The sequence below is a fragment of the Aricia agestis genome, chromosome 3 (assembly GCF_905147365.1).
Source record: "Aricia agestis chromosome 3, ilAriAges1.1, whole genome shotgun sequence".
NCBI lineage: Eukaryota > Metazoa > Arthropoda > Insecta > Lepidoptera > Lycaenidae > Aricia > Aricia agestis.
The window spans coordinates 2162261-2277114 of NC_056408.1; the positions used below are offsets into that span (position 1 = coordinate 2162261).

General features: G+C 37.9%; 4 protein-coding genes across 6 annotated transcripts; 1 reads left to right on the top strand and 3 right to left on the bottom strand.

Annotated features, from left to right (window-relative positions):
- Positions 1-54345: 54345 nt before the first annotated feature.
- On the bottom strand, positions 54346-56222 carry LOC121725367. Its single transcript, XM_042112259.1, has one exon. It carries the CDS (start codon positions 56150-56152, stop codon positions 54626-54628), a length of 1527 nt encoding a protein of 508 aa, XP_041968193.1. The 5' UTR covers positions 56153-56222; the 3' UTR covers positions 54346-54625.
- Positions 56223-57784: 1562 nt separating this feature from the next.
- On the bottom strand, positions 57785-59217 carry LOC121740525. The gene has a single exon (XM_042133257.1). The coding sequence runs from the start codon at positions 59097-59099 to the stop codon at positions 58011-58013; it is 1089 nt and encodes a 362-aa protein (XP_041989191.1). The 5' UTR covers positions 59100-59217; the 3' UTR covers positions 57785-58010.
- Positions 59218-65038: 5821 nt separating this feature from the next.
- Positions 65039-99880, top strand: LOC121740232 (TELO2-interacting protein 1 homolog). 2 transcript variants are annotated; one of them, XM_042132868.1, is made up of 18 exons: positions 65039-65362; positions 65494-65636; positions 66219-66393; positions 67342-67534; positions 67822-67960; positions 68377-68545; positions 69683-69882; positions 70170-70400; positions 71024-71109; positions 81833-81962; positions 82710-82871; positions 86261-86473; positions 87961-88103; positions 89825-89920; positions 90689-90986; positions 91372-91666; positions 95304-95532; positions 97886-99880. In XM_042132868.1, the coding sequence occupies exons 1-18, from the start codon at positions 65172-65174 to the stop codon at positions 98099-98101; spliced, it is 3309 nt and encodes a 1102-aa protein (XP_041988802.1). In that variant the 5' UTR covers positions 65039-65171; the 3' UTR covers positions 98102-99880. The 2 variants fall into 2 exon arrangements, 1 of the variants encoding a protein (XP_041988802.1); XR_006037618.1 differs by lacking the exon at positions 91372-91666 and having other exon boundaries at positions 97886-97997.
- A 2231-nt stretch (positions 99881-102111) lies between these two features.
- LOC121740233 (ER membrane protein complex subunit 1) lies at positions 102112-114525 on the bottom strand. 2 transcript variants are annotated; one of them, XM_042132869.1, is made up of 17 exons: positions 114343-114525; positions 114145-114260; positions 113496-113627; positions 112825-113023; positions 112137-112470; positions 111054-111243; positions 110589-110702; positions 110242-110256; positions 109097-109254; positions 108544-108690; positions 107398-107565; positions 106964-107068; positions 106359-106551; positions 104005-104154; positions 103468-103644; positions 102929-103162; positions 102112-102692 (listed from the first exon to the last, which is right to left on the bottom strand). In XM_042132869.1, exons 1-17 carry the CDS (start codon positions 114483-114485, stop codon positions 102532-102534), a joined length of 2736 nt encoding a protein of 911 aa, XP_041988803.1. In that variant the 5' UTR covers positions 114486-114525; the 3' UTR covers positions 102112-102531. The 2 variants fall into 2 exon arrangements, with proteins under 2 accessions (XP_041988803.1, XP_041988804.1); XM_042132870.1 differs by lacking the exon at positions 110242-110256.
- Positions 114526-114854: the final 329 nt, after the last annotated feature.

The following is a 114854-nucleotide window of genomic DNA, read 5'->3' on the forward strand; positions in this document are numbered from 1 at the left end:
TTCAAGCGTTGCTGTATAAGAGCACTCGGCTTTCGTCCCACCGGAGCTCGCGCGCTCCTCGGCGTAATCAAACCTTCCCTTGATGCCAACTGAAAAAAAAGTTAATTTAAATAGGTAGGTACTACTTACATACACATAAAAAAACCAGCAACAAAACCATGATAAAATTGCAGTTAAGTATCTTACTAAAAGTAGACGGGAAAGCTGTAAGTACCTACAATCTACATAGCTGTAGGGACATGCAGGGAAAACTTTACAAAAGGTGGTTAAACAAATTGAAAATGTAGTTTTGTCTAACTCACAATATTACAATATTTACTCGACTGTGTGTACGTGAATGAGTATCTATCATAATAAATCAATGATCGGACCCCATATCGCTGTTCCATCCCCTAGCAACCTTATCACATAATCCAAACAATACTTACTATGTGTGTTATCAAAAGGACGAAATATAAAATGGATAAATAAGTTATCGATTTTCACTTAGCTTGGTAACAAATTTTCTACCTAAGTAGGTATAGTTACTCAATAGATATTAATTTATTCCCATACTTATCTAATATTCCGTTTCGTAACCTATAGGTATATGGTACTTATAATTAAAACCTCAGAACAGATTAAAACGGTAAAGCAGACTCATGTCGTGGCTAAAACAATTAGGTAAGTAAGTATAGGTATAATTTTTTAGTTTCAATAAGTCAGTCTTGTCTATATTTTTTCCCTAAAATCGATTTTTCAGCTATTGGCTGCAAGTATTTCCATGAAGAGGAGAAGAGGTTTAGGATGTCCCTGGAAATCTGCGCATCTTCATGTTATATTTTATAGGTACTTATTGTTCTTTCTTAATCCTTCCGAAAAGACCGGTCCCGTAAGTACGTATTAGGTAAGGGGATATTATTAAATGCACATCAGAATAATTTTTCAGCACACTACCTTAACTCCGCTAATTAACTGAATGCATACCAGAAAAACTAATGCTGATCAAAAAAAAACAATTATTATTATTATTATTATTATAAACTGAGTTACCATTCACTGTGCCAAAGTTTAGTCCATGTTAAGTTAGCACTTGATGATTTTTATGTGTTCTTAATTATATGAACATAACAGATTAAATTGGGTTTTATTTAGAATAAACGATGTTTCTAAAAGTAATTTAGGTGATGGTTTTTCTTTAGAAAGTTGTAGTATGTTTGTTGAACTAAGGAATTGTTAGATATAGTATTTTAATAATAGTTATTCGTTCAGTAAAACAGTTTCGCAAATAACTTTAAATAGTATGCTGAATTCGCATTATTTAGGGTGCATAATTAGTGTGCAAGTCAGTATTTTTGGTGAAACTTTCAAATATTTTGATCGAGAAAAGGGAATGTACAGATATTGATTTAAATACATGCCTTTACCACCAAGTACCAATTACCAGGTAAGTACCAATTTTTTGATAAATTACCAAAAAACTTTACCAAAGGGACAATCTTACCAAAAAACTACCTACTAATTGATTATTTTAAGTGACTACCTCACCTGTTTAATAATATTGTAGAGTTTTTAACTTCTAAGGTTAGATTAAGCCCGGCCGCACATTGTCCGAAATTTTAAGCTTAAGGGCTTAAGACGGTCACAGATCTTAAGCGCCTTACATTATTTAATAGCAATAAATTATTTAATCACAGACATTTTTTTTCACCTAACCACTCATTTCTAAGGTGTGCCTTTCTCAGTAAAGGGTAGTGAACTGGCAGAAATGCATACCTACTTCGTGTTATGTTTCCGATCCGCTTGAGTAAGCACCCCAGTATGAGTAATACACCCCACGCAAATGACCTACCACATTTTACTCCTTGACAGTTCTGTGATAAGCTACTGTAGGGCTACTAGTCAGGACTCAGTTGTCTATCATATACACCTGCTAGACACCATAGCCCATAGGTAATCTTCCCTACATTACCTATGGTGTCTAGCATGTGGTGTCTAAAGGAACTAGCAACAATAATGATTAGGTACTTTTTAATAATAACTATAAGTAAGTATCTACCGTAGGTACACTTCTATCGACTTAATTTAAGGAGTTCATGATATTAATTGCAATTTCTAACATTAATACGCACACTGCACAGAATATAGGGTCTAGGAAAATATGTTTTTTCGTCCATGGTTAGTGGGTTCATTATAATTTAGAAGTACCTACCTATTATAGGTAAGCTACTTGAGTTGTTGACTTACGCAAGTATCTAATATTATGTTGGTATATTTAATACTGGAAATGATTTATTGTATCCAGGGCCCCCGTAAGGGCTACTGGCGCCTGTGTGCAAAAAAAGGATTTTGGCGCCCCTTTAGGCAAATTTTTTGGGTCCTTGGTTTTGGCGCCCTAAAGATGACGATTTGGCGCTCCTAGAGGATGGCGCCCGTGTGCATTGCACACATTGCACATGTGGTACCTGATTGTATCTACGGAAAAAATCACGCAGAGAAGAATCTCGATGCAAATATCAGAGTATTGTTTATTGAAAGAAGCTGTCTGACGTCACGGGGAGAGAGTTCGATGACCGATAGCGATCCGCGATAAACAGACGTGCGCGTATTGTTTTACATTTGATATCGGGGGGGCGGGCGTAGGCATAAAACTTCAAGGACTTACTGATGATAAATACGGCGGAGAAATTTTTGCGAATCATCTGAGGGACCACCCATAAAGTACGTCACACGATTATCATGATTTTTAGTCTCTACCTTGTTACAGATGGTCACATTGGTGAGACCCACAGGTGAGACCCCTATATTTCCTCCCTATCTAAAACTTGTCATTTTCTATATTTAAACCGCGATTGACAATGAAGTGTCAGATGTTGTCAATCGCGGTTTTTAAAGAAAATGACAAGTTTTTGCCAGGGAGTCAATGACCGCTACCGCCATGTTTCGTCGAGTACTTTTTAGGGTTCCGTAGTCAACAGGGAACCCTTATAGTTTCGGTCTGTCCGTCCGTCTGTCTGTCCGTGTGTCCGTCTGTCCGTCTGTCCGTCTGTCCGTCTGTCCGTCTGTCCGTCTGTCCGTCTGTCCGTCTGTCCGTCCGTCCGTCTGTCGGACAGCCAGAGACTATAGGACCTACAAAGCTGTAGTATGACATATGCACATATTAATGATGCCGACAAAATTATGAGTATTCATAGATCATTTTCCGATTTAGGGATCCGTATGTGAAATATTAAGTTTTAACCCGTGAGAAGGCGCACCTTATTTTATTACACCGAGAGGCGCGCGCGAGCAAATAGCTCACACGAATTTAAATACTTATTGATCTAGTGTTGCAGTAGTTATTGGCTTATAATTGATGTAAATTAATGAAACAAGGTTTAATCAACAAGAAATTAAGATTTTTAATAAAACATTAAAACATAAATCAACTTCTTAGGCAAATTACAAAACAACTAAATAATATTTGCTTATTTTTATCAGTCTGCATAAAAATCACAATATTTTTTTTTTTACATAAGATATACTTTAAAAATGTACTCTTCCATAAGATGTCCACGGGTGTGACTATCGAAACACATTGTACACATTAAAGGAGTGAGCACACTGAGACGGGCCGTGCCGGGGCTCAACGTGCCGGGGCTCATCGCAAAAATCCGCGGTGCGCTCACTCCTTTATGTAACATGTTCCGTGTAGAGTAATTGCTTGCACAAAGTGCACGCTTTTTCGAGAGTCTATTCTTACAGTTCAGGAGTTGAAACAAAACGTTTCATAAGGAACTTGAGATCGAATTATATGTTTGCCATGCAAATCCGGCGTGAAATATGTTACTTTACAAGCTGGAGCGTCCGCATCCAATTCCTCATCAGAATCCTCTTCCAACCACGAACTAATCTGTGCCTGCATTTAATCGTTCATTTTATATATTGTTGTTGCGGATTGGCACAAAAGATTTTAGTTTAAGGTTTATATTAGTGTCAATTGCCAAAAATTAGAAAATCGAACGACAAGAAAAATTTTTGAGAAACTTTTCTTGTCGTTGAGAAGTGTTTATTCTCAACAATGAGGGATTTTCCTATATTTTTAATTTGATTGTCAAACAGTTTCTATTTCAGTAACTAGATGGCGTATGGGTAGACAACTATCGGTAATACCCGGGAATACCATCAATAATTGCTACAAAACTGGGCAAAAGAATGTAAAACTAGATACATTTCAATTTGAAAAAAACGCAATAATATTCCAATGAATAGGATAATAAAGTTATTATAACGATGTTTTAGCTAAAACTCACGGAAGAAATAGCCCTATTTACCGATATTCACACCAAATGTCACAGGAATTATACATTTTGGTTTTGACAACATCTTACCTGCACTTGTGCAAGGTAACGGATATTTAATGGCTAATATTTTAACATCAAAAACCCAAATAATACAATTTGGGAAAAAATAATAAAAACCACACCAACAATAAAAAGTAGACGAAGTTTGAAAGTGACATGCCCGCCAAAACTCTTTCAGTTTTCAGTTTGACGTGTCAGCATGTTCCACAACTATTTCCAGTATACTGGCCTAACAGATTAGGCCAATGAACGCTTAGGTTTAGGATATTTTGATTTATGTCACACTTGACAGTACACTGATATTTTTTGGAAACACAACCCATATGTAGTCAGTGGTGCCAACCTGCAGATAATTTCAAATCGCTGAGGAACCAATAGAAAATCTAGAAGTGTTTATCCTATCACCATCTAGTTAACATTGTTAAAAATAAAATTAAAAAATATAAATGAAAATCCCTCATTGTGTATTGAAGCTAAAATAAAAAAAATGTTATGTACATATCACTACAGAACATTTACTTATTATTTAAACATAATAATATATATTAATAACACAGCACTTAAGAAAATACAATACTTAATAATATATTTTATTCGAAAAATAAATACTTACACGGATAAAAACGCCTCTCTGTGCTGTCGCAACGGAACTGACCGACATGAGAGTTGCGTCAGGGGGGGGAGGATGAATAGTTAGGAAGGTACCTAGATACTTAGAAAGTTATGGCGTTGGTATCACTAAAAATTTTCGAATTTAATTTTTGTGTGAGCAAATTGCTCATCACGGGTTGCCTTCTCACGGGTTAAAGTGGTCTAAACGGTTGCTTCTGAAAATGTGAAAAAATTCACGGGAGTAGAAAATATGCTGAATTTATAAGGAAAACTATCACGGCTAAAGCGCTTATTCCACTTATCCTAGCTAGGACGTCCTAGCTAGGATCCTAAAAAATTTATTCAAGTGGAATAACATTTAGAAAGCTAGGATCCTAGCTGGCGCTTAAGAAGACTTCATGAGTTTTTGAGTTATAGTCGATCAACAAAAAAAAATTATTTGGCGAAGTAAATATATAGGAACTTTTCGTTCAAATTCCTTTGAATGTAACAGGTGATGTGTAAAACACGTTATAAACGTACATTCATTGGCTATACAAAAATTATCAAAAACTAGTGGTACTACGGATAACGGAACCCTATATTGCGCGTGGCCCTGACAGACAAGAAGAATGACAGAAACATTCATATAAATGCGAAAGTTTTTTTTTTATGAAATAAGGGGGCAAACGAGCAAACGGATCACCTGATGGAAAGCAACTTCCGTCGCCCATGGACACTCGCAGCATCAGAAGAGCTGCAGGTGCGTTGCCGGCCCTTAAGAGGGAATAGGGTAATAGGGGAGGGTAGGGAAGGGAATAGGGTAGGGGATTGGGCCTCCGGTAAACTGACTCACTCGGCGAAACACAGCGCTGTTTCACGCCGGTTTTTTGTGAGAACGTGGTATTTCCCACGGCCCATTCGTGCCGAAGCATGGCTCTCTCACGTTACATATACAAAAGTGTGTCTGTTACCTCTTAACGCCCAAACCGCTGAACCGATTTTGCTGAAATTTGGTATGGAGATACTTTGAGTCCCGGGAAAGGACATGGGATACTTTTTATTCCGTAATAATGTACGTTTGCCGCGCGAATTTTAGCGCAATGAAGTTGCGGACACGGCAGTGACGGATTAACCCTTAATTTTTTTTATTAATTACTTAATTTGTAATTAATTATATTAGTATGAATGTTTCGGTAGGGCCAAACATTTAGACAGATGCTCCATACCCTATCTCTCAAGTTAAGTTGTGGAATAGCCTACCCGGCACTTATCAGGAGGTAGTCAAACAGGCCCTTATTATCTCATCCATCTGCCTATGAACAGTAGCGCTATCTCGCGCAAACATGGTCAAATTAATATGTAAGTTGTTATTTGCAACATAATCGCCGGAGATAAGATTACAGCAGCGGTCGTTGACCATGTTCGATAATTACTGTCGTCGTTAGAAATTCGCATTGTCGACGTCATTAGAAAATTCACATTGTCGAACCTTTTAGATAAATGAGCAATATATTTCGAATAACTAATTAGCTACCACTGCAATTCCTGGGTCTCGGCTGGATTCATTTATTTTATGAGTGTAGGCCTGCACTTCATTTCTGCCGCCTCATACAAAATCAGCCGGCCCCCGAGAATGCTGTAGCCCTTAGGCCGCGGCCTATACGTCCTGGAAGAGTCATCACGAGAACAACAGTGGATCAGCAGTGGTAACTATGAAAATAGGTACATAATATTAAGTATATTATGTAGGGGAGCCCAGCTCAAATCGGCCATAGGAGGCAAAGTGGCCACCCTTAATATTTCGGTTATTTATAAAGGTAGAGCAACGTTGCTGCTCTGGCGCATAGTGAACATCCCGCCCCGCCCCGCGCAGTGATGCGGTAGCGGTTGGGGAAGGCGCGAGCTTGTAGCGCCAAAAATATTGGAATTGCACGTTTTATTAAAAAATGCAAGGTAAATTCTTCCTGTTTTAATTATTTTCTTGCATATTTGAATGCTTCTATTTTCCCGGTATCGTTGCTTATCTATTAAGCTTTATCTATGTTGTTTTTATTCTGGAGTATGATAAAAAATGCGAAAGAAAATTATGTGTAAAACAGAACGGTTGCCAAAGGGCAAAGCGGACAATAGGCCGCTAAGCTAAATGATAGTTTTTATATGATAATTACTTAAAACTATTTTTAGATGGTGAACAAACTTATCAAAAGAAAATTATCCAGGGGTCATGGGAAGATACTACGATGGCGCGAGCTAAAATATGTTGAACAAAATCGGGGTTCAGTCAAATTAGTAGAAAACAAACATGGTCATACTTTAAGGAGACATTTAAAAACAGGAATATATCGATAAAACAAAGTTTTATTGATATCATTTGACTATTTTTATTTTAGAAGAGTTGATTATTTTAAAAAAATATTATATATTGTGATTGTTGGAAGATAAACTCCTGTCAAGAAACCTCAGAAACCCGGCAGAAGCGATATAAGTAGTAGTTTACAGAATTGTTTTTGATAAATACCTATTTTTGGACATTTTTAGCATTCATTTTATAAAAAATATATTTACTTAATAGAAAAAAATACCATTTCGTGTGAACATTTGGGCTGGCCACGTTGCCCTTACCCTTATGGCCGCTTTAGGCCATAGGGGTAAGGGCCTCGGGCCTCGGGCAAGGCGGTTTTTTGACAGGTTGTCGTAATATGTGAATCATGAGCTATTTTTAAGATTTGGGTCAATATGAATCACACATAGCAGAAATATAATAAATGCACTATCTGGTAGCACATTTTTTATTTTTAAATATATAATATTTCGTCTTTTTTTCAAATTGAAAGTTAAGGTGGCCACTTTGAGCTGACCTCCCCTTAGTAATTTCTCTGGGGTGCCCGAGGGACAAGCTAAATCTGTCTCAGAAGTCGCAACAAAATTATTCAGAAGAAAGGTTTGGAGTAGGATATGAGTGGATTTCAACAACTTGCATTTTTATATAATTTTGGTGGAAATTTTTGTTTCCACCAAAATTGGGGTTTAGGTTTTTACGGAAAACTGGTACGACAACCACCACCTAGACGTGACAGAATGAAGTGAATGGCGTATTTTTTATGCTTAAAGAATCACTGGTATTTTGTAAATATAATGTTTTACACAGGGTGTGTAAAACATTATTTATTACCCACCAAAATTGGAATTTGCGAGAAAAATAATCTTTAAAAAAAACTACGTGCACTAAAGTTATAGCACATTAACTTAATTATAAACAAACCAAAACTCTACCGATATTCAAAATAAGAACATGATATTATTACCACAAGTAGGATAATTTAAGTACACCAAAATTGCATAAAATCGGGGGTTTTGTGATAAAACGGTTTTCTTTCATTTCTGGCTGGAAACTGGTACGACCCAGCCCACAGCCACCTCCTAAACTGGTTAGCGTGTGTCTGAATGAAGTAAATGGCGTATTTTTTATGCTTATGGGATCAATGGTATTTAGTAGAAACAACGTTTCGTAAATCCCACCAAAATTTAAAAATTCTCCGCGACAGACGTAAGTTCTGTGTCATAAAAACTCAACTACAGAAGTTAGTACAATAAAAATTAAAATTCATATATTATTATGAAGAGTCAACTATATAAAACGACTAAGTATATAAAAATAAAAATCTAATCCAGTATCAAGTTTTCTGTTGATCGGTCTAGATATTGAGTAAAATAGTTCGGTGACAAGACACCAAAATTGGAAATCGCCTATTTATGTTTATTTTATCTTATTATACATTATTATCTTGGAAAATAATTATTATTTTAAAAAATAAGGATAGGCCCAAATTATAAGCGTTAACTTGAAAAAATAAGATAGTTTTCGGCCTTGCCGCGCAAAATGGCGGTTTGGGAAATCCAGTCATATATTTATAAGAACCTGCACTAGGTTATTTTCCAAAGCTTGGTCTGGTCTTGGTCAAAAGAGTCGACGTTGTTTTCGAAAACTCGAAAGGAATTGAGAACCCCGCTAAGGCCCAAGCGATTATACTTACCTACTTTAAAAAAAAGAAGTTTGTATATAATATAATTTTTGTGTAATTAATATGATTTTTATGGCTTTGTCACTTTAAAGCAAAATCGAAACTAATAATATTGGATCAAGTTGTTATTCGTTTGTCCATTCGTCTACCAAGGGTCTTCTTTTTGGAGAGGCATTGAGAAATAGAGAGGATACACCAAGGGCGAGAGAAATTGAAAATAGGTATTTGAAAATGTATTGCTGCCTCACCAATCTCCAGTCTCCCACCGCAGAGCGCAATAGAGACAACACGACAAAAGTTCTAATAAAAGAACAGAAAATCTTCGATTCGTTGTCCGCTGATTCCTTCTCCAAAACTTAACCGATTTAAGTATTTTTTTCATTGAGAATTAAAGCAAGACTTGAGCTGTGTTCCTATGTTTTATTTTTTATTGTATATTCTAGCCAGTTTTGTTTTCTGGGTGTTTGAACACAGAGGAAAATCTAGCCATTTTTTTGGGTTCTTGGACATTCTTATCTTTTTTAATAATAAAATTATGAAAAAAAGGAAAACATAGGGACATGCTAATAGTATAGTAGTGGCCATAGATATTCAGGAAAAAAATCATAACTCTACCGGCATTATCCAGGGAGGAAACAGGGGACAACGTTTGTATGGAAAAACGGCGGTGTGGACTCCTCCTGTATACTGGAGGTGGTGTTGGCCTGTCTCTAGATGGATAGTAAAAAAATCCGTTGCGATTTGACACAGTCTGTTAAAATAGAAAGTCTAATGTTTGGGGTTAGCCGCAATCTCGCAATAGCTTTGCCTTGCCTGGCTAGAATATTAAGAAACTAGCTTTTGCCCGCGGCTCCGCTCGCGTGAAATTCGAAAATCGTGTACAATACGAATATTCTTGCAAATCTCCTTTAGAAACATGATGTTTTTCCAAGACCAAAAGTAGCCTATGTTACTCTCTATCCTTTTATTAGTATGGATAGCTGTTTCCCGCGACTTCGTAGGCGTTACCATAGTATAATAACGGAAATGGATAAATCTCTCCTTTTTATGGTCCCTTACTCAAATGGTAAAAAAAGGAACCCGAGTACAAAGATATAATATCAGCCTGTCCGTCTGTCCATATCCAGGCAAAGCCCTCCCTCCCTCATATTAATCAAATGACACTCGAAATCTGTATGTTTCACATGTTTCACTATTAATTAATAACTTAGTTTGTTCCTAAGGAATAGAACTAAAAGGATTTGGGGGGGCGCAGCCCCCCCAAGTAAGGGCAGGGGCAAAGCCTCCCGCATATTAATTAAACGACACGCAAAATCTGCATGTTTAGTTTTGGTTAGATTAATTTCACTTTTAATAAATAACTTACTTTGATTCTAAAGAAGGAGGAGTAAAACTCAACACTAACGACGCAACACCATTTTGCTTAGCAACATTACCAGGAGGGGGGGGGGGTTTGGGGGGGCGCAGCCCCCCCAAGTAAGGGCAGGAGCAAAGCCTCCCGCATATTAATCAAACGACACGCAAAATCTGCATGTTTAGTAGAGGAGTAAAACTCAACACTAACGACGCAACACCATTTTGCTTAGCAACATTACCAGGAGGGGGGGGGGTTTGGGGGGGCGCAGCCCCCCCAAGTAAGGACGCAAAATCTGCATGTTTAGTTTTGGTTAGATTAATTTCACTTTTAATAAATAACTTACTTTGATTCTAAAGAAGGAGGAGTAAAACTCAACACTAACGATGCAACGCCATTTTGCTTAGCAACATTACCAGGAGGGGGTTGGGTTTGGGGGGGCGCAGCCCCCCCAAGTAGGGGCAGGGGCAAAGCCTCCCACATATTAATGAAACGACACGCAAAATCTGCATGTTTAGTTTTGGTTAGATTAATTTCACTTTTAATAAATAACTTTGTTTGATCCTAAAGGAGAATTAAAACTCAACACTAACGACGCAACATGTTTTTGCTTGGCAACATTACCAGGTGGGCGGGAGATTGGGGCGGCGCAGATGCTAAGTTTGAATAAGGCATATATATCTGCAAAAACCGTATTCAAATCGGATCAGTAGTTTTCGTGTTAAAGAAAAAAGTTTTATACAAAATCTTACCCCCTCTTTTGTCCCCTTAGGGGAAAAATTTTATACACCAGATATTAAATTGGAAAATAATATAATATGATGTAAGTTGAGAAAAAAGTTTGATACAAAATCTGCCCCCTCTTTGGTCCGTTTGAGGGGTGGGGGGGAAAAATTTTATACACCAGATATGAAGTTGGAAGAAGACAAATATATCTGCGAAAACCATATTCAAATCGGATCAGTAGTTTTCATGTTAAAAAAAAAGTTTGATACAATATCTGACCCCCTCTTCGGCCCCCTTAAAGGGGGTGGGGGAAAAAATTTATACACCAGATGTTAAATTGGAAAATACAGTTAATAATATGAAGTTAGTCCATTGAAGAAAAAAGTTTGATACAAAATTTGACCCCCTCTTTGGTCCCCTTAGAGAGGTGAGGGGGGAAAAATTTATACACCAGATGTTAAGTTGGAAGAAGATAAATATATCTGCGAAAACCGTATTCAAATCGGATCAGTAGTTTTCGTGTGATGCTGGAACAAACATACAGACAGACAGACAGACAGACAGACAAAAAACTAACCACAGTTTTGGCTTCTATAGCGATGTAGTAACAGCCCCCGCTTATTATTTTTTGGATATCTTTAATGTACAGATATGTCACTTATACAGTTTTATTATATTTATGTATAGATTGGACCTCAAGTAATGTATCCACATTCAGTTTCGCCCGTTGCGGATGTATTTAGTTACTCTGTAGGATAAGCAGAATCTATTATGAACAACGTTGACGTGGGAGAGCCATACTTCGGCACGAATGGGCCGGCTCGACCGGAGAAATACCACGGGCTCACAGAAAACCGGCGTGAAACAGCGCTTGGGCTGTGTTTCGCCGAGTGAGTGAGTTTACCGGAGGCCCAATCCCCTACCCTTTTCCCTTCCCTATCCTCTCCTATTTACTTCCCTACACTCCCCTATTCCCTTCCCTACCCTCCCCTATTCACTTCCCTACCCTCCCCTATTACCCTATTCCCTCTTAAAAGGGCGGCAACGCACTTGCAGCTCTTCTGCTGCTGCTGCAAGTGTCCATGGGTGACAGAAGTTGCTTTCCATCAGATGACCCGTTTGCTCGTTTGCCCCCTTATTTTATAAAAAAAGTATGTTTGATTACTTTTCGAAATTTTTTCGTTGTCATAGCTCATAATTGTTACGTAGTTGATATCCTCTATCATCAGATTTATAATAATTATATTATCTAATAAAGTCACTATCTCGTAAAGCCACTTTAAAAGTTAGCATCCTAACAGCTTGCATTGCAACGTAGTCTACATTATAGACTATGTGAACTCGTGGAATATTCCTTGGTACAAACTACAAACGTTTTTATAAAAAGGCTGAAAACCGACCAAGTGCGAGTTGGACTTGCCCATGAAGGGTTCCGCAGCAACAATAAGGTTTGTTTTTTATGAAATTAAAAGGTTTTTGATTTATTTTTATGTTTTAGTCCGGCACCCACGCCTATAAAGTTAATTTAAGGTCTACCATTTATGACGTATAAAAAAACTACTAGCTAGATCTCGTTCAAACCAATTTTCGTTGCTTGTTTTTATAGTAATGTATATCATATATATTTTTTAGACTTATTATGTCCCTACTTTTGAAGTTAGAGGGGCGGGGACACACATTTTACCACTTTGGAAGAGTCTCTCTCGCAAACAAGGTTTTCAGGTTAGAAAAAAAATTATTAGAAACTTCAATATAATTTTCGAAGACCTATCCATTGATACCCCACACGCATAGGTTAGATTAAATTTTTTTTTTTTGTTGGTTTAAGTTTTACCATTTATGACGTATAAAAAAACTACTTGCTAGATCTCGTTCAAACCAATTTTCGTTGGTAGTTTTTATAGTAATGTACATCATATATATTTTTTAGACTTATCATGCCCCTACTTTAGAAATTAGAGGGGGGGGGGACAAATTTTACCACTTTGGAAGAGTCTCTCTTGCAAACTATTCAGGTTAGAAAAAAAATATATTAGAAACCTTCATGTTATGATTTTTGAAGACCTATCCATAGATACCCCACACGCAAGCTTAGATGAAAAAATTTTTTTTGTTTCAGTTGTACCTATGGGGACCCCATTTTTTAATAATATTTCCCATTTTTGTATCAAAATCTTAATGCGGTTCACAGACTACACCTACTTACCAAGTTTCAACAGTATATCTCTTATAGTTTCGGAGAAAAGTGGCTGTGACATACGGACGGACAGACAGACAGACAGATATGACAAATCTGTAAGGGTTCCGTTTTTTTGCCATTTGGCTACGGAACCCTAAAAAAGGAAAGGATGTAAAGCCAGATAACTAACATATTTACTTGATGACTAGTTATCATTACGAACACGCAGTTAATTGTTCCCGCTAACCCTGTGTTGCCAATTGCTATGCTCGTACAAATAATATGTGCAGTGTGTGCGTGCCATAGACCACGTAGGCCGAGCACGCTCATATTGGGCGATATCCATTATTATCTATACTAATATTATAATTCTGCAGAGTTTGTTTGTTTGTTTGTTTGTTTGAACGCGCTAATCTCAGGAACTACTGGTCCGATTTGAAAAATTATTTTACTGATGGATAGCCCATTGATCGAGGAAGGCAGGCTATATTTTATCACGCTAAGACTAATAGGAGCGAAGAAATAGAGGAAAATGTGGAAAAAACGGGGGAAATTATATGAAAGGGCTTATTTGAACGCGCTAATCTCAGGAACTACTGGTCCGATTTGAAAAATTCTTTCAGTGTTAGATATCCCATTGATTGAGGAAGGCTATAGGCTATATTTTATTACGCTAAGACTAATACTGGCGAATATTTTGAGGAAAATGTGGAAAAAGCGGGGAAAATTATATGAAAGGGCTTATTTGAACGCGTTAATCTCAGGAACTACTGGTCCGATTTGAAAAACTCTTTCAGTGTTAGATATCCCATTTATCGAGGAAGGCTATAGGCTATATTTTATTTCGATAAAACTAATAGTAGCTAAGAAATAGAGGAAAATGTGGAAAAAACGTGGGAAATTATATGAAAGGGCTTATTTGAACGCGCTAATCTCAGGAACTACTGGTCCGATTTGAAAAATTCTTTCAGTGTTAGATAGCCCATTTATCGAGGAAGGCTATAGGCTGTCACGCTAAGACTAATAAGAGCAATGAAATAGAGGAAAAATGTGGAAAAACCGGAGTGAAATTATTTGAAATTGCTTATCATCTTAAGAACTACTGGAGCAATTTTTATGTTATTTGGCAAACATGAAGAATAGACCACGTGAAGGGACAAAGGCTATTTTTTGCGGAAAAATGTACGGTTGCGTGAAATTCCTAAACTACGCAAGCAAAGCCGCGCGGAACATCTATATATAATAAAATCGTAGGAAAGTCAATTCTGTACATTGAATATTTTTGTACAATAAATAATACTTGCGATGTGATCTACTATGCTAACGCGGACAAAGTCGCGGGCAACAGCTAGTAAATAGATACAAAGTTAATAATTATTTTGTATCTACGGACTACGACACAAATTAAGTAAATAAGCTACGAATAATAAATAGTTTTATTATTCGTAGTAAATAAGCTATTAAAAATGCTGATGACTATTTATAATTATTTGAAGTTTATATTGTACGAGCTTTTGCACGCGGCTTCTTTTTTTTATGAGATAAGGGGGCAAACGAGCAAACGGGTCACCTGATGGAAAGCAACTTCCGTCGCCCATGGACACTCGCAGCATCAGAAGAGCTGCAGGTGCGTTGCCGGCCTTTTAAGAGGGAATAGGGTAGGGTAGGGAATAGGGGATTGGGCCTCCGGTAAACTCACTCACTCGGCGAAACACAGCGCAAGCGCTGTTTCACGCCGGTTATCTGTGAGAACGTGGTATTTCTCCGGTCGAGCCGGCCCATTCGTGCCGAAGCATGGCTCTCCCACGTATTAATTGGGCTATGCGTTGATAGATCACCATGTCAGTCAGTCACCTTTGAGTTTTATATAATAATTATATAGATAACTATTGTATCTCCATCCTCTAAAATACTAGGTATACCTACACTAATCTCTATACATCTTCCTAACTGTTTAAAATACCAAAAGGTATTTCTTAAAACTCAAAGGCTGTAAAGCGTTACAAATATAATTTATTCATTTTCACAAGTTGCTGTTACAAGCCATTTTCCTAGACAACAACATGACACATTTCTCTTGTCAACATTATTATTTTTAAATCTAAAGAGGTAACACAATTCGACCGAACACTAACTATGTTCTAATGCTTTTCGGGTATTTTCGATTTTCATACATCTGCTTGCTTAGTAGTACTTAATTATAATTACTTTTAATTACTTGTACAATAAATCTAAGAGCCAGTCAAAGTGTAAAACTTTTGAAATACAAGCACTTCAGCAAATTGAAATTAAACATTCAGATTGCTTTGAAATTGCTATTATTTTAAATGTGCATTTAGTTTTGCTGCAATTTCATCTGCGCGTTTGTGAATTAGTATGTGAAGATGGACAGACACATAATTCATAAAGTGTACAGTAAAGTATTTGGGTACTGTACATAAGTGTATAGTGTGAAGTAGGTCCCCAAATACATTTGAGGTGTGTCATTTCAAAAGGACTTATTTCCACTTTTGGAAAAAATTGAAGTAATGATGGGAATCCACTCTCTGCATACGTTTGCACCTCTATACCAGTCTATACTAATTTGTTTATTACAAAAACACCTTATTTCCTTTGTAAATTTGACTTTCAATTTACGTATTCAAAACAAAATATACGCCTATTTCCACGTCACATAGGACGTTTTTTGCATTTATTGAAAAATTGGATAAGGTGGAAATAAGTTCTTTTGCACCTCTATACCAGTCTATACTAATTTGTTTATTACAAAAACACCTTATTTCCTTTGTAAATTTGACTTTCAATTTACGTATTCAAAACAAAATATACGCCTATTTCCACGTCACATAGGACGTTTTTTGCATTTATTGAAAAATTGGATAAGGTGGAAATAAGTTCTTTTGCACCTCTATACCAGTCTATACTAATTTGTTTATTACAAAAACACCTTATTTCCTTTGTAAATTTGACTTTCAATTTACGTATTCAAAACAAAATATACGCCTATTTCCACGTCACATAGGACGTTTTTTGCATTTATTGAAAAATTGGATAAGGTGGAAATAAGTTCTTTTGCACCTCTATACCAGTCTATACTAATTTGTTTATTACAAAAACACCTTATTTCCTTTGTAAATTTGACTTTCAATTTACGTATTCAAAACAAAATATACGCCTATTTCCACGTCACATAGGACGTTTTTTGCATTTATTGAAAAATTGGATAAGGTGGAAATAAGTTCTTTTGCACCTCTATACCAGTCTATACTAATTTGTTTATTACAAAAACACCTTATTTCCTTTGTAAATTTGACTTTCAATTTACGTATTCAAAACAAAATATACGCCTATTTCCACGTCACATAGGACGTTTTTTGCATTTATTGAAAAATTGAATAAGGTGGAAATAAGTTCTTTTAAAATGACACTCCTCATTTATTTTCCGCACTTTCTAATCAAAAAAAATGAAATTAAATCCTTAGTAAAACTTGTACAGCATCTATAAAGTACTTAATTAAGTACTTATATTAAAAAGCGCGCGAGGCGAGTCCTTATAGTAAGTATATCTATCCCATAACCTGAACATTTTGTGGTACACTTTACGGAAAAGCTGTCACGCCTATTGATTTGTGCTTTAACATAGTATTTTTTTTATGAAATAAGGTGGCAAAGGAGCAAACGGGTCACCTGATGGAAAGCAACTTCCGTCGCCCATGGACACTCTCAGCATCAGAAGAGCTGCAGGTGCGTTGTCGGCCTTTTAAGAGGGAATAGGGTAATAATGGAGGGTAGGGATGGGAAGGGAAGGGAATAGGGGAATTTCTCCGGTCGAGCCGGCCCCATGCCGAAGCATGGCTCTCCCACGTCTTTAATTTATATGTAGATGTGTTATCACTTATCATTCAGTCAAGGTTTGGTTACTATTAAAATATGAAAAAAAAAACTGCCTTAAAGATTATTACCACGCAGAAAAACGACGCGAGCCCTCACAAAGCTCGGCTTTTAGCTAGTTACATTATGTTGTTTTTAAATAACATTGAAAACAACATTATCTTTTCTTGAGCAGTCTTAGCAAAAACAGGTCCTAAGAAGCTGGCTGGGCAGATGTAAGCGGTCGTAGCAACAGAAATCGGTTAGCGGGTCGTTACAACTTACATGTAGATAGCAGACTGTTTTTCTTTCACTTTAAAAACAACTTGAAGTTCAAAAAGATAAAAACATTTATTAATAGCGTTGCATGATAGCACGAGGTTGAACAGTCTTAAGGGAACTTTTTAATTTGTTCGTTAAAATTAATTACAAAGTGAAAATAAGCCAATTTTCCGTTCGCGCTTAGATTGTTTCGAAGAGTTCGAAAGGTTTTTCAATTTATCTTGTAATCCTTTACGAAGAGTATAATTATGTTAAGACATTATTCATCTACATCTTTTGCTCATAATATAATTATTTACATATTTTTATATAACTTTTCTTTTTACCGACTGCGCTAGAGGGTAAAAACTAAAAGCATTCATATTACAATCGAAAACATTTGCAGCGAGTGTATGATTTAGGTAGGTACATTTCACCTTCCATATTATTGAATAACAAACTTATTGGGCCCCTAGACGATCAATTTTATTGTGTAATATCACGCATTGTGCAATATTATTGACCGTCTATAGTTGATGTTGATCGCGCCCGCCTTTCAATCTTATCGTCAAATAAATTGTTCAATAATATTGCGCAATAAAATGGATCATCTATGGACCCGCAGCCCACTTAACACTTTAGGTGGGCTGTAGGTCCCACGTATCACTATATACGTGACCTATTTCACTGATAGTACATTAAATAAATAAATAAATATTTATTGCAACAACACATATGTCATATTTTTAAACTACAGTGAACATTACAGTCGTGCAATGATATTAAATAACAATGAAAATACGCAAACACTTTCGTTGTCAGTTTTCGATTAGGGTCTGTCACACTTTGCAGCTTTATCTCTGCTCAATGTCGAAATGGTGAAAGGGTTATCTTAACATAATAACAGAAAGCAACTTATTATCTCGACGGAACTAAAACATACCTATAGCTACATTAGGGCCCCAGAAGGAGAGCGGTCACATAGAGATTTGAGACCCATAAAAAGTAATAACTGTGGGAATATACACATTGCACAAACTTCAATAGCGCGATGCAAGACTGTGGAGCTATTAATTGTACCGCCACGCTACTATGTAAGTCTTTAATTTCATTTTTATTAATAGTTATCCATACTTCTATACTAATATTTATTAATAGCTAAAAGCCGAACTTTGTGAGGGCTCGCGTCGTTTTTCTGCGTGGTAATAATCTTTAAGGCAGTTATTTTGTATGTACATGAATAGTAACCAAACCTTGACTGACCGATGATAACACATCTACATATAAATAAAAATCAAGTACTTTGTTGAAGCACAAATTATTAGGTGTGATAGTTTTTCCGTAAAGTGTACCACAAAAGTGATCGGGTTGTGGGATTTTTCAAAGCGAGCGAAGCGTGCCCTAGTGGCTCGTTTCGCTCGCTTTGAAAAATGCGAAAGAATGTTTTTTTAACCCCTGACAAAAAAGAGGGGTGTTATAAGTTTGACGTGTCTGTCTGTCTGTTTGTCTGTGTGAGTATCTGTCCGTGGCATCGTAGCATTCAAACGGGTGGACCGATTTTGATCTAGTTTTTTTTGTTTTAAAGCTGACATGATCTTGAGTGAGTGTTCTTAGCTATAGTTCATCATCATCAGCCTGCTCAGTGCTGGAAAATCGCGGTTTATCTGGTTCGTGAAAGGCCGTTAGCAACTTGCAGTCGTTTGATGAGTTTTATATTTTGCATTCTGGTTCGTGATATTTATGAATAACAAACACATTAAAGTTGACCTGGTACTGCAGCATCATTTGGTAAACAATAGGATACCCAACTCCTCACCAACTTAGAGCAGAGGTTTCGTGTTTGGGCTCATTTTAATTGCGACAGTCAGTAAGACGTCGTAGATGAACAGTAAATATTGGCATGCTACTGCTGCAGCATCACCTGGATTCTATAGGAGCCGAGCTCCGTATGAACCCAAAGTGGAGTTTTTATGTTTGGTGGACTGGTGCCTAAACTAGGCGTAGCCTGTATTTCAGGACACCAGGATCTCGCTCGTATTTTTCAGCTAGTCACACAGAGTAGTGAACTTATTATTATTGTCACAGAATAGATAAATAGTACAAGTTATTGAGTAGCTTATAGGGTGTGAGGGTTGGTTGTGCTTGTGTGTGTGTGTGTGAGAGAGAGAGAGAGAGAGAGAGAGAGTGTGGGTGTGTGTTAGTCAGGTACCGTTATCAGTTTTCTGTGTTTTCGTAGTTAAGAGTTTGCAGCCATTCATTCATTTTACTTTTGCAAGATGTCTTCGTCAGGGAGCAAATTTTTAATATTTTATTATTTTTTTTATAAACATATCCTAAAATAGAACTGAAGAAACGATTGGAGAATACAGTAGGTATTCTTTGCATATTATTCTGCACTATAACCAACAAAAGTTTAAAAAGCATGAAATAAAATTAAATTAAGAAATTAAAAAAAAACCCCGCCAAAAAACTTTAAAAAGTAATAAAATAATATTTACTGACTTGAAGTTTAAATAATTCCTAAGTGTAAAGTAATATATTTTTAGTCCATAATTATTGTTGTCAAGGTGTGTCGGGGGACCGCTAATGTACATGTTTGATTTCACATAACATTATAGTTTAAGGGTCAGTTCACAGCGAACCGAATCGAGACAATCAGCAACGTGGCGGTACACAAGCAAAAGTCGCTGTTGTCATGGTTTACTTGGCGGTCCCCCGACACACCGTGACAACAATTATGGACTAAAAATATATTACTTTATTAACTAAAAATATATTCGCATCGCACAGTTACATCAGGGTACCTGGTCCATCTTTAATTATAAGTCTTTTATGTTGTTATTATTTTTTTGTCGTTTTTTTCTTTTTTTAGTTCCCTGTTTTTTTTTCTTGTTTTTTTGTACCTTGTATCTGTGTAACATGTGTATTTAAGTGTAGTGTGATGTGAATGTTTGTTGAATAAATGTTTATTATTATTATATTTAAATGAATTTTTCTCTCGGCTGATATGCCGGTGAATGATTCAGGTACGGGCATGTGCCAAGTACCTGATTCAATTTGTATGAGGGAAGAGTCATGATTGTGAAGTAGTGAAGGATGACGATGGATTTAGAAAGCGACGAACGATGGAGCAGGTGTCAATTACGATTGTTTCAGGTTATTGGTGTTCGGGACAGCTATATCTATGAGGTAGGTGACTTTTTGAGATTTTATTGTTAGGCATATATCAGGTCTATTACTTAGTATGGTTCGGTCGGTGATTATATCTCGGTCCCAATAGAGCTTGGCGGTACTATTTTCCAGGACGTTGCAGGGTTTATATTTGTAATGAGGTGTGTGTGTGTCAATTAGTTTATATTTCAGGGCTAGCAATTGATGGAAACGTTTGGCTACGTTGTTGTGACGGTGCGTGTATTCTTTATTGGCGAGTGAGCTACATCCTCCTGTAATGTGGTCTATCGTTTCGGTGGTTTGGTGGCATAATCTACATTTATCAGTTTCTATATTTTCTTTGAGTATATATTTGGAGTAGTTGCGAGTTTAAATTACTTGGTCCTGGATTGCTACTAGGAAGCCTTCTGTCTCACTGTATATATTGCCTCTTGTTAGCCAACTAAACGATGCGGTTTGATCTATATGGTCCTGTTCTAACTGATGAGGGAATTTACCGTGTAGCGCTTTACCTTTCCATTTAGCTATTTTATCGCAATCATTTGTTATTTTATATTTAGGATTAAAATTACTGTTGTTTAGCTGCAGAGGAGTTCCAGAGTGTGTAAGTTGTGTTAAGGCTTTGTGTAGGTTACTAGTTTGAGCTTTAACTTGAAAATATGTTCTTAAATTTTCTATTTGGCTTTTATTATTATTATTACTTTACACTTAGGAATTATTTAAACTTAAAGTCAGTAAATATTATTTTATTACTTTTTAAAGTTTTTTGGCGGGGTTTTTTTTTTAATTTCTTAATTAAATTTTATTTGTCTTGAAGAGGTAACAGAGAGACAGACAGACAAACAGATATTTGTTTGTATGTTACCTTTTCACACCTAAACCGATGAACCGATTTTGCTGTTTGGTATGGAGCACGAAGCTAAAACAAGTATGGAGTATTTTTATTGCATTTTACAAATTTTTATCACAGGAAAATGTTCCCGCGCGATAAACCAATTTTGGCGCAATGGAGTTGCGGGCATCATCTAGTCATTCTGAATGATTTTTCAGTCATAGTTTTAGTGCCTACTTACTACGTGTCATGAACCAACATCTCATGACCAAGGCAGCAGCAGACGTCTCGATCAAAGATAAATATCAAAAATACAAAATATTACAATATTTATTTTAAAAACAGATCTATGTCGCTATTATATCTTACATATTTAGTACTATTTAGGGCCAAAACAAAATTAGGTCATTCATTTGACCGTTTTTTCGTCTCGACATGCCATGTCTGTGTAGATGTGGATCAGAAACTTTTTCAATAAAAATCATGTAACAAAAGAACGTAATTTGATGATGGCAACCGCAGACGTATAATTTTGCGGGGCGATGGAAAAAAAACAAATTAAGCCTTAGTGTATCCAGGCAACTCGCGTGCTGAACTGGGTCACAGTTTATCATTACGATTAAATGATAAACGCTGAATTATGAAAATGACGAGACATGAACCGTACCAGCTGCTTTCGAGGAAAGTGGTTAGACGCAAAACATTCGAATTAGTATTCTAATCACAGTCAGTGGCGGCCAGCCAAAACGATTTAAACCAAAATCAAGTTTGCCTATTCGAAAAGATATTGCTGAGATTTTAGAAATTAGAATCAGCGTAGTTGTTCAATTTTCCAGTTTTTATCAAAGCTACGAATCATGAATCATATATAAGCAAAGCCAGAAATTATTAACTGCTGACGAGTTAAAAATAATTTCTTAAACTAGATATTTAACGGCCGTACTTAGAGCCGTTCAATGATTTAAAATTACTTAACTTCCATTTAAGGCCATCCCCTGAGCAAACTACCTTGACCATACATTTATCGCGTTGCCGAGATCGCGCCAAAATCCTATTTTTTTTTAAACCAAAAAAAATCAAAATATTTATTTCTAAATAGTTTTACTTATCTTGTTTCATAATTGTCCTAAAAAAATCAAACGGAGAGTATGTACTATCAACTATGTAGTTAATGAAACTGTCGATCTATTGGCGTGTGTTTCAAATAACCGTAATTTGTAAATACTAGGGAGATACTGAATCATCTGAATGTATGCTTGAATTTAAATAAATTGGTATTACTTTGGAAGCTGATATCATGATTATAGTAAAAAAAATAGGAAATTAATAAATATGAAAGGAACGTTCATATACTGGAGATTATTGCTGTATTTTTATTATAATTTTGTAGCTTTCAAATTATGAGTTAATAAGGCTCTAAAACCGGTAAATTACGGCATCTCCGTAGGGGGAGCGTCTTAATGTCGAGTTTGCTTGATAATTAAAATATGGGGTTTATATCAAAATTTTCATTAGATCAAATGTTAAGTAAAAATTAAATCTCAGTAAGGCTGCCTTCACATTAAGTCGCGAGTAGTGCGGCAGCCGCGCGACTGCTATACTAAAACGAGCCGCGCGGATGCCGCGCGACTGCCGCGCGGATGCCGCGAGACTAATAAAAACAAACTTCCTGGTGAAAAAAAATCTTAATATAATAAAAATAAATAATAAAAACAAACTTCCTTGTGAAAAAAAATCTTACAAAGGTTAGTCACGATGTTTCCTTGGTAGTGAGTCCCCCTCTACGAAAACTCGTAGCAGTGCTACGAGCTCGACGTTAAGTTCGGTTTTATACAAGGTGTATCAAAACTAAGTGATAATACTTTAGGGTGCATATGCGCCCCTTGTATACAGGGTGTAACAAAAACAAGTGATAATACTTTAGGGTGTGTACGTGTAGAGATTTCACTGTGAAAGTAGCAGCGCTGAAAGACCAAAATTTTTTTTCACTTTTGTATGGGCAAGGGCCCGAGCGTCACGAGTTTCCCCATACAAAAGTGAAAAAAATTGTTGGTCTTTCAGCGCTGCTACTTTCACAGTGAACTCTCTAAAGGGAACACGTACACACCCTAAATTATTATCACTTGTTTTTGGTACACCCTGTATAGTTCACTGTGAAAGTAGCAGCGATAAAAGAGCTATTTTTTTTTGTGATTTGTATGGGCAAGCACCCCAGCGTCATTTCCGTGCAAAATAAGGGTTCCGTTTTTTGCCATTTGGCTGCGGAACCCTAAAAAGTTACTTTATCAGCCCTGCGACTTTCACAGCGAACTCTATATAGGGGACCCATATACACCCCAAAGTATAATCACTTAGTTTTGTTACACCCTGTTTAAACATATGTTTGATATTAAAAATAAGTAGAATGATATCGAAAATATTATAAGAAGTTTAAATTCAGGGCATACCGATAGAAATAATTAGTCTAGAAATCATAAGATCGGGTAGACTGATAACATTTTATTATTAAACTTCTAACGAAATACGTGCAAATGATAAGAATCCTTAGCCCGTCCTTAAATTCAAAGCATGAATAGAAATGTTACTGTTGCATGACACGGTGGCATGTTGCCGAATCGCGAACTTCCTGGTCATAAATAAAGTTTATGTCATGTGTCAAGCCATCCAACCGCTGCCATCTTGAAAACAAACTTCAAAATGGCCATGACACCGTACACGTTATGCCGCGGATTTAAGACCGAAATTCCCCCAAATATTATTTGTCGGATAAGTAATAAAAAGTGAGTCGTCTGGGTATCGATTGTGCCAACTGGTGCTTACCACGAATCTCGATTTGACGGCGATCGGTAATCGAATTTTCGATTACTTAAATGGCTCCGAGTACCTGTGAATTGTTTGAATTTAGGGTACGAAATGTGTCTAGGAAATAGCAACCGAGTCGTTTCCATTCGGTGTCTACTATATTCTAAAATCTAATGAGTTGCAGAAGTATGAAATTAAAAAAGTAATACTTTTTGTTACAGCAATCTGGACGCGCCCCAATGTCACACATTTATATTAGGGTGCTTCCACGTTATGTCTAATCATTTATCACAGATATTATTATTGGTATTTATAACCTTACTGTGTATATAGCCTAAACTTGACAGACTTTCAAATCTAATACTTTTCCAGGATACATTTGGTTTTTTATAGTATGAACAGGAAACGTGTAGACTGTAGAATGATCTCCTGAAGATAAGCAGTAACCGCCCGCGGCCGCGGGGTCCGGACCCCCAGGACCCCCCCCCCCCCCCCCTTTTATATACGCCCATGAGTGCAGCTATTCTCAAAGTGTGTTCCGTGGAGCCCTGGGACGCTCCGCAAAAGCCTAGTGTAGGGGCTACGCGAGTGATGCATAAATAGTTTTTAGAAAAGTCATCGAACACCAGCATGGAGATCATTTTTCAAAGACAAAACATTATAATTTTCCGTCCGTCCGTCAAAAGTAACACTTCTTAAAAAGTTTCCGCCACCAAAAAAGTTTGAGAACCGCTACTCTAGTGTTGCATAATAACTTGCGTTGATTAAGATCTGCAGCAATGCTTGTGCAAATCTCCCCTGAAGGCCACCAGTTCCCTAAAATACACCGCGAAACACAACATAAGCGTTTTTGTGCACACCGTATTTTAGGGTTCCGTACCCAAAGGGTAAAAATGGGACCCTATTACTAAGACTTCGATGTCTGTCTGTCTGTCAACAACTATAGCTAGACTTCTAAAATTTTCACAGAATGTGTATATCTATTTCCGCTATAATAACAAATACTAAAATCAAAATAAAATTAATATTTAAGGGGGGCGCTCCCATACAACAAACGTGATTTTTTAGCTATTTTTTGCTCGATATCAATAATGGCTATAGGCACTTGAAATCTTTACAAAATCCTTAATTATAGGTATCTATTTGTACTTTAAAAATCTATAATATAAAAATGAGTCGCTGAATGTGTTGCTAAGCGCAAAACTCGAGAACGGTTGGACCGATTTCGCTAATTCTTTTTTTTTAATATTCCTTGAAGTGCGAGGATGGTTCTTACGGAGAGAAAAATTCTAAAAAAAAAATCCTGAAAAAGTCTAAAAACAACACTTCTTATATATAAAAATGGATTTTCAAATGTGTTAGTCGCGCTAAAACTCGAAAACGGCTGAACGGATTGGGCTGATTTTAGTCTTAAAATATTCGTAGAAGTCCAGGGAAGGTTTTAAAGTGACACGAAGTTCACCGGGACAGCTAGTTGATAATAAAATTAAAGTCAAATAAATATTTAAGGGGGGCTCCCATACATTAATCACATTTTTTTTGCAATTTTTGCTCTATAACGGTACGGAACCCTTCGTCCGACTCGCACTTGGCCGATTTTCTCTATAGCCCCGAATCGCTACTAATCTACTTGAACCTTTCGTGCTAAAGCTTACCACGAATCTCGATTTGATGGTGATCGGTTATCGAGTTTTAGATTAATGACTTGAATGGCTCCGATTTGTTTTTTTTTTTTGTTTTTTTTTTTTGCAAAAATGTATAATTGCAACAAGCGAAGATGCGAGCAATATAAATAGTTAAATTTAAAGACTAAAACATATTGTTAGTCAATTTCAATTGTTCTGTTTCCTAAATTAAACTAAACTTTGCACAAATTATAAATAGTTGGAGCGACATATTTTGAGTGCGACAGATAAGGCAAACGGAAATACATAATATATTATGCGCTTCATAATAGTTTCACGCGGTTATGTAAGTCTATTGAGTATCCGGTCCAGTGAGTGACCGACTCACTGGACCGGAGTGAACTTTGAATCGTGAAACACAGATACAAGCACTATAGAATAATATTATGTACGGTAATAGACCGAACATAATATTATTCTAAAGACCTCATTAAAAATATTATAATCAGCCAAAGAAATAAACATTCTTTATTTTTATTTCACATTCTAAAAAGTTTACATCTAGTTATCTTACAACTTAGGTTGAAGCCAAACGAGCGTAATTTTGTGAGTCGTGAGTGGCAGAATTTCGATCGCGTAAATATTTTTTCATACAAATCATGACGTACGCTCGTTTGGCTTCACCCTTTTGTGAGCAACGCCTGGCAGAAACCAGCAAGTGAATTCCGTCTAGACTGATAGTGTTATCGCTGTTTTGTGTTTACTTAATACTTGCAATCAATTAAAACATAATCGTTAGGTATAAATAATTAATAAAGACGTAATAAAATATACTACAGTAAGTAGAGAAAAAGCAAAATCCTAACCAATAAACTATCTGTATCTCTTCTAAGCTACTATCGGTCATCAACCACAAAAAAAACCTCTGATGCGTTGTGTTGTCCTTTTGTTTATGTAAAGATAGTAAATAAATACAGATTAGGAGAAACCGTCTTTTGTCTCTAAGTGTCTAAATACACTATGCAGTATGCCGAATTTCCGCGGCGGAAGTTCGGCTTGATTCCGCCAGCAATGTATATTAAATTACCGATGACACGCCATGCCGAAATTCCGTCGAGTTAGATTGTATGCGTTTGACATTGCTGACGTAATCATGCCGAATTTCCGCCGCGGAACTTCGGCATAGTGTGTTTAGCCACTATGTGTATGTAGCTCTGTAATATAGTTACGCGTAGCGAGTTTTTTTTTTGGGCTTTGGCCGATGGAGCCAGCCTATACGAAAATGTTTTGTGCACGATTATTGGCACGTGTGCTTTGGCTGTACCTTACTAGGTGATACTATTTAAAAAAACATAAATAAATTTTGCAAGAGTGAAGTACTAAACAATGGGCTTTACTGAATGAACTGTGACCACTCACTGTCTACGTCTAAGGCCGGAAGGCCGGTATAAATAGTCAGTACTCAAGATGCATCTTGGTCTCAAGACGCGGTTCGGCTCTATGATTGGTCCAAATTTTGACAGCAAACCAATCACAGAGCCTGAACCGTGTCTTGAGACCGAGATGCATCTTAAGTACTGACTTATTATACCGGCCTAAGAGGCAGATAGATCATAGAGCCCTAAGGGTAGTATTGAGGAAAAGGCGTTATAAAAACCGAAAATACTACTACTATTGCTTCAAAAAGACTTCAAAATAACTGGTAAAACTTCGATTACTTTCGTACATTCGATAGAATTTACCATGGGGCTTTCTTACCAGACAATTAATATTCCATTGAAGAAATGCAGATGAATCTAATATGTCATTTCGTCGAGCTATGTCATATCAATGTAGAATGTAGATCTATCGGCTGAGTTTGACACGACCAACTAACGTAGATCCGACAAATGACAACTTCTCTGATAATAAAATGGCCGCGGAATTTTCTCTAGCGCGCCCGAAGGCAACAACAAAAGATAAGTTGATTAGAGTTTAAGACCGGTCAGTTGTGGAAACGGAACGTAATAGTTATTTTTACAACCGTTGAAAACATGTTGTCGACTGTCGTGTTATCACGTAAACTATCTGATAACGTATCGCCGGCCAGACCTTACCGGCTCCGTGCCCTCAATATCGTATCATTAGTACATTATTGGAGTTATTGGGAAAGACACGGAAATAGATTTAACATAGCTTACAGAATATGTTAACTAAGGTAAAAGTATTGTAATTGTTTTTTTTTTTATTATTAAATAAGGGGGCAAACGAGCAAACGGGTCACCTGATGGTAAGCAACTACCGTCGCCCATGGACACTCGCAACATCAGAAGAGCTGCAGGTGCGTTGCCGGCCTTTTAAGAGGGAATACGCTCTTTTCTTGAAGGTTTGCAGGTCGTATCGGTCCGGAAATACTGCTGGTGACAGTTCGTTCCAGAGTTTTACAGTGCGCGGCAGAAAGTTACGCGAAAAACGCACTGTGGAAGATTGCTATTTAGACAGTCGATTCTCGCCGTGCGGCGTAAATCGTGCGGCTACAGTCACCCGTGTAAACCCCGCACAATACTTTTACCTTAGTTAACATATTCTGTAAGCTATGTTAAATCTATTTCCGTGTCTTTCCCAATAACTCCAATAACTCCAATGCGGCGTATTGACGCCGCATGCCGAATTGCCATTAGCTATGTCCACACTGTGCATTTTCATCTTCAATTTTCGTCATCAACTTTTATATTGGCGCATCCAATAATTGAATGAGTCAAGGAACGCAACGCCAATATTGTCATTTTTGAAGTTTTGGATACGGTCAGAGCTGTTCAGAGGGCATGCGTCGCGGGCATGCCTCACGTTCGCTGTTGACTGCGCTATAACGCATGCCCTTGACGAACAGAAAAAGGCACAGTGTATACAATGCTATTTAGATAGTCGATTTTCGCCGTGCGGCGTAAATCGTGCGGCTACGGTCACCCGTGTAAAGGAGCCCTAAGGGCCTGTTTCACCATTATTTTTTTATGAAATAAGGGGGCAAACGAGCAAACGGGTCACCTGATGGAAAGCAACTTCCGTCGCCCATGGACACTCGCAGCATCAGAAGAGCTATAGGTGCGTTGCCGGCCTTTTAAGAGGAAATAGGGTAATAGGGGAGCGTAGGGATGGGAAGGAATGGGAAGGGAATAGGGGAGGGAAGGGAAGGGAATAGGGTAGGGGATTGGGCCTCCGGTAAACTCACTCACTCGGCGAAACATAGCGCAAGCGCTGTTTCACGCCGGTTTTCTGTGAGAACGTGGTATTTCTCCGGTCGAGCCGGCCCATTCGTGCCGAAGCATGGCTCTCCCACGTATAACTATTCGGCCTATTCGGAACTTTCTGATAAAGTTCCGAATAGGCTATTCACAACTTTTTTGACCGATTCTCCATACTTGATCTGTTAAGTTAATTGGTGGATAGCCTATTCGTCACTTATCAGGAAGTGTTGAAACAGGCCCTAAGTGTCAATCGGGAGTTTTACTGCACGTTCGTTAGTCAACGTTGAATGAAAGAAGATGACGAAAATTGAAGACGAAAGCGCATAGTGTGGACAAAGCTGTCAATACTTAGCTCGGCGAGCATTTGGCTGTAGCGCAATGAAGTTGTACAATCCGACTCGAATTAAAGACGTGAGTGGAAGAACCAGATAACTAACATTTTATAACATGAGGACAAATAATATGCAGAGGACAAAATATAAAAAGCATAATATAATGCTTTATATCCCCTATAATTTGAACAAACCTTATAACGTACCTACTTAATCATCTGGCTACACATAAAATCCACAGTTTTTTTCCAGCCCTACAGCCTCCATTGCCAACCGATAATTTTTCAACCGTTACTTACATGCTTCTTCCACTCACGTCTTCATTATTATTGTGAATCAGACCCCTGGAGCGGCGCCAATGATCATAATAATTATTATTATCATCGCTCATCAACGATTATCATAATGCCCCTTAGCCCACAAGCAAGATTTGTTAAAACAACAACATTTTTGATAGCGATCAAAGTACAAAGTCCAATAGAAAATCGTGCACGTTTTGCTTGGTCTCTTGCTTATGATTTTAGCGAAACAAAAGATTAAAATATTGTACCCTTAATTTATATAAATCGGCTATTTTTATGTTCCTAAATACAATATATAAAGTCCTTTTACATTATTTGCAGTCTACGCCTAACCCGTAAAAGTTCCAGCTAAATAGTGGCTACTTAATCCATATTACTATATCTAATATTATAAATATTTGAAAGTGTGTCTGTCTGTCTACGTCTGTTTGTAACCTCCCCAACCGCTGAACCGATTTTGCTGAAATTTGGTATGTAGATACTTTGAGTCCCGGTAAAGGACATAGGATGCTTTTTATCCCGGAAAAATGTACGATTCCTGCGAGATAACCGAAATTTGGCGCAACCGGAGTTGCGGGCGTCGTCTAGTTATTAAAAATTATGAGTACCAACCATAAAGTTAACATACCTAGCGGAATAGAGCAACAATCTCGAGCTGTCAAACGAAACCGAAATTGATTTACGTCTGTGTGTAAAAATTTGTTTAGTATACACTTACACAAGCATCTTTCTAAGAGATTAAATAGGCTACTTGACCTATATTCAATTTCATTGAACAAATGCATATTTCTAGTAGAACTTGGCCTAGGAAACCGTATTTCACCCTTATCATCAAATAAAAGCTTATGATTGATAAATAAAGTCGATTTGAAAATTTGATTTTATGAAAATATGATTTGTACTGACGAAAACGCTTTTGCGGTACTTCCGATTTGGATGTAACGTCATCAGACTCGTAATTTCATATCTTTTATTTATCGCGCTCGTTATAAGTAAGTTTATTTGTACATAAATAATAAGAATAAGCCTAGAAAGATTTGTAAAATATATTTTGTTGAATAATTCAAATAAAACATCAGTTTTATATATTATCTATATTTATTGTAGACGGGAAATGAAATAGCCAAAACTTTTCTCCAAAAGTTTTCAACATTACAAATGATTTCTAATTTCTTATTTAATTATTTTATACTTTTCGGACACTTTTAGACTCGTACATTTAGCACATTAAAAAAATTTTAATAAAGAAAGTATAAAATACAAAAAATATGACGTCACACTATGGCGGACAGTGTTTTCGGCGCCATTTAAAAGGCATATTTTTCAATCAAGATTTTTATGGGTTTCTACTGTTTAAAATATTAAAATATTAGTTTTTTTGGTGAAAATGGATGATTAAGAAGCGATAGCATGAAGAAAAAAAAATAGGTCAAGTAGCCTATTGTCAACGTGCCAAAAAGTGTCGACTGGTCGTCAAACAGATGAAAAAAATTGGTTCTGCTGGACGTGTGATGCATGAGTATCACACGTCTCTTTTAATAGTGACATCTCGCTTGCTCAGGCTTTTATTTCTCTATTCCGCTAGGTATATTAACTTTATGGTACCTACCTAACATTATAAAAATATTAATCTGTGATAAACGAACAAAATAGTATGATAGCTGATAATCAGGTGCCGCATAATTTTACCCGGCTTAGATTGTGATTAAAGCCGTTAAAGAGTAGTAACAAGTTATCAAAACAAAGTCGATGCATATCCTGTAATATCAAAGTTAACTTTGATATTACAGGATATGCATATAAACTCGAGTACTTGAGGCATATCTAAGTTTTTCCTCTGTTATATTATCAAGCCTTGTATTGGGTCAATTCAGACCGCAACGTGAAGCGCGATTTCTAAATTTGTACTAAATTGACAGATTTTAATTGCGTGAGACGTCTTGCAACTCTTTCAAATCCATACTAAGCCCACTATTCCTTTTTTTTGTTTGATACCTCCATAGTCCGTGCTTTTAGAAATGTATCTACGCATCGCGTTGCTGTCTGAATTGACCCTAAGAAAACTTCGAAACAGCAGTACTCACCGGCATGTTGTCTGCCCGCCCACGTAGACCGCCCTCCGCGCCCGCCGCCCTACTGCCGCGAACCGCCAGCTCACTCTGTGCCACCCCGAGCGCTGCTCCCGCCCGAGACCAGCTCGCGTGACCCAGGCTATAGCCCCCAGCACAGGCCATTTTGACTTCTCTTCCCTCCACCCTTAAGTCAGTATTCCCCTGAACCCGCAAACTCGGATTTGACGTGTCTTCGACATCCGCATTACCTGAGATATCATTTTTGGTAACTTTATGTTCTTGGCTTTCGAACTTACGTTTTATGGACTCGATAATAGCGCGTTTTGTTTCGTCGAATCTCTTTTTCGATTGGTCCTCCCGCCATTTTTTGAGGACGACGTCTTTGGGATCGAGTTCCGCGTGTGTGCTCGTCGATTTGTCTTTATATTTTGTTGTCACGGACTTATTTCCTTCCGTTGCATCATTAACTTTTTTGCCACAAAATTTGTTCCATAATTCGACGCCGGCATCGTTAAGGGGAGCTCTAGATCTTGAAATAAGTAGAGATTTGACGTCTTCAGACATTTTTTGGACCTTCTCAAAAACTATTCATTTTAAAGGACATTTTATGTTCAATGTTATAGGTGCTTCAGCAAGCAAGTTGTGAAAAGTAATGAAAGCTGGCACTAGCTCAATTCTGCAAGTCATTGCAAACTGCTTTCTATTAGCACATGTGGGGGAATCACATTGTCTTCCTAACCTACTAGCACCTGGTGTATTGGCCCCCGCTTCCTGAATGTTATAAAGAACGCTCTACTTTCTCACTAGGTCAGTGTGTAGAATGCATAAGCAAAATTCAAATGTGTTTGTGTTCACGTTAACAACGCAGGAAAGTTTTATCATACTTATGTCGTTTATTGTTCTTTTAGGGTCTATAAAAACTTTTCTTCATTAGTTTTATGACTTTGTAGACTGTTATAGGTATTTAAAGTGCAAAATAAGCGAACTGATACAACCTTGAATTCTACATATAACGTTTTCCTTATTTCAGGGTTAGTCCTTCAGACAATACGAGGACAATAAAACACTTAGTCTTAGTCTAACCAAGGATCACTCTGTGTAATATTAGCTGGAGTTTCAATTCTTTCAAATGCTTATAATCATCAAAACTTCGTCCCTTTTTATTTATTTATTTAACATATTTTATTGCACACAAGACACTATTTAAATAAAAATTAATTTAATTACAACATAGAATAAGCGGCCAAGTGCGAGTCGGACTCGCGCACGTAGGTTTCCGTACCATTATAGAGCAAAAATTGTGTTTTTTATTTTTTTTTATTTTAATATTATTATTAAATATTAAAGTACACATATAATAAACTGCTTTCAGAAAAACTCAAGTACCTACTTGGTTGCCATTATTGATAAAAAGCAAAAAAGGCCAAGAAAATCACGTTTGTTATATGGGAGCCTCCCCTTAAATATAAATTTTATTTTCTTTTTAGTATTTGTTGTTATAGCGGCAACACTTTTTTTTGTATGAAATATTGTTCCCTGTACGAGCAAACGGGTCACCTAATGGAAAGCAACTTCCGTCGCCCATGGACACTCGCAGCATCATAAGAGCTGCAGGTGCGTTGCCGGCCCTTTAAGAGGGAATAGGGTAATAGGGGAGGATATGGATGGGAAGGGAAGGGAATAGGGGAGGGTAGGGAAGGGAAAAAATTGGGCCTCCGGTAAACTCACTTACTCGGTGAAACACAACGCTAGCGCTGTTTCACGCCGGTTTTCTGTGAGCCCGTGGTATTTCTCGGGTCGAGCTGGCCTATTTGTAAGATTGCACAATATGTGAAAATTTCAGAATGCTAGCTATAGCGGTTCTTGAGTTACAGCCTGAAGACAGACGGACAGACATCGAAGTCTCAGTAATAGGGTTCCGCTGCAGTTACTCTTTGGGTACGGAACCCTAAAAACGACACAAAGTTCAAGTTCTTTCTCTATTAATTTAAGATAATATTTCGGTCTCAATTAATACTGATTTTCCCATAACATTGTCGAAAAACTAATTTTCCTGTAATAAAATGTTACCTTTAATTTTCCTTATATCTATAATTAGTTGATTAATGTTAAAATCCATATCTCACAATGTAGGTCGTGTCGTCTGGTCTCCCCGGACTTTGGATGTCTGGTGGCACTGCACTGTTTGCCTCGAGAAATTTCCATCGAGTGCACGCGGAGGTGAGCTGATCCGATATCTTCATTTTTAGGGTTCCGTACCCATAGGGCAAAAACGGGACCCTATTACTAAGACTTCGATGTCTGTCTGGCCGTCTGTCTGTCTGTCTCCAGGCTGTATCTCAAAAACCGGTATATCTAGATTTCCGCTTATGTTTTAATAATTGATAATAATATTTAAATAAAATAAATAATTAGGGGAGGCTCTCAATTCCCATGCAAAAAAAATTGTCTATTTTTGCTCTATAATACTGGTAGGGAACCCTTCGTGCGCGAGTCTGACTCGCACTTGGCTGATTATTATTTCATTGAGATGACCCGCCTGTCACAGTATAAATATAATAGACTAGATGACGCCCGCAACTCCATTGCGGCAAAACTCGTTTATCGCGCAGGAACTGTACATTTTTCCGGGATAAAAAGTACCCTATGTCAATTCTCGGGACTCAAAGTATATCGATACCAAATTTCAGCAAAATCGGTTCAGCAGTTTGGGCGTAAAGAGGTAACGACAGGCAGACACACTTTCGAATTTATAGTTTTAATATTAGTATCTCTATGGATAGCGCTAACATTTTTTTTAATACGAAAACCGTTTGCTATGACGTGGAAATGTTATCATGCCTTTTAAGCTCGAATGCGCCACCGTTCAAACTCTAGAGTCTAGAATTTGAACATAGAGACTCTAGCTAGAGCGTACCAAAGAAATATTATTTTTATTATGAATATACAGGTAAAGGCACTCCAAAAACTAACCCGAGAGCGACTAGTTTAGGGCAGGGGTCACCAAATGGCGGACCGCGGTCCGCATCCGGACCGCCGACCCATTATGTGCGGACCGAACATTTTCGAAGATGAACTTCGTTAAAAATAAATTTCGGTCTCGACTTACTGATGAACATCTCCAGGATATAATATCAATAGCTTGCACCAATTTCACTCTAAACTTCAGAGAGATAATAATTAGCTACAAAAAATTACACAGTTTTCATTGATAATGTAAATAACTTTGTAATTACCGTAGTTACCTTTGTTTCATAAATATTTTTTTATAAAATCAAAAATGTGCGGACCGCGAAGGTCATTTCATTTCTTAAAATGGACCCCGAGTGAAACTAATTGGTTTAGACTTTAGGGAATTGAGATAACAAAGTCGGGTAAAAAGCAAAACTTCAGGAGTGCTAGTTCAGGAGTATCTAACACAACATACCACGACCACAAAAAGTCAATTAAGTATTTCTAACGAGTGTGTAGTACTAACATTTTCTACAAACAAAGCCTGAAAAAGTCATCATTTCTTAGCTATATTGATTTATCATTTTTACCAATAAATCAAAAGCAATTTATCAAGTGTGTCAGCCTTCGTTTTGGCTAATTATATCATTGATCACAAACCAAACGGTGTCATATAAATATTTTTATCGCGTGTGTATTTTCCTATTAGATACGGATGTGTCAACGGAACATTACGATTCTTCCTACACTATCGCTATTCGCTACTAATCAGGGGCTGGTAGCTGTTGGTAGCTGTCTGTGATGTAATAAACCTCATAATCGTACTTACTAATTAATAGAACCTTTTAGACTTTAGAACAAAGAAAATCTCAACATGTTAGGTAAACCTAGCGGAGAGATACAAATTACAATTATTCAGAAAGATTGTATATGTAGTTACTATGCAGCTTAGACTATGCTAGATTTTATAAAGCCTATTGAAAATTGAACCTTAGTAGATTACATAATATTATACAACTAGCAATAGTAACAATTTGACTGATAACTTTACGCATACGTGACCATTTGTATCAAGTGTTATCCTTAATACTCCTAACGTGTCTTGGCTGAACCAAATGTTGCAAAAAGGCAAATTTCTGAATGTACCCCAATACAATCAAGAACTATCCTCAATGTATCCCAGTACCATCGGGAATTATAAACATACAATCAATCATACAACGTACAAAGTTAGCGTACGCGCGTCCGCAACTTTCACTAGCCCGCAGCGCGTACGCACCGAGCGTGCGTGCGTGCTCACGCGACGGCCGCGTGCGGGACCTTACTCTGCTATCAGAGGAATATCCCTAGCGGATCTCGTTCATGGAATTAATCGTTAAAAATAAATATTTACTATACAAATTAGTTTATTTATTAAACGTTAATAGTTCAACATAAATGTTTGCACTGTTAACGATTTAATTGCATCGCTTAAAACAAAATTATTGTTTTCAATAAAAGTGTTGACCGTATAAAATTCTTAAAAAAGATATAGAAAATTTACTGTTTGCAGATGTAGGTAATATTCAGTTTATGCTATTTATAGAGTACATTTTCTTCTTAGATCGTAGTATCTTACTACGATCGATTTCAAAACAAACTCTAGATTACATAATCTCTTAGAATCTAAGATTATGATGAGATTATATTTAAAATGTTTTGTAGTTTCGACACGTTTCTGTAGATAGTACAACGTGTCTGCGGCAGGTCTGAGATAGCCTTGGCGGACATTCCTGCGGCTTTAGGCTTATCATGCCATCATGTTATCATGTTATGTATAATTTGTTAATTATAAAAGTTATTACGTCTTAATATCATGATTAACGAGCTCATGCCCGTGGCTTCGCTCGCGTTAAGAAGTATTATTATATACAAACTTTCATCCCCTATTTGAACCCCTTAGGGTTGGAATTTATCAAAATCCTTTCTTAGCGGATGCCTACGTCATAACATCTACCTGCATGCTAAATTTCAGCCCGATCCGTCCAGTGGTTTGGGCTGTGCGTTGATAGATCACTATGTCAATCAGTCAGTCACCTTTGAGTTTTATATATATAGATTTAGGTAATAGGCTACTTGACCTAATTTTTTTTCTTCATGCTAATCGCTTCTTAATCATTCATTTTCACAAAAAAAAACTAATATTTTAATATTTTACACAGTAGAAACCCATAAAAATGTTGATTGAAAAATATGCCTTATAAATGGCGCCGAAAACACTGTCCGCCATAGTGTGACGTCATACGTTTTGTATTTTAGACTCTCTTTTTTGAAATTTTTTTATGTGCTAAATGTACGAGTCTAAAAGTGCCCAAAAATTATAAAAGAATTAAATAAGAAATTAGAAATAATTAGTAATGTTGAAAACTTTTGGAGAAAAGTTTTGGCAATTTCATTTCCCGTCTACAATAAATGGAGATAATATATAAAACTGATGTTTTATTTGAATTATTCAACAAAATATATTTTACAATCCTTTCTAGGCTTATTCTTATTATTTATGTACAAATAAACTTACTTATAACGAGCGCGATAAATAAAAGATATTAAATGATGAGTATGATGAGGTCACATCCAAATCGGAAGTACCGCAAAAGCGTTTTCGTCAGTACAAATCCTATTTTCATAAAATCATATTTTCAAATCGACTTTATTCATCAATCATAAGCTTTTATTTGATGATAAGGGTGAAATGCGATTTCCTGGGCCAAGTTCTACTAGAAATATGCATTTGTTCAATGAAATTGAATATAGGTCAAGTAGCCTATTTCAAGAACCTTTTGGATTAAAATTACAATTCTAGTATTTTAGGTGTGCAACATTTTATTAGAAAAGTTAGATATTATGTTATGCAATAAATTATGCCGTATACCAATGTGGTAGTAATTAATTAATCAAGAAGAATTCTTCTTTAAATAGCCTCCATCAAAAAAACGAGACAAAAGATTAATATACTAATGACTTAATGAGAGTAAATGTAAAATTCAAAAAATCGAACACGCGACCACAAAGCAAAAGCCAGCGGTCCAACCACTAAACCAGGGCGCAAGGCCTTGAGCTTAGCAATCATAATTGTTAAATTTAAATAATTATTTATATACTGACAATATTTACAACGTAGTTCGTAGTGAGCATGCGGCCGGCCCGTGACGGGGACCTTGCTGCAGTTATCACACGAATTATTCCCACCGGAACCTCCAAGTGGAAAACTCCACACCACCAAATCCAGGCCACTCGGATTTTTTATTACTGTTAATTATATAGGTTTTACTAGGCACAATATAAATCAATACCTATAGAATATATTAGATTGTATAATATATATAATAGTCTAGGGTAGGTACAGAATCTTTTTTTTATGATATAAGGGGGCAAACGAGCAAACGGGTCACCTGATAGAAAGCAACTTCCGTCGCCCATGGACACTCGCAGCATCAGAAGAGCTGCAGGTGCGTTGCCGGCCTTTTTAAAGGGAATAGGGTAATAGGGGAGAGTAGGGATGGGAAGGGAATAGGGGAGGGTAAGGAAGGGAAGGGAATAGGGGAGGGTAGGGAAGGGAATAGGGCAGGGGATTGGGCCTCCGGTAAACTCACTCACTCGGCGAAACACAGCGCAAGCGCTGTATCACGCCATGATCACGCCGGTTTTCTATGAGAACGTGGTATTTCTCCGGTCGAGCCGGCCTATTCGTGCCGAAGCATGGCTCTCCTACGTATAATTAGAAACTTCGAACTTAGAGTGACAGAAAACTTAGGTTTAAAACACAGGTACTAATACTTACGCACTGGATTAGTAACTTATCGACTCTATTTTTTTATCCCCAAATATTTAAACACGTAGAATACCCACCTAAAAAGTCGGTTAAAAAGAATATAAGAATAATATACTTCTTTTTAACCGACTTTTATAATAAATCATACTTACTCAAACACGCAAGGCCAACAAAAACCTACATTCGGAACTTACCTTCGGCACTGTCGATTTTTGTTTACATCACGTGATCGTACCTAATCGCATCCTCCGTCATAGTGCACGTCTTGACAGACTTTGAGAGACACGCGCCAGACGGGTGATAGGGCTTCGCCCCGCAGGCCCCGCCCCTTCCTGTGATACTGCGCCCGGCGGGCAATGTACATGGAAAGTTTCTCGGTACATAGATTACGCTCCGAATTCTATATCTAATCTACAGGGTGTAACAAAAATAAGTGATAATACTTTAGGGTGTGTACGTGTTCCTTGTAGAGAGTTCACTGTGAAAGTAGCAGCGCTGAAAGACGAAAATTTTTTTTCACTTTTGTATGGGCAAGGGCCCGAGCGTCACGAGTTTCCCCATACAAAAGTGAAAAAAATTTTTGGTCTTTCAGCGCTGCTTCTTTCACAGTGAACTCTCTACAAGGAACATGTACACACCCTAAAGTATTATCACTTATTTTTGTTACACCTTGTATAGTAAACTAGTGTGTTGGTTAGGGCATAAGTTGAGTCCTAATAATAATATTTTAATGTATGTCTGTCTATTTCCAATTTACGTGTAAACATGTAATCGATTTTGATGAATTTTGGTATGCAAACTGAGACACGTTGAGTCCCGAGAAAGGACAGACAGTATTTTTCGTCCCAGAATAATGTATGGTACCCATACGATAATTTCAAGTAAAGTTGTAGACAACATGTAGTAAGCAGCTTAGGTATTTCTATGCTTCGATATTCGGATGATCTCAAATTCGACAAATAGAAAAAACATAAAAGAAAGTTTTACAACAACAAAGGAAAAATATTTACTTCAGCACGTCACCGGACTTTATATTTTTTATTCGATTTATTTTCTATAGTCCTCGTCGCTATACAATTGAAGTCGGTCTATTATCTAGAATTTAGATAATGAGGTTCTACTATCCACTGTAGCACGTGTACTTGCCAATGGTAAGTGATTTCAAAACAATTTTCACGTCACTTATTGAATATTCGAATAATAGAACATGTCAGTACAATAATGGAAAATCTTGAAGAATCTTGGGAGTCATGTTCATTGCTTACGTTATTCGGAATTCGGCACAACCCGAATACCTGCGTGATATTGTTTTTCTTCTAGTATGTGGTGTGTCTCATCTCCCTGCTATATACTGTAATAAGTTAGCATAAGTTGTCAATAAGTTAGTCCGTAAAGATCATTCGCAATAGGCACATCTTTCAGTTAGACTTCCGAAGCCTGCACATTGCATGGCGACCCTGCCGTGCTGCCTCATGGCAGCGCTGCGCAGATGGTACAGGAACAATAGAAGTAAATTGAATCAACGGACTTAAAATTATATTTCCAACAACTAGACTGTTGTTAAAATTAATTATTTTTTTAGACAAAATTATAATTCCTGCGACAGGCTTAGATTAATACAGTCAAATGATGACAGACTGGCCGTGTAATAATAATAATTGTCTAATATCGTTTTCGGCATCTGAACTGCTCCGGGGCAGGGTGGGCTGACAGGATTCGGAAATAAGCGAAGTTTAAATTAAGAACACAAACTACTATAGTCCACGTGCTTCGTGGATCATCTTATAATTTTTGTTCTTAATTTAAATTTCGGCTATTTCCGTATCCTGTCGCCCTACCCTACCCCGGGGCAGTTCAGATGCTGGAAACGATATAACATATAAAATGAAGAAATTAAAAAAAAACCCCCGCCAAACAACTTTAAAAAGTAATGAAATAATATTTTACCGACTTTAAGTTTAAATAATTCCTAAGTGTAAAATGATATTTTAGTCCATAATTGTTGTCACGGTGTGTCGGGGGACCGCCAACAGTGTATTTTGCATTTTGCATCGCCATGTCACTGATTTTATGATGTGTCGATTCGGTACGCTGTGAACTGACCCTTAAACTATAATGTTATGTGAAATCAAACATCTACATTAGCGGTCCCCCGACACACCTTGACAACAATTATTTACTAAAATATCACTTTACACTTAGGAATTATTTAAACTTAAAGTCAGTAAAATATTATTTCATTACTTTTTAAAGTTGTTTGGCGGGGTTTTTTTTTTAATTTCTTAATTTAATTTTATTTCATGCTTTTTAAACTTGTGTTAGTTATAGTGCAGAATAATTCCTATCAATAGGATCATAATATTATATCCCAATGAATACCATCTAGGAGGGTCCTTTTGGATGAGGCCGTCAATATGAGTCCAAACATGAAACCTCCACTTTGGGTTCATAATATGGAGCTCGGCTCATATAGAATCCAGGTGATGCAGCATGCAAAAAATTATTGGTTATCTACGTCTTACTAGTTGTCGCAATTAAAATGAGCCCAAACACGAAACCATTGCTCTGAGTTGGTGAGGAGTTGGGTATCCTATTGATTACCAGGTGATGCTGCAGCACCAGGTCAGCTTTCCATTAATGTGTAAATATTCATAAATGTCACGAACTAGAATGCAAAATATAAAGCCCACCAAACGACTGCAAGTTGCTAATCGGCCCTTCACGAACCAGATAAACCGCGATTTTCCAGCACGGAGCAGGCTGATGATGATGAACTATAGCTAGGAACACTCTCAGTTAAGTCAGCTTTCAAACAAAAAAAACTAGATCAAAATCGGTCCACCCGTTTGGATGCTACGATGCCACAGACAGACAGACAGACAGACAGACCGACAGACAGACACGTCTAACTTATAACACCCCTCTTTTTTGTCGGGGGTTAAAAAGCTAAATCTTTTTTTAATTTGACAAAATACTTCAACCATAAAATATAAATATATAAATAAAAGAGTACACTTCGTGTGTATAGGATTGTCAGTCAGAACCATGTCAAAATCTCTTGTGTGTGTGTTGTAGTGTGTGTAATGTTTTATTTGTTAAAAAAACGTATGATAAAAGCATAATTTCAAAATAATATTAGCTCGATGCACTCATTCACCATATAAACTATAACTGTGCAAAATTTCATTCATCTACGTTTACGCATTTTTCATCAAAAGGGATCCAAAGTTTTTCGCTCGCGTATTTAGAGCGCTTACAGACGAACGGCACGTGTCGGCGGCACGCGTCGGCGGCAGTCGACGGCAGACGACAGCACGTGTCGGCGGCAGTCGACGGCAGTCGGCGGCACGTGTCGGAGGCAGTCGGCGGCAGTCGACGGCAGCCGTCGACAGTTTATCACGCTTGCAGTTGTGACGTAGCGCGTAAAGGTAAGTGTCCACAGGTCGGTATCGTACGCAACGGACGTCTCGCATCAAACAGATATTTTTTTTACAGTACGTCCACTGTATCGGCAGCATACGGATTACCGACTAGCCTAATAAATTAATGCTCAAAAGGGGGGTGTGGATGGAATAGTCGAAATCAGAAATTTTGACTTAGGAACTTTGTTTGGACTAATTTGAAGATAAAAAAACAAAAAAAAAATATCCGTTTGATGCGAGACGTCCGTTGCGTATGATAGTACCTACCTGTGGTCGCTTACCTTTAGGCGGTACGTCACAACTGGCGGCCTACCACCACCTCTACTAAGCGACACCGTTTGACAGATAAGCAATAATTACTTTAACGTCAAGCTTGCGATCTTAAAAAAATTTCACAGCGAATTTAACAATGTTTTGCATTTTTTACTGTTTTTAGTAAAATTATATTTAAAAAGTAAGTACGGTAATGTTATTGTAATCTTACAACAAAGTGTTCTGGAAACATGATCGTTTTAAGAAAGGTCGTGGTAGGCCCCCTGCAAGCGTCATAAACTGTCAACGACTGCCGTCGACTGCCGTCGACTGCCACCGATACGTGCCGTCAACTGCCGCCGATACGTACCATCAACTGCCGTCGACTGCCGCCGACACATGCCGCCGACACGTGCAGTTCGTCTGTAAGTGCGCTTATATATAAGTAGATAGATTCCGTCAAATAGAATGTCGTTCATTTCCCAATCTCAGATGGTCCGACTAAGCACACAGTTTCCACAAAATTACATTTAGCCCGGCCGCACATTATCCGAATTATTAAATTTTCAATTAGAAAAATTCTAACGCCCGCCGGAACGCAGTCTGTTCATACATTTTGTTGTAGACCCCGCATACTATCAGAATTCTGACGTGTCAAAATGTATGAGCGGGGCGAGGCATCCGAATTTTTCTGATCAGAAATTCGGATAATGTGCGGCCAGGGTTTAAGTCGTAAACAGAGGAATATTTTGTGTAAGGTGACAAGGTGTCAGCTTATCAGGTGATAACGCGTACTTTGTACCGCTCGTTTAATTAGTCTTAATTAACGTTCAATTTCGGCAGTGGGCCGCGACGACATTATCTAATGGACGTTTGACCCAAAACCAGGATCTGGGATTATGTCATAACTTGTAATATTTCCGTAAAGTCTTATGAAAAGAGTAAAATTATTTTTTTTACGTCCGTGAGTAAAATGTAATGGTTTCCGTACGTTCGGTTTATGTTATGGTATATAAACGTCGTAAAAGTCCTTACTTTCATTAGTAATTTTGTAGTCCGAATCTTAACTAAAGTACAAAGTTATGGAGCAAAGCATTTTTACTTTATCCCTGTCAATCGAATACAACTTGAAATGATGTACCATAACTTACGAATAAGCATTGGCCTCTCGCCCCAAACGCGCTTCGCACATACACAAAACCAACTTGATAATAGTTCTCGACAGTATCTTTTTCTATTACATTAATAAAATGATAGTAGAAACCATAAGAAGTAATATTAAGTAATATTATGGTCGTACTTGCAAAAATTTTCATATTTGGCAAACTCTTCTCAGTAGTTTAAAAGTTCGTAGAGCTTCGTAGGCCGCGCCGTAGAGGGCTACGGGGCTACGAAGCTCTACGCTATACTACAATCTAGTTCAAGCTAGCGGGACTTTTGGCAATATGTAATATTTTTTTCTGAATCTCGCTAAGAAAGATGGTTATGATGGTTATGACACTTCATGGCTGATAATAATAATAAGTTCGTCTATTACGTAAGCTAGTATTGTAATTGCGACTATACGGGTCATTATGAAGATAATGAGATCGACTTTCATTGCTAATGAAAGAAACGTGACAGCACTAGAACCGGTATCGATAACCTTTGCCTTAGATAGCTATGGCCTATGACTATAATTTGAATCTGGGACAGTATTTAAGAAAAAAAATATGTAGTTTTTATGAGATCGGGATATAACTTTTTAACACGCTTTTATGCTTGGGCTGTATGTATGTAACGGAATCTTTGAGCACGATTTTTACCTATCTCCAGTAGTCTAATTAAAACTTTGCATACGTACTAAGAGCCAATGACAATGCAATAATTTGCTTAAATTTTTGAAAAAAAAATGTTGGAATCTCGGAATCGGCTCCAGCGATTTTCATGAAATTTAAATTCAAATTCAAATGTCTTTATTGAAAGAATGTTGTTGATATAAAGGTCTTATTCATTATTAGTATACTTATAGGGGGTCTCGGGGGCGATAAATCGATCTAGCTAGGAATCATTTTTAGAAAATGTCATTTTATTCGTGTTTTATCGAATACCGAGCAAAGCTCGGTCAAATAGCTAGTGATTTATTAATTAAGATTGCAAACCACGAATCAAGTCAAGAAGTTCTATAAATGTTTCGATTTAAGTTTTTTTTAGCTTGCCTCGTAATTTGGATTGGAAGGTGATTTTGAGGATGGATGGAAAGATTTCCCGCGCGATAATCGAATTTAGGCGCAACGGAGTTGCAGGCAGCATCTAGATTCTAGTTCGAAAATATTTAAAACCAGCAACCTTTTTACCCGGTATCGCATGCCCGTGTTGTCTTCCATAAACCCTTAGCTATTGATCACAGATATCGGGAGTCGGGACACGCACCGCCCGCGCCGTTACTGCCGCCGCACACGAAGACACGAACACATACATCAATCATTACCATACTTTGTCAAGGCATCGTTTGCATATTTTATACAACTCGTCAAGCGGCATGTTTAAGAGCAGTTAATATTATGAATTCCAAAAAAAAAAAAATGTATTGGAGAAATTAATGTTGATCATTAAGAAACATCGAAAAGCGAATTATGACATAAAGTAGGATCATATCTTGGATCTTTCTATTTATTTTCTATCTATTATATTAAGCAAGAATTGTTAGTGCCTTCGTCAAAACGACACTCTTGCGACTTGCATGCTGAACGCATACCGAGAGGAGTGTAGGCCTATTACGAGTTTCACCATTTGGTAGGTCACTTAAAATCCGAATCGCCTCGCCGAAAAATGCTCCGCTTCCTCGTCAAGCTGCGCGTCCACTGCATCGGAATCGGAGCGTACGGAGCGTACGGAGCGTACGGAGCGTCGTCATTTACGAAATGCCGATGGGGTGCGTCCACTGCATTCGGATTCCGCATCGGCAATTTAGTTATTAATGTATATATGAAATGTGTGCGTTAACGCTTTGGAGTTAAGGTTGGATTTTCTATGTTCAGTTTTGATACTTTGTTTCGATGCGCTTTGACTCTGCACTAAATATATAAATTGACCCATAGACGCGGCTGTGGATGACGTCATCGGCATAAATTCCGGTCTCAGGCGCAGAAATGTCGATCCAGTGCACGCAGTACCATACAAATCAATACAAAGCAACAAATCCGTACGCTCCATACGCTCCGATTCCGATCCAGTGCACGCGCAGCTTTAATCGGCAATCGGCATTAAGACACACTTCGCAGGCGAAAATCATCCTAAGTATAATGTATACCCGAGGAAATTTATTCATAGGCAGTTGAGAGACCTACTACGTCATTTGGTCGGATTATGTCAATTTAATGCTAGTCAAAATCTGTTGGCTGGGTTTGACATAACGCGACCAAATTACTTAAGTCAACAATTTACCTATGAATAAACTTCTCTGATAGTACCTACATAATATTATTTGGTTCAATTTCGGACAAAAATCTCTGATTATAGGTTCTTTCCCATCCGGGGCCGAAGCTACCAAGTCACGGTCGTTTACTGGGCCACGGACAGAGTATGCAGTTAGGCTCGAGAGTGAGACTATCGACTGCAAGGTGCGATCTCTGCGCCCAGTGACCCGGACCACGATAACCGCTATCACTGTAAGTGCAGCGACAGACAATCATCAGCAACACGAACGAAAAAGTTATTTTGTATATATAGCGGTATTACACTCCACCTAACTCTATGGTAACAATAGACAAAAAAATGTGTGGCGTAAGTAGTATGTAAACGGTATAACACTTACTTGTATAAAGTTATTGTCAGTAATAAACATATCCCACCAAAAAACATTTTCATGTAAAAATGTTGCCAAGATGAGAACATAATAATATTATAGTTCGTCGTGTCAAAAAGTAGTGAGATCTCATGTAGAGACAAGTTTCTAACCTTACATACTCAGCCCTAAATCTAAAAACCTTAATTTTACACTAAAGCGCGGCAAAATATTTGATAATAATATAATGTGTCAGCCGCACGAGGAGAATCTAAAAACTCTACACATTAGTTAAAATCGGTGGCCTGGCCATTTATCATTAGTTACGGTGTATTGTTAAGTTCAAAACCCTGACGAATAACAAAATGGCCAAGCCACCGATTTTGACTAATGTGTAGAGTTTTTGGATTCTTCTCGTGCAGCTGACATATTATAATATTATTATCAAATATTTTGCCGCACTTTAGTGTAAAATTAAGGTTTTTAGATTTAGGGCTGAGTATGTAAGGTTAGAAACTTGTCTCTACATGAGATCTCACTACTTTTTGACACGACAAACCTTAATATTATTATGTTCTCATCTTGGCATCATTTTTACATGAAAATGTTTTTTGGTGGGATTTCATTTCTTTTTGTAAGCTGGTTTACGTTGTTTTTTCTTTTAGTTCATTTTTTAGGGTTCCGTACCCATAGGGTAAAAACGGGAGCCTATTACTGAGACTTCGATGTCTGTCCGTCTGTCTGTCTCCAGGCTGTATCTCAAGAACCGCTATAGCTAGACTTCTGAAATTTTCACAGATTGTGTATTTCTGGTGCCGCTATAACAACAAATACTAAAAACAAAATAAAGGAAATATTAATTAAGGCGGACTCCCAAACATTGTGATCCTTGAAATTTTCACAAAATCCTCAATTATATACGTACTTTAATATTTGATAATAAAATTGTAATAAAATAAATAATTAAGGGGGCTCCCATACAAAAGACAAATTTTTTCCCCTCCTTTCGCTCTATAACAGTTTACAGTACGGAACCCTTCGTGGGCGAGTCCGACTCGCACTTGGCTGATTTTTTTTGGGTGTCCGTACCCAAAGGCTAAAAACGGAACCCTATTACTAGACTTCATTGTCTGTCCGCTATCTGTCTGTCTGTCTGTCTATCTGTCTCTTGGATGTATCTTATGCATCTAGACTCGTGACTTACCGACTATCATACATACATATAAATTACTAGCTGTTGCCCGCGACTTCGTCCGCGTTAGCATAGTAGATCACATCCCAAGTATTATTTATTGTACAAAAATATTCAATATACAGAATTGACTTTCCTACGATTTTATTATGTATAGATGTTCCGCGCGGCTTCGTTTGCGTTATTTAGGAATTTCACGCAACAGTACATTTTGCAGCAAAAAATAGCCTATGTCCCTTCACGTGGTCTATTCTTCATGTTTGCCAAATAACATAAAAATTGCTCCAGTAGTTCATAAGATAATAAGCAATCTATACTAATATTATAAAGCGGAAGAGTTTGTTAGTTTGTTTGTTTGTTTGTTTGTTTGTTTGTTTGAACGCGCTAATCTCAGGAACTACTGGTCCGATTTGAAAAATTCTTTCAGTGTTAGATAGCCCATTTATCGAGGAAGGCTATAGACTATATTTTATCACGCTAATACTAATAGGAGCGAAGAAATAGAGGAAAGTGTGGACAAAACGGGGGGAAATTATTTGAAAGGGCTTATTTGAACGCGCTAATCTCAGGAACTACTGGTCCGATTTGAAAAATTCTTTCAGTGTTAGATAGCCTATTTATCCAGAAAGGCTATAGGCTATATTTTATTGTGCTAAAACTAATAAGAGTGAAGAAATAGAGGAAAGTGTCGAAAAAACGGGAGAAATTATTTGAAAGGGCTTACTTGAACGCACTAATCTCAGGAACTACTAGTCCGATTTGAAAAATTATTTCAGTGTTAGATAGCCCATTTATCGAGAAAAGCTATAGGTTATATTTTATTGCGCTAAGACTAATAGAAGCAAAGAAATATAGGAAAGTGTCGAAAAAACGGGAGAAATTATTTGAAAGGGCTTATTTGAACGCGCTAATCTTAGGAACTACTGGTCCGATTTGGAAAATTATTTCAGTTTTAGATAGCCCATTTATCGAGGAAGGCTATAGGCCATATTTTATCATGCTAAGACTAATAGAAGCGAAGAAATAGAGGAAAATGAGGAAAAAACGGGGGAACTTATTTGAAAGGGCTTATCTCACGAACTACTGGAGCAATTTTCCTGTTATTTGGCACAGATAAGAAGTAGACCACGTGAAGGATCATAGGCTATTTTTTGTGGACTAATTTGTCTGTGAAATATCTAATTTACGCGGGCGAAGCTGCGTGGAACGTTATATTTCGCGTGGTCACGATGTCACGCGTAAACGGCTGGACCCATTTTGCTGTTTACTATAAAAATACTTTGAGTCCCGAAAAAGAACAAAGGATACATTTTGTCCCGGAAAAATATACGGTTACTGCACAACATACTTTTATGGTTTGCGCGATTTCGTATCTATTTTGATGGAATTTGGTATGACAATACTTTCACTCTCGGTAAAGGACAAGGGATACTTTTTATCCCGGAAAATATACGGTTCCCGCACAATAAACTTTTATGATTCTCGCCTAAACTATTTAATCTATTTTGATGAAATTTGGCATGGAGATTGGAGATACTAATTCGAATCTGGGACAAGGAATGTTTTTTGTCCCGGAAAAATGTGCGGTTCCCACACAATATTTACTTTTCTGATTTGCGCGTAAACGACTCAATCGATGTACGGGAACAATAATTACTATAAACTAAAGTCCACGCGGAGTTTGTTTGTTTGTTTGTTTGAACGCGCTAATCTCAGGAACTACTGGTCCGATTTGAAAAATTCTTTTACTGTTGGATAGCCCATTTATCGAGGAAGGCTATAGGCTATATTTTATCACGCTAAATATAATAGGAGCGAAGAAATAGAGGAAAATGTGGAAAAAACGGGGAGAAATTATTTGAAAGGGCTTATTTGAACGCGCTAATCTCAGGAACTACTGGTCCGATTTGAAAAATTATTTCAATGTTAGATAGCCCATTTATCGAGGTAGGCTATAGGCTATATTTTATCACACTAGAACTAATAGGAGCGAAGAAATAGAGGAACATGTGGAAAAAATGAGGGAAATTATATAAAAGGGCTTATTTGAACGCGCTAATCTCAGGAACTACTGGTCCGATTTAAAAAATTATTTCAATGTTAGATAGCCCATTTGTCGAGAAAGGCTATAGGCTATATTTTATCACGCTAAGACTAATAAGAGCAAAGAAATAGATGAAAAATGTGAAAAAACGGGGAAAATTATATGGAACTAGCTGTTGCCCGCGACTTCGTCCGCGTTAGCATAGTAGATCACATCCCAAGTATTATTTATTGTACAAAAATATTCAATATACAGAATTGACTTTCCTACGATTTTATTATGTATAGATGTTCCGCGCGGCTTCGTTTGCGTAATTTAGGAATTTCACGCAACCGTACATTTTGCAGCAAAAAATAGCCTATGTCCCTTCACGTGGTCTATTCTTCATGTTTGCCAAATAACATAAAAATTGCTCCAGTAGTTCATAAGATAATAAGCAATTCCAAATTCCTAAATTACGCAAACGAAGCCGCGCGGAACATCTATACATAATAAAATCATAGGAAAGTCAATTCTGTGTATTGAATATTTTTGTACAATAAATAATACTTGGGATGTGATCTACTATGCTAACGCGGACGAAGTCGCGTGCAACAGCTAGTTCCATATAATTTTCCCCGTTTTTTCCACATTTTTCATCTATTTCTTCGCTCTTATTAGTCTTAGCGTGATAAAATATAGCCTATAGCCTTTCTCGACAAATGGGCTATCTAACATTGAAATAATTTTTCAAATTGGACCAGTAGTTCCTGAGATTAGCGCGTTCAAATAAGCCCTTTCAAATAATGTCTCCCCGTTTTTTCCACATTTTCCTCTATTTCTTCGCTCCTATTATATTTAGCGTGATAAAATATAGCCTATAGCCTTCCTCGATAAATGGGCTATCCAACAATAAAAGAATTTTTCAAATCGGACCAGTAGTTCCTGAGATTAGCGCGTTCAAACAAACAAACTCCGCGTGGACTTTAGTTTATAGTAATTATTGTTCCCGTACATCGATTGAGTCGTTTACGCGCAAATCAGAAAAGTAAATATTGTGTGGGAACCGCACATTTTTCCGGGACAAAATGTATCCTTTGTTCTTTTTCGGGACTCAAAGTATTTTTATAGCAAACAGCAAAATGGGTCCAGCCGTTTACGCGTGACATCGTGACCACGCGAAATATAACGTTCCACGCAGCTTCGCCCGCGTAAATTAGATATTTCACAGACAAATTAGTCCACAAAAAATAGCCTATGATCCTTCACGTGGTCTACTTCTTATCTGTGCCAAATAACAGAAAAATTGCTCCAGTAGTTCGTGAGATAAGCCCTTTCAAATAATTTCCCCCGTTTTTTCCTCATTTTCCTCTATTTCTTCGCTTCTATTAGTCTTAGCATGATAAAATATAGCCTATAGCCTTTCTCGATAAATGGGTTATCTAAAACTGAAATAATTTTCTAAATCGGACCAGTAGTTCCTAAGATTAGCGCGTTCAAATAAGCCCTTTCAAATAATTTCTCCCGTTTTTTCGACACTTTCCTATATTTCTTTGCTTCTATTAGTCTTAGCGCAATAAAATATAACCTATAGCTTTTCTCGATAAATAGGCTATCTAACACTGAAATAATTTTTAAATCGGACCAGTAGTTCCTGAGATTAGTGCGTTCAAGTAAGCCCTTTCAAATAATTTCTCCCGTTTTTTCGACTCTTTCCTCTATTTCTTCACTCTTATTAGTTTTAGCGCGATAAAATATAGCCTATAGCCTTTCTGGATAAATAGGCTATCTAACACTGAAAGAATTTTTCAAATCGGACCAGTACTTCCTGAGATTAGCGCGTTCAAATAAGCCCTTTCAAATAATTTCCCCCCGTTTTGTCCACACTTTCCTCTATTTCTTCGCTCCTATTAGTATTCAATTAATAAATGAAATAATTTTCTAAATCGGACCAGTAGTTCCTAAGATTAGCGCGTTCAAATAAGCCCTTTCAAATAATTTCTCCCGTTTTTTCGACACTTTCCTATATTTCTTTGCTTCTATTAGTCTTAGCGCAATAAAATATAACCTATAGCTTTTCTCGATAAATAGGCTATCTAACACTGAAATAATTTTTAAATCGGACCAGTAGTTCCTGAGATTAGTGCGTTCAAGTAAGCCCTTTCAAATAATTTCTCCCGTTTTTTCGACTCTTTCCTCTATTTCTTCACTCCTATTAGTATTAGCGTGATAAAATATAGCCTATAGCCTTCCTCGATAAATGGGCTATCTAACACTGAAAGAATTTTTCAAATCGGACCAGTAGTTCCTGAGATTAGAAATCCTTCATTCGATCATGGTGTAAACGAGTTTTCTCTGTGAGAATAGTTGGAGGTCTTAAGTAGCCCTAAAAGAACCTTGGTATTAAATATTACGGTACAAAATGGTACAAAAATAAATGGTACTTAGAGCATGCTCGGCGGGAACAATCCTTCATTTAAGTAAAATGGTTGGAGACATTATTTTTTTTGGTGGTTAGTCTTAAAAAAGGTCCCGTTTAATGGTGTATAAATAAAATGTATTGTACCAAATAAAAGTGCGCACATAAAGTATATTAAAATAAATATTATGTACCATTAAAATATATAAAAGTCGACTATAAATAAAAATATTATTAAGTATAAAAATAAAATGTACCAGTAATGTTACGAAAATAATATAAATAAATGAATAGGCATGCATGCATAAAATGATAAAAAGAATTAAGAGTTAAAGGAAAAGGTATACCTAAATATGAAATGACAATTTAAAATGTAAGTGACTGGCCAGTCCACTAATCAAGGGTATTAGTAAAATATTGTTATAGTAAAAGACAATTATTATTTTGTATAAGACGAATGACTATAAAATGAATAGGTCACAAGGTGAAATAGATACCTACTGAAAATGAATTTAAAATAGAATTAATAATTATATTACATTATTACATATAAAATATTGAAAGATTAAACATTATTATTATTAAATATGAAGGTTTCGTATATAATATTTTATGAGTACTATAGTGAATATTTGACAATGAATTGAATAAAGATTGCATTTTTGTAATTAAAGAGGTTTTATAAAAGTTCATTAGTTAATGAGTAATGGAGATATTATAGAGTTTATATTTTAAAAAGTGTAAAAAAAATAAGCAAAGTAACCATGTGAAAAAATATTAAGTATTTAAATAGTGAGAAAATGTTTAAATTAATTATTATTGAATATTTTTGTGTATTTAAAAATTACATCGTCAACCACCCATCTCTGAAGATAAAAAATAATTTTAATTAAATATATTATTTTCTTTGATAAACAGATTATAATTATGGAGTACCTATACAGATTTGTATTTATTGTAATAAAGAAGTAAGAATAAAAAAAACTAAATAAGTAAGTTGTTTAGGTATTAAGAGTTTAATTTTAGTTTATTATTTTATTGATATTGTAATTATTACAAAATGATTTTTGTTGTTTAATTAAAAAAATTGTATTAATTTTTTTAAAAAAATTTTTTCAAAAAAAACGGGGGAGGTGTAGTGTGCGGCTCACCTCCCTGCTATATAAGTTAAAGTAATTAGTTATTAAGTCAGTAATTAAACATATTTCGCAGTGACAACTCTTTTAATCAGTCTCCCCTAAGCCGCACATTGCAGCACTATCGATGACGCGTAGATGTTTGGTATAGCTGTTTAACTTTCGAAACAACTTTTTTTGTTTTTAAATAACCGTAAACCGATGTGGTTGGCATTAAAAATGTTTTAAGACCTACTACACTAATTATCCTAAAATTCCTAATCAATCTGTTTCAAGTTTAAGTAAACTTGAAATAGATTGGTAGTTAAGTATTCTTATTAATATATTTGCAAAGAAATGCTAAGACTACGACTATTCTTTGAACTTACATACTTACGTACCCAAAGGGTAAAAACGGGACCCTATTACTAAGACTTCGTTGTCTTTCCGTCTATCCGTCTGTCCGTCTGTCCGTCTGTCTGTCTGTCTGTCTGTCTGTCTGTCTCTAGTACAGCCTAGAGACAGACAGACAGACAGACCGACTCAAGAACGGTAATAGCTAGAGAGTTGAAATTTTCACAGATTATGTATATCTATTGCCGCTGTAACAACAAATACTAAAAATAAAATAAAATAAATATTAAAGGGGGGCTCCCATACAACAAACGTGATTTTTTGGCCTTTTTTGCTCTATATCAATAATGGCAACAGGTAGGTACTTACTTGAATTGTTCTCAAAGTCCTTAGTTATATGTCTACTTTAATATTTAATTATAATATTAAAATAAAATAAAAAAGTAAGGGGGGCTCCCATACAAAAAACACAAATTTTTGCCTAATTTTGCTCTATAATGGTACGGATATAGGTTAAGTTGGGTTTGATAATTTTTTTGTTGTTTTAGTACTAATATCATGTTACATACCAAATTTCAGCTTTCTAAGACTTCAGGAAGTATCCTAACAGTTTTGATGATCGGTGAGTCAGTGACCAAATTGTGGATTTTTGGACACCTATAAAATCTAAAGTATAATAGCTACGATATTCAAACTTTGCGCATTTAATAAATATACCCATGACACTATATCTTAAAAATTTCAACTATCTGGCATTATTCAAACCAAAGTTACGAGGGTTCAAAAATACGACGAAATGTTTCGAGAAAAGGTAGGTAGTGCCCTTGCGCGCTTCGCTTGGCTCATCTTGGCGGGGGCACTCCCGTGCCCCCAGAAATATATTTATCCGGAAATATTGTCAGTAATAAACATATAATATATTTATCCGGAAATATTGTCTTTTAATTTCCAAACCTCATGGCGACCCTGCCAGGATAAAGCAACGATACCTCAAACTCATTACAAACTTACGCATACAAACAAAAGGTACCTCCTGGTAGATATTATTTTGCGTCAGTAGCTATTACTATTTTAGCTATTAGTCAGGCAAATCTTAAAAAGTTATCTTCAAACTAGCATTACGTAATAGTATACATAAAGCCTATTAGGTGTTAGACATTCTTATTATGTAATTTAATAAGTATATTTTGTTACCACCACTATGAACATTCTAGTAATTCGATCGTAGATATACTGGTTTCAACCGCTGGGTCAAACCGGTGATAACTTAGGTGGAGAAAGACTAGAAAATTGATAAGTAATCGATCAGTGCAGTGGTATCAGTTCAAAAAATAAAAAGGTGCAGTTTCAGTGATTATAAAACATTTATTCGTATAAAATTATAAATAGTGTAAAAGGAACATCAATTAATCTATAAATTATAGCCTACATTAAAATAATCAACATAAATTCGTAGTCTTATGAACGTACACATATCTCTACTTAGTAGGTACAAATTCGTCGTCCTGCTCTCTCGGCCCGAGGCCGGTGGTCCTCGGAAAGGGATAGGAGACAAAGAGCGCGCGACATCGACGGCCCCAATCACGCATTCATCAGGTACTTGAGTATTCTTGTTAATTACTGTCTAGTCTTCATAGAGGAACATTCGGGGGAGTCTTGCAGGGCTCCGGAGGTAGAGACCTGCGATCCTCCGGCACCCGGGACTGGTAGTAGGCGCAGTACGGCAGCGGGTCCCAGAAAGCGAACAGCGCTTCCCGAGTGTCCAGTACCGTGTTCAACAGTTTTCCGACGGTCGCCGAGTGGCTGCAGCGCTTCGGCCCCTGGCACAGATAAGGCAGGGAGACTCCCACCCGAGCTCCGATCGCCACCAGCTTGTTGTCACGCTCGTCCGACGAGTTCTCCTCTCGCACCAGTCTGAACGATATGTGGCCGGTCATAGGTCGCGATGGCGCGACGTACGATATGAACCTTTGTACCCAGACGTCCGCTTCCTCGTCTCGCTGATGAACTAACCCCTTCTTGGAGGAGTCCACTCGGCACGTCACGTTGTTCACTGCCCGAGATTCCTTTAAAGTGGTGCAGGTCACGACCTTCTCTCCCTTCGGCTCCTTGACGATCACCCACGGCTTCTCGGCACTGATTTCTCGGGGAAATCTGAACTGAGAACGCTCCTCGGGCAAAATAAATCTTAGGCGGTCGCGGGCCCCGCGAGCCCCGGCGCTAGCGATAAAGAAGCGGCCCTCCCTCGATACGCCGGAGTCGTACCAGTTTCGAAAGTCCTTTTCGCTCGTCACCACCCAATGTTGGGGTGTAGCCAGACCGGCCGCTCGGCACACTCGCATCAACTCCAGAGGATCGTCCAGTGTGACGACGTCGCGGGCACTCGGTATGAAACATTGACATCCGTGAACTTCGAGATGCGGTTTCGCTAGTGCGTCGTAGTAGGCGGGCGTAGTGGAACTGACCGGTATGTAGAACACCACCGACTCCTTGCGGACTATCTCTTCTAGAACTCGCGCGTACGCCAAAGGATCCGCCGGGTTGGGCCGGGGCACTGTGTAGAATCTATTGACGGCCGCCGAGTACTTGAGCAGCGCGAACTGTCCCTCGATCTCGAAAGCGACCACTCTGGCTCCGGCGGAGTGGAAGTTTCTCGCCAAATGCAGCGCCTGCACGGAGCTTCCGCCGCTGATGAGAACCGTTCGCGGCTTGTTGGGATTCTTCGAAACGGCACTCGCGATCATCTTCAGGAATCCGAGGGGCCATTGAACGCATTTCCAGAAGATAAACAGTGTGGCGGCGATCCACAGCGTAGGGAGCACCACGAGAATTTGTTTCCAGGCCGGGTGGGCTATAAAACTGAGTATAGCAAAGAGCGGCCGGAGGAACTGTCTCGGCAGCCAGGTGAGGATGCGGACGACCCTCGTGAGCGCCGGGGGGTGTTCCGGGGGAACGGCACGCTCCTCCGGGATCAGCGAGAACGTCGAGGAGAACGATCTTCTGAGGGCCGTGAAGGGCGGCGTCTGGTGCGGGCACCTCTTGACGCGGGGGGAGAAAGCCAGTTCGGTGTTGGCTCGCGCGAGGCGGTACTCGGGCGCGCAGGCCGGCATCGCGAACGACTGTGTATAGACTGGCGCGCGCGCACACCGCGACCGCATATAAACAGCCTCGTTATCGCGGAATGGGACGCCTGCGCCAGCGCACAGCTAGAATCTTTGCACCCAATTAAGTGTCACCCACTTGAAGAAAACAACTTATAATGGGAAGTAATTAGCTAAGCATCCTCATTGATTATAAGTTATTATAATTAGAACTTTGTTTTGACGGACGACAAATTGGCAATGAAAGTTACAAAATTGCATATAAAAAAACTTCGTGCCCCTTTTTTTAATATAATATCATTGTTCTTGCCCTTAATATTAATAAAAAATAAAGTCCCGGCCGGCCACAAAATGCGGCCCGCCGGGACTTTATCAGTGGCCCGCGTTATTACTTATGCCATTTCGAAATTCAAGGATATTGGCATATAGTTGTGAAAAAATTTCCAAAAGTTCAAAAGTTATTTTTAACCTACGAATAATAAGCCCTAAAAATGTTGGTTGAAGCCCGCGGCACCAAGACTAAAACGTGTTTGTGGCCCGTTTAAAAAAATCGGCCAAGTGGTAGTCGGCCTCGAGCACGAATAGGTTTCCGTATATATATTGCGTTTTTTGTATGGGAGCCAAAAAATAACAAATAAATAATAATAAAAATAAAATAAATATTTGCCTAATTAAAAAAAATGTGAATATTTCAAGTGCCTATCTGTTGCCATTATTGGTTACGAGCAAACAAGCAAAAAGGCCAAAAAATCACGTCTGTTGTATGGGAGCCCCTCTGAAATATTTTATTTTTATTTGTTGTTATGTAGAGCCGTTCCTGAGATACAGCCTGGTAACAGACAGACAGACAGACGAAGATTTCTCAGTAATAGTCCCATTTTTACCCTTTTGATACAGAACCCTAAAAATGTTGAGGACCACTGGTTTTATGTGGGTTTCATAGTCCATCCATCCTGAAACAATGTTTCTATAAATTAAGAATTTAAAAAATACTATATCCTAGGGTTCTGTAGAAATATTCTGATGTTTATAGCCATAAGATTTTATTCATAATTAATCATTTCACAGTGATTAACATATCTTTAACATTCAAAACTCTGCACCTTTAACATTTTACTAACAACCTTCCTAAGATACTTATTTATCAGAAGTTATTATGACTAGATTCAACATTTGGAAGAAAACATTATGTTAGAATAAAATTTTACTATACATACATAGATCTGCCTTATAATTATATAAGGTTAAATTTTAAAAATAAAATATTTTGTTAAGTTTATTGGCTTTAAAAATTCTTCAAATGCTAAGAAATCTAAGAATATACATATAGTATTATCTATTAATACATAATAATTATGTTGTATAGTCTTAAATACACTTGCTACGCTGTTTATAAAAGTGTTACATTTATCTATTTTAATTATTTACAAAACAATCTCGCACAGAAATACTATCAAGTTTGAACAAATACTAAAAATACTTTTAAATATAACATAGTAGGACAATAATTTGTTTTCATACACAAACAAATAAAGTTAGTTTACAATTAAACTATGTAACAAAATATGTCTTGACATGAATTTAATTTAAAATAATTATTACCAAAAATATTATACAGTGATATTTGCGGTCTAACAAATAAATAAATGTAATTAACGACATCCTTACATCCATTACAATAAAACTAAAATGCATCTATCACCATCTTCTATAATATCTAATGTCTATAAATTGAGTGTTACAAAATACAATTATTATTATTACTTATATCCAACAAAACAAAAAAAAAAAATAACTGTTTTTATGTTTATTACCATTCCGAATTGCAATATTCATAAAAGTTTAAAGCCTCACTGTCAAACATAAAAAATGAGGTATATAAGGTATCCTTAACCAGAATAATTAAGAACTGAGCTTAGTTACTTAGAATAAAAAACGGAATGTCCGTCTCTTTCAAATCAATGGATCCATTTCTACAAACAATGTGCAATTCATTCTTATTATTTTTCTCATATCTAAATCTTTGTGGGTGTGAGTCATCCATGAATCTACCGAGCTTCATTATTTTTTCATCCACATTTATTTTCTCAGCCATTAAACTAGCAGCCGGCAAGTTTTTAAGAATATTTGGTATCATAACTTCTACTTTTCCTTTTTCATGAATAAAGATACTACTTTTGTCCGTAAATTTGGATGCATGCATAAATACTTCTCCACTCTTCAAGGAGGCTTCGAGGCTACCGTAAAAACCAGTTATATGTAGATTGCCTTTCTGTATAACATCAATTTTTACTGCTCTGTGCAGATTATCAAGCCTTATGTTTCCCATGAGCGTAGTGAAATGAGACTGGTCACTGTAACAGGACTTAACAGATATTTCACCACCGTGGGTGGCAACCGTGAAGTTGTTAGCCATAATATTGTTGCACTTGACATTTCCATTCACACCCGTTTTCAGTTCAATGAGGCTGGCTTGCAATCGTCCTTCCGTTTCAAGATCTCCACTTTCAGACTCAACTTTGAGGTTGTCTGCCTTCATGTCCGCCACCATCACATCACCTTTTTGTGTTTTGACAATAAATTCATCAGCTTCTAGCTTTGCTAAGTGTACGGACGCATTTTCTGTCGTTGTTACGTGTAGTTTCAGTTTATAAGGAATTCGAATTAGGCAAACGTCATCCTTGTCTGGTGAGGTTTTCTTATTGCAAAGTAAGTCTAAGCGTTTGGAAGTCTGTTTTAGCTGAAAATCATTGGTATCTTTGCCTTGGCTGTACAACATCATAGTCAGTTTGTTGTGGGCACTCAAGTCATTCACGTCGATAGGCTGAACCTTCACATGAATAGGACTATCGATGAAAATGCTTGTGGTAGTGTCTATTGTCTTTTCTACGGTCCTAACGAGGTTTAAATTCTTAATATCCGGTATGTTACTAAACTCTACTAGACATAACCTCAAAATTTTGTAACACTTATGTAAGACACGGGGTCCACTGATTGCGAACATGATTCTTTAAAAATTACTCTAAATAAACATATCCTGAATACTGAGTATATTAATTTAGCTTAAACACAAATTTTAAGAAAGCATAAACTTTGTCAATAATTTTTGACAGTATTGATTCGATAACTGTCACTTTATTTCTCAGCTGACTGCAAAGTGCATTTTTTTTAAAGGGTAGACAGTTTTAAACATAGATAAAGTATTATAGCAATCTGGGGGCACGGTAGTGCCCCCGCCAAGTCGAGCAAAAAAGCGGCACAGCCGTACCATACTTTTCTCGAACCAATTCAGGCTCTTTTTGACCCCCTATAACTTCGTTGTGGATAAACCAACAAGCCTGAATTTTCAGTTGCTAAGCAAGCATTGTATAAACACGGTACATTTAAAATTTTATTAAATTTGAACGAGTAGTTTAAGAGCTGTAACTTGTTAAAGTTTCTTAATTTTGTCACTGACTGACTGACTGACTGACTGACCGATCACCAAAAGTCTAAGGCACTTCTAGCAGACATAGAACCTTCAAACTTAGAATATAATTTGTGTTTAGTGTCTAAATCAAGGCAAAATTCAAATATTTCAAAATTTCTGTCCAGTTTTCTAGATACACTAACTTCGTAAATAACTTTGTAATCCCATATAAATGTATAGGATTACAAAGTTACATTTGCGGTTTATGAATTATTGTACCCGTACCATCAATATCTCCGGTTTATCGTCGGTAGAGAGATATCTAGCTAGTGTTTAGTGTCTTAATTAAGGGAAAACCTAATAAACATTTCATAATTACTGTCCAGTTTTCTTCTTCTTTCTCTAACTTCGTAAATAACTTTGTAATCCCATATACATGTATAAGATTACAAAGTTACATTAATGGCAATTTATGAATCATTGTACTGGTACCATCGATATTTCCGTACATATATTCGAAGGAGTAATAGTTGTAGATAGGTATCAATATATATGAAGCACTAGCTTTTGCCCGCGGCTTCGCTCGCGTGGAATTCAAGAATCGCATAAAATACGAATATTCTTGTAAACCTCCTTTGGAAACCTGACGTTTTTCCATGTTCAATTCATCCTTTTAACTAAGTCTACGTCAAAAATCAATATTCGATTTGTGATCAGTCGATTGGTGGCTTCGCTAGGCCGTGAAGGAAGGACAATCAAACAAACAAACACACTTTCGCATTTATAATAATATTAGTATGGATATTGGATAGTCATGAAAAGCAAGTAACTAGTATAGTAATACTGTATACATAATGATTATATTATTATTAATTGTAAGTTTTATTTGTTTCTTATAAAAATCGTTATTGATATTTATAGTAGTAAAAGGTACCAAAAAGGAGAAAAGTAGGACTCTACAAAAAGAATTGAGATCCCATCAAAAACATCCTGTAAAAAAACCAAGTCTCGCAACTCAGTTTTTATACTGTAAAAATTTATGAGATCCATGCAATACCAAGTCGGTTAATTTATTCAGTCCCTACCTAGGGGACCTTATGTCTCAAGTTAGTCCGTAAGTTATTATCATATCAATATTAAAAATCTTTTACATTTTAAATAAATAGATCGACTTGGACATCGCATGATTAGATTGTTTAGTATAATTATACTATGCAGTATCACAGAGTTTTTATTGAGTTGCGAGACTTGGTTTTTTTACAGGATGTTTTTGATGGGATAGATGTAGTCTTAGCCCGTCATCGCGTGGCCATTTTGTGCTTATTTTCATACAAGTAGTGGAGGTTTATTTTCTTGAATATTTCTATTTGTCGATTATTTCGAAGCACTTTATGATACAGGAAAGAAAGTCAATTAGTTCATGATATCGATTAACTATACTTCAAGTTATGAGTATCCGTAAATACACGTAAAAAGCTATGCAATTTTTAAAGCCAAATTATTAATTGATGTGACATTTTTAGCACTAATGCCTTATATAGCACGAATAAGGGATTAATAAACTTATAAATTATCTTTTTAGCTTACAAAAATACCGATTGAAAAGCCCAAAAAACGTTGTTCAAAACTTACGTATTTAATGTTAAATCCACGTGTTTGAAGCATTCTTTGACCATTCTTATGGTTAATTATTTAGCCGAACCACAAAACTCAACAATATCTAGCATTAATTGTTCACTAAAAACTTTATTAACACTTTTATTACATGAAATATGCAGACCGACTCCTTGTTATGTCCTAGTAAGTAGGACATAACATTACACGCTTTTGACGCTTATACACCGATATAAGGCTCTCTCCAGTCTATAGTACCTCAATGGTTTTAAATGTCAAAAAAAAATTTAAAAAACCAAAACCAGACTACTAACTAAAAGCTAAAAGCACGCTCTAAAAAGTAAAAGTACGAAACAAGAAAAGTTTATATAGTGATTTGGAAATGCTTAAAGGATAGCCGTGGTCGTACTTATCGTTATAATATATCAAGACGTATAGATCAATATTATTTCATCTAATAACTTGTAACTTGTCCAATGTTTTTATTATTTCATCTAATAACTTGTGACTTGTCCAATGTTTTTCAGCACTTTTACATACCAGTTAATGAACAAGCTAAAAAACCTTTATATTGTTAGACTGTCAACTGAACGAGTTGCTGAGTAAAAGGGCCCATTCACGGCAGTCCGCCGGCTTATGCAGGATAATGAATGGTGTTGCAGGCCTGCACGGCGGCCTGCAAGTTGCAAGTTGCAACACCGATCTCCCCCCACCGCTTGCAGTCCGCCGCGCGCCGCAAAGGACCGTGAGTGGCTCGGCGGCGCGGCGTCCTGCTTGGCGGACTGTCGTGTAAAAAGTAGGAGCGTGAATGTGGTTGCAGGACTGCATTTTGACATTTTGTTGGCACTTGACAGCAAAGAGAAATATTATTCATTTGCTGTCCGCGATTGCGACCCGCCCCAGCTTCGTACAAAAAACCCATTTTTGTACGAAGCTGGGGCGGGTCTAACAATAATTAATCTATACTAATATTATAAAGAGGTAAACTTTGTTTGTTTGTTTGTTTGTATGTTTGTTTGTTTGTTTGTTTAATTGTAATGAATAGGCTCAAAAACTACTGGACCGATTTTAAAAATTCTTTCACCATTCGAAAGCTACATTATTTACGAGTAACATAGGCTACTTTTTATTTTGGAAAATATAGGGTTCCGTAAGATATTTCAGTATTTCGGAAACAACCAGATACTTATTTTGCGTACGCTGCCTAAACCATAGACTTAATATATACTGTCGTATAGGTTTATGGCCTAAACTATAAAAGATAGAACTATACAATGTTCTAAGTAAATGTAGATCTTATAAATATCTATAAAAATGTCCGCGACACACTATACCTATCTATGTCAAGTGAGGCACAACAACCATTTTTTTATTTAAAAATCTTGATTTTTATTGGACTAAAATATTTAAACGGATTTATTTTACTCATGCTAATAATCCTTATCAAAATAAATTATTTCATCACTAAGTACAGTTTATGTAGAATATATTTGGTCTTTGAATTATTAAAATTTGACTTTTGGTGTAGAAGTTATGGCGAAATTAAAATATTGTGATGTACGCCCGTTTCGAAGTGGGCGCCACCAATGCGGCGATGCGCTCGCGGGAAGGGTATCACTATGTACTTACAATATACATCGCCCGCGTAATTTAGGAATGTCACGGAAACCGTACATTTTTCCGCAAAAAAGAAACCTATGTCCTTTCACGTGGTCTATTCTTCATGTAAATAATGTACCAAGTATTGTACACATTGAAAAGGTCTACAGAAAACTCCGCGATGGTATTATATACGTATAAGCAATGATATTCTACTTATACAGATATGTTACGTCGATACTATTTTCCGGCTTAAATCTCTTCCGAACAATTTTCAAATTCAAAATTGCAAACATTGGCAAATTTGACAGATAAGTGAAACAAAAGATATGAAAAACCATTTACATAAAAGAGACAGTTCTATTTTTAAACGTCGAATCGTATCGCTGTCTCTTTCTTCGCCTGAGCTATGACGAAAATTCAATTTTTTCCAGATTGTTCAAAAAAATAATTGAAAATTTAAAATAGAGGTATTTATTGCATACAAGACATGACGAGGTAAGAGATTCCATGTGTTTTGTTACTTTCGAGTCATAATTGGTACATTTTCGAAACACGCACGACGTCATTTTCAATTTATTTAGGTAGGACAAGACGCGGCACGTTCGTGACTGCGCTCGATGCAGACTAAACAACAGACGGCCCAATTGGGCCGTATTTGAATCTTCACAACGCGCGCGGTAGTAACATATTATCTGCTTTAAGTTTTTCATCATTGCGTATAAGGATATCTCACAATAACATTTTTTTGTCATTTACTTTTAACTTCAAGTAATGGCTAATTTTCGAAGCGATTTTAACCAATACGGCAATAATCCTTATTTAATTAAATACTTTAAGAAGATACACTAAGGGCGAGAGAAATTGAAAGTAGGTATTTGAAAATGTATTGCTGTCTCACCAATCTCAAGTCTCCCACCGCAGAGCGCGATAGAGACAACAAGACAAAAGTTCTAATAAAAGAACAGAAAATCTTCGATTCGTTGTCCGCTGATTTTTTCTCCAAAACTTAACTGATTTTAGTACTTTTTTCATCAACAATTAAAGCAAGGCTTGAGCTGTGTTTCTATGTTTTATTTTTTTTGTATATTTTAGCCAGTTTTGTTTTCTGGGTGTTTGAACACAGAGGAAAATCTGGCCATTTTTTGGGTTTTTGGACGTTCTTATCTTTTTTAATAATAAAATTATGAAAAAAAAGAAAACATAGTGACATGTTAACAGTGGCCATAGATATTCAGGGAAAAAATCATAACTCTACCGGCATCATCCAGGGACGAAACAGGGGGACAACGTTTGTATGGAAAAACGGCGGTGTGGACTCCTTTTGAATACATTATTGATTATGGCCCTTCACAGCATTTTTTTATGAAATAAGGGGGCAAACGGGTCACCTGATGAAAAGCAACTTCCGTCGCCCATGGACACTCGCAGCATCAGAAGAGCTGCAGGTGCGTTGCCGGCCTTTTAAGAGGGAATAGGGTAATAGGGGAGGGTAGGGGAGGGAAGAGAAGGGAATAGGGGAGGGTAGGGAAAAGAATAGGGTAGGGATTGGGCCTCCGGTAAACTTACTCACTCGGCGCAAGCGCTGTTTCACGCCCGTTTTCTGTGAGAACGTGGTATTTCTCCGGTCGAGCCGGCCCATTCGTGCCGAAGTATGGCTCTCCCACGTATGAAAGCGTATAAAGCATATTATGATTAAAATTTTAAATGAATATTTTCGAAGATATTACAGATTTAAAAATTACGGGACGTAGCTTTTGCGGCAGTAGGTACCGACCAATCCGGGCCACGGGTAGTAATGAATATAAATTATTTATCAAACTACTGAATCGATTTAGATTATTTTTTGGTGACATAGGTTGTAATATATTTTATACCCGTGCGAAGCCGGGGCGGGTCGCTAGTAAAATATATTATAGCCACTGAAAAAATAATTAAAATCGATTTAGCAGTTTTGATTTATATTCACTAGGTACTACCCGTGGCCCGCATTGGTCGGTACCGCCGCAAACACTACGTCTCGCAATTTTTAATTATATTTACGTCGTATAAAAACCACAATTTTTTTTTCACGATCAAATTATAAAGTGTCCCACTACCGAAAAAATCTAATGACTGGTATTTTATTTTATAGTCTGGGATAAAATTGAAGAAATTAAAAAGTGGCAACATCGTAGTGTCATCCCTTTCAAAACTTTTATGCCTGACTATATTATACCCTACGAAGCTTTTGCATTAGATTTTTTATGATATTTTTTGTTAAAAAAAATTGAATGTCAATAAGCTGTCATTGTCACCTGTAGAGTCGGTAAATTCGTAAATTGTGGATTTCTCTATTTTCCTATTATTTAGCGTAACAAAATAACTCCCTAATTTAATGAGATTGTGGAGAACATATGAAATTATCTATTATTATACTTTTTCTAATTACAATATCTCACAATAGAAGCCACAATGAATATACATTTGAAGGAAGCTTTTTCTCGAATGAAACCAGTATGTGATATGGTGATGATAAATCCTTCTCCAGATTATATTACGGAATTTGAATCTCTGGTTAGTGAATTGAAGATCGATGTGCTGCAAGAACTCCATCAATATATGCTTTTCCCATTTATAACACACTTGCAATCAAAGGAGATAGAGTAAGTCTTTGTCTTCATACCTTTAACATATTTTATGTTTCAATGTTTTCTTTAATAATTTTATTCGTAAATTTCCAAACAGAATAAATATTTGTTTGTTGCAAGTAATATAACATATTTTGCTTTTTCAGAAATAAATATGAAATGCAAAGAGTTCTTGTGCATGGAATGAAGGTTGTTATCCAAAGGGTTAAGATAACAAGTTATGAAATGTGCTTAAAGATTGAGGTGGCCTTCATGAACCTTATATTTGACAAAACTAAGAAGGGCATGGGTATGTGAATGTGTCTTATAAGTTATACCAAAATTTTTAAAATGTTATTTCTACTTGATCTGTTGCACTTTAGCTTAAAACCCTACACTTATGCTGCAACCAACTAACCAATAAAAGTGTACCTCAAGGGAGAACTTTCAAATGTATGTACTTAATCCTTTGATCTCGGATTTTTGGAAATATTATGTTGTTCTCGCGGCCACATGTGGCCGCTTGGGGTTGAAGCGTTAATAGACTTTGATCTTTTATGACATAATTTAATTTTTGGGAGTAGGATGGCTGCTTGCAAGGCTACTTCTACATTATTATATTATGACTTACAATTATGTATGGATGTTGACATTGTATAATTTTAGGTTACAGTTGTAAATTTTATTTTAAAAAGATTAATTTTTACCAAAAAAGTGAGACCCCGTGCGAGTTTCTTACGCCGGTTCTTCTCGCCGGGATGGTTCCCGAACCGGTGGTGGGTACCAGTAGTATCAACGTTCTGAAAGCATTTGTTACAAATCTATTCGGAAGTAAAGCAATTTTTATTATTTATTTTATTTTTATTTAAATTCATAAAATTTGTCCTTGCAGTTGCAAATGTCCCAGAGGAGTTGAAATTAAGTGTGATGGAGTGTCTTACAGCATTGATGATAAACCTTGAGCCGAGTGTACGGCTGAAGTTGCTACAGACTCAGGTTCCACTGCTGGCACAGACAGTGTTTCTGTCGGTCCACCTGGCTAAATTGGAAAAGCTAAGAACATTGCGGTATGTGTTTGCAGTATATAAAAAACAAAATACATATTAGCATATATTTTAGTAAAATATTACCATATTAACACATTGACGGACGGTACTTTTGTACTGTTGTTCCTAGTTTGACAGTACTTTTTTTCATACATTGCCTATAGACGTAGTGTCACAACACGTAGGAAATTTATATATGTAGCATGACAGTTATACATTCATAGGTGTCATCCGTCAATCAGCTATCGTCAGCAAAAGGGTTTTTGCTTGATCCGGGAGACGAAGCCGCATCATATAAGTCCTATAAGTCTTTTTTCCTGCTGTTCATAAGAATTCCTACCCGCCATATACAAAATATGGCCATATACCATTTAGCAACCCTGATGCACTGCCGCTGTGCAGTACTAGGCTAAATGTATGAAAAGACGACGTCTAGAGGTGTAGTGTGCGGTGTGGGGGGACGAAAAATTTTCAATGTGTGCGTGACAGTACAAAAGTCTAAAATACCTCTATGGTGACAGTACAAAACGCCGCACCTAATACTTGTATGAGAAATCGATCGTCTTGAAGCGTATGAGCTGTGGCTCGACCTAAACTCGTACGTCGACAGGCATACTGTCATATCGCTTTTTAACATTTTTTAAATATTTACGTCTATGGGCGGTACTGTCCGTCAATGTATTAAGAGACATTGAACATGTATGACATTACAATAATTTACAATGTACTTTACATTGTTATTGCTTACAATGTTATATTTGCAAAAAAAAAATTCATACAGTAGTTAGTCACAATGACATTAATAGAAATACAAAAAACAGTGTAGGAAGACACCATGCAGATATATACAAGAGCCAATTTGTCAATGCCATACATCATAACATCAAAGGTTCAGACACAGGTGTCGGGACACATTGCATAGTTTTTTATCTTTATAATAGATTTATAATTTGATAATATTCTTTTCAGGCTGGCTGCAATAGATTCTGTGAATGCGCACATAGCATGTCACAGAACACTAACTGATAAAATGGGCCGCATAACAGACCCAGCTATAGAGAAGGCCGTAGTGCACATGACATCAAGTATATTGCCCGGAGTGCTTGCTTCCTTGCAAGACGTTGCCACTTGCACCGACAACCCGGGGCATGCTGTTATTGTGGTAAGTGAATCAGCTTTTGCCTGCAGTGTTTCTTGCATAAATAGCATAAATGCCAGCACCTATGCCAATAATCCAACAATAACAGTGTGTTTTTGGGAGAAAGTCGACGAGAAAGACGTTTGGGAGAAAGATGACGAAAGAGTATTACAATTATTGATGACTTTAATCTAAATCTATTCAGTATTTATCACTGTCTTGTATTGTGTTGAGTATGCAACACATAAAAGCAATGTAGCTTCTATTTGTTGTAAAACGCATTATTTATATAAAAAAATGTTTAATTGCAGGCAGCACTAGATGCGATATGCAGGATTTTATGCCTCACAATGAACGACAAATTCTTCAGAACAAACAAAGATATTACACCAGAGGATTTCATGAATTTGCTGAAGGACAAAGAAGAAGGGGATGATGAGGCCACAAGAGGTAACAATTCAATTTATTTACTAATATCATAAACTTTTACCCATACACTCATGAAAAGTCTTTGTAATGCAAATTCATTTTTTTTTTCAAATTATAATGCTATTTTTTGTAATATTTTTCTTTGCATGGTGTGCAATTTTAAAATTTTATAATATAAATGAGCTTTTGCCCGCGGCTTCGCTCGCGTTAAGAAGTATTATTATATACAAACTTTCATCCCCTATTTGAACCCCTTGGGGTTGGAATTTATCAAAATCCTTTCTTAGCGGATGCCTACGTTATAACATGCAGGTAGCATGCCAAATTTCAGCCCGATCCGTCTAGTGGCTTGGGCTGTGCGTTGATAGATCACTATGTCAATCAGTCAGTCAGTCACCTTTGAGTTTTATTGTATATAGAAGTAATTGTAATTTCAGATAGGAAATTGAAAACTGCGACAAAGCTGTCTCGGGAGTGGTACACAATGGCTGGGGAGAAGCTGAAGACGGTGATCAAGAGTGTGGTGTTGCTGGTGACCCACGAACACCATAGGGTCAGGAAGGAGTTAGCAGTCCTCTGTCACCGAGTCTTGGTGGATTGCAGCGAGTGAGTTACTTTTATTAGCAAAATATGAAAATTGACCAATGGCACACCTATATTAAATAGCCTAGCATTTATAATATCCATAACCTTCTTCTTATGTGTTATGTCACAATGTTAGTTACCATACTCCTCCGAAACGACTTTACTGATTTTTACCAAATTATGCATATTCAGTAGGTCTGATAATCGGCTACTGGGTACTTTTTATATCAATGATAAGTGTATAATTTGTTGAATAAATAATAGTAAATTATTACAACTCGACACTGATGGCGACCATTGTTTGTGCGAACTGCGAAGGGATAGCAATGGACGTTGCCATGGTACTTTAATAAAATAATATGGGCGAAATACTTTATATGGCAAAACAACGTTTGCCGAGACAGCTAGTAATATTATTAAATGTGAAAGTGTGTTTGCCCATTTGTTACCTCTTCACGCCCAAACCGCTTAAGGCCCTGTGGTTGTTGCAACTACGTAAAATGGGTTTTTTAAAACACGTTTTTAGTAAAGGAAATGTCATTACTTAAGTATAAAATAAGTACCGTTTTAAAATTGAGAAAATTTCCTATAAGTACGCAAAGGTATATCAGTACACAATTTGAAAAATTCTGCTCGATAGAAAAAAATCTCAAAGATGACTGGTATAATGCTGTTTTTCATAATTAAATCATTTTATGGCTAAATTACACACTTTCTAGAAAAAACAAAAAATGTAGTATATGTGTCGTAACCTAACGTAAACGATTTGATATATTTGATATATTTGATTTGTGTATTACTAAAAACAAAAGGTTTTTCCTCCTATTTTCTATTATCAAGGCACGCGGCGAGCGCGTAACCGCCACTGTACAAGGTGTGCTGATATGAATGTTATTTTAATGTCCTTAAAGTCGATATTTGTACTGACAGACATCACAACCTGCTAATTTTAGGGACTACTGGCCCTTAACGGATTCTGCTAAAATTTGGTATGGAAATACTTTGAGTACCGGGAAAGAACATAGGATACTTTTTATCCTGGAAAAACGTACGGTTTTCGCGCGGTAACGAACTTTGGCGCAACGGAGTTGCGAGCGTCATCTAGCAATAGAATAAAAGTTAAAGCAATCTTTACAACAATGCTATTGTTAATTTCAGAACAATGTTGTCATCCCTCCCACTATGTGTAGAGGTGCTTATTTGTTTGACCAATGACCCATACATGGAGGTGTCAGAATACTGCTCCAAAGCTGTCCAGGACCACTTCTCGAGAAACCCCGGAGTTGAGGCCATGGAGAGTCTTCGGGATAACTTCATACTGGCCATCAATAACTTGCCCAGAGTGCTTAATAATATAGGTAAGTGTGTAAGTAGCTCTGAAAATAGTTTCTGGTGTGATAGTGAAACCACCATTTGTATATAAATATTAAATACTCTTTAAGTATTGTATGTTTCTTTTTGTTTTAATTGAATATGAATTGAGACTATTAATAACTTTAATTATAGTTTCGCGTCTTTGAATTTGTTTAAACAAAAGTATTCGTTATGATTTAGTACTACTTTTATTTTTTTCTCTTTATTTTACTTTAATTAAGCTTTACATGCTAAGATTAAGTCAGCCAAATCATGTTAATTTTCTTCACAGACACATCGCGTAAGCTAAACGCCCTGGACTCCGTACTCGGGTACGCGCGAGTACTAGCAGCGAGCGAGGTGCGGGCCGGATGCGGGGGGCGGTCCGTCGATGTGCGCCTAGGAGGCGTGGCCGGGGGGCGGGCGCTCCCGTACGACCGCCTGCGCCCCGCCGCGCTCGCACTCGTCGCCGCTGCGGCGCTGGACGTGCCACCACAGCTGCTCGCGCGACGCACCGCGTGTGGTGCGTAAGAGCCGGTTGACACGGCGACGTCAACACGCTTTGTCTCGGGGGCTGCTGTGCGTCAGCGTTGCGTCGACGGAGCGCTGACGTTGCCTTGTTTTACACACAAATAACCAAAGTGTTCACACTGCGCGCTGCGTCGTGACAGCAGCGCGCAGCGAGGGGGTGTTGACGTTAAGACTGCTTCGTAATAACGCTGCGATGACGCAGCGCCCGTGTGGACATGCTCTAATGCGTACACGCTTAAATCTGTATAAAAATATTGGTTGTTAAGATGTCAGTACCTATCTTCGAAATTATTATAATAGTAGTAATAGCTGCAAATAAATGATTATTCTATTTTAATAGCAGTAATTTTTACCGTAAATGGATAATATATATTTTTAAAGAGGCTAATAATATGTTTGGTAAATTTTCGTTAGTTATTTTCCGTTTCTATTTGCATAATATTTCCGTCTACTAATGACCACTTCGGATGAGAGATCACGTAACATCTCTCGTGGTAAACAATTATCAGGTTTAAAGTCTATTAAAATAATTGAGAATATACCTCGTGGCGATTTTATTGATTATATTGCTTCCTAAACACAATTAAAAAAAACTTATAAATGAATGTTGTACAGAGGCGGCGGAGGCTGTGGCGTGCGCGGGCGGCGAGCGCGGCACGCCGTGGCGGTCACTGCTCAACGTAGACCCCGGCTTACCTGAGGTACTAACTCTTTATAAAACACCAATTTTTAAGATTTTATCGCTGGCGAAATTTTTTTGAGCTTGTTTTTTACTTTTTTTTTTTGTTATTTTTGAGCACGGCGACCGAATCAAGATATTACGTAACGCAAAAAACCTAACGCACGCCTCAACGCCGCACCAATGTGACTGTTCGGCGTTGCCAGAATTCGGCACGGTGTTTGTGTGCGTGCGATCGCCAGTCTGTATCTCAACAACTGCTATAGCTAGACTTCTGAAATCTTCACAGATTGTGTATAATATCTGTTGCCGCTATAACAACAATTATAACAACTAAAAACAAAATAATATTAATATTTAAGGGGGGGTCCCATACAACAAACATGATTTTTTTAGCCTTTTTTGCTCGATATAAATAATGGCAACGGGTAGACACTTGTCACAAAATCCCTAATTAAATATATGCGTACTTTAATAATCAATAATAATCTTTATATATAAAAGTCAAAGGTGACTGACTGACATGGTGATCTATCAACGCACAGCCCAAACCACTGGACGGATCGGGCTGAAATTTTGCTTGCAGGTAGATGTTATGACGTAGGCATCCGCTAAGAAAGGATTTTGATTAATTTCAACCCCAAGGGGTTAAAATAGGGGATGAAAGTTTGTATATAATAATACTTCTTAACGCGAGCGAAGCCGCGGGTAAAAGCTCGTATTTAAATATAGTATAAATTTAAGTGGGGGCTCCCATACAAAAACACAATTTTTGGCCAATTTTGGCTCTATAACGGTACGGAACCCTTCGTGCGCCAGTCCGACTCGCACTTGACCGATTTTTTTGTAATTTTGATTTAATATAATATTTTAAATCGATCCTCTTTCATTTACAGAAACTAAATAATTGTAAACATTACGTGACACTGTGACACAATTCATTCTCAGTATTTTATCATTCTTCATGATTTTTTTTTTACCTTTTGGTTAGCCTTTATTGTGAAAATGATTTAGATTTTTAGGCATAAAATGCGACGCTCTGACTGTGTCAGAAGGAGGTTTATATCACCCTGAGTGTATACAGGGTGCAATTAAACCTTCCTGCCAAATTTAGGTATATTAATCCTTGATAAAAATAAGAATACACGTATTTTTTCTTTTATAATCACTCAATACTAAAATGGTGAGAAATAGCTTCCGAAAGTTATCCTAGAAAACACCACTAAATATGGACGCCGTGCGCCGCCCGGCCCCGCCCTCCCGCATAAACGTATTTTATTGATAACAATAATAATTTTTGTTATTATTGTAGTATCGGTGTAGATGGTGGTTGATACTTAATGTGATGTTGGGTAAATAACTATCCCACCAAAAATATTTTCATGTAAAAATGTTGCCAAGATGAGAACATAATAATTTTATAGTTCGTCGTGTCAAAAAGTAGTGAGATCTCATGTAGAGCCAAGTTTCTAATCTTACATACTCAGCCCTAAATCTAAAAACCTTAATTTTACACTAAAGTGCGGCAAAATATTTGATAATTATATTATAACTAGCTGTTGCCCGCGACTTCGTCCGCGTGGACTTTAGTTTATAGCGCGCGGTGTCAACAAAATTTGTGTCAAATTTAAAAACTTTTTAAAACCCTGGTAAGTGCTTCCGGTGTAGCGCGGCCCTTAATTAATCAAAATACCCAAAAACAGCTATGCAGTGTGCACATAATCTATACTAATATTATAAATGCGAAAGTATCTCTGTCTGTCTGTCTGTCTGTCAGTCTCGCTTTCACGCCAAACGCCAAAAGTATCTCTGTCTGTCTGTCTGTCTGTCTGTCTGTCAGTCTCGCTTTCACGCCAAACGCCAAAACTTCCGAACCGATTGTAATGAAATTTTGTATACAGATAGTCTAAAGCCTGAGAAAGGACATAGGCTACTTTTTTACTGGAAAAAAGGGTTGTAAGGGGGTGAAAATGCGTAAATTTGTTCAAATTAAGTTAGTTCCAACAATTCATAATAGATGGCGCCGTGCGTCTTCTACATCGCGCTGACGCTTGCTCAAAAGTCTTTCTATAAGACGTGGTATCATCTTTTTAAGTTTCGATTTTTTTCGATTGTTATATCTATTCTACGGTATTAAATAACTCAGTACTTTATCTGTGCAGTGACGTAACCTTAAATCTATCAATGATAAATAGTTTATGGGTAAAGTTGTGTAATTGGAGGGCTAAATAAGCTTTAAAATTTGGCATAAAATATAAAGTTTAATATAAAAAAATGAAATACTTATTGTGTGCACACTGCACAGCTGTATTGATTTAAGGGGTACCAGGGTTTTTTTATAAAAGCTTTTGACACCAATTTTGTTGACATCGCGCGCTATAAACTGAAGTCCACGCGGACGAAGTCGCGGGCAACAGCTAGTATTATACATAAAATATGTTTAAGATTTTTAAAATTTTATTTTAATACACATCCAAGACCCAGGAACATTGAAAACTTTTTGTTCCGCCTGCGGGACTCGAACCCAGGACCCCCGGGATGAGCGCTGGCCACGCGCAATGCGAATTCATTTTCATCGATATTTTCATGGAAATAAGATATTTTCCCACATCAAAATGTAGCCTATGTCCTTTCTCAGACTCTAGAATAACTGTATACAAAATTTCATTGCAATCGGTTCAGTAGTTTTGGCGTGAAAGCAAGACAGACAGACAGACAGACAGACAGACAGACAGACAGAGATACTTTCGCATTTATAATATTAGTATGGATAGTATGGATTAGAAATGCAGTAGGAGTTCTACATAAGATAAGATAGATTGATTATTATTATACCAAGTGATAATATTATTAAACATAATATTCTAACGTATTAAAAACTATAAACAAAAACATACTAACTAATAAGTATGATTAGTTCTATGTTACAATAAAGTAAAAAATAAAACGCCATCTGTTGAATCGTATTAGAACTAAAATGTTCATTCCATCGATATATTTCTGGATTTTTTATAATATTATACATAAAATATGTTTAAGATTTTTGAAATTTTATTTTAATACACATCCAAGACCCAGGAACATTGAAAACTTTTTGTTCCGCCTGCGGGACTCGAACCCAGGACCCCCGGGATGAGCGCTGGCCACGCGCAATGCGAATTCATTTTCATCGAAATTTTCATGGAAATAAGATATTTTCCCACATCAAAATGTAGTCTATGTCCTTTCTCAGACTCTAGAATAACTGTATACAAAATTTCATTGCAATCGGTTCAGTAGTTTTGGCGTGAAAGCAAGACAGACAGACAGACAGAGATACTTTCGCATTTATAATATTAGTATGGATTAGTATGGATAGTATGGATAGTATGGATTAGAAATGCGGTAGGAGTTCTGCATAAGATAAGATAGATTGATTATTATTATACCAAGTGATAATATTATTAAACATAATATTCTAACGTATTAAAAACTATAAACAAAAACATACTAACTAATAAGTATGATTAGTTCTATGTTACAATAAAGTAAAAAATAAAACGCCATCTGTTGAATCGTATTAGAACTAAAATGTTCATTCCATCGATATATTTCTGGATTTTTTATAATATTATACATAAAATATGTTTAAGATTTTTGAAATTTTATTTTAATACACATCCAAGACCTAGGAACATTGAAAACTTTTTGTTCCGCCTGCGGGACTCGAACCCAGGACCCCCGGGATGAGCGCTAGCCACGCGCAATGCGAATTCATTTTCATCGAAATTTTCATGGAAATAAGATATTTTCCCACATCAAAATGTAGCCTATGTCCTTTCTCAGACTCTAGAATAACTGTATACAAAATTTCATTGCAATCGGTTCAGTAGTTTTGGCGTGAAAGCAAGACAGACAGACAGACAGACAGAGATACTTTCGCATTTATAATATTAGTATGGATAGTATGGATTAGAAATGCAGTAGGAGTTCTACATAAGATAAGATAGATTGATTATTATTATACCAAGTGATAATATTATTAAACATAATATTCTAACGTATTAAAAACTATAAACAAAAACATACTAACTAATAAGTATGATTAGTTCTATGTTACAATAAAGTAAAAAATAAAACGCCATCTGTTGAATCGTATTAGAACTAAAATGTTCATTCCATCGATATATTTCTGGATTTTTTTATAATATTATACATAAAATATGTTTAAGATTTTTTAAATTTTATTTTAATACACATCTAAGACCCAGGAACATTGAAAACTTTTTGTTCCGCCTGCGGGACTCGAACCCAGGACCCCCGGGATGAGCGCTGGCCAAGCGCAATCGAATTCATTATCATCGAAATTTTCATGGAAATAAGATATTTTCCCACATCAAAATGTAGCCTATGTCCTTTCTCAGACTCTAGAATAACTGTATACAAAATTTCATTGCAATAGGTTCAGTAGTTTTGGCGTGAAAGCAAGACAGACAGACAGACAGACAGACAGAGATACTTTCGCATTTATAATATTAGTATGGATTAGTATGGATAGTATGGATTAGAAATGCAGTAGGAGTTCTACATAAGATAAGATAGATTGATTATTATTATACCAAGTGATAATATTATTAAACATAATATTCTAACGTATTAAAAACTATAAACAAAAACATACTAACTAATAAGTATGATTAGTTCTATGTTACAATAAAGTAAAAAATAAAACGCCATCTGTTGAATCGTATTAGAACTAAAATGTTCATTCCATCGATATATTTCTGGATTTTTTATAATATTATACATAAAATATGTTTAAGATTTTTGAAATTTTCTTTTAATACACATCCAAGACCCAGGAACATTGAAAACTTTTTGTTCCGCCTGCGGGACTCGAACCCAGGACCCCCGGGATGAGCGCTGGCCACGCGCAATGCGAATTCATTTTCATCGAAATTTTCATGGAAATAAGATATTTTCCCACATCAAAATGTAGCCTATGTCCTTTCTCAGACTCTAGAATAACTGTATACAAAATTTCATTGCAATCGGTTCAGTAGTTTTGGCGTGAAAGCAAGACAGACAGACAGACAGACAGACAGACAGACAGAGATACTTTCGCATTTATAATATTAGTATGGATGTGTCAGCCGCACGAAAATAATCTAAAAACTCTACACATTAGTTAAAAACAACAGCCGATCACAATTAACATTGAATTGACATATTCGACCAAATAACGTTGGTCAGTCAATTGCATAGGAATCAACTTCCTCGATGGTACTTAGGTACAACTAATTAAAAATCAAAACCTTTAAGTCTTACTTACATAATTTATCTTATTTACTTTTAACAACACTTTCAAGCTTAATTCGGCCGGATAGGCATCCGGCCGAATTAAAAAAGATCTGGATAAAAAAAATATATTTTTAAGTAATTATATACTTTATTTAGTAAGTCTTAAGAAATATAACTAGTTTTAGTTTAAAGTAGATGTTCGCGCCAAACTTTAGCGCGACGAATGTGGCAGTTGGCAACACTGCGCATGAGTCTGCGCTGTCAGCTGTCATACGTTTGACATACAGTTCGACACAGTCCATTACCGGCGCGCGATCGTTACATACGAAAAATATCGGCTAGCCGTTCCCGTGATTCGCGATAAATCCTCAGCTCAGTGAAATAGAAGGTGACAGTGTCGTGTGACTACGAGCATCAGCACATCAGCCCTATCAGCCCATCTGCCCAGCTGTCTCAGCCACCAGGTAACCCCAGTTTCCTTTCTGCCCATCGTTGTAGTGTAGGGGTCCTCGCCCCTACATTTTCTGGTCCTTTCGAGCCGTCCAGTGACCTTTCTGGTCATTTCGAGCCCTTCAGCACACTCCCTGGTCCATACGAGCCTCCTAGGAAATTTTTTCATCCACCCGCTTTAATGCCCCGCCCGGCGAAAATTAAAACTACAGTTCATTCTGCTCATATTTCTGCCTAATCTTATTAGAATCCCATTTTATTACTAATATTCTATCGAATAAAGTAGCCTCCGCCCATTTTTTACCCCCTTACGGCAATATTTTTGCAAGTTTGCCAAATACGATTTTGTTCGTCCGCCATATTAAGTAATAATTTGCATAGGTAATTTAATCCCCTATCATCTTATTGTATAATTGTAATCGCATTATTTTCAGCCCATATATTGCGTCTATATTGCATTTAAATTAAATCCCCGAATATATTTCAGCCCAAATACCAATATAAAAATATCTTCAACATAATTCCGTCGGGTTGTAGGAACAAAGAAACTTTCATACATCACATAGTTTGTGCCTATTACATTAAGTGTTATTATTGTTCAGCTCATTGAAATATTTACAGTTGTTTTTGTTAACTTAGCACTTAGGTACTTCGACTTAATTACTCGCCTTACCGCGATCGATCTTTCGCCGCGCGCGCATACCTCAGCACCTCCAGCAGCACAGCTTAGTAAATGGAAATCTAACACTCCTCAACTCTTACAACGTTTCCCAGATGATCAATGCGAAATGCCTAAGGACTTTGACATCAGCTCAGACTCTCCATCTGTTAAGGTTTTAGGTATTAGATGGATTCCGCAGTCTGATGAATTTACATATCACATTTCACTACCGCCAATTACTCACATAACAAAGCGATCCATACTCAGCACTGTAGCTTCTCTTTATGATCCAAACGGTTGGATCACTCCTGTCATATTCCGCGCAAAGTTACTTCTACAAAAATTATGGTTGCTCAAATTGGATTGGGACGACCCCACTCCAGATAACATTACACAAGACTGGCAGCGCATTTCTCATGATCTTCCGCACATCTCAAACATACATTTTCCCAGACACGTAGCTCCGCACAAATTAACTTCTACATACTCACTTCATGGCTTCGCAGACGCCTCAGAAAATGGTTTTGCTGCAGTCGTATATTTACACGAATTAAATCACGACGGATCGGCTAACGTTCAACTCATAATTGCTAAATCTAAGGTAGCCCCTATTAAAAATAAACTCACAATTCCAAAATTAGAATTATCCGCGGCTACACTTTTATCTCAACTCATGTCTCGTGTCTCTCAACATCTCTCCGCTCATCTAACAATATCTCAACACGTCTGTTGGTCAGACAGCACCATTGTACTCGCGTGGATTAAAACTCCTACTCATCGTTTACAAACATTTGAAGCTAACAGAGTAACCAAAATTACTAATAACTCTCTCTCACTCATCTGGCGTCATGTACCTACACACTTAAACTCTGCTGATTGTGCCAGCAGAGGAATCTCAGCACATTCTCTTCTTTCGCATAGTTTATGGTGGTCTCCTTCTTGGCTCAAACTGCCAGAGGATACCTGGCCCAAGATGCCTTCAGCTCATACTCGACAGGAATTACCTGGACTCAAACCTAAACAAGTTCCATGTCATTTCACAATCCCCGGTATAGATAGTGATCTTCTTACACGATTCAGCTCATTAGATAAACTTATCGGCGTCACAGCGTACATGCGACGATTTATTTCTAACTGTAAATTACCTACACACTCGCGAGAACTAGGTCCGCTAACTGTAAATGAACGTAGACAAGCTCTGCTCTTCTGGATCCGCTCTGTTCAACAGAACTCATTCGCAGAAGACATTCACCGCCTGCAAATTAACAAACTCTGCACAGTTAGGTTACAACGATTATCACCTTTTATGCAGGACGGTCTCCTTCGAGTAGGTGGTAGACTCACTCGCTCGGAACTCACATACGATGCACAGCATCCATTCATACTGCCTAGTTCTAGTTCGCTCACAGACCTTATCATCGATCACTATCATCGTATTCATTGTCACCCTGGCACCGATACATTACACGCTATATTACGTCAACAATTCTGGATATTATCAGCACGCCGCATCATTCGACATAAAACGTATAAATGTATAAGATGTTTCCGTTGCCGCGCTCAGCCCGAAATGCCTGTCATGGCTGACCTTCCAGCCGACAGAGTTATACCTCAGCCCGTATTTAGTCACGTGTCTACAGACTTCGCCGGTCCATTTTTACTTAAATCGAGTCAACTACGAAATGCTAAGTTAATAAAAGGTTACTTTTGTATATTCGTTTGTCTCACTACAAAGGCGGTTCACTTGGAACCCGTATCCGCACTTTCTACAGATGCATTTATTGCCACGTTACAAAGATTTTGCTCACGTCGCGGTGTTCCCGTTTTAATACGTTCCGATTGCGGCACAAACTATGTAGGTGCTAGGAATCAGCTCCTAGAAGTTCAACAATTTCTCAATGACAATAATGACGCCATTTCCCATAAACTCTCAGCTCAAAATATGACTTGGTTACTTAATCCGCCCAAGGCCCCGTGGATGGGAGGCATCCACGAGATTAATGTTAAATCTACCAAGCAACTTCTCTACCGTGTAATCGGTGAACAACGCCTCACATTTGAGGAATTCTCAACTCTGCTCGCTAGAATTGAGGCCGTATTAAATTCTCGGCCTATCAGCCCACTATCGTCCGATCCTACGGACTATCAGCCCCTCACAGCCGGCCATTTCCTCATAGGCCGTCCGCTCACAGCTCTTCCCGAGCACACAATAGATGACAGAGTCATCTCCCCCCTTAAGCGCTTTCAGCTCATTCAATCTCTGTCTCAGCGCTTTTGGGCTCTCTGGACCAAGTCCTACCTCCATACCCTTCAAATCCGCTCCAAATGGCTTTCCTCTTCCTCTCCACCCAAAATTGGGGAACTGGTTCTGCTCAAAGAAGACAATCTGCCTCCGCTCCAATGGAAGATGGGAAGAATCACACGCCTACTACCTGGGAAGGATGGAGTCATCAGAGTTGTGGACTTGGCCACCTCACAAGGCCAGCTGCGGAGACCTGTCGGCAAGATTGCCCGGCTCCCACTGGATTCAGCTCAAGATGGGGATCAGCTCACGCCCATTGCCGGGCCCCCCCAGGATGTTCGCGCCAAACTTTAGCGCGACGAATGTGGCAGTTGGCAACACTGCGCATGAGTCTGCGCTGTCAGCTGTCATACGTTTGACATACAGTTCGACACAGTCCATTACCGGCGCGCGATCGTTACATACGAAAAATATCGGCTAGCCGTTCCCGTGATTCGCGATAAATCCTCAGCTCAGTGAAATAGAAGGTGACAGTGTCGTGTGACTACGAGCATCAGCACATCAGCCCTATCAGCCCTATCAGCCCATCTGCCCAGCTGTCTCAGCCACCAGGTAACCCCAGTTTCCTTTCTGCCCATCGTTGTAGTGTAGGGGTCCTCGCCCCTACAGTAGAAAATGAATTAATTAGTACTCATACTGCACTAAGGGCAAATTATGGTAAATAAAAACCAACTTCTCTGTGTTGAGAGGTAGCAGGCGGTTTTGCTGTACACACAACTCACAAGGTGCTGAAAGATAGATTTTGGCAAACTTTGTTAAAGGGAATTGTTTGGCCCACCAAGAATAAGGGTCACGATAGTGAATGTGCACTGACTTGAGATAAAAATCCAGCTCACAGGCCGCCTACGCAAGTATATTGTGTGCTTTGCACCAAACGGCTAAAATCCGCCGGATATTCGGCTATCCGGCCATGTGGTTGGCCGAATATCCGGTATCTGGTATCCGGCCAAACTACTATCCGTTTCATCTCTAGTTAGAATACATTGTCATACACACTAATTATTACGCGCGGCGGGCGGGCGGTGACAAACAAAAAATCACGTTGCGCGGACTGCGACTGCAACCGAGTACCACAATAGACATAACTACCAGTAGTTCGACTGCGAAGAAACGGACAGGTTTCAATATCTGTCAAATTCGTCGGGTTTCACTAGGATTATGAACGGGTTGTGCCTCGCGCTGGCTGATATAATTTATTTTTAAATATTTAAAATAAAGATTTCAAAATTGGATTCTGAGATTTCTGACAATTTTAATCACATGCGCCAAAACACAAACAACAATACGACCAAAGAGGAATACGTCCATCGAATATGTCATATTTTTAAATTCGTAGGTAACAAGTTAACAACCCCAGCGACGATTTTCGTCATAATATTTATTATGTATATATACGTCGTATATATACATAATAAATATAATCAGTCAAATTTAAAAATTTCAACATCAGTTCTAAGACGGCATACTCTATCATTCTGTCTACTCTGCGAGTACCGACCGGTCACCGGGCGGCGGCCGGCCCCCCCGCGTCACCACCGCGTCAGCCCCAACCCCAACGTTGCCTAGATGCGCCCGTGTGGCGAGTTGGCGACAGACCGGCCGGCGCCAAATCGTATTTTGTATGAAGTGACCATGCTGCAAGGAATTTGATTGGGATAAAATATGTTATTGTAAAAAAATAACACCCTATTTTTTTGGTTTATTGGACTCTCCTAAGCCCTGGGAAAAATTTGGCAGAAAGGTTTAATTGCACCCTGTTGTATGTGCGTATTTTTGGCACCTTTCTATATCCACATAGTAAATTCTATATCCTTAATGGCTTATCGCAACCTCTAGAATCTAGATATTTGGTAAAAACCTCGAGAGGAAATAAGTCAAATATTTTCGGGGGTAGATACGGAAGGAAATTCCTTCCAATTGAAGTCGTGAGTGGATGAACACGATAACTATAATTTTTCCGGCCTCCATTTATGCAAAAACACGGCAATTGTTTTACTGTTAGTTATTCGTCTAATAGTAAAACTAGTGTACATTATTTTTATTATATCCCAGGAGCGTTTACGCGCGGTGTGCGGCGCGCTGGGCTCGCTGTCGGCAGCGGCGTTGCTGTTCGACGTGCTGCTTGACGAACTTCGTGCGGGAGCCACAGAGCCCATACTGCTTATAAACTGGATCGCTACAGGTATAGAGTCTCGCGATAAATAAGTTGATATAATGGCGCTTTGATCGTGTTTAAATGTGTCAATATAATCAATTCTAATATTTTGAAAAATGGTCAAGAGGTTAATTTAAAGAAGATTTAGGGCCTGTTTCACCACTTCCTGATAAGTGGCGGATAGGCTATCCACAACTTAACTCTATCTGTCAGATAAGTTGTGGATAGCTTATCTGGCTGGAAAAAATATTAAAAAGACCATTCTCTTAAACTACTGGAACATTTTTTGTTATTTTTTTTATGAAATAAGGGGGCAAACGAGCAAACGGGTCACCTGATGGAAAGCAACTTCCGTCGCCCATGGACACTCGCAGCATCAGAAGAGCTGCATGTGCGTTGCCGGCCTTTTAAGAGGGAATAGGGTAATAGGGGAGGGTAGGGATAGGAAGGGAAGGGAATCGAATAGGGAAGGGTAGGGAAGGGAATAGGGTAGGGGATTGGGCCTCCGGTAAACTCACTCACTCGGCGAAACACAGCGTAAGCGCTGTTTCACGCCGGTTTTCTGTGAGAACGTGGTATTTCTCCGGTCGAGCCGGCCCATTCGTGCCGAAGCATGGCTCTCCCACGTGTAAAATATTTGGCACAGATAAATAGTAGACCACGTGAAGGGTCATAGGTTATTTTTTGTGGGCTAATTTGTATGTGAAATTCCTAATTTACGCGAGCGAAGCTGCGTGGTACGTGTAGTAATTAATATTTTTGCGTCTCATGCAGGTCCGGACACAGACGAGTCGCTGGCTCGGCGACTGGTGTGCGAGTACACCGCGGAGGAGGTGTGGGCGTGCCCGCTCGAGGACCCCACCCCCGCCCCGCCCCCCGACACGTATGACGTCACCGTGTACGACCCACACGCGTGGACCAAGGACAGCGTGCCTGGTAATAGATCATAATATAACACTGTTTCGTAGGCGAGCGAGTTAATTTCCGAATTAAGGCGAGGCGATTAGGTTACGGTTCCGCTTAGTGTGCGTTGCAGTAGGGAGTTTCATACAAACAATATTGAAAGGCGATACGGTGACGATCCCTTTCCGAGTTGATATGTGTGCTGTGACCTTTATGCGGCTGATATCTAAACAGTCGTGCAATGCAAGTTATGAATGACCAATCATATTCCAAAGTTCTCCAAAACGATTGCAATGGTCAAATTATTGTAATTGTTGTAAATTATTTTAATTTTATGCAGTAAGTTCACTGCGTAGGCAAGTGGCAACTCTCTATAACATTAAGCATTACAATAATTATTATAAGGGCCTGATTAGACGAGACTGTGTCTGATACCAGACAGTCAAAATACTGCTGAAATAGATTAATTCTATGTTTTACCGTGGTATCTGTGTGCGCAAAAGCACAACACTGACAGCCAAATCGTATTTTTTTATTTTTGTATTATATTTTCTTTATTCAGAACACATACAGTCATTTCGTAAAGCACTGTTACATATTATGAGTATATCAATAGTAACATATGACAGTAGCACTATAGACCCTAAGGCTACACTGCGGCACCTGGTGGCAAATAGAATTTCAAACACACTCATGGTCACAATCACAGTTAAGACCAGGGCCCTCGTAAGGGATACTGGCGCCTGTGTGCAAAAAAGGACTTTGGCGCCCCTTAAGGCATTTTGAATATTTTTCTATGGTAGATAGCAAAAAAATATAGGCCAAGTGCGAGTCGGTTTCGCGCACGAAAAGTTCCCTACCATTAAAGTGCAAAAATAAACCAATTTTTTTTTTCTTTTAAAATTTTTTTGTCCCTTGGTTTTGGTGCCCCTAAACGATGTGCCCCGTGTGCATTGCACACATTGCACATATGGTAGCGGGGGCCCTGGTTAAAACATTTTTTTTTATATTCAGAAGGCTTAGACTAATTACTTAAATAGCTAATACTAATTAAGATAAACAAATAACTAATAATAATTAAGATAAACAAATAACTAATTACAAGCCTCCACATGTATGTAAAAAGATAATACAAGTCAGCAAAAATGTGTCGAACTATATTACTTAATCTGCTACAAATTTTGGAAAGATAGAGAGAAACAAACTTAAGAATATAACAATAATTTAAATATACTTTTATAATTATCTAATATATAAAATTCTCGTGTCACAGTTTTCGTTGCCATACTCCTCCGAAACGGCTTGACCGATTCTCATGAAATTTTGTGAGCATATTGAGTAGGTCTGAGAATCGGCCAACATCTATTTTTCATACCTAAAATTATTTATATGGCAAAACAATGTTTGCCGGGACAGCTAGTATCAATATAAATTAAAGTTATGAGCAAAACCAAAAATAGTAATTATGTAGGTACTCCAAACACAATCATACAATTCTAATCAAATGTCCATGGCGTCATGGACTACAATTAATTAAAATTTATAATATTAATTCAATTATCCTTGGTGCGAAAAATGTAAATAATAAAATAACAAAAAAAGGATATGGACGAACTATGTCCATAGACGGCCCCAATTTTATAAAAAAAAAAACATAAAAAATCAAAGAATTCATTTGCCAATAGTCGTTTTACAACGTTAGATTTAGTACAGAATAGGTCAATATCCATGTCTTGCGATACTTAATTAAAAGCATGAGTGGTTCGTAAGAAGAATCCATTGTTTCTATTATTAGTTGTTGCAGAAGGTACATCAAGTAAAGGCCGGTGACAAAATCCTTGTCTGTTGGTCCGTAAATTTATTTTAGAAAGTAATTCAGGGCAGTCGATGGAACCATTTGCGATGTTCACTAACGGCCGTTCCCAATATTTGATCTATCTCTGATTTTGCCCTACTAGAGATAGGAATAGCTCACATTTGACATAAAATATATGTCTCTAATGTCTAATGTAAGTTATTCCTATCTCTAGTAGGGCAAAACCAGAGATAGATCAAATATTGGGAACGGCCGTAAGAAACATATGTCACTGATTTGACGCCTGAGTGTGAGTGGCAAAAGATGATACCTTTTACAGCGATGAAAATAGTTATCTGAACATTGCTGTACCTTATAATCAACATATCTCAAAAATTTTCTTTGCACACCCTCAATACGTGATCGATAAATTTCATATTGGGGGTTCCAGACTTGAGACGCATACGAACGAAAGAACAATATAGGATCTTGATAGTCTTAATCGATCGTAAACTAGCAGACTGTCTCATAATGAAACCAAGTGCTTTATTAGCACTTTTTACGATATGGTCGATGTGCTGGTCAAATAGAAGCTTACTTTTTTTTTTAAATGAAATAAGGGGACAAAGGAGCAAACGGGTCACCTGATGGTAAGCAACTTCCGTCGCCCATGGACACTCGCAGCATCAGAAGAGCTGCAGGTGCGTTGCCGGCCTTTTAAGGGGTAACAGGGGAGGGTAGGGAAGGGAATTATAGGGGAGGGTAGGGAAGGAAATAGGGGAGGGTAGGGAAGGGAAAAGGGTAGGGGATTGGGCCTCCGGTAAACTCACTCACTCGGCGAAACACAGCGCAAGCGCTGATTCACGCCGGTTTTCTGTGAGGACGTGGTATTTCTCCGGTCGAGCCGGCCCATTCGTGCCGAAGCATGGCTCCCCCACGTCAAAAACTCTATCAAAGATAACTCCTAGGTCCCTAATGCTGTTAACTTTAGTTAAAAATTAATTACCTAGAGTATATTTAGAATCGATTGTGTATTTCTGACGTGTATAACTAACGTAAAAACATTTTGATACGTTTAACTGAAGTTTATTACGATAGCAATAGTCTTCAAATCTATTGAGGTCACTTTGGAGTAGGTAACTGTCAAAAATGCTTTTAATGATTTTGTGTATTTTCATATCATCCGCAAAGAGTAAAATATAAGAATACACAAAACATCGTTTAACATCCGCAATAAATAACAGAAATAAAAGGGGACCCAGGATCGAACCTTGTGGCAAACCAGAAGGCACAGATTTCCAACCAGATGTGTATCCTTGAAGCACTACAGCCTGAGTACGATTGTGAATATAAGAGCAAAACCATCTGTACAGATCGCCGTGAATACCCTTTGAATATAGCTTCATAAGAAGCAATCGGTGATCTATACGATCAAAGCATTTGCTATAATCAGTATAGATCGCATCGACTTGCGCACGCTGATCCATGCCGTTAGATATAAAGTCGTGGGATAGTACCAAGTTAGACGTGGTTGAACGCTTCCGAAGAAAACCATGTTGTTTATCACCAAAATCACTTTTCATGGCCTCATACATTTGACTGTACATACATACCCTAACATCCGCAGGTTTATACGAGGGCGCGACGGAGACGCGGTACACGGGCATCAGCTACCTCCACCCGCGGCGGCCGCAGTCCCGCGCGAGTGCGGCGGCGGCGCGGCGCGGCGTGCTGCGGCGGTGTTTAATGGCGGAGGGCTTGGAGCTGGCGGCGCGACGCCTCGGCCCCGCTTACCGCCCGCACTTGCTGCGTACGCTCACGCTCGTGCTAGAGGCTGTCGGTGAGTGATTATTTAACTTTTAATATTTTTTTTTTATGAAATAAGGGGGCAAACGAGCAAACGGGTCACCTGATGGAAAGCAACTTCCGTCGCCCATGGACACTCGCAGCATCAGAAGAGCTGCATGTGCGTTGCCGGCCTTTTAAGAGGGAATAGGGTAATAGGGGAGGGTAGGGAAGGGAATAGGGGAGGGTAGGAAAGGGAATAGGGTAGGGGATTGGGCCTCCGGTAAACTCACTCACTCGGCGAAACACAGCGCAAGCGCTGTTTCACGCCGGTTTTCTGTGAGAACGTGGTATTTATCCGGTCGAGCCGGCCCATTCGTGCCGAAGCATGGCTCTTCCACGTAAATTTTATCAAAGGCGGCCCCTAGACGATCAATTGTATTGTGCAATATCACGCTTCAAGTTTATTGAACAGTTTATTTGACAATTAGATTAAAGGCACGCAATGTTCATTAACAACCCTAGACGTTAAATAATATTACGCAATTCATATTTTAATATTAGTTAATTAATATTACGTGATATTGCGAAATAAAATTGCTCGTCTAGGGGCTCGCTAAAATAAATTAGCTCCTTAAGAGGATTCCACACCGCCGATTTCCCATACAAACGCTGTCCCCTGTTTCCTCCCTGGATAATGCCGGTAGAGTTATGATTTTTTTCCTAAATATCTATGGCCACTATTAGCATGTCCCTATGTTTTCGTTTTTTTCATAATTTTATTATTAAAAAAGATAAGAACGTCCAAAAACCCAAAAAAATGGCAAGATTTTCCTCTGTGTTCAAACACCCAGAAAACAAAACTGACTAAAATATACAAAAAAAATAAAACATAGGAACACAGCTCAAGCCTTGTTTTAATTCTTAATGAAAAAAGTACTTAAATCGGTTAAGTTTTAGAGAAGGAATCAGCGGACAACGAATCGAAGATTTTCTGTTCTTTTATTAGAACTTTTGTCGTGTTGCCTCTATCGCGCTCTGCGGTGGGAGACTTGAGATTGGTGAGACAGCAATACATTTTCAAATACCTATTTTCAATTTCTCTCGACCCTGGTGTATCCTCTTAATAATGAAAATACTTACGCAGTGTACATTCATTCAACGTCCGCTTTTTTTGTCTGTCATGTGACGTTTCTAATTTACCAGAAAAAAAAGGCGATTGGTGAGACAGCAATACATTTTCAAATACCTATTTTCAATTTCTCTCGACCCTGGTGTATCCTCTTAATAATGAAAATACTTACGCAGTGTACATTCATTCAACGTCCGCTTTTTTTGTCTGTCATGTGACGTTTCTAATTTACCAGAAAAAAAAGGCGACGCTGTGTAAATATTGTTATTTGTAAGATAATCGAATTTAAATTCACATAATTATTTCTAAATCGTATTTTAATGCTATGTAATTTATATTATTGTGTTGTGTGATAAACATTTTCCTTCCTATCTTACTGTATAATTTTATACTAATTACATACGGGACAGGCAGCAAATTCGAGTTTGTGTCGATGGCGGGCGCGCACGCACTGGCGAACATCGCGGTCGCGCTCGGCCACGCCTCCGTCGGCGCGCTCATCGCCGAAAACGCTGACTACTGTACCAATCAGATCGCTACTAGACTAAAAAAGGTACAATAGTATATTATCTACAGGGTGTAACAAAAATAAGTGATAATACTTTAGGGTGTGTACGTGTTCCTTGTAGACTGTGAAAGTAGCAGCGCTGAAAAACCAAAATTTTGTTTTCACTTTTGTATGGGGAAACTCGTGACGCTCGGGCCCTTGCCATACAAAAGTGAAAAATTTTTTTCGTCTTTCAGAGCTGCTACTTTCACAGTGAGCTCTCTACAAGGAACACCTACACACCCTAAAGTATTATCACTTATTTTTGTTACACACTGTATATAGATATTAATAATTTTATAGTTTGTTAGTCTCGCTAAAACGAAATGCTGAACCGATTTGGCTAATTTCAGTTTTAAAATGAAAAATAAGGAAGATAGTACAAAGTTTGCGTCAACTAGTTTTTTGTATATTTATTTATGTATTAGGTTGCGGGCGTCATCTAGTACATAATTTGTTTATCTCAGGGTAACCGTACATTTTCCCATCTATAAAAACTATCTTATGTCCTTTCCCTAATTTCATCTAAATCGGTTCAAGAGTTTAAGCGTGAATAGGTTACAGAAAGACTGACACACTTTCACATCACTACATATTATAAATCAAAGTCGCTTTTTTCCCTCATGTCCCTTTGTTCCCTTTAATCTTTAAAAGTACACAACGGATTTTGATGCGATTTTCTTTAACCTCTTGAACCCCACCGACACCGTAACGAGCCACCCGTAAAATACCTCTGTGTACCACCGGCTCGATATTGAGCCACCTGATGCACTCGACCTTACGCTGTTTTGTAACTTATTTTAGTGTTTAAGATTTAATTTCGTTTGTTTTATGCATTATTTTTAAGAGTATGAAGTTGGCTACAAAAAGAACGCGCTAAATCAGTTTCTGATTGGCGCAATTTTGTAAAACTTAAAAAAAAAATTAGAAAATTTAAATGGCGCCATAGAACGTGGTATTTGAGGCTTAAAAGAATTTTCACATCCCGGTATTCAAGAGGTTAAAGAGTTCAAGAGGTAGAGTGATTCAAGAGAAGGGTTTATAAGTATAATAACTTATAACATTAATTAAATAGTGGAGATATACTGTTAATGTTGGAGTTTCTAATGTGATGTCGTGAATAATTAAATTTTTTGGCGCTTACATTGCAAACGCAGGCTGAACCCTACGAGATTTATCAAAATAATGTACCAAGTATTGTACACATTGTAAAGGTCTACAGAAAACTCTGCGATGGTGTATGTCTATCTCTTATGGATATCCCACACTATCATTTTTTGTCATTTACTTTTTACGACAAATAATGGCTAATTTTCGAAGCAATTTTTATAAATACAGTCCTTATCCTTATATCGATTTAATGTAGATCTATATGGCCCTTTACAGCATATGATTTAAATGAATATTTTCGAAGATATTACAGATTTAAAAATTGCAGGACGTAGCGTTTGCGATACCGGCCAATGCGGGTCACGGGTAGTAATAATGACTATAAATCAAACTACTGAATCGATTTTAATCATTTTTTCAGTGGCTATAGTATATTTTATACCCGTGCGAAGACGAGGCGGGTCGCTAGTTTATAATATTAGTAAGAATAGAATAATACGTAACAGTACCCCAGTAATGCGTGCCATTTTTATTAATATTATGTTATTCGTTTTACATACATGCAAAATGTTTGTGGTTGTTATGAAAATAACCCCAAATTGATGTTATTTTCACAGGCGTGGAGTATCAGTTCGGCGCTGGAGATGTTGTCCGTGGTGATACAGTACAGCGACGTCGCCATACTCGAATACCTGCACGGCATCGTTGACGACGTGAGTAAATACACACAAACACACACACAATACAGTACAGCGACGTCGCCATACTCGAATACCTGCACGGCATCGTTGACGACGTGAGTAAACACATACGAATGATCACACACATACGTGCGTATAATATTCCTGTCTCATTCTAACGTATAATACGCACAATCCTATTAAAAATATTACTGCACTTTACTATAGAGTAGAGTAGTAGTAAGCAGAGTATCTAATTCTTTTGAACATGCAGAAAGAACGACACGGGAAAAGTTAGATAGTTTTGAATCGCTCAGAAATATTGATTTGAGTACTTACTTGATTGACTAAAAAATGTCTCATAGATTTTTAGCATCTTATTTTTTTCTCATACATTTAAAATATGAAAGTGGAAACAATATACTAAAATACAACACTTTCCTCAAGTTGCCATAAAGTATAAACGATTACTTTCCAAATTCCAGAAATGATTCCTTACCAGCAACACTATAAATTGATGCAATAATACAGGGTGATTTTTGTAAAATTACCTTCTACCCTTGTTAACTTTTTTCTCCCATGGTTTAGAGATTTTTTGTTGTACAACAAAATGTTCAACTTTTCAAGTCCTTTCATTTGGTATATTATGTCTCATTACTGGGTACAATATGCCCCTCCTTCTTAGGCAGAAATTCTTAGGGAGAAGTACAAGTAGCGTTAAATCTCCATCAAATTCAAATATTATATCCCTGCTAGATTACCGAACTTAACAACATAAAACCGGCAACATATTTTTTTTAGGTTCTAGTGCAGAGCTGCGACAGATATTACCAGCAAGATCTGTACTCGTTTCTGCTGGTGTTCCACACGTTTGTGGCCCGTCTCAGACAGTGGTTCCCGGAAGAAACGAAACCGGAAGACCCAGAACAGATTCATATCCTAAATGATCTCAACGAATACATTCAAAACCAGAGGGAGGCAGAGAAATTAATGGCGGCAGAAGAAATGGAAGATGCGGGGAAGAGCGCAGAAGAAATGTACAGGGAGGACGAGCTTAGAAGAGAAGAAGAGATGCTAGACTACGATGACAACGTTGAGCGTAAGTTTATGTTTATTGGCATAGTAAATTTAAAAAAAAAATTGGAAAAGGCGCTATGTCCACAGATGCTGTTTGTCCTTTTGGATGTCTTTTGAAGTATTTTTTTCACTTTTGATACTTTACGCCTTACTCCTATTCATTATAGTAAGTCTTTTATTTTGATACCATCAAGCCTAACAATTACTGATTCCGCCAAACACTGTGCTACGAACTGCACTCTGATTGACCGACTGTTGCGACCGTAGTATTATTAGCCACTGTCCCATTGATATGTGAATTTCTCAATTCATAATCACTAACATGTTTTTAAAAAGTTTGGTTTACGTTACATCTCCACTATGTATGTTAGATAATAAACGTTCAATGACACGGTGTATTTGTGTAGCGGAAGCAGCGCCGCTGCCGCAACACGCGCGCGCGGTGGTGTACGTAGCGGAGCGCTGCGTGCAGTTCGCGGCGAGCGGCGACAGCGGGTGTGCGGCGCTCGCGTTGCGCGTACTGAGCGAGGCGTTCCCGCTGTTGGCCTCGCACGAGGACGCGCTGTTGCCGCTCGCGCACGCCGCGTGGGTACCGCTCGCTGCGGCCGCACGCGCCGACCCGCCCGTGCTGCGCGCCGCGCTGCAGTTATTGCGAGTGTTGGCGAGGCTCTGCGGCGACTTCATACGCAGCCGCACTGTAAAGTTAGTGAACATTTGTTACAACTTACAGTAACCGCAACTAGGATAATAATTTTTACTAGGTGATATATTCATAAACCGATTGTTAATTTCAACGGCTTGGGCCCCCCCAAGCCGTTGAAATTAACAATCGGTCGCGTCGAATTATTTTATGTTTTTTTCAATGAAAGAGGATAAAAAGTTGTATATAAGCATAGTTTTATTATTTTTTGGGTAAGGAATAAAAGTGTATCATTCATAACCGTGTTGCGGACGTTTTATAGTTATTCAGAAGGATTAGTAACATGTCACAAATATCTTCAATTACCCTAGTAAGTGTCAAAGTACCTAAACTCAACAATACTAATAGGTCGTGCTATTTTTTGCTAAGTCATTTCATACCGACCAAATTTTTGTCCAGCGGTAGCTTAATATTTATCAATCAATATAATCAGCGTCAGTCGCCGCACCCGTGGTGGAATGTTAACTGAGAGTATTTCAAAGTTGTAAAAAAAATAATTGCGAAAAGTGATTTTATACCGAATGAAAATTTTAGGGATGATTATTGAGATCATGCCTAGCCAAAAAAGCACCGTCAGCCGTTTCGCAGATGGGGGATTAAACGTCAGTCGCGTTACTGAACTATGTTAAAAAAGTTGAAATATAAAGTCATTTCATACCGTACAAAATGTATACAGGTGAATGCTGATACCTTTTAAATAATAAAGACCACCGTCAGTCGTTAATATGAGGGTGGAAAACCCGTCAGCTAGCGACACAACTAATAACTATGCTGCGCTTTCAATGTAATATCTGAGCGCGTCGCGTAGTCACTTTGGTAGATGAACTGACTTTTCACCCACATACATTCAGCTGACGGTGATTTTCGTGTGAATTAACAATTAAACTGTCTTATATAGCAATTTTATTTTGGTATAATATTGATTTAATACTCGCCTCCATCTTTAATTACGCCTCCGTGGTTTAGTGGCTTAGAGCGTGGCTCTTGACTCGGGTCGTGGGTTATTTCCAAGTTCGATTAATACAAATGCTAATGTCGTTTATTGTGACTCGTTTAAATTTGGAACGCAATTTTTTTTTGTTCTCAGGTAAAAATAATAATATGTCGGGGTAATTACTTGGTCTTACATTCGAATTTACGAATTATAACTTTTTTAATAAAAATTAAAGAAAAATTAACATTTAAAATAATCATCATACTTTATACTAAAAAAAATATCATCATACTACCTCTTAGGGTTCCGTACCCAAAGGGTAAAAACGGGACCATATTATTACTAAGACATCGATGTCTGTCCGTCTGTCTGTCTGTGTGTCTCCAGGCTGTAAAGTTCTGACACGTGGGAGAGCCATCCTTTGGCACGAATGAGCCGGCTCGACCGGAGAAATACCACGTTCTCACAGAAAACCGGCGTGAAACAAGCGCTGTGTTTCGCCGAGTGAGTGAGTTTACCGGAGGCCCAATCCCCTACCTTATTCCCTTCCCTACCCTCCCCTATTCCCTTCTCTTCCCTTCTCTACCCTCCCCTATTACCCTATTCCCTCTTAAAAGGCCGGCAATGCGCTTGCAGCTCTTCTGATGCTGCGAGCGTCCATGGGCGACGGAAGTTGCTTTCCATCAGGTGACCCGGCGAATGTTTTTGCGTTAATAAGTTTGTATGTGTGTGAGTAGGTATGTGAATGTGTACTATGTTTGTAACTTCTTTACGTTTAAATTTTAAGCAATTGGAGGAATTTCGATAAGCATTAATAAAGAGTTAGCTGATATTATCCTGGATTAACACATTATAGCTAACTAAGTTTTTAACCGACTTTCATAAAGGCGGAGGTGATATTATGTACGAATGTGGATCTATTTTTAGTGTTACGTACCCAAAAAGGTAAAAACGGGACCCTATTATTAAGAATTCGTTGTCTGTCCGTCTGTCTGTATGTATGTCTCCAGGATATATCTCAATAACCGCTATAGTTAGACTTCTGAAGTTTTTACAGATTTTGTATTTCTGTTGCCGCTATAACAACAAATACTAAAAACGCAATAAAATTAATATTAATACACCGTGCCATACAACAAACGAGATTTTTTTAGTTTTTTTCGCTCGTAATCAATAGTGGTAACAGCTGGGCACTTGAAATTTTCACACAATCCTTAATTTATATTTGTTCTTTAATAATAATTAATAGTAAAATTTTAATAAAGTGAATATTAAGGGCCATAAAAAAAACGCAATTTTTTGCCTACTTTCGCTCTGTGACGGAACCCTTATGCACGAGTCCGACTCGCACTTGACCGATATTTTATTTTATAAGCTAAACGATTACTTCGCCGTGTGTAAACCGTTTTTCAAAATGTTTCTTTTAATGTTTAGGGTATCATCCCAATTTAGTACCATGTGATGATCTTGGTTTTATAATATATTCTTAACATATTATTATGCTGCCAAAAAGTAAGATTTTTATCAACGTATACCATGGCTCGAAAGGTGCTGAGAGAACTCCTAACTCCTTTATAAATACAAGTTTGGCGGTTTCAGCGTTGTTTTAAGAACGAAAAGCACATGGCAATATGCAAATTACATCATCATTATCATCACTGCGTGCATCACCACCTTATGACACTATCTTTGGTACTTTTCATGGTCTTTTAGATAGAGAAACTCGAGCTTGCGAGCGATTTTAATAATTATAGTTATGTTGTTTCAACTTTTCAACGGTGACCAAGGTGGCAATTTGATCTATGAGGTATGTGGGGAACCTATAAAAATGTATATGGAAACTTATGGTGATTTCAGTTTTGTGCTACCAAAAAGTAAGATATTGTACCAAAGTATATCACTGTTCCAAGGGTGCTTAGAGAACTCCTAACTTTATAGATATGAGGCTTGAATTCCACCAGGACATCTAGTAAACAATAAAAATAATGTATGATAATGTGATTGGAAAGTAATTTCAATTTGCTGAGAAAACTAAAATGATAACTCGTTGTGCGTATAACATTCTAGACTGCGTAGTCTAAAATGTCATAATTGAGTATTAAAATAATATTAAACCAAATGAAATTGCTATATAAGACAGTTTAATTGTTAATTCACACGAAAATCACCGTCAGCTGAATGTATGTGGGTGAAAAGGTCGTCAGTTCATCTACCAAAGTGACTACGCGACGCGCTCAGATATTACATTGAAAGCGCAGCATAGTTATTAGTTGTGTCGCTAGCTGACGGGTTTTCCACCATCATATTAACGACTGACGGTGGTCTTTATTATTTAAAATGTATCAGCATTCACCTGTATACATTTTGTACGGTATGAAATGACTTTATATTTTAAGATTTTTAACATAGTTCAGTAACGCGACTGACGTTGAATCCCCCGTTTGCGAAATGGCTGACGGTGCTTTTTTGGTTAAGCATGACCTCAATAATCATCCATAAAATTTTCATTCGGTATAAAAATACTTTTCGCAATATTTTTTTTTACAACTTTGAGATACTCTCAAATTTTAACCCACCACTTCTGAAGCAGCTGACGATCAAAGCTGTTATGTATTAGTGGAATACTATTATTGTAACGATTTTCGCTCGGTATGAAATGACTTTTCAAAACGAGCGCGACCTCCCCTACTATAACTCTATACCAGGGACATCCTGCCATCCCTTCACTCGTTCCTGCGCAAGTCGTCGTCGGACAGTTACCTGCAGGACGCGGGCGCGGCGTACCGCCTGTCCCGGGCGTACGCGCTGCAGCTCGCCGTGCTGGAGGACGTGCCGGCGCTGGTGATGCACCTGCAGCTCGACGAGGACACCATGGAGGAGACCATGAGCTGCGTGAGGCTGTACCTCAGCAGGAAGCAGCCGAGACCGCTGCAGGTATGTGGGATTATCATATACCTTGAAAGTGAATTAGCAAGTTTTATAATATTTTTTTACTATAGAAATAATGAACACATTAACAAGTCCTTACTCTGTTAGGGTGAAGCCAAACGAGCGTAATTTGTGAGTTGTGAGTCGCAGAATTTTGTCTGGCAGAAATTCTGCTGCATTCAGTTTCATACAAAAGTCCTGTTTGATTCACACGAGCGTAATTTTGTGAGTCATGATTTGTATGAAAAGATATTTACGCGACCGAAATTCTGCGACTCACAACTCGGAAATTACGCTCGTTTGGCTTCACTCTTATGGGGAGGAAAAAAATACTTAATTTGGAAATTTCGTGTCCCATAAATCGTATGTTAAAAGTATATCAGTACTTATCGAGAAATAGATTAATAGTATAGTTAATAGTAAACAAGTTGGTAATAACTTCTGTCGGTTGGTCTTGGTATAAGTAAATCCGACGAAATAAAGTAGGTCAGCCAAATAGCAGACCTTTTTTTTTTTACGTAGAGAATTGCTGTGACGCATTCCGCATGGGATGGGGACTCCCGCTGCGGATATGTGGGACTCGCCGCGGGCGAAGTTGGTGTGTGCCGCGGCCCTACCCACTAAAACTCTACGGTGCTCCTAGCCACCGCTTCCTGACGAAGTCGCGGGAACTGTACGACACCACCACTTCATCAGCGGACGTCTGCTTAGTGGGCTGCAGACTCTTCTCGATGGGAGCGTTTTACTCGCTCCCCAGGCCAAGCATAGGCCCCAATGGGGGCTTGCTTCTAGAATCTAGGCCATTCCACTGCGTTTTGTCGCGATGCGCAGGAGCACACTGCGCATCGCGACCCTCTCGGGGACTCAGTGCAATGGGCGACGGCATCCCCATACCGCCGCCCTGAGCACCCCGGTTATGGCGGGACGTTGTTGTCGCCATTGTTGGCACGACGTCTTCGCCCTGGCCGTCTTCTGAGGTCGAGCGCCTCCCTTTCTCTTATGCGCTCGGCCTCCTCTTTGGCGGAGATAACTTCTTCGGCGAAGTCTTCCACCGCTTTCCAGTCCGGGTCGCCGCGCAGCAAGGCTCGCACCAATGCTGGCAGCGTGATGTCAGGTCCGATTGCGGCCGTCAGGGCCGCGCGTTGTCCAATCCAGGAGGGACAGGCCATCACGGTGTGATCGGCCGTATCCCTGTCCGCGTCACAATGATGACAGCGTGTATTCTCCTCCCTTCCGACGATCTCGCACAGGTACCGACCGAAGCACCCATGCCCGGTCAGCACCTGCGTGAGGCGGAACGAGAGTGCTCCTGTCTTCCTGTCGAGCCATTCCTTGAGTACCGGGCGGATCGCCAGCACGTGGGAGAGCCATGCTTCGGCACGAATGGGCCGGCTCGACCGGAGAAGTACCACGTTCTCACAGAAAACCGGCGTGAAACAGCGCTTGCGCTGTGTTTCGCCGAGTGAGTGAGTTTACCGGAGGCCCAATCCCCTACCCTATTCCCTTTCCTACCCTCCCCTATTCCCTTCCCTTCCCATCCCTACCCTCCCCTATTACCCTATTCCCTCTTCAAAGGCCGGCAACGCACCTGCAGCTCTTCTGATGCTGCGAGTGTCCATGGGCGACGGAAGTTGCTTTCCATCAGGTGACCCGTTTGCTCGTTTGCCCCCTTATTTCATAAAAAAAAAAAACCAAGTCTACGCTGACTTGCGGGTTCTCTAGCCGCTCTCTCCACATTTCAATAGCCGTCTCTCTAGCGTCATTCCTCCACCGACGTACGACGTCTGGTGGGGGGTTGCTGCCCCCCGCGCGGGCTTCTGCGCAACGCCAGAAAACGTCGGCGAATGCTCGCGCGTCTAAATCCCAAGGGATGGCTCCCGCGAGCAGGCATGCCGCATCTTTAGATATTGTGCGGTAGCCACGGACGGCTCGGGTAGTCATCATCCTTTGTAGCCATCGGCTATCTAGGACGAGACCCAGATACGTCATAGATGGTGTGACGTTAATCTGGGTCCCACCGACTATAATCGCCAATCCGGGGAATAGCCCAATAGCAGACCTACATTGTTATGTAATATTATGTTATTACTAATTACGATAATATTATATGAAGTGTCAAAAAATAATTCATTGCCTATGATCATCAACCAATAAATTTTTAAACACTCTATCCGCCGTACTCAGAGACATTTAACTGTGATTAACCTTCAATTTAATGAAGAGTTTGACAGATAATGTATGGAGCTTATGTCAAAATTTTGAATGAATTACATTTAACTAATTAATGTTCCACTCTGAGTCCGGCAGTTAATCTTTCAAATTTTGATTGTCCTAAATACAATTTTCCCCTTTATTTCAGGAGCTAGCGGTGAGGTGCTTCAAGAAGTTTCTGGAATACAACTACGGCGCCGCGTGGCAACATCTGCGGCGGTTGTGCAACAACCAGAGCTCGCTCGAGCCCCCGACCGTGTCCGACGAGTCTGACATACAGCTGGTGACCGTGTACGGCACGCCTTACGAGACCGCCGACACGGACTTCGACAGCAACATACGACTGATCTTCGACATCAAATAGACTTAAGCTGTCCGCGTCCTAGCTGTCGAGTGACGACATGGACAGGACAGATGAAGGTATTGTTGATAGGCTGTAAACAGCCCGAGTTCAATGAACTTCATTCGTTTTGGCTTTAAAAATCAGAGCTATTTAGCCTGTTGATCGAATGGACTCTTCGATGTTTTTGAATGTTAAAATACGTAGCGGCCTCGTGCTTTAGAGATAAGCAACTGAAAACTCATTGCGAATTTAATGTAGTGAAGAATCTCGAATATTATGTGTAAATTATAATATATATCTGTCATATTTCGATGACGATGTAGCTTATTTTTTTAACCTCCGTTTCATTCCAGTGTTAAATTATTGTTTCCAGTGTTTTATTCGTCGTAAGGAGTATCAAAACACTGGAATGAAACATTTCTCTTTAGGATAGAAACATTGGATCAGTTTTGAATGTGTAAATAAAACCCAAGACAGGCAGTAGGTACTTATTTTATTTTTATTGTTTTATAAAAACATTAATAGTCACTAAAAACAAATATACCCATCGGCCATCACTTATATGAGTCGCACTCGCGAAACTTACGCACTTAGCTCACTGATTGCCACAAAAAAGATAGAACGAGATGCAACATAACGCCGCATTGCCATTCTTGAAGATCTGTCACCCGCTTCGTGCGGCGTCAGTGACCTAAGCGCAGTGGCAATAGCATCAGAAAACCGATATGGCAAATATGCACTTCAATTGGGCGATCCTGGGTGCTATCCGAGGCTAAATAAGATCATAATAGTTCACTCGTTAAATCTTATATTCACGTATAAATTTATGATAAATTGAGACTTATGTATTAACTTGACTGTGTTGTTATTGTAAAAAATCTATTGGTGCCATGAATTCTAGTCCATTATTTGTAGTAATTGTTTATGTTGTACCAGAAGATAACAAAATGCAGAAATTATTTTAAAATCCTTACAATACATAAAACGTTACATCTATTAAATGTAGCAAATCTTGTGTCAAACATCTTGATTTAGAAAATAATTATAGGTAATGCTTTTTTAAATCAGAAAGTCTTTATTTTAATTTTAAACGGTGGTTGTACATTGACTATAGTGCTGAACCAGACGGGAATCCTACACGCCTACTACTATATCGATGTAAACAACCTTTATATTAATTATCTAGTTTTGACTTTTTTGCCTAGTATAGCCTATAAGGTACATTCTAAGCTAGTCTTTTTGGTAACTTAATAAAAAAATTAGAACATTGAACAGTCCAAAATATTTCATCTAAATGTAAGCTTTGTATATACTCGCAAAGACTGTTCGGATTTTAATGTTAGCTGTTAAACTAGATTATTAATATAGTAACTAAATTCTTGTTGTCTTGGTGTATTTTATGGAGGCACTTCACTTGGCTATTTGTATTTGCGTATTTGATGTATTCGCCAAACAATCACCATGTGTAGACGGTATATTTGACAAATATTGGCCTTATTTGCCTATTTGACAAATATGACAAATACCAAATACACCCGTACCTTTGTCGGTTTTTGACACACATCAAACGAGTCAAATAGGCAAGTAAAGAAAATCAGGTAAAAGTTTGGTATTTGACGTCCATGTGTGGATGGTCGTATTTGCCTATATTTGCTTGTTTGCGTATTCGTCAATAATGTTGTCAAATACAACAAATAGCCAATAGCAAATACAAATAGCCATGTGAAGTGCCTCCATTATATTATGTAGTTTCGAAAATGACCACTTCAAATTTTAAACCATAGAAACCATAGCCTAAGTGAAAATAAGTGGCTAAAATAAGAAGTAGTCAGTTAAAGGTGAGCGAAGATTGATCCACCGCTCGTATTGTAACGTAGCCGTATTATTAAAATAATATGCCACTTGAAAGACAGCTGTTTAATACTCGTACGAACGTGATCTCATTCATGTATGTTTTAGCAAGTGGCCGAAAAGAAAACTAGACTGGCCTAATTTTTATCGTTGTTTCGCATCCATGCGTAATTTTGTCACCAAAGCGCCAAATGATGTGACTATTGCGTATGCGGTGCGATAGTCTGCGTTCACCTTCATATTGTGATTTTAAATTAATTTATCATTCCAAACATACATTAGCTGATGTCGGGTAGTAAACTACAGTATGAATTAAAAATACACATTATTATAAAAACAACTGCTTATAGTCTGTCAAAAAAGTGAAGTGGCAACATCGTAGTATCGAGTCCCTTTTTTCTTAGATTGATTTGAAAGGGGACACTACGATGTTGCCACTTTTTAATTTCTTCACTTTTTTGACAGACGTCTTATACAATGTATGCACAAAAGTATAAAAGTCTCCCAATGATAGTTATTATTTGCTTACATAAGTTTATTATAGTAGGTGCAGATGTAATATGTATTTTAAAGTACTACATCTTAAGTCTTATTTTTTGGTGTTTATATAAATTTATTTTAACTTCTCAAAATTAATACATGGTCTGAATTTTGTGACTTCAATGATGCTATACGTACTACTGGTGAATAATTTACACGATTAAATATAAGTGTATCTGTATAAATACTTTGTAAATAAATTATTATTTAAATGATTTTGGAATGAATGTTGATATTTTAATTTATTTTATTTAATAAATATTTTTACAAATGTAGGTATATAATTGCACTAGCTACAATGAACATTTATTGCTGTATAGTTCAACCCACTGCGTCCATTCAGTAGTATAATACGCAAAACAAAAACAATGTTCCATTAAACAAGAAAAACAATAGTAACAATGTACTCAGTCCTATCCAGCATTAAGGCCGTTTTTAAAGGTACTCATAATAATTCATGCAAGCCCTTTTCTCAGATTAATTTAAAGAATAATAATTAACATAAGAAAACCTAAGTATTCAAAAACAGTACCTCAACAACAGAAGACAATTAAAAATAAATAAAGTATAATTATATAGTCCGTTCACCAACCACACTGTCTCTGCGAATTCCACAAATATACCTAAGCTATTCACAATCACATTCCTATAATATATGCAAATAATTTACCTATGTGTTTTGTTGCAAAGAAATTTGAACTGTATGTATGTTAATGGCAGCATGGCAGTAGTTTGTGGTACCCCTAAAAGCATAACTTGACTAAAATGCAATAGGTATGTAAACATGCTTATTTCTCAATATAAAAACACAGAATCATGTAAAATAAAAACATGTAACCATACTAATAAATTCTCAATACAGAATTATGAAAGGAAAACAATCTTTTTTAAACTTATAACAACAGAATATAAAGTTTATTCTATGAATTTAAGGATTGGAACACTGAATAACGATTATATTCTTATTATTGTCCATTTAATGTTATGTCTCATAAAAAAGCTTACAATTCAAATTGTAAAAAGGCAGTGGCAAATATTGTTTGTATATATTATGTATTATTTAGAAGCAGTTATGAAAAATTAACTTATTATCTAAGCCTTCGACTTTTGTTTTGTAAATGTTAGCAATGTAAATAATATGTAATATGTATCTGTCATATAATATTTATTGAAATGTGTGAGACTAAAATGTTTACTCATTGATGTGACTTATGTTATTGTTGTGATAAAAGTGCAAAATTCCTGACATTATTTCATTACACACCCATTTTATGTAGCGTTTTTTTTCTATCAGGAAATTTTAATCTAAAGTTAATGGAATCAGGCGCTACTTTGCGGAAATCCATAGCTTAAAATTTAGTTGTTTTGGCCGGTGGCGGCACTTGACGGACGTTGTTCGTAGAGTCTACATCCTGAGAATGCTCCGGTGTTGGGGAGAAACGCGCGTCGAGGTTTTCAACCTGCATGGTGGTAAGGGGCCTTGCACGGATTTGCTAACATTATTGCTTGTGTGGTGGTGGTGTTTGCAGGTTCTTTCATGCGAGTGTACGCATAAGCAGTGTGGGAGGAGGGAGGTGCTGTACACATACCTATGCGTACACTCACTAATTTACTTAAAGGTGGAAGTTTATTTCGCAGAATATTGCTAAAAATAATAACAAACTATTTTTTTTTCTAAAGCTATCTCAAATTATAGGTTATGAAAACATGGTGTATTCAAATGACATGTCAGTTTGTTAATTATAAATCCATAATGACTACCATTCTGCTTATGAATTAAATTCCCTTAATAAGTGCAAAAGTAACAAAATTTACTCATAACATTGCATTGGCTCTTTTAGCCAATTTTGTTTCATTTTAGCAGTGCAGCCACTGCGTTTTGCGTGGACCAAGGCTTGTGTTTAAAATGCAGATATAAAATTAAACGCGATCTATACAGCAAACACTAGACACTCGCATCAGTGATTCAGCAGAGAACAGAGTCATTATAAAACTGCTAATACTTTGGTACGTCACCATTTCACATTACAATACAGTTCAAATTCCCTACACTATATACATCACTTCCACGCCTGCTTGAGCATTTTCCTGGACGCGAAGTATTTGGTGCTGTACGTGGCCACCAGCAGCGCAATTAGCACTATCGTGATAAGGTAGTAGTCAAAATCGTCTTTTAGTAGATCGAACGTCTTAGATGGAGCCACCCGTGTGTAGTAGAGATCTGTAACAATTGCAATTTTTTTGCGTAAATAACGACGAATAACACGAATAAATAGTCTTTAGGGAAATGGTTTCTCACATTTTCTTTCATAATCGGAGATCTTTGTCGAGCCACGTACAAGTTAAGCTAGTAAAAGATGACCAAAATCAGATGTTGTCCCTTTTACATTTAAGTCAATAAAGACTTTGCAACGTTGCAAATTGACGCTATTAATCGTCACGTGATTATTAACATACCTAGTCCAGTAGCGAGCACAAGACTCGTGGACTCTAAGCCAGCGGGCGCGGCGTGTATGGCGGCGAGTCGCTCGAGCGTGCGGTTGTAGTTGACGGCGGCGTCCGCGGGCAGGGGCAGCTCAGGCGTGTACGGCAGCGTCCCCTCCATGCCCTCACCCGCGGGCCCCGCCCCCAAGCGCCGCGCCTCCAGCAACGCCCACGGTAACTCCACGATGCTGCCCGTCGACAGGCCCACTGAAACATGAAATGTATAAAACATTAATAATGGCTGTCGATTTCTATATGAAATGACAAACGATATAACATAAGCAACACTGGAGAAGATTTATAGATTTCTGATAAATGTTGTCAATAAGGGAATTAAACATATCATGCGAACTAATGACTAAAATATCTCACAAAAATATGTGGATTGCTTTCGACTAAAATCTTGATTTTAGTCGAAAGCAATCCACATATTTTTGATACTCTTAAGTATATTTCCTTGGACACGGCTTTAAAAAGTTCTAAAGTATTATATAATAAGATCTACAACTCACGCAACAAATGTGTGTCGGCGATCTGTCGGCGCGTGTGAGTGAGCGCGGCGGTGGTGGGCGTGGCGGGCAGCACGTACGCCGCGCGCCGCACGCTCGCCGCGCGCCACTCCTCCCACGAGCTGAACGGTGCGCCCGGCGAGCTCCACCGCGTGGGGCCCTCGTATAACTCCATCGTAGCTATAATCAATAGTAATTGTTTATAAGGACGTCTGCATTATACACACCACTAGATAAACATACATTAATTAATAATTATTATTATTATAATTATTAGTAGTAGTAAATTAGTAATAGTGGTCATTATTTACGTACAATCTGTTCATAAATAAATACATGCTTTACTATACCGTTGCATTACGTTGCACAAAATTAATTCTGCGTCACTGTGTTACACATAAATAAATAAATGGACGTCATTCTAAAAACAGCCAGCTATGTGTTTGCTATTAACTATTTAGATTTTAGCTATCCTTACTGATAAAATGAATATATTAATGTCAACTATTTATCATATTTTAAAGCAGATATTTCACGTACCGATTTCAACTCGTCGATGTTTGTCGTTGCGGTATAGATACGCTAGGCAGTTGTCAGCGTGCACGGCTAGGGGTAACGCACTCGCCCGCCGGTGCGTCGCGCCCGCCACCACCGCGCCCGTCACGCCGTCTAGCGCCACGCTCACTACCTCTGTAGATAAAAGATGAGTTGTGAAAGTAGAGAAACATGACGTAATGGATGGATGAGACAACAGCCAGTACCAGGCCTGTCTCACTCGTGCGTATAGGTATCTAACTGTAAATACCACCCGCGGGTGGCAAATCATTAGGGACTCACAAGCAAGCGGTGACGCACGCGCAAGATTTTTCGTCGCGTATTTACTGTTTACTGATTACAGAGGAATTTAATTCATGATACTGATTTAACCGCTGTGACAAAATCGTTATAAATCTTATAAAAATGAACAATTAAAAAAGGCCAATGAAATATGTATTTGAATATGGTATTTAAATACAAAAAGTAAATAAAAACTAAGTACTTATACAAACATAGCAAATAAACCAATTTCTTACGAAGAAACACACAAACTACACAGAAATAAACACAAGTTACTATGTTTAAAGTTAAAAAAGTTTCCTGCACTATAATCGAATATATATATTAAGAAATTAAAAAAAAAACCCGCCAAACAACTTTAAAAAGTAATGAAATAATATTTACTGCCTGTAAATTCAAATAATTCCTAACTTGTGTAAAGTAATATTTTAGTCCATAATTATTGTTGTCAAGGTGTGTCAGGGGACCGCTAATGTAGATGTTTGATTTCACATAACATTATAGTTTAAGGATCAGTTCACACTAATTCACAGCAAACCGAATGGAGATAATCAGCGACTGGGCGGTTCTAGGTTGTAGCTTAATTGCCGGTCCCTCGACACACCGTGACAACAATTATAGACTAAAATATTACTTTACACAAGTTAGGAATTATTTGAACTTACAGGCAGTAAATATTATTTCATTACTTTTTAAAGTTGTTTGGCGGGGGTTTTTTTTAAATTTCTTAATTTTATTTCATACTTTTTAAACTGGTTTTGGTTATAGTGCAGAGTAATTCCTATATACATAATCATATTCTCATGATTACTATAATCTATTAATGTCCTTTTCGATGAGGCCGATAATATGAGCCCAAACATGAAACCTCCACTTTGGGTCGATACGAAGCTCGGTTCCTATAGAATCCAGGTGATGCTGCAGCAGCAGCATGTAAATATTTACTGTCTATCTACTTCTTACTGGTTGTCGCTATTAAAATGAGCCCAAACACGAAACCTCTGCTCTAAGTTGGCGAGGAGTTGGATATCCTATTGATTACCAGGTGATGCTGCAGCACCAGGTCAACTTTCCATTAATATGTGTATACTTATATTGTATATTCACAAATGTCACGAACTACAATGAAATATAAAACCCATCAAACGACTGCAAGTTGCTGACGGCCTTTCATGAACCAGATAAACCCTGATTGTCCAGCACTGAGCAGGCTGATGATGATGAATTATAGCTAAGAACACTCTCGATCATGTCAGCTTTCAAACAAAAAAAAGTAGAGCAAAATCGGTCCACCCGTTTGGATGCTACCATGCCACGGACAGATACACACATTTTACAGTAGTTTTTAACCCCCTCTTTTTTGTCGGGGGTTAAAAACTACTGTAAAATATAGGTTGGATTACTAAAATTTTATATTACTATAAAAAGGTTTGTTATTCGTGTCAATAGTAATTAAAAAATATATATTTTGTTTTCTAAAAGGCAAAAACCTTGATTTCGTCAGAAAAGGTTCGAGTTATGCGATAGAAAGAGAGCTGACATGTAGGTGAATATAATTGTAGACACCTAGCGCTGCACAGTCGCAATTTTAAATTTATAATATCGTAGATGAGTCGTTATTTCTTTAAACGGGTTTCGCTAGTGGGAATTCTGTTGGTACTACCAATATATATTCTGTGCCAGTACTATAAATTTATAAAGGGTACTAAACAATCCGCATACATCAGAAGTCTAGACATTATATACAGGTGTAACATAAGTGATAATATTTTAAGGTGTGTATGAGTCCCACGTATAGAGTTGACTGTGAAAGTAGCAGCGCTGAAAGATCAATTTTTTTAGATTTGTATGAGCAAGCTAACAAACGTCATGAATTTTCCCATACAAAATGACGCTGGCACGCTTGCCTATAAAAATCACAAACAATTGCTCTTTCAGCGCTGCCACTTTCACAATAAACCCTAAGGCACACATACACACCCGAAAGTATTATCACTTTGTTTTGTTACACCCTAATCCAAATCGCTATTCTACGTTATCACCACAACAATACGCACCATCAGCACCTCGATCCTTTCTCTGCAGCACTAACAACAGGAGCGCGGGGTTGGTGTATTTGTACAGCACCGAACGGTCCGGCAGCGCGCGGCCCGGCGAGCGCACGTCCGCCGCGCGCGCCGCCACCGCCGCCACTACGCGCGCGCCCGCACCGCCCGGCAGAGAGGACCACGTGCGCACTGCTGTTAGCTCCTGTAGGACAAAAAGGACTATGGCTCCAATAGTCACAAACACAGATAGGCACATCCATCTTATAACAATATTTTGATGTCTTTGGAGGACATAATATATTTTCTCCTAATTACGCTGTATTTGTGCAATTTATATAGTATTTGTAAGGCCGATTAACGTCCTAAAACTAACCTAACGGCCTAAAATAAATTTCAAATTAAACATTATCGGTCTTACCACAAAAGATTAAACATATTCTGTTGAACAGTAATTGTTTTGAGACCATTTTGTACTGAATTTTTCTCTAATCAACTGTCCAACGGGTGATTAAATCTTTTGTAGTAAGATCGTATAATGTATATCTATAAGCTACATCAATGAAAAAAATCTTACTTATTGTTCAGTGAACTATTTTTAGTTTGTAAAATACTACCTTTCCATTATATCTCAGGGCGAAGCCTTCAACTTTGCCGGTCTCCTTCTCAGCAACATACATGTACATATTCTCCACCAATGGTGCAGCGGAATGTGGTATAACCTGAAAATAATACGACTTTTGAGTATGATAGAACAGAAAAGAGGACAGTCAGTAATCTAAACTCATCTTTGCCAATTTTAAAAAAATAATAATATTAAACAAATTAAGAAATAAAAACAAATCGATTCATTGGGCCTGTAACAACACAACTGCTACACGACTTTGAAAAATAATATGTGGCGCTAACAAGTATATTGCTATAGATTTTAATCGCACCAACCTTGCAACTAATTTCTATGTGTCTTCATTGAACCATTTTTAAATATTTGTAGTTGTGTGTCGTTGAGACATAGCTTCATTCCTCAAGCGACTACAACACACAACTATACCTGCACAGCGTCATCCTCATCCAGCAGCAGCAGCGCGCGCAGTCCTGTCGCGAGCGGTGCGGGCGCGAGCGTCGCCTGCCGCAGGCGCGCGCTCGCGGCGTACCGCCCCTCCTCCACCAGCGAGCCCGTCAGCGGGTCGAGGGTTACTATATAACCGTTGCCTGTGTCCTGCAGTCAAAATGAGGCTCAATATAAGTTGTAACGTGACGAGTCTATGTATTGGGATGTCATTTTAAACGACCCGTTCGAAACGAAGCGAAAAGACAGACTTGCCGCCCGCGGTGATGGGCTGCCAGATCTTAATAATAATAATATCTATGGACGCTTCACACCACGTCAGTCTGGCCCCGTGCTAAGTACCTAAAGGACTTGTGTTACAGGTACCAGACAACGGAAATATATTTAATACTTTTATACTATACATATATTTAAGATTTTTATTTATCATGCAAATATTTAATAAACATCCAGACCCAGGAAAAATGAAAACTTTTTTTGTTCCTTCGGCGGGATTCGAATCCGTGACCCCCGGCTTGAGCTACCAACGCGCTCACCACTTGCCACAGAGGTCGTCAATCAAATCTTAATTTAATGCTTTCTTTTTCCTCTGACGTTGCAACTGACTATGGGCATTATCCAAGCAAAGTTTCTCTTTATTATCATTAAAGATGTCTGCAATGGTATTTTCTGTTCACTAAACTAAATCGATTTACATAGATTAAAGACATACTTAACCCCGGCAAAAGAAAAATGTACGAGTTCAACAAACAAATATACAGGGTGTAACAAAACTAAGTGATAATACTTGGGCGTGTATGGGAAGCGCTGAAGATCAATTTTTTTTAATGATTTGTATGGGCAAGTGTCCGAGTGTAAAGAATTTTCCCATACCAAAGTAAAAAAAAGTTACTCTTTCAGTGCTCTTACTTTCACAGCGAACTCTATATACATACATCCTCTAAAGTATTATCACTTGTTTTATTACACATTGTATAATAAACCTGCTTAAATACGTACGCGGTAAGCGCAGTACGCGGAGTACATGTAACTTATGTACTCCGCGTTCCATTAAGCATTAAAAACGATCGAAATGTCTCCTATTTTGAGCATTTTACGAACGCGCCCCTAGTAAGTTACACAGCTCACCACATGTTTCCCAATGACGGACACGACGGCGTCAGCGGGCGGGTGTCGCGCCGCGCGCCGCGTGAACACCAGCGCCGCCGCAGAGTTCAGCTCCGCCTCGTACCGCTCCCACAGTATACGACCCGAGAGGTTGTCCATGCCGAATATCTGGATATAAAATTAATTATGTGTAGTAGTACTATATCTTATTAATTGCTATAAAAATATATTGAGGTAACGACTGCTCTTTAGCGATGGTAAATGTATGGCTTTGTTTGTATGAAACACAGCATTTTTAAGGGAGAATACAATAATCAAATTGTAATCACTTAATCATTATTAAGTGATTACAATTTGGTCATTTACATAACAAAGTCAGGGCAAAACAAATGGTGTGATTAGTTTTTTAAATGTTTTAAAAACAACGCATCACATTCGACTTTTCTGTCAGCTCCCTCTTTAATTCCTTTATTCTGCTTAGCATACAGAAAGCTATGCATGCTATGTCTGACATAATATCTTTCAAAAACCTGTGTAATCATTATACGAGGATTTTCAATGAGATCCTACGTACCTTTCCAGCCTGAGTGACGAGCATGATGACCTTGTGCAGGTTGAAGTAGTCGCGGACCAGCTCCGCGGAGTCCTCGGCACTGTCGAGCCCACTCGCCAGCTTCGTCAGCTGCTGGTACTGCGTGTACAGGCGGCGAGTGAACGCGGACCACACGGAACCTGGATGTTCCAAATTTAAAAATACAGTTTTTATGGTTTAGAACCTTTAATGGTTTAGTAAGCTTCAAAACGCCCTGTTCTGAAGCTCTAAAGTCGAAACAGTAAGGGCCTGGACACAAAAACACGACACGACGTCGTGTCGTGGGAATCTACGATGCGCGTCATAAAAAACTACGACACGACATCGTACGACGTCGCGTCGCAGAAATTCAACATTGGATTTCTACGTGAGTTTCTTCTCACTTCTTAGATTCCCACGGCACGACGTCGCCTCGTGAAACGACGTCGCCACCGTGACACGGTGCCGTGAACAGTGTGCCGCCCCGGGCCCCTATTCAGTTTGATTGAAATCTGGCAATATTTGCATTACTTGACTTTGATAGGTATTTTATTATGCCTCGTTTAAGTTTGAAACGCAATTTTTGTTAAGAAGTTTCACCCTAAATACGGGCGGCGGGCGCGCGGTGCACCTTTCGCGGCACGGCGGCGGAGTCGTGTCGTGCCACGGTGACGGTGCTGCCCCGTGTTTGATGGGAACGCGCTGTATGCTAGCCAGTACCATCTGACGTCTAGCTGTACTGGGCAACAGTCAACAAACGAGAAGCGTTGACAAATTATAGCGCGGTTATTTTTCGAATCCGATTCGATCAGACTTGGTGGATTTTTTTTATTCTGTTATACACAAAATATAAATACTACTGAAGTCAGCTTAGTGTGAGGGAGTAGAGCTCCGTAAGTCGGAACAGTATTAACAGACACTCCAAAATTTCACCATACAAGTGTACAAGTGAAAAGAAAGTAAGCTATTCTACACAATTATAAGGTTGCACTTAGGGATTGTTAGTGTATTCTACAAATTTAAAACTGGTGATATCAAACTTAAGAAGGGTTGTCAAACACACACTGTCTAATATTTTGTATACTTTATCAACACTCATTACAACATACAAACCAAACTATGTACAGAATTCTACCCTCTTTACTTACTAGTCTCCTTCGCAGCTAGAAACAAATAAAAGACTTGTAAAATATTTACTTGCAATAGATAAGTTTATAATCTACTTAAACATTTTACTTTACTAGCATAGGGATGGCGAACCAACGGCACATACATTTTTGAGCACACAACTGATTATAAAATTATTATGATTGTTCTACAAAAGCGCCAAGTTAGGCTTAGGGCATGATATTTTTTAAGACGCGATAGGGTTACAAAGAAAAATATTATATTTTGATGGCACGTCTATGACATCCTATATAATTCTTCAGATAAGTAGCATGTTGATGTAAGGTTTGCCATACCTTCCTTGTGCTAATTAGTAAATAGCCCTTACCTTCCTTTCCAAATTCAGTCTCCAGTTCGGCGTCTGTGTCGGAGACGGGGAGGTCCACGAACTCCACCGCTACCACGTTAGCGAGCGCCTCCTGTCGGGACCACAGCGTGCGACCTGAAAGACAAAATTACTTATGTATATACTGGATGACGCCCGCAACTCCGTTTCGTCTACATTCGATTATCAAGCGGGAACCGTACATTTTTCCGTAATGAAAAGTATCCTATGTCCTTTCCCAGGACTCAAAGTATGTCTAAGCCAAATTTAAACAAAATCGGTTCAGTGATTTGGGCGTGAAGAGATAACAGACAGACAGATTTTATTAAGATAATTTTAATATAAGAATTGATCACACTTGTGTTATAAGGGAGAAAGTATGTGTGTTTCACAGAAAAAGTACTGACATTGGCAACTCACTGAGTCGGCCATTGTAAAAAAGAAGATGATGACATATTTCCTTCTTACCAGCCTGCTGCATCAGATGCACGGCGTCATCAGCTGCACCAACCAGCAGTCTGCACACGTGCTGCTCTCGGCCGCTCTTAGAGCACATGCCCGCCAGCAGATCAGGCTCCGGAATATTGACCTTCTCTGTACTGCTTATTTCCGGTATCACTTTACCCGTCTCAATGCTATGAGCGCGCAGGGAGAAAGCCTGGAAATATTTTGTTGAGCTTGTAATATTGCTTTTTATTGAGTTTTATATTTGACAGTCAGAGAATAATAAACACGGTAAATAGCTTTCTGGGAATGAATCTAAAAACAAACAGTTACTTTTTTAACATTGTATGGACATGTTTAGACATTGGGGCATTACCCTTAGAAACATATTATTATGTCCAAAGTAACTCCTTTAGTGTTGATACTTTAGTGGAGTCTAAGGAACACATACAAACCCAAAAAAATATATTTTTTTCTTCTCTTCTACTTCATAAAAAGAGCCACGGAGGTGTCAACCGAACACATAAAAGATTATAACATAAAAATGGCTATAAAAGACAGGAATGATAGTCTGAAGCCACATGGTGGGTAGATTCGACACAGAATGATATCTCTTTAACACCCTAGAAACTCCACCCAGCTTGAGTGACCCCTCTCCACCAAGCCAATGTCACAACATCTAAAGGCAAAGGGTGGAGCAGCATAAAATCTAAGGAAATCGGAAAATGTCGGATCTACTGGCCGCCACACCGACTGGGACCTCACTGTTCAAAACATTAATAATTATTATTATGTAATTTATAAAACAATAAATATATATTTATTTATTATATGTATAATATATTATAGTCTATTCTATTAAGTATATATAATTATATTACTTATATATAAATTAAAAAAAAGTGTCCATGGCGACCACATGACCACAATTAATTAAAATTCATAATATTATTTCAATTATCCTTGGTGCGAGAAATCTAGATAATAAAATAACAAAAAAGGATATGGGCGAACAGTCCATAGACGGCCCCAATTTTATAATAAAAAAAAACCCAAAAATATTATGACCTTGTTACACACACAAATGAAAAAAATACAAGTACCCACCTTATTCTCTTCATTCCAAATCTGTAGCAGCATTGGTCCCTCAACTCCATCTACTACGCCCGCACTGACTGTAGAGTCACTCACTTCTACACTCAGAGGTTCAAACTTGTTGTTCCTCAGTAGAATTATCTTCTTATTGTCAACAATGAAGCCTGGGATGGAGCTACCGTCTAGTTCTCGGAGCTCACCTCCTACACCGTTGTTGAGGTTGATAAAGTCTGATAGTGGCTTGCTGAGAATCTGCACAGCTTTGGATGTGACATCCAGTGATAGTAGGAGCTGACTTCCAGCGCTGCCTGATACACATGAGTAGTAGGGTGCGGTTAAAACACATCTGAAATAGAAATTACTTTTTCAAATCATGTAACAAATGTCAAGACATCAGCTTTCCAAGTTTTTCTAATATTACATATTATTATAGCAAGACAGTGACAAAACATACAAATAGTGTTAAATTAGAAACTGATTAAAGATTGTAAATATATGTACTTACTTTAAATTATTGTTGGAGTGACAAAATCATTATGAATAATAATGATTTTGTCACTCAACATAATTCACAACAACACAATAATTGTTTCAGCTATTTTAATATTTGATAATCTTCATTGCTATAATATGTAAACCTTGTGACTTTATTTTTTTTTACCTACAGGTTTAGAATAAAAGTATGTAGTTCAAAACATACCCTTCATTAGTCCATTGAGCGGGGAGTTTTGATGTGGATCCTCTGTTGGATCCGGAGACCAAATTATACATGGATACTTCCAAGTGAGAGCCGAAGAATGGCAGCAGGTTTACCAGCATGCCGTTCTGTACCCACCACTCTGCATATTCCGCTCTATAATCATCTTGCAGTGTCAAGGACCACTCCCAAAGTAGAATTCCTGTAAAAAAAAACGCATTTGTGCCTTCATACAATATTGCAGGTAACACTCAAGGGATCCCCAAAGATTTTTTTTTAACAAATAAAGATGGAATGCTCAGTCAGACAGATGGTGGCAAGCAAGCAATATAAAAGATTGCTTTTAATATAAAATCCCAGTACAAAAAGATTAAATTCTTTAGATAAATGTAAAAAACACTATCAAATAACATAACCTGACTAACTCTTTGTAGTTAAATTGTATCTTCCTGCTTAGTGCTCATGTAAGTTCAATGCCCTTATTTTAAACAACATTGTCCTAGATGTAAAATTTTGATAAAGTAAAAAAATACATTTTTTACACATTCCACTTTAAGAACTTTAATTACCCAGCTGTAAAAAACAAAATATTTTGCCAGTAGTAGATTTGCCAGAATAAACTTTCAAAGACCTAATTAGTTTCAGCCTGTAATTGCATATAGTGTAACACATACCTGTGTTAGTGTCCCAGCCCCTCACAAGGTACGGATTAGAGCCGGTCACGGAAGTGACTTTGTCAGCCACATGCAGCAGCTGGATGTTGCCGCTGGAGGCCGTCTCAAACACATGCCTCCACACCACCTGACCTGAAATTAAAATATTTCTTCTTAGAACACATTTTGTAGCCAGGACCAGTTTTAGCCTGCAGTACCAGCACACTGGGCGAGATTTCTTCGGCGCCCAGGGTGCTGGTAGTGCTGAAAAAATTTGGCACCCCCTTTATATGCCTCAGCGCCCCTTTTTATCTGGCGCCCTGGGCGGTCGCCCAGCATCACCCCCCCTAACGCCGATACTGTTTGTAGCATTATTTGCATAATTTCATATAGCAAAAATATATTTCCAAAGCTATTAGCTTGTAATGGTTTCTGCTTCATATGTAAAACGAATTTTAGTATAGTACTTTTATGTTAATTAAATTTTGACATATCACTTATGTGATGACTTGATGAGCAAGTAGAATTCTTGTGACTGTTGAATGTCAATGTTTTTAACTGTAAATGTACCAAAACACAAAGTAACATACTCGTATAAAATAAACGTATTATGAATATGATAAGAATATATATACAGTGTTAAATATTATGTAAATAAAATATGACAGACCCGTCTTCATGTTCAAGGCGGCTAGAACATTCTCCTCAGTCGCCACAATTATCTTCTTAGCCGTTGAGACTGTATCGAATTGGGCGAATTTTATCCGGCCGATGTAGGTTTGCCGCCTGCAAACGATGTTCATTAATTAAACATTGAACTAGGGCCCTGCGAAGTCGTACAACTGGCATAACCTAATCGCATAATTACCAATCGAACTTCCCGATTTGATCCTCGTAAATGCACATGGACAGGTTAATTAAGCTGAAAAACACTATAAACCAATTCATACTGTTTATAAACTTGAGTAAACCCAGAAAATTGGGTTTAAATTTATTTGACAGCACCCCCATTGCTAATGAATGACTGAAATAGTGTAGTGATGTGCCAATGCAATCGTAAAGTCGACCAAGTCGACGCGACGCGCGACGTAACGACTGCAAAACAAAACGTTAAAATAAAAATATATCGTCATTCGTCAATATCGATTTTTAACGGACTTCAAAAAAAGGAGGTTATCAATTCGACGCGGATGTATGTAATATTTGCAGAACTGTCCAGTTTTCATATATTATGTTAGTATACATCAGCGTCTGAACAAATGTGCCAAATTTCAAAAGTGTATGTATGTATCATGTATTATGTATCTATCTTATATATTTAAATGAGCAATTCTTGTATATATAATATATATATAATTGGAATCTCGGAATCGGCTCCAA

What these genes read in the sequence shown, in the direction of transcription:
- LOC121725367 (XM_042112259.1), bottom strand. Translation starts at nt 56,152, where the DNA reads ATGCGGTCGCGGTGTGCGCGCGCGCCAGTCTATACACAGTCGTTCGCG.
- LOC121740525 (XM_042133257.1), bottom strand. Translation starts at nt 59,099, where the DNA reads ATGTTCGCAATCAGTGGACCCCGTGTCTTACATAAGTGTTACAAAATT.
- LOC121740232 (XM_042132868.1), top strand. Translation starts at nt 65,172, where the DNA reads ATGAATATACATTTGAAGGAAGCTTTTTCTCGAATGAAACCAGTATGT. An exon ending in CAAAACTAAGAAGGGCATGG is followed by an intron (nt 65,637 to 66,218) that starts GTATGTGAATGT and finishes TTGTCCTTGCAG; the next exon opens with TTGCAAATGTCCCAGAGGAG. An exon ending in GTCTTGGTGGATTGCAGCGA is followed by an intron (nt 68,546 to 69,682) that starts GTGAGTTACTTT and finishes TGTTAATTTCAG; the next exon opens with AACAATGTTGTCATCCCTCC.
- LOC121740233 (XM_042132869.1), bottom strand. Translation starts at nt 114,485, where the DNA reads ATGGGGGTGCTGTCAAATAAATTTAAACCCAATTTTCTGGGTTTACTC. An exon ending in CGCCTTGAACATGAAGACGG is followed by an intron (nt 113,628 to 114,144) that starts GTCTGTCATATT and finishes TTTTAATTTCAG; the next exon opens with GTCAGGTGGTGTGGAGGCAT. An exon ending in CCGTCATTGGGAAACATGTG is followed by an intron (nt 107,566 to 108,543) that starts GTGAGCTGTGTA and finishes TTTTGACTGCAG; the next exon opens with GACACAGGCAACGGTTATAT.